At 36.8% G+C, this 104,271-nt stretch overlaps 12 protein-coding genes, 1 long non-coding RNA gene and 3 pseudogenes across 19 annotated transcripts; 6 read left to right on the forward strand and 10 right to left on the reverse strand.

Annotated features, from left to right (window-relative positions):
* The first annotated feature begins 3,853 nt into the window (after nucleotides 1–3,853).
* Nucleotides 3,854–4,933, forward strand: LOC125610107 (annotated as a pseudogene).
* A 6,156-nt stretch (nucleotides 4,934–11,089) lies between these two features.
* On the reverse strand, nucleotides 11,090–11,575 carry LOC125609967 (uncharacterized protein At1g43920, Chloroplastic-like). The gene is made up of 2 exons (XM_048781601.1): nucleotides 11,459–11,575; nucleotides 11,090–11,344 (listed from the first exon to the last, which is right to left on the reverse strand). The coding sequence occupies exons 1-2, from the start codon at nucleotides 11,573–11,575 to the stop codon at nucleotides 11,090–11,092; spliced, it is 372 nt and encodes a 123-aa protein (XP_048637558.1).
* Nucleotides 11,576–17,487: 5,912 nt separating this feature from the next.
* Nucleotides 17,488–19,870, forward strand: LOC106347779 (autophagy-related protein 13a). 2 transcript variants are annotated; one of them, XM_022687478.2, is made up of 4 exons: nucleotides 17,488–17,653; nucleotides 17,717–18,932; nucleotides 19,000–19,181; nucleotides 19,358–19,870. In XM_022687478.2, the coding sequence occupies exons 2-4, from the start codon at nucleotides 17,736–17,738 to the stop codon at nucleotides 19,677–19,679; spliced, it is 1,701 nt and encodes a 566-aa protein (XP_022543199.1). In that variant the 5' UTR covers nucleotides 17,488–17,653; nucleotides 17,717–17,735; the 3' UTR covers nucleotides 19,680–19,870. The 2 variants fall into 2 exon arrangements, with proteins under 2 accessions (XP_022543199.1, XP_048637814.1); XM_048781857.1 differs by having other exon boundaries at nucleotides 17,509–17,653; nucleotides 17,710–18,932.
* A 68-nt stretch (nucleotides 19,871–19,938) lies between these two features.
* LOC106347778 (ubiquitin carboxyl-terminal hydrolase 26) lies at nucleotides 19,939–25,616 on the reverse strand. Of its 2 annotated transcripts, XM_013787374.3 has the most exons (14): nucleotides 25,442–25,616; nucleotides 25,241–25,344; nucleotides 24,561–25,160; nucleotides 24,235–24,490; nucleotides 23,448–24,127; nucleotides 23,054–23,162; nucleotides 22,656–22,834; nucleotides 22,185–22,469; nucleotides 21,891–22,098; nucleotides 21,648–21,719; nucleotides 21,021–21,218; nucleotides 20,668–20,931; nucleotides 20,460–20,601; nucleotides 19,939–20,361 (listed from the first exon to the last, which is right to left on the reverse strand). In XM_013787374.3, the coding sequence occupies exons 2-14, from the start codon at nucleotides 25,315–25,317 to the stop codon at nucleotides 20,267–20,269; spliced, it is 3,165 nt and encodes a 1,054-aa protein (XP_013642828.2). In that variant the 5' UTR covers nucleotides 25,318–25,344; nucleotides 25,442–25,616; the 3' UTR covers nucleotides 19,939–20,266. The 2 variants fall into 2 exon arrangements, with proteins under 2 accessions (XP_013642828.2, XP_048637813.1); XM_048781856.1 differs by having other exon boundaries at nucleotides 25,241–25,494.
* A 1,792-nt stretch (nucleotides 25,617–27,408) lies between these two features.
* LOC106351794 lies at nucleotides 27,409–28,915 on the reverse strand. The gene is made up of 5 exons (XM_022688413.1): nucleotides 28,754–28,915; nucleotides 28,334–28,681; nucleotides 28,072–28,206; nucleotides 27,786–27,848; nucleotides 27,409–27,681 (listed from the first exon to the last, which is right to left on the reverse strand). The coding sequence occupies exons 1-5, from the start codon at nucleotides 28,913–28,915 to the stop codon at nucleotides 27,409–27,411; spliced, it is 981 nt and encodes a 326-aa protein (XP_022544134.1).
* A 3,331-nt stretch (nucleotides 28,916–32,246) lies between these two features.
* LOC106347777 lies at nucleotides 32,247–34,969 on the reverse strand. Of its 4 annotated transcripts, none has more exons than XM_022687477.2 (9): nucleotides 34,654–34,969; nucleotides 34,493–34,548; nucleotides 33,580–33,658; nucleotides 33,412–33,479; nucleotides 33,204–33,344; nucleotides 33,007–33,048; nucleotides 32,760–32,887; nucleotides 32,591–32,628; nucleotides 32,247–32,482 (listed from the first exon to the last, which is right to left on the reverse strand). In XM_022687477.2, the coding sequence occupies exons 1-8, from the start codon at nucleotides 34,821–34,823 to the stop codon at nucleotides 32,611–32,613; spliced, it is 702 nt and encodes a 233-aa protein (XP_022543198.1). In that variant the 5' UTR covers nucleotides 34,824–34,969; the 3' UTR covers nucleotides 32,247–32,482; nucleotides 32,591–32,610. The 4 variants fall into 4 exon arrangements, with proteins under 4 accessions (XP_022543198.1, XP_013642826.1, XP_013642827.1 ...); XM_013787372.3 differs by having other exon boundaries at nucleotides 32,591–32,692; nucleotides 34,654–34,962; XM_013787373.3 differs by lacking the exon at nucleotides 34,493–34,548 and having other exon boundaries at nucleotides 32,591–32,692; nucleotides 34,654–34,905.
* Nucleotides 34,970–35,244: 275 nt separating this feature from the next.
* Nucleotides 35,245–38,056, reverse strand: LOC106347776 (annotated as a pseudogene).
* Nucleotides 38,057–38,228: 172 nt separating this feature from the next.
* Nucleotides 38,229–40,811, reverse strand: LOC106347775 (annotated as a pseudogene).
* A 106-nt stretch (nucleotides 40,812–40,917) lies between these two features.
* On the reverse strand, nucleotides 40,918–45,088 carry LOC106347774 (kinesin-like protein KIN-8B). The gene is made up of 15 exons (XM_013787369.3): nucleotides 44,812–45,088; nucleotides 44,674–44,745; nucleotides 44,482–44,598; nucleotides 44,313–44,398; nucleotides 43,961–44,105; nucleotides 43,744–43,839; nucleotides 43,534–43,625; nucleotides 43,173–43,415; nucleotides 42,946–43,096; nucleotides 42,806–42,868; nucleotides 42,503–42,736; nucleotides 42,332–42,430; nucleotides 42,137–42,250; nucleotides 41,514–42,053; nucleotides 40,918–41,422 (listed from the first exon to the last, which is right to left on the reverse strand). Exons 1-15 carry the CDS (start codon nucleotides 44,857–44,859, stop codon nucleotides 41,096–41,098), a joined length of 2,427 nt encoding a protein of 808 aa, XP_013642823.1. The 5' UTR covers nucleotides 44,860–45,088; the 3' UTR covers nucleotides 40,918–41,095.
* Nucleotides 45,089–48,778: 3,690 nt separating this feature from the next.
* LOC106347773 (COMPASS-like H3K4 histone methylase component WDR5A) lies at nucleotides 48,779–50,266 on the forward strand. The gene is made up of 2 exons (XM_013787368.3): nucleotides 48,779–49,532; nucleotides 49,720–50,266. The coding sequence occupies exons 1-2, from the start codon at nucleotides 48,870–48,872 to the stop codon at nucleotides 50,002–50,004; spliced, it is 948 nt and encodes a 315-aa protein (XP_013642822.1). The 5' UTR covers nucleotides 48,779–48,869; the 3' UTR covers nucleotides 50,005–50,266.
* Nucleotides 50,267–57,174: 6,908 nt separating this feature from the next.
* On the forward strand, nucleotides 57,175–59,121 carry LOC106347771 (peter Pan-like protein). The gene is made up of 8 exons (XM_048781859.1): nucleotides 57,175–57,255; nucleotides 57,359–57,409; nucleotides 57,481–57,666; nucleotides 57,746–57,976; nucleotides 58,071–58,163; nucleotides 58,263–58,450; nucleotides 58,542–58,735; nucleotides 58,822–59,121. The coding sequence occupies exons 2-8, from the start codon at nucleotides 57,392–57,394 to the stop codon at nucleotides 58,938–58,940; spliced, it is 1,029 nt and encodes a 342-aa protein (XP_048637816.1). The 5' UTR covers nucleotides 57,175–57,255; nucleotides 57,359–57,391; the 3' UTR covers nucleotides 58,941–59,121.
* A 1,017-nt stretch (nucleotides 59,122–60,138) lies between these two features.
* Nucleotides 60,139–73,330, forward strand: LOC106347770 (ribonuclease TUDOR 2). Its single transcript, XM_022687475.2, has 15 exons — nucleotides 60,139–60,353; nucleotides 60,817–61,004; nucleotides 61,288–61,362; nucleotides 61,466–61,582; nucleotides 61,668–61,775; nucleotides 62,049–62,255; nucleotides 62,334–62,546; nucleotides 62,623–62,730; nucleotides 63,043–63,213; nucleotides 63,309–63,506; nucleotides 70,916–71,485; nucleotides 71,569–71,757; nucleotides 72,083–72,358; nucleotides 72,439–72,816; nucleotides 72,911–73,330. The coding sequence occupies exons 2-15, from the start codon at nucleotides 60,846–60,848 to the stop codon at nucleotides 73,091–73,093; spliced, it is 2,952 nt and encodes a 983-aa protein (XP_022543196.2). The 5' UTR covers nucleotides 60,139–60,353; nucleotides 60,817–60,845; the 3' UTR covers nucleotides 73,094–73,330.
* A 1,189-nt stretch (nucleotides 73,331–74,519) lies between these two features.
* On the forward strand, nucleotides 74,520–78,187 carry LOC125610108. The gene is made up of 3 exons (XR_007340114.1): nucleotides 74,520–74,978; nucleotides 75,138–75,212; nucleotides 75,401–78,187. It is a non-coding gene; the product is annotated as an uncharacterized LOC125610108 (long non-coding RNA).
* An 8,718-nt stretch (nucleotides 78,188–86,905) lies between these two features.
* LOC106347769 (calnexin homolog 1) lies at nucleotides 86,906–89,604 on the reverse strand. Its single transcript, XM_013787365.3, has 6 exons — nucleotides 89,383–89,604; nucleotides 89,222–89,291; nucleotides 87,708–88,837; nucleotides 87,548–87,619; nucleotides 87,345–87,455; nucleotides 86,906–87,238 (listed from the first exon to the last, which is right to left on the reverse strand). The coding sequence occupies exons 1-6, from the start codon at nucleotides 89,470–89,472 to the stop codon at nucleotides 87,116–87,118; spliced, it is 1,596 nt and encodes a 531-aa protein (XP_013642819.2). The 5' UTR covers nucleotides 89,473–89,604; the 3' UTR covers nucleotides 86,906–87,115.
* Nucleotides 89,605–92,604: 3,000 nt separating this feature from the next.
* LOC106347767 (pentatricopeptide repeat-containing protein At5g61800-like) lies at nucleotides 92,605–94,180 on the reverse strand. Of its 2 annotated transcripts, XM_013787362.3 has the most exons (2): nucleotides 94,025–94,180; nucleotides 92,605–93,994 (listed from the first exon to the last, which is right to left on the reverse strand). In XM_013787362.3, exons 1-2 carry the CDS (start codon nucleotides 94,178–94,180, stop codon nucleotides 92,690–92,692), a joined length of 1,461 nt encoding a protein of 486 aa, XP_013642816.2. In that variant the 3' UTR covers nucleotides 92,605–92,689. The 2 variants fall into 2 exon arrangements, with proteins under 2 accessions (XP_013642816.2, XP_013642815.2); XM_013787361.3 differs by having other exon boundaries at nucleotides 92,605–94,180.
* A 14-nt stretch (nucleotides 94,181–94,194) lies between these two features.
* On the reverse strand, nucleotides 94,195–96,374 carry LOC106347768 (calcium-dependent mitochondrial ATP-magnesium/phosphate carrier protein 1-like). Its single transcript, XM_013787364.3, has 4 exons — nucleotides 95,706–96,374; nucleotides 94,783–95,553; nucleotides 94,618–94,708; nucleotides 94,195–94,524 (listed from the first exon to the last, which is right to left on the reverse strand). The coding sequence occupies exons 1-4, from the start codon at nucleotides 96,097–96,099 to the stop codon at nucleotides 94,347–94,349; spliced, it is 1,434 nt and encodes a 477-aa protein (XP_013642818.2). The 5' UTR covers nucleotides 96,100–96,374; the 3' UTR covers nucleotides 94,195–94,346.
* Nucleotides 96,375–104,271: the final 7,897 nt, after the last annotated feature.

The following is a 104,271-nucleotide window of genomic DNA, read 5'->3' on the forward strand; positions in this document are numbered from 1 at the left end:
TAAATGCAAATAAGAAAATTAATCATAATTTTAATATATTTAAAATAAAAATATTATTGTTGAATTCAGAGAAATATATGATAAAAATGTATAAAAATATAATAAAAATAAGTATTTTTCTTATATTTTTAGATTATGTGTTTGCTAATTTGAACTTTTTAAAAAATAATTTCCAAATTTGTTTTTTCTAATTTTTTCCCCAAATTTTCTGTTCGTAATTCGAAAATACTTTTTGAAACTTTTTTAAATTTTTTTATTTTCAATTTATTAATATTATTTTTATTAGTAACATTTTAAACTTCAATCCCAATATTATAACATATCTAAAATCACATTTCTAATTAAAGTAGGGGTAATTCTCCTAATAGATAATTCTCAAGTTTTAGTCACAAAAATAAACCACATGAATGTAAATGACCAAAATGTTTCATTTAATAAGTAAAAAACTCCTAATACCAAATTACAGTGTCTGATTCCAAATTACCCAAATTAATATAATAATATATTAAATTTTTTTTTTTAATTTTTAGTAAAGTCTCAAGCATATGAATATTTTTTTACAAAAATTAATTTTAATAACGAATTAATAATTTATTTTTCCTTTGTTGATATGTAGAGATATTTGTTGTTAAATTTTATTTTAAACATGTTATATCTCTTAAGATATGCAGTTACAATGTGATTATTTTAAAACAAATAATTATATAATTAAGATATAATTAGATTTTTTTCTTATATTATTATTTGTCTTATATATAGGGTTAACTAACTATTTATTAGAAACAAAAAAACTCAATATACTAATTTTAATTTTTTATTAAAAAGAAAAATTAATTTGTTTCTAATCTCAAGATCATATCTGTAAAATATTATTTATAAATTTTTTTCTTTAATTATAAAATATTATAGACAAGCATATATGCATGGTACACTTATTTTTCTGAGTTAATTTTGAAAATATATCCTTGTGTGTAATAATTATAGTTGAAAATACATGTATTAGTTTCTTTTGTAATTTATAGTGACATCTCACATGCAACACATTCCTCAACGAATCCACCAACTTAAGGAAGGGATTTCAGTGTGTCCTATCACAGTATGTATAAGAAGTGTTTGGACATCAGAAAACACCAAACAAATAATACTCAAATTTGCTTCGGCTTCATGTGCTACGACCACCACATAAGCCTTTAATTAAAACTTTAGCATATACATATATATGTATTTCCCAATCCAACATATTTGATTTAAACTGCTCACTATTTACTTAAATGGTTCGGCACAACAAGTTCACTTTCAGGGACAACTATTAGAAGGTCGGCTCACCGGAAACATTCAGCCAAATAACCCAAAAAATATGACCGAGGGAGACATATATGAGTTTTCAGGGTTTTCTGTCATACATAATTCACGACATCGAAAACTCACCCAACTGCCGTATTACATCCAGATTGACCAAAATACAATAGCATCGAAAGTTATAGACATCGGTCCAATATTTCCAGTTCACTTTCTCTCCTCAGAATTACAAAAATCTATTTTGCTTAGCCACTACACCCACCTACTTACCAGGTAAGTAAGTCATCCCAATATTAATTAAACAAACATGGATGTTTATTCTAACTCAAAATCAATTGTCGGGCAGATACTCATAATACAAAAAATAAATCCGTACTACCCAGAAATCAATACTGATGCCACGATTGGTCTACGGCTGAACAGGCAAGTCTAACACAATAGCTAAAAACGAAATCATAATCCTCTTCATACATAAACTTCTATCTCAGGTCGACAATGGTTAAACTCATACTGTGCGACAAGCAGCAGCAGATTTTAGCATCTTACAAAGCAAAAAGAATAGGAAATTTAAAGTTGTCATCATCACAAGCATAATTCCTAAACTTTTCCAAGGTACATAATTTTTTTAAAACACATCAAGAAATAATACATATCTAAATATATTTTTTATCAACAGAACAATAATATCCAATATTTTCCAGGCAAACTATTACTCAGTTCATCACCAGCAACAAATTTCTACTTCAACAAATCAATTGATTACATAAAGCATTTCAAAGTGCGAATAAAAGATCATTCAAAAACATGCAGCAAAGAATGACTTTAGTTCATGCATCATTCGGATTATTATTCTCTTTCCCACACAACTTGATACTTAGATTTGTTTACATTTTAAACAATTTTATCATTGTTTTTTTAAAACCTATACTTCTCTATTTTTTTTTTTTGAGCAAATCTATACTTCTCTATAAAATCTAAAACTCAACTTATATCTTACAAACTTTGCTAAGCAATTTAGATATATGGAGACAAAATTTAAAAAGATATAATCCGCGCGTAGCGCGGACAAAGGATCTAGTAAAAATGTTAAAAGAGCTTAGTTAAGAATACTCATGGTTTTTCGTGTTTAATTAGGAGTTCATGATTTTTTTTTTTAACAAAAATTTCATGGCTTAAATAGTATGTTTTGGAATCATATATCATCCCTTCATTTACAACAGAAAAAATACCCTCGGATCGGAATCATATATCATTAATATTCAAACTTTTTGCTCGTTGATCGTATCTTTCAAGTTCTTTGGCTTGTTTTTTTTTTAAATTCTGGATTAAGAGTCAAATTTTTCCTATTAAAAGATAAACAAGTAGATCTAAAAATCTAACTAATTAACTATCTGACACGTGAGTCCCATCTTTTCACCGCCAAGGAAATACAAAAATAAACGGAGAAAAGTTAATGAATGAGCGACAAACATGGCGCAGTAGTGCTGGGAATATGAATCATTATCTGCGGGCCCCGCTCCGTTTGACCCGCTGCGGGACGGATACGGATCGAGTGATTTAAAAAATTCGGTTCGCGGATGCGGATTGAGTGATTTTTATGCGGGGCGGGTACGGGTCGGCCAAAATTCAACTGTGGGTATCCGCCAACCCGCAAAAAAAAAAGATTTTTCTAAAAATATTATTTTTAAACAAAAAAATTTAAAAATGTATTTAATTTTAATTATAAATAGATTAATATTATTATTTTTAATAAAAAATATATTAAAATATTAAATATTATTATTATTTTTAATAAAAAATATTTAAAATATTAAATTTTATTATTATTTTTAACAAAAATATTTAAATTAATATTTTTTATTATTAATATTATCCGCGGGTCTAGCGGATCAACCGCGGGTTTAAGCGGGGCGGGTGCGGATTTCATATTTTTTTCTTACGGGTCAAGCGGGTCAAATTTTTTGAATCAAAAAAATCAGTCAACCCACGGGTTGGCGGGTCAAGCGGGGCGGATCTGACCCGCAATCCAGCTCTATGGCACCGGACTTTAAAATAAAAATAGTAATAAAAAATAAATAATATGAAGTGGAAAAAAGTAGATGAGGTAGGCCCCAGTAAGTGGAACCGTTTGTTTGATAACGGAGTTTATATCCGTAAGAGCATCTCCAACCCACCTCTATTTCTACCTCTATAATAGCATTTAAAGGCAAAACCACTCTAACCCATCTCTATTTTTGCCTCTAAAATAGAGATTGCTATTTTCTCCTCTATTTATAGAGGAAGAAATAGCATTCCTCTATATTTTGCTCTATATGTAGAGATCTCTATTTTAGAGAAATACATTGGAGTAAAACCCACCTCTATTATAGAGTCCCTCTATTTTAGAGGTAAAAATAGAGAAATACATTGGAGATGGTCTAAGAAGGCAGTGCGTGTCTGATCTATATATATACTTCTCCGTCGTCTTGTTCAATCACTCTGTTCTCCAGCTACCATATAGTTTCGAATCAAAACTAGGGTTACAAATTTTCTCTTAGCTCTGGTCAGGTATGCCCCTCTCTCTCTCCCATCTTCTTGTTCAAATCTATATTTGTCTATCTTCAAAAGATATTTCAAACTTTTTATTGTTTTAATATTATTCTAACTGTTTTTGTTTCATGATTTTCATTCAGAATTCCTGCGGTCCTACATTTATTCATATAATGTTTACCTACCGCGATTAGGTCTAATTGATTCATTTTGTGCAATTAACCTCATTCCGATTAGGAATAATAATAATAATGTGTATAGTGAATCGATTTCGGTTGTAGGATTTGTACTTTTTCATGGAATGTGATTGTTGAGGCAATCTATGTGTATCATTGTGGATTGAAATTGAATTGATCTGGAAACGATTGGCACTTAACTTTATTATGATACAGACTGTGAAGACGACGTTAGAAGCTTTGAACAAAAAAAAATAAATAACAATGGAGATATTTGGAATATCACCCGTGGTTGGTTCGGCCAATGTTATCTACTTGTCTGCGATACTAGGTCGCGATGGGCCCAACCCATCTCACAAATGTGACTGAAAATGCGAGAACGAAAATGTGTGTGGAAATATGTACCGTTGCAAGCTAACCGGGTTGAACCATGTCTGTGACAAGAACTGCAACCAACGGATCCTGTATGATAACCACAACTCTTTGTGCCGAGCAAGTGGCCGGATTTTCCCACTCTCACCGGCTGAGGAACAGGCGGTTAAAGGAGTCCGGAGGAAGCTCGATGATAAGAGTCAACCCTCTGAAAGCTGCGTCAAGCGTCGCCGACGTGACGCTCAGTTTCATTCTTCTCCTTTCGAGAGGTCTTTTGCTGCCGTGAGCCCAATTTGCAGCCAGGCTGGAGATGGAATGGAGTTGAATTAGAGATCTTTTCTATCTCCCAGGGAATAATAACTTACCTTTTTTCGATTTTGGACAACTATGTAATAAGATACGTTTGTTTATGTGCTCTTCTAGGGAGACTAGGTGTAGTAGCTCCCTGTATGAAGCAGCATTTTATCTTAGTATCGTTGAACTCTATGTACTAGTTAACGTAGGAGAGCTCATTTCATGATTCTGCTGTTCTGTTGTGGACGTTTCTTGTTTTGATATAACTTGGTGAATTAGAAGAATAACACGCATGTTTCAGCTGTTGCTAGTGATATTTTTGTCTTTTGGACAAAGTGGTTGAGGCAGCCTTTGTTTTGCCGCGTATCTTGGTAGGCCTCAACTGTTACAAGATAGTACCATTGGTATGTTTATTACTATAGTCTTCAAGGTAATCAATAAGTTTGGTTTGTCAGTCGACATGTAGAATAATTCTCAGTCTTTCGATAGATATATAATTGCAATTTATTAGTGGGAAGAGAAAATGTTGATTTGTGCTTGAGGAAAATGTGAAAAAGTGACGTGTGATTGTTGATGAAGATTCAATAGTTGACATCGTCCTTGTCAAGCTTTTGTTTTTCTTATCCAGCAGCATATAAGTCGGTCTAGGTGCCTTTCAGTTTGTTTATGCCTTCAGTTGTTTTCTTCAACTTGGGGGAAATAGTGCATGTTCTGATTGATCTTTGATCCTTTTTTTTTTCAAATTAAATGTTGTTTCTTCTGTAACAAACCCAGGCTAAAGTAATCTGAGCAGAGCCAAATCTCAGATCCATTTAGTCCAAATCATCATAATCATAATCAAAAACGGCAAGGAGACAAAATCAGCATCTCAATCCAATCTAGTAGCTCGGAATCTTTATGGTGGTTCACCAATAGTAATCAATCTATGGGAGTTCACTTCACATTTCATGAACGTCTATAAACATAATTCATTTGTTAATCTTTTTAGTAAACCACTAAGCAACATCTACAAAATGTCAGAAACAATGTATAGCTCTTATCTTATATTTTGTTATATCCATGCAAATATGTACTTGGCACTTCTCCGAAAATTGTCAAATGAATTTGCGTACTCTTTTGTGAGCCAAGGCTTGCAAGGACAGCCTCTCAATGCAGTCACCACTGCTGCTGGTTTTGCTGTCTTCCAAGGAATACTTTTTCAAGGCGAGTATCATTCTTTACATGTATATATATTATGAATCAGGTGCACAAGCATTTCTTCTTACCTCCATTTTTAACGAAGTTGGGAGAAAGATTCTCTAAGCCGAGCCCCGAAGACCCGTTTTACACACGATCAAGAACTATGCTGCTGAAGCTAGCTAGGTCTAGAGAAGTACGAGAAGAACTTCAAGAAAACACTTTTAACAGATCATACGTTGCCTTTGCTCACTGATATGTACATTTATATCGTCTCAAAGTTTTGGTTTGTGTAGCAACTAAGACTGATGTGTTGTCGTTTTTTTGGAATGTGAATGAAGCGCGCTAAGAGATGTGAGCATCCCACCAGGGCCAAGGCTTCTGATACTAATAATATACCTTATCCAGAGGTTTGAAACCAACTTGTCTGCTCTTGCATTGATGATGAAAGACTGAATCTGTAAAAGTTTCTGAATTGGATCGAACCGTTCGTGAGTGCAGGGACCCTGAGTTAAGAAGGCAAACGAGGAACATATCCTTTTGTTTATAGAGCGTGTCACCAGAATCAATCAATCTGTTTGGACCGTGAGGTCTTCAACACACAAATGAAATTTTTACAAAATAAAAATCACACAAATGAAATGTCTTTTTGTTTTCTTTTTCTTTTTTTTTGCTGCTCTTGCTAGGAAGAAGTTCTTGTTAGATTCTTCTGTGCCTCTACTAGTAGTGTTTGATTCTCTTTATTTTTTGTTTGAATGAATGTTTGATTCTCTTTAACATCATTCTATATTGAATGTATTTCGTCACAAAGCTAATTAATTAGTAGATTATAAGTTATGTGTTGAGAATCAAGATCCCTTTGGTCGCCATTGATAAGTTTCAAGAACCACTAGCTTGAGCTTGAATCAGAACACACTCATGTAACCCGGTTCACCGTGTTAACTAACGGGTACATCCGGTTAGGACCTTTCGGTCCCCAAGTTCGATAGATCGGCCGGAAACTGCCTCCGGCGTGGCTATACAAGACGTTCGCTCACCACCGATTACAACCCAATCGGTTTACAAGAGTGAAGAAGAAGATAACAAAGGAACAAAGATAACCCCAAAGAAACCCTAACCCGAGAGTACCATCCTCACGTACACTCTTTAGTATTTTAATCTCTCTCTCTCTCGCTGAATCGCTCAAGAACAGAACGAAGAAGATGATTACCTTACGTGACCAAAACAGAAGCTCCTTTATATTGAAGATAACAACTCACGTGAGAGTCATGTGCCCAGCTTATCCAGCTCAGCCTGAAACCTTCTCTGGCAACCAGAAGCTTTCAACACTTTGTATTAATCTTCGGGAATTCGGCCAAAAAAATACTGAACATGGCAAGAATGGCCAAAAGAAACATGGACTCGAGGCTGGCCAATAAAACCCTGAACTTTTATTGACTTTTATCAGTTTATTAAGAAACATTGATTGACCGACCAGATTAAGACACCGTTAACTGACAGTTAAGACGGTGGTTAATCAACGTTAAATACAGCCGTTTAGCAAAACTACGTCGTTTCATTCAGTTTTTTGGTTTAAGAAAAAAAGTCAAGACGTCGTCGTTTTATTTAATTAAAATGGTGGAAGGGTGGGCTCGAACTCGTGCACTCGTGGTCTTTAGGAGGGGGTTTTGCCACTGAGCTAGTGGACTTTTCGAAAGATTATGAAACAAACTTCCTTTTATTGAGTTAACGACGGGGATGAATGAAATAAAAAGACGAACCCTAATTTCACAGAAACTCAAATTGATTTGGGGCTTTTTTGAATGGTGAGTGAATGGTGAAGACAAAGTTCACAAGGAATGGAAGGGAGGTTGTGATCTTTGGAGCGATGAGGAATTTCGATTACGGGAGTGAAGAAGCGGTTCAACAATCGAACAAGGATGGAAATGGTGGTGGGAGTGAAGAAGCGGTTCAACAGGCGAAGAAGAGTGGAAATGGTGGTGGGAGTGAAGAAGCGGTTCAACAGGCGAAGAAGAGTGGAAAACGCGGTGCTTCTGTGAGTTTGTCGCCGGAGAGATCGAGGAAGAGTAAAAGAGTTGAAGGGATAGAGATGTTGGCATCTACTCCGCCGTCGAAGACAAGGCGGGGAACTTCATATGGGTCGCCGGAGAAGAAAGGTGGTGATGGGAGTGCTTCTGTGACTTTGTCATCTCCGGAGAAGACCACGAGGCGTGGAACTTCATATGGTGGTTCAACTCTGTCTCCTCCTAACTCGAAGAAGAAGCAGAAGGTGACGACAGAGACTGTGGCTCGTCCTGGAAACTCGAAGAAGAAGCAGAAGGTGACGACAAAGACTGTTACGGTGACGACGGAGTCTGTGACATTTGGTGATGATGACAGAGAAGAATGTCCGAGAAATGAAGATGGTTTGGTTGAAGCAGAGTTGGTTGAAGCAGAAGAATTTGGGGATGGTAAGCTCACATTAGTAGATGATGGGGTTGAATTAGAAGATGAGGATGGTATTGGTGGCATCGAGGAAGAAAACTGTAGAGATTTGGGTCTTCATTTTGGTGATGAAGCAATAAATGATGAGTGTGAGATTGATGAAGACGAAGGGGATGATTATGCTTGGGATGAAAATAAAATCCCTGATCCTGTGTCATCAGATGATGAGAATGAAGAGGAGATGATACCTGCACAAGCTTACAGAGCAGACACTGATCCAGAGGAGCTCCTTCAGCTTGGCAAGACTTTTTCAGATGCTGAGGACTTCAAACATACTTGTCTCAGGTATACCCTCAAAACCAGATACAACATCAGGTTCTACATATCCAGTAGCTTGAAGATGGGTGCAAAATGTGCTGCTGAGATGAGAGATGATGAGGTTCCATGTCCGTGGATGGTCTACTGTTCTTACGATAGGAGGAAACAGAAGTTGATGGTAAAGACATACGTCAATGACCATAGGTGTGAGAAGACAGGGCAGTCGAGGATACTTAAGAGGTCAGCAATTGCAAGTCTATTTGCGGAGAGGTTGAGGCTGAATCCAAAGATCACAGCAAAGGAGATACAGGCGGAGATCTTGCGGGAGTATCAGATGGACGTCAAAGAAAACTCATGCATTAAGGCGAAGACGAAGGTTATGAGAGAAAGGAGGAAGACCCATGAGGAGCATTTTGATAAAATCTGGGATTACCAAGCAGAGATCTTTAGGAGCAATCCTGGATCCACCATGGACATTGAGACCATACCAGGAGCCACAATTCGAAGCAAGCAGAGGTTCTACAGGCTCTACATGTGTTTCCAAGCACAAAAGGAATCATGGAAGAAGACTTGTAGGCCAGTTATTGGCTTAGACGGAGCCTTTTTGAAGTGGGACATCAAGGGACAATTGTTGGCTGCGGTTGGAAGAGATGGAGACAATAGGATTGTTCCAATTGCTTGGGCTGTAGTGGAGATAGAGAATGATACAAACTGGGATTGGTTTGTGACACGTTTGGCCTTAGATTTGGGATTGGAAGATGGGAAAGGCTTCGTTATAATGTCTGACAAACAAAAGGTAAACACTTTGGAGATGTTTCTGAAATTTTTTCATGATTAGATGAATGAGATTTTTTCTGATTTTTTTTGTTCGAATTTCTGAGTTTTTTCTGATTTATTTGTTTGTGTAGGGGTTAGTGAAGGCAGTTCATAACCTCCTTCCAGAAGCTGAGCATAGGCAGTGTTGTCGCCATATTTACGAGAACTGGAGGAAAGGTGGAAAAGATCTAAGGTTACAGAGGTTCTTCTGGTGCATTGCAAGGTCCTACACTCCTGGTATGTTCAAGTACAACATGGATGAGCTTAAGAGCTATGATCCACTCGCTCATGCATCTCTGATCAAGACAAAGCCAGAGACTTGGTCTAGAGCTTACTTCAAGATAGGCTCCCATTGCAATGACAATCTGAATAACTTGTGTGAGTCCTTCAACAAGACCATCAGGGAGGCTAGAAAGAAGCCTCTGCTCGACTTGTTAGAGGAGATAAGGCGCCAATGTATGACTAGAAACTTCACCCGGTCCAAAATGGCTGCAGACAGGAAGACTAGATTTACCATGAAGACACATAAAGAGTTAGACAGGGTTGAGAAAAAGTGCCACGAGTGTATATTGCGTTGGGCAATTGGGCCAGAGACTGAGGTGGAGTATCAAGACCAGTGCTATGTTGTGAGTTTGGAGAAGGAGACTTGTGCATGTCGAGGCTGGCAAATGAATGGTATTCCGTGCATCCATGCTGCTAAGGTTATCCTTGGTGCGAAGAGAAAGCTTTCTGAATTTGTTGCTGAGTGCTACACAACTTCTAAGTGGCGTGAGACGTACAATTATGGGATCACTCCTGTAAATGGGATGATAGAGTGGCCTCAGACCAATAGATTAGGTGTGATTCCACCACCTAATCGAACTGGTAATCCTGGTAGGCCTAAAAACCATGACAGAAAGAAGGGAGCCAATGAGACAAAATCTACTACTAAGATGAGCCGTGCGAACAGAGTAATGACATGCTCTAACTGCAAAGAAGAAGGCCACTACAAGAACAAGTGTAATAAAGGTTCTGTTCCGAGTCCACCTAAGAAACCAAGAGGCAGACCAAGGAAATATCAGGTAAGGGTCTTAGTTTTTTAGCTACTGGTAATGTGTATGAGTTTGTTGAGGTTATTGACCATTCGTTTATATGATACAGGGACTACATTTTGAAGCGTCTCAAGCTCAATCCTCACAAGCTCAATCCTCAGAAGCTCACTCCTCACAAGCTCAAGCATCAACATGGGAAGCTCCCCAATCTTCACAAGGTCAACCATCACGATGGGAAGTTCCCCAATCTTCACAAGCATCACAGACAGGAACGTGGGGAAGATGGTTCTCTTAGATGATGATGTTGTCTCTTTTGTTTTGTTGTGTAATGATGATGTTGTTTCTCTCGGATGCTCTTGTTTTTCTTTTAGGATGATGATGTTGTTTCTTTCGGATGCTCTTGTTTTAAGATGCTGATGATGTTGTGTTAAACAATGAAAATGGTTTATGTTTTATTCTTTTTTGTTGGTCTAATCTATTAGAACGAAGAAGAAGAAGTAAACAAAGTCTAACATCATCATCCATAACATAAAAGAGTCTTACAACATGAGTCCTAAACCATTACAGAATTACACAAACATAGTCTCCTAGATGAGAATAACCATTAGAGAATCAACACAAGAAGAACACATTACAGAATTACACAACCCATTCCTACTGCCTCTTTCTCATGAAGAACACAATACAAGAAACTGATGCCACCAGAAAACCCACTTTCATGATCACATTCAGCTTCTTAACTTCATTGGTAGCCTTCCTGAGATCTTCTTTCAACTCTTCCTCCTCATTTTTGAGGCTGTCTATCTCCATTTTGAGCTTCCTCAAATCCGATGCAAAGCAATCAACTTTAGGCAATGCATCTTGAACCTCTTCGTAGACAGCTTCATCTACCCATTTATACAAGTGATCCTGGACACAAAACATGAACAAAATCTATGTTCAAACAATTTCAAACAAAATCTAAGGTTACATAAACACAATCAACAAGACCCATAATCAATTTAAACACGGGAAAACACTTACATTTCGAAACGTTGGGCATCTAAAGAAAGTTCTTCCTGGATTTTCCTTCGTTTTTGATGTGTAAATCCCAGTTCTTCGACCACAGCCGCATTGCTCTGGGATACCACGAATACCCATCGTATTCACAGACGAATCCTCACAACCCGAACTCATCATGTGACAATCGAAGAAGGAAAGGTGAGAATCGAGCTTCTTAAGGAAGAAATTGAAGAGAATCGAGCTCTGTTCGTCGTCCTCGTCGAGCTTCTGATTTTATGATTTGGGAATTTAGGGTTAGGAGAAGACGTCGTCGAAGATAATATAACTAACTCTGTTCGTCAATCTAATGTAAAGTCCATTAGCTCAGTGGCAAAAACCCGTACATTTAAGCACAAGAGCACGGGTTCGATCCTGATAGAGCACAAATTTTTAATTTCAAAAATAAATGAAACTACGTCGTTTCATTCATTTGTCTTTAATCAGACAAAGAGATGAAACGACGTCGTATTCTTTAACACCCAAAATTAACGTCATCTAAATTATCTGTTAACTCTATTAACGGTGGGATAATTTGGTTAGTCAATCGTAACGTTCTTAATAAACTGTAAAAGTCAATGAAAGTTTGTGCTTTTTTTGGCTACCGAGTATGTCCATGTTTCTTTTGGCCATTCTTGCCATGTTCAGTATTTTTTTGGCCGAATTCCCATTAATCTTCAATATACTTCTCCTCGTATACCTTTCTTCAAGTTCCAATTACACCTTCTTCTTGTAACGTCATCAAGCTAAGATCAGATTCTTAATTGTTGAATCACCATCCAACAATCTCCACCTTGATTCAAGCATGAAGAATCCTTCGTGAGCTGCCCCTTAGAATTGTTGAAACCCAACTCTAACCTTGGCAAACGTCAACTTCCAATAACCTGCATAAGAACTTAAACAGCCACATAATGCTAAAAGAACTTCAGCCCTGCAAAACCACAGTGCTTCTCTGAAGCTATTAACATTTCAATGTCCCCTTTGAGTTTCATAACCAGCTTTTTACACAGCCTTGTGTAAACTCTTCATTGACCCTCTATCACTCCTTTGATATACCATCAATGAACCTAGACACACTATTCATGCTCTGAATGAGTGAGTCACTACATTCTTCCCTGAGCTTTTGATAGTCCCATGTCTGCTCTTGAGCTATACCAGCTTTGACACCTCCTGTCAAGCTTAAAACTCTCACTGATTATTGTGTTTGTATCTTACCAATACCTGAGTAAAACCCACTCAGAAACAGATCAATAACAAGTAAGAAAATATTCAAAACTTGTTAAAGCCCAACAGAAAACTTCACTAAGCATGACTGCTTATGAGCTTAGTCAATCACACAGTTTCCACTATGGTTTCTGTCATAACCACCAGCCTGTTAAAATGATTGAAAAATATAACCTTTCCTTCCTGCAACTTGATTCTGTGCTAGCTGTTTGATCTCGTCATGTGCACTGACATTAGAACAAACTCCCTTGAATCATATGCAGTAGATCCCTGAATCATACATGCTTCAGTCTGAAGCAATCCCTGACTCAAACCTGCAAAACAATCTCAACCAACATCCTGTTAGTCTTATTTAAACCTGAGATTGTATTTACATTGACTTTCTTGAACTTTAAGCATCAATCTCCTCCGTTGTTGTTACCAACAAGACACGCCGCCTAGCTCCACCTTGCTAGGAAGACTTTCGAAAATAGATATCTTTGCTTAACCTTGTTCAAACCCTTCTGCATCAGCAGAACCACCGCACCAAGAAACTAAACCTCCGTCAGCTTCTTTAAACCAGTCTCACATCCCCAAGCCTATGGATTTCCTGAAACTTCTCTTTACAGCCTTGTGTGCTTCACTCTAGAACCTTTGAAGCCATTCTTTTTGCTGTAGAACTCCCTGCAACAATTCTTTATTTGCAGCCTTTCATCAGTACTCCTTTGACACGTCTTTTCCACTGATGAATCTTCACTTCACGTTCCTGAAAGTGACCTCTTAACACAAACTTAATGATGAAAAACCAGACACTAGACACCTCCTGCCTTTGTCTCTGAATGCAGCTTCCTTTGATTTGCATTTGCATCATTCTTCGATCCCTTTAAGCAATATCACTTGCCCTTGGATCTCTGTTTGCTATACACATTTACTCAGTCATCTGTTTAACCATTCAGCCTTGACTCCACCTGTCCCGTTACTGAATGACAACATAACACCCTTCACAACTTCACCTCGTCATGAACCTTTTAGACACCAAACCCTTGTCTAATTCTCTGAGTAAATAGATCAGTACCAACAGCTTGTATACCACTGCCTGTACTCTTTAAACCTTATCTCTCATCAACAAATGTTGAGATGCTCCTGAGATATTCAATTACAGTTTTTTCCACATCAAACTCGAGATCAAGATCTGCTTCTTCAACTATAACAGACCAACTCTTATCTCCAGCATGTTGCACACTGAGCTTCCACACTTAATCAGAACCTGCAAGTGCCTTTCTCTGAGAAGACCAACCGAAACTACCTTCCTGATGCCACCAGACAACTTGAGATTCTCTGCCTTTATCATGTATAATGTATAACAACTCCAACCTCCTTGAAGTGGCAACCTTGAGACAATTTCAGCATCACCTACGCTTGTCTCTTTCAATGTCTGCAACTTGTACGCTGACATAAATCTTCTTATCCATCAGCTCCGAAAAATATCATGCCTCTGATATTTCAATACTCTCTTGACTGTCCCTGCTATGAGCTCTGCAATCGCTGACATTCCTTGAAGCACTACTTTTGAGACAGCCTAACAAACTTGTCCCTGTCTCTTCCAACTGCTTCAACTGAGAACTCTCTGAATGTGCTTTCCAAGAACCATACTCAAACCAAACCACTGAATAACCATCCAGCTGCTCCTCTCTTAGTATCTTGATTTTTTTTTTTTTTGTTGAGTTTATCATCTGATGAAGTAGCTCCACCTTGAACTATGTCTTCTATCTTTCCCGCAAAACCTCACTTATAAACTTTGCATGTAGCTCCACTCCTGAGAATTAAAACCCTACTGAATATTACAGCCTCTGTAACACCAGCTCCTCCTCCTGGAACAGTACCCTGAAGTTTTACGTGACTCTAACCTCAGCTTCACTTCCCTTCACTAGGTTCTTCTTGTCAGCCACCAGACACTCGCTAACTCATACCACAGACAATTGAACTGATTATATGACCAGAAGATCTTGGCGCTTTACCCTTGACATCTTCCTTGAATCTCCAGTCTTCCATGTCTAAGCTTCTCTACTAGTCAGCTTATCCAACTTCTTTAGATTCATGTTCTTTGAATCTTAAGACCCAGAAACCATTTGCTTCAAACTTGGTTTCTACGACACTGATATTTGCCATCAGCTTTCACCAAAAGTATATCATTTCTTCTGCCAAGTCAATACACAAAATATTTGTGTCACCATAGCTCTCGCTCGAGCTTATCTGCAGCTCCTCCAGCTCGGCGCAACAACTTCTTCTTACAGCTGCAACATGACAATAGCCACGTCTGATCCTGCAAACTGTTAAGCCTTTTGCTCCAGCAGACTTCTACTTGACTTTGATAATACTCTTTGCTTCTTCTTTTAGAACACTTTCTTGTTCCTGCCCGAGAAGAATAAACTCATCTGTTGTTTTAGAGTACTCCATTATCTTAGCATATCTCTGCTCCTGAATGACAAACAACAGACAATGCAATCTAATCCCATGCTGACTTCCTAGACTGCAACAAGCTTTGTGATGATCTTCCATTGCCCTTTGATCATCAACACCCAAGCTTCTTAGATTCTCAGTAATCTAAACCCATTCTTCTGAGCCTGACCCTTTAGACTGAAACCTCTCAAATCTGAAACCCACACTGATTTTCCTTTACCCTTTAACCTGTAATTACCAACAGATTTCTGAAATTGTTTCTTCACCCATCTGCACTGTCCATACGGAGCATGAAACCTTGACCCATCTTCAAATGGCACCAGATACACACACACATACCCATCCTCTAAAGCGTCCCTTAGAACTGATATTCACATGTACCAGAAGTGACCATTCTTTAAAGCATCCTAGACCACAATGTATCCAACTTAAGCAAGCTGATATGCCCAACACACAACCTGACGCCAGATCAGAACCTTGAGCAATCTTGTGCAAAACACAGAATACAATCCATGTGATCTAACCATATTTCAAACCTCCTTGTAGCAGACCTCAGTGACCAAAAAAAAAAACCATACAAGCATCACACACATACCTATGTGATCGCAGCGGAAACAAACCAAGTAGCAACACGATTTAAGTCTTGAAGTTGATAGCACCGTTCTGAAAACAAGACCAGCCAATAACCCAGAACTAAACCGCCTCTGATCTTGACCAACCTGACGTTGTAGACCAGCTGCACCTTCCATCAACTTCACCCTGATTCCTTCAGTCTCTGACCAACCTTTCTTGTGCAATTCACATCTTCACTTCCAACTTTGGAACCTCAACCAACAAAGAACTCGCAGATCATTGGAGAACTTAACTTACAGACTTCAGATTCCACAAACCAGAACTCGCACAATCCTTATGATGCGACTTCGTAAATACTTATTTCTCCAATTCCATAATCTTTACCGATGATCTCTTCTTCTTCCTCAACCGAGCGACGCCTCTGATTTCTTGACCAGTGATCATTCACACCTCCTGTGAATCCTCTGATCACTCTATTGTCAAGAATCTGATATCGCTTTCTCCGACGATGTTCTTCATCGACCAAAACGAACGCTGATTCCTCTTTCTTGAATTCGAAACTTGCTGTTGAATCCAATCAATCGAAGAGCCGTGCTCTGATACCACTTGTTGAGAATCAAGATCCCTTTGGTCGCCATTGATAAGTTTCAAGAACCACTAGCTTGAGCTTGAATCAGAACACACTCATGTAACCCGGTTCGCCGTGTTAACTAACGGGTACATCCGGTTAGGACCTTTCGGTCCCCAAGTTCGATAGATCGGCCGGAAACTGCCTCCGGCGTGGCTATACAAGACGTTCGCTCACCACCGATTACAACCCAATCGGTTTACAAGAGTGAAGAAGAAGATAACAAAGGAACAAAGATAACCCCAAAGAAACCCTAACCCGAGAGTACCATCCTCACGTACACTCTTTAGTATTTTAATCTCTCTCTCTCTCGCTGAATCGCTCAAGAACAGAACGAAGAAGATGATTACCTTACGTGACCAAAACAGAAGCTCCTTTATATTGAAGATAACAACTCACGTGAGAGTCATGTGCCCAGCTTATCCAGCTCAGCCTGAAACCTTCTCTGGCAACCAGAAGCTTTCAACACTTTGTATTAATCTTCAATATACTTCTCCTCGTATACCTTTCTTCAAGTTCCAATTACACCTTCTTCTTGTAACGTCATCAAGCTAAGATCAGATTCTTAATTGTTGAATCACCATCCAACATTATGAATTAAAGAAGAAAAAAAAGGAATGTCCACTATACATATATGGACATGGTGGCCTTAACGATTAACATGTTGGTAAGAGCTTTGCGTGTGATAACACAATGGAAGAAATACTAATACGATTAAGTAATTAATTAATGTGTCAATATAATAGTGAAGAATCTTAATGCCGTGGTTTACACAAACTCAATATACTATTGTTGTGTGTAAATCTTGTGACTGGTGGTGATTCCTGAGTAATAGTCGTGGGGATAGAAGAAGAAAAACGTGACGTCAGAATCCAGTCGTTAAGCATGTCATCCAATTTGAATCGATATTAACAATGTTCCTAATCCTTCTTATCCCATGTAAATTGCAATTCAGCATTGATTGTCACAGCGCGTAGAATTCACAAAGCGCGTGGAGCCTTCTGTATGTAATTAAAAGGGAAAAGGAAGGATAAAACCGTAAGGAAAGGAAACAAAGCAAGAGGTGGCTCTCTCTCATTGGTTTGTTGCTTCTGTACTCATCTCGCTATTAATTAAATAAATTTAATTTCCTTAAACCAGTAAATAAATGGTAGTTTGCGAGTAGTGTATGTATATCGATCGTGCTTTCGTCAAGCTACGAAACTCTTTGGGTCTTCTTCTTCTTCTTCATCGTCTCTCCACGAAACCACCTTTACGCTATCGTTGACGTCTCAGATGATCCAATAACCGCCTCTCCCTTCCTTCCTTCCTCACAGGTAGCTATCGAACGAACTTTCCTCGATCTGTTTGATCCAATCGTAATCACCTCTAGATTGTAGATCTGAGTCGTTTTGAGCCATGGATTTTCCGGAGAATCTACCATCATCATCAGACATAGGAAGATTAGAGCAGATCGTATCTCACTTCTTCCCAAAGGCACTGCACATCGTCCTCGACTCCAGAATCCCTTCCTTGCAATCCCGTGGCCGTACTCGCGACCGCAACCTCAACCTCAAAAAGAGCGATAAATGGTTCAATCTCATAATGGGAGACCGTCCCGCCGCCTTAGACAAGTTACATTCATGGCATAGGAACATCTTGGATTCCATGATCATCGACATCATCCTCATCCGAGATCATGATCATGCCGAGACTGTGATCGAGCGTTGGGTTGTTCAATACGAGAATCCGTTGATCATGTCCCCTCAGAGCTCCGATCCTTGCACTCGTTACCAGAAGGTTTACAAGAAAGCTATCATTCTCCTGCGTTCTCTCTACGCTCAGACGCGCCTTCTGCCTGCCTACCGTGTCTCCAGGCAGCTGAGTTCCTCTCTTGCCTCTTCCGGGTTTGAAATGGTCTACAAGGTTTCCTCTTTCTCTCCTCCCGTCACTGAGACCATGACAGAGTTTCGCTTTTCGCCTGTTGAAGTCCCTCCTGGTCGTCTCTGCGCTTCTGTTACTTACCGTTCTGACTTGTCTGCCTTCAATCTCGGTGCCCACATCACATTGCCTCCCAGGATCATTACTGATTACGTTGGGAGTCCCGCCACGGATCCTATGAGGTTCTTCCCTTCTCCAGGGCAGAGCTTTGAAGCTACTTCTTCTTTTCATGGTAGAGCTGGACGGGGGCCTCCTTCTGAACGTCCTCATAGCTGGACCAGTGGCTTTCACAGACCTCCTACCCCAAACCAATCTTTCTCCCCTCAGTTTTCACCTGATTTCCACTGCTCACGTACCGATGGTGGTGACCAGCACCAGCTTTCGCCTCCTTTTTCGCCATCAGGTTCTCCTTCTACTCCAAGAGGGAGTAACAGTCCGAGGATTAATGTGAGGCCTGGCACTGCTCCAGTGACCATTCCTTCTTCTGCTACGTTCAATAGATACGTGTCATCTAACTTCTCTGAGCCAAGTAGGAATCCACTTCCTCCTTTTTCCCCTAAAAGCACCAGACGCTCCCCTTCATCCCAGGACTCTCTCCCTGGGATTGCTTTGTACAAGAGTTCCAGAAGCGGAGAATCTCCTTCTGGACTAATTAACCACTACCCTGCCCACAAGGTTTTATTTTCTTAAATCATTTTATTTTGTATCTCCTCCCCGGTTGACTCTGAATCAAATCTTTCAGCTGACAAAGGAAAGCAAATACGATTCAGGCCGGTTCTCTGGACTGCTGTCTTCAAGTGGCTCCCCAAGATTCGGCTTTTCTAGGAGCCCGAGTAGATTATCTTCGGATTTGGAGGACCCTGATTGTTCATGCCCTTTTGATTTCGATGATGTTGACGAGTCGTCTGGTGGACTCCAGTACAGGTAATAAACGGTTTTAACCCATTACTTACTTTATTCACTTGAAGGGTGTCTCTGTATTAGCTTTCCACGATCTCATCAAGAAAACAATTGTTGACATCTTTAGACCTTTTGCCTTTTTTTTTATCTCACTGTCTATCGTTTCTGGCTCTATCAATTTCACTTTTTTTTCGGTGCAGCCAAAGTCTTGACCGGAGGAAAACTTCAAGCTCTATATCACAGTCGCTACCTATAGGGAGGAAGTCACAGGACGCAGCGGTTGGAGTCCTGGTTCAGATGCTAAAGACAGCACCGCCATTACGACAAGACTCGAGCACTTACATGGCGTCATCAATGTCTGGTGTTCAGAGAGAAGGTAGTTCAGTGTCAGGTACAGAATCTGAATTTTCGATGGCTCGAAGTACATCTGATGCACTAGAGGAGCTCAGAAACTACAAGCAGCTCAAAGACTTGCTTCTCTCCAAATCCAAGAGTGTTGGAGGAGCAACTCGTGTCCACTGACCCAAAACCAAAAGAGCAATCAAGTTACTTATGAGTTAATTCTCTGATGATTGTTTGTAAATATGGATTTGATGACTATTACTTCAGCTCACGTTTTAGTTTCTGTAAACGAAGAGTGTGTAAAATAACTTACCTTTGAAGTTTCAATATGTACATAAGTACTAATAAAGTTTGAAATCTTTTCGTTTCAATATTGCTAAATCTATAGAAGTCTTTGGTAAGTTGAAGAACATCGATCGATCTTTGTGCACGTTACCAATGAAGAAGTTTGATGTAACAAATGCATACTGATTCTTGTTCACTTTTATGCATATGCTTACAAAAACTATAGTAGCAATTTTAGCTTGTAGTTATTCTGATGATTTGATTTGATCATCGACATTGAAGAGTTTTGCAACACAAATAAGCACATTTAGATAAACGATACACTAAAACACAAAAAAAGGCCGAGTAGCTTCAAATATCCATCCGCAATATGCCTTAAAACGTCTACGAATTTGCAGCTTTCACCAAATCTTTGCCACAAAGTAAAACTTCAAAAAAAACTGCCATCCATACACCTGCTGCACAACTAACTTAAGGAGCTACTAACGGGCTTCAGAAGTGATATCTCCCGTCAAAAGCGTCCCGCGAAACCCTGCTTCGATATCTTGATGCCCCATCTTCTTATCGCATATCTCATCTATTGAGAACATCAGGATGGTTATTTTCTAAATAGACAAATCTCACTTAAGCTAAGTAATTAAGCTACACTTAAAATAATTGAAAGGTCTTTTTTACCAGCAATGTCGCGGTGTTGGTGTATCTCGGTATCTCTCACCCAAAGCTTGTCGCCAGGGAATATATTCATGTCTGCAAGAGTTGCAGATTCCTGATCAATCACTTGTGTGCCTTTGTGAAGTTCTTGGTTCTCTTTCATCACCTGCATATTATTTATTATTAACGCCCACATGTCACTGCGTCCCCCAAGTAATCTTCTGAAACTTACCCCAAGTAATTGCCATATCATCATCTTTAAGTTGTACACAGTCGTTGTTGCAGAAACTTTTAAGCTGGTCTGCTTCCCATAGTTTGTTCTCCGTGACCGCTTTGAGGTACGCCGGTCCACCTCCAAGCCGGAGTCAGATGCCTCTAACATTGACTTTGGAGCTTCCTTTCCGCGCACCAAGCTGACAGATACTTCTCCTTCAGAGTAACTGAGCTTCTGCATCAACTCATAGCTCTCTCTGTCTCCTATGCATTCCTCACAAACCTAGCAAGGGTAAAAGATATTGTTAAAAGCAGCTCATGGACCTCACACGATTAGTCTACATGTGTGGGAACACTATATAATTCAAATACCTCCGGGGATGTCCTAAGAATAAGCTGCTGACTATCAATGTCCATATCCTTCTCAAGGTCAATAACGTCCTGAGATGCACTTCCGTGCCTGTTATTACCAGTCTCAGTAAAAGCAGAGACTCCATTCTCCATGATACCTCCCCACTCCTCACAGAAACATTTCCAATCATCCTCAGGGATGATTGTCAGCTTGTCCGTCTAAAAATGTCCAAGAGAATCAAAGTAAGAATTCCCCATCTCATCGCTAAAAACAGCCAGTAAAGATGACTGAGGATGTGAACTAAACCGACAACCACAACACCAATTTGTCAAATCAGAAAATGAGAAATGATCCCCTTTATTTCTCTCACTAAAACGGCAATTACACCACGTAATCGCAAAACCAAAGTAACAGAACCAGTGACTAGGGTTTATTCTAGAGATTCTAATCCTTCCAAGCGCTAAAACCACTCCCAATACAGCCAGCCATCTCTCCGCACTTGATTAATCTCTTATAGAGGAACAAGTTAGCCTCTCTTGCGTTTTTTATGAACACTTATCAGTTTGAACACTTGTCAGTTTCCCATTCTGATACTAGCTTCACTATTTCAAACGGTTTCAAAACAGATTAATAAGAATCATACATACAGATGGATTTTTCTGAAAAAATGAGCCACGTTTGCAGACAAGTTCAGGGAGCCTTTCTAGGAGTCGTTTGTGCTGAAAAAAATATAAGACAAACCATTAGTTTTATACTCAAACTTGGTACTAGGAAGATAAAGTAAGTCCTGCTGATATACGACAGGTTATATTCACCCGCGAGAAAGCAGTGTAGCAAACAGATTTAGAGTTACATATAGCAACCAACTCACTGGAAAGCAAGGATCTTACCTTCTCGCACTTGAGAGTATCAATGACTCCATTAAGAAGTTCAGGTTTTGGTACTGAGGAACTGTTTTTTCCAGTCATGTTAATATAGCTTCTCCACTGCACTAACCACGGAGAAGGTACCAAGAAATATCGGCTTTGTGGCGCTAATGCTATACCCTTTCCCGTGGCTAACTTCTCGTGGTTTTGGCGCTGCTTGGCCTTTATTGTTCTGTTGCATCAGACCGAACGTAAGAAAATATTTAATGAGTATCACGAATTCACAACCAACAGAAACACCAACTAAACATGGTTAACCTTAGTGCATCCTCGACGTCAGCAACCTCAGAGAGTTCCGATGTGCAGTGAGAACATTGGCTGGAGTCCAGAGGGAAACAAGGACAGTCCGGAGTATCTTCTGGCGTCACTTTTAAAGCATCTTCAACAAGGAATGACCAGAAGTTCTCTGGAACTAGAATCCTTTTGGCCCCTGGCGCTTGCTCAGGCATCAGCCCCCCATGACTGCACGTGATTGCATTTGTTGGGCCTGCATCTGCTTCACTGGGAGCATCAAGGTTTTTCCTTTTTACCCATTGCTGCAACCTGGAAACATGTTATTACGCTTTAGAAGGAGCTTGATTTTTCTGAAACATGTTAGGTGCGAGTCCCAATGGCGTCCATCATAGAGGCCATCAGCATATGCATCAAGCTATCGAACACGCAAAAATAAGCAAAAAAAAAGAAGGTATTATTATAAACCTATCAGTTACAGGACAGTTGAATACATACCATGCTTTAGAGACGTAATACTCTCCGTCCTCAAACTTTCCCGAAAGAACATCGCTTGCTATGCTTTTCATGAATGTTCTTCGATCCTTATAGCTGTCAGAAGAGACAACCATGCGAGCACTATCCATAAGGCATTCCCTGCAGTAGTCCCCTTTCCCTAACTTTGGTCCACCATTGAACTAAAAGTAAGAGAATATGACCACATCAGAAAGAAGGTTGACACAAGAGCGTGGAAAAACCCACAAAGAATTCTACCATATGATAGCAGAACGGAAGATACGCGTCCATAGGAATATAGAAACCACGAATTTGTCGGAAAATAATTATGGCAGCTGATGCAAAAATTACAGACAAGAAAACTTTGCCTTGAAGAAAGAAACACAAAGTATATTGCATACCTTTGATTCTAACTTGGTCCATGCAAGTTCAGATATACGCTTCATGCAAGTAATTTTTGAGGCAAGAACTTTCCCGTGGGAACACAGTAAAGGGGTGTTGTCCAAAGCTCTGCCTCGTACAAAAAGAACAAATATAATCAAGAACACTTGAAAGCGTGGATATGATCTAATTTGCTACACAGAAATCGTATTCACCACTAACGGAAAACATAAATCAAATACAAACTTATGAGCAAAAACAATAGCAGGAAAGTTTGGTATGAGGTATAAAATAGCCATCATATAATCATATACTTTGTTGCAGATTTAAATGCATCAAATGTTGAAACCAGTGGGCATTTAGCATGGGTATATATATATATTTAAAGGCATATGTATGAGGAGATTTACTTACGGTGGTGAGATGGTATCAGCCCATAGACGAAGCCAATCTGTGGAGATCCAAAAGTACTGATCTTCAAGTGACTGAACAGCAGCTTCTGAAAGTATTGTTCTTACTTCTTGCCTCCTTTCAGTCAAAGTATTCAATTCTCTTTCCTTTCTTATATCAAATTGCTTGCAACCCTCAAGGAATGTTGCGTTCAGGTCACTGATCCATTCATCGAGATGTGGCGGAAGATAACCACCTTCAGGCTGTTGAACACCATCAACATCTCCTTTAGTTATGTCAATAGAATCCTCTCTTTGTCCTTCCCAACTTTCTAGTTTACTGGACCGAAGACTATAAATCAGCATATAAGCATCACTGGATGAGAAAACCTCTGACTCTGTGGTGTTTTTCCCACTATTAGAGGCAACATTAGTCTCGGACTTTGGAGTTGAAGAAGAGGCTTCATTGAATGGATGTGTACCCAGTTCTGACACTTCCTCATCGTCAAATTTCCACCACAAGCCAGTCTTTTCATCTTTGATGTGAGCAACGTAATGTCCACTGTTCACAGCGCTTCCTTTGTGGATTAAGACAGCAGAGAGTTCGTATGTCAACTCACTCTCAGAAGACTCTGCCAATCTCGATCTCATATCCAGCACTTGAGGAAAGGAAAACGAGGATGTAATTTTCTTCTTAGCAGTAGTCTGTTGACATGATCCAGAAGGAAAAAGTTTAATCAACAAGTTTAACAATGTGTTATCTAAGATTCAGTTATTATGCAAAATCACAAGAAATGAGTCGTAAAGAACACCTTTGGGAGGAAAACACATCGCTTGAGCTGAAAAGTGATAACAGGAGGTAGTGTGCGCAGCTTAATGCAGCGTGTGGCGTCAACTCTAGCATGGCAGCTCGCACAAAAATACTGATTGTCCCCATTGAGATGCTCCAAGCTGAGGTAATCACTCAAACTATCATCCAAACTTTTAAGACCCTTGACATTCAGCTCAAGGGCATAGAAATCCTCCACCTTTGAGGAAGCTTCTGAATCCCTCCCACACTTTGAGCACCTAGAAACAAAGAAATGAATTAAAAACCAGATACGTTCGTTCTTGCTTTGAAAAGAGCTCAAAATCTTACGAGGTGACATGAGAGAGACGACCGCGGAAGAGATGTTGCACAATGGTTTGGGCCTTGGAAACAGCAGAATGGGTTAAGCAACGCTCAAGCAAGGACAAAAGCAAAGTCAAGAACTCATGCGTATCCTGCTGAATCTCATTATCCAACTCGAGCGTCTTGACAAAAGCATCAGAGTCAACAAAAGACCTGTTGCTAGCACGCAGCTGCGCAAAGAGCCTCGCAATCTGATCCAAGACAGGATACTGCTGCAAGAGCTCAGCTTCAAGAGAGAAAACACCATCCCGAAAAGCAGAGTTCATGTAGAGGCACTGGAGGATGCTGTTAGCATAGCAAGTAGCTCCCAAGTTGGTCAAACCAGCGGGGGAAGAGAGAGAGGCACGACGGTGGGAGGAGAGATCAGGACCAAGAGCTTGGATGAGCTCGGAAGTCTTCTGCCAGAGACCAGACTTGCGGGTTCCGTTAGGAGGTGGAACGAGGGCGCAGAAGCAGTTGGGGTTGTCGCGGGTGTTGACGCGGCAGCCTTGACAGAGTGGCTTCTTGTGTATCATGAAGAGATGGTTTAGGTCTTCCTCTGTTACATCATTAGCTTCGTACATTTTTCTGCATATGTTTTCTTTTGATTCAACAACTGAAGGAAAACAGAAAAAAAAAAGAACTAACTTTTTTTTATTTTTGAATACCTGAGAATTTGAGAAGAGGAATCAACAGTTTCGGAAGGTCTTTGCCTTTTGTTCTTGTTTCGAGTGTTAGGTCTCATTGTGTTGTCTGTCACCTCCACCAAACCCTAAGATGATTAAACGAAAGACATTATCATCTCCGGGGAGGTGAAATCGCATCGAAACCCAGATCGATCGGAGATAATAGACCCAACCAGAAAGTACCTGAGTTGATGATAGACAGAAAGCAAGTAGAGATAGAGACAGAGCAAACAGCTTCTTCGTCTTCCCCCGGCGATTTTTTCTCTATCTCTTTTTTCTTCTTTTTCTTTTTTTTTTTTCCCTCGTCGTCGTCCCGCGCTCTCTCAAACATCTAAGCAACGTAGATCAATTTTGTTTTTACCCTCACTCAGAGACCCATACAATTTCATTCAGAGACCTTTTGTATCTACAGCACACTTTGTCATGCTACATTACTAAGATAACCCTTAACTAAAAGACATCTTGAGTTAACTACAAAACCAGTGTTTTGAAACCCAACCCAAACCCGCGGTTGAACCGGTAAACCCGGTGACCCAGAAAAAATTCGGTTTGGGTTTTGTGAAAAACCCAACATTTAAAAACCCGCAAAACCCCACTAAAACCCAGAACCCGATACCGGTTGAACCAATAAATAACTTTTTTTTTAGTTTTTAAATTATGTTTTATATTCTAAGTTTCCAATTAAGAAGTTAGGTGCTGTAAAAAAAGTTAAGTTTTCTTTTTCAGCTTTATATTGTGATTTTTAGATTTTGATGAAGATTTCACCATGCCCCTTGAAGAAAATTAAGTGAACGATGATAGAGAGAACAAAAATTAGTTTATGTAATTTGGTGTAAGTTTATTTCCGTTATTGATAATTTATTACAATGATCTTTAATTTTTAGTTTATTTTGAATTTGAAGTTTAGTTTATTATTTACATTAGACATTTAAATATTTATAATTTTATATCTTGATTTTTTCAGATGTCATAACTCTTACTTTGTTACATAAATTTTTAAATAGTCTAAACAATTTTTTGATATTTTATATTTCAAATGTAAATAAAAATATAAAAACTAAAGTTAAGTGTTTTCTAAATACTTTCTAAACATAAAATATATACATATCCAAACTATAATTTTATGTTTTAAAAATCATTTAAAAATATTAAACTTTAGTTTTTATGTATTTATTTTCATAGATAATATATTACTATATAAAAAATTAATTCATTTTTTAATCTGCGGTTCATCCGTGGTCGACCCAGTGACCCAGTGACCCGGTAAGTCGTTCGGTTCAGTGTCCGGATCGGATTTAAAAACATTGTACAAAACTCATCCAACTAACCAATTTCGGTAACCAATCCTTTTAAACAAACCGGTTCCGTATTTTTATCCTTTTACAAAAGCACCTATATTACCTTATTTCTTCCCTTTTTTTTTTACTTTTTTCAAAACTAATGAACCCTAATTTCTCTCTCCGGCGACATCTTCTAGATCCAGAAAGCAAAATTTAAACTGGACCCAAATCTAAACTTTCCAAACCCACGTCTCTTAGATTTCTCTCTCCGGCGAACTTTGTCTCTCGCCCTCGAAGTTCTGGACTGTTGCGGCTCTAGCGATTCACAGATAAACACCAAATGGAAGATTAGATACTGCTTCTTTAACTTCTTGATCCCATATTCTCACAGATAAACATCTTGATTCCGTCTTCCTGCTACGAACCCTCATTTTTTGCATTTTGATACTCTTCGGGCTCATTTGCTATCACAAGACTCATGGCTTTCGAGGAACTCGATTCTTGGGGGTCATTTTGTTATGTTTTCACCCCCATTTTGTCCTGCTTTCGCCTCATTCATACTCTCACTCTGCAATTTCGATGTACAAAATGTGTTTATAAAATATTAACCAAATATCCAATTCAAAAGATGAAACAAAATCCATACATAAGCAAATGATCCAAGCACACTAGAAACAAACACACATGTTCCGACATACAAGAAACAAAACATATCATCCCTTATTCCTAGCACTTTTTCTAGTCAATCTCTTCTCTGTGATTTTGGGAGAGGTTTTGGTACTAACCCCAAGTTCGTGCCCACGCTTTTCCAGATTTGAAGTTCATTAGATGCAGTCCCTTTTTGGTGTTTCTCACCTTCTTCTCCATAGCTTATATCATATCCCCCAACAACTTGATCTCCCTAAGGCACATCCCAAACTCATCCCTCATGACATCAGCTATGTCCTTGAAGCTTTTTTTAATTTGCTCTTTGGTCATCCCACCAACAGACGTAGAAGCCTCTGAACGAGCCTCTGCATGTGCCTCAGTATAAGGCACTTTACTAGCCTCAACAGAAGCCGCTTTACGAGATTTCTTCAAGGTACTGCACTTTCCTCCTTCACACCACTCTCTGTCTCCGCTGCACTCTCTTCCTTCTTCACTCTCGGTTTAGTACCAGTGACTTCCCAGCAATTCATGGTCCAGTTCCAATTAGCTTTCGCATTAAACATGACTTTGATTATGTTCTTTGCGGCTGGGTCTTATACATCAAAGTCCCATCGTGGAAACATCTCAACAAAGTCCTTCTGGACGAAGTTGATCATGCTAGTCTGCAAAAATAAAAGATACAGTTATCAACTCATATAACAAAGACTGAAATCATCCAGAAAAGACTTCACATAAAATTTTAAAGTAAGTCGTCTGGTAAGTCATCCAGAGAAGACTTAAAGTTAAGTCGCCTAGACGACATAACTTTAAGTCTTCTATGAGGTCTTCTCTGGATGACTTACTTTAAAGTCTTCTGTGAAATCTTAGGGAGTGAAGTTTAAATACATGTCTGCTACTGGCCTCTTTAAAAAATCTGCATCCTTTGCCACCATTGTAAGCCAGCATCAGCGGAGACGGTCTGTTTGGTAGGGGATGCCCATAATTAGCACCAAATTCTGGCAGAGCAAAGTACGCCCACACCTGAAGAACTTGAACAAACCAATCAACAGTGTATGAATTTGATTCCAAATTTACACCCTTCACAGACTCCATCAGCACCTTAAACGCCACTCTCCCCCCAAGAATAATTCTCAAATCTTTCTAAAACCATCACTAGCCTTGCAAGACTAGCCCGTGTAGCGGTTGGGTACTTTCTCCCTTCAATGAATCCAGTGAAGATGGCAAGGTATCCGAGCCGCATGCGATCTTCCCGAGACCACTCCTCGCATCTCCCAAATGCTGCTTTTGTATGTTCAGTAGTTGGCCCAACATCGACATCAACACCCATCATCTCCCAGACAGCAGCCATCTCCTTCGTAACCTCAACCCTTGGATTTTCCAGGTCCTCGATGTAATCGCAGTTCAGACCAGTGAGGTGTTCAAACTCGAACAGTGAAAACCTCACCGGTTGTGGACCAACAAGACTCCAGAGCTCATATTTCTTCTTGATGTTAAGCTGGAAACAGAGCATATAATGAACCAGCCTTGAAGCCCAACCAAAATTCATCTCTTTGAACTTGAAGAATACTCCCAACTTCGACTCCTTCAGCTCCTCATATTCGTCATCGTTTAGAGCTCGCCTTAGAGCATTAAATAAATTTATGTCATCAGTGTGATACGAAATGCTCCTATGTGCAGGGGGCTCTTCCCCTAATGTATATGTCCTCTGCGGGAGTGCTGGTAAATCCATTTTCTGGCCTGCAAAACAATCGATGACAAGCATCTCAAACACATAAGACTACTGAAAAGACTTGCATGTAAATTGCATGTAAATTTTAGTGAGAAGACTATTGAGACGACTTACAGGAAGTCTTCTACAAAGTCTTACACTCTGGAAGACTTCCAACGAAGACTTAGGTCGTCAGAAAGACTTCCAAGTAGTCTTCTACGAAGTCTTACACTGGAAGACTTTCAGGAAGTCTTCTACGAAGTCTTAGACTATGGAAGACTTCCAGGAAGTCGTCTGAGCAGTCTTTCTAAATAAATACAAAAACTGTTTCTTTAAAAGATGGATGACTTACAGTCGGAGAAGATATGGTCTCCAACGGTTACAGATCTGCAAAAATCGACGGGAAAAGAAGAATCAAAACTACAATTTTTAGGGTTTTAGAGCGGCTAAACGCCTTAAGACAAGAGAAATAACTTACGGGTGGTGGAGTTCAACGAGACGCGGTTTCAAATCTGAAACAAGATTCGTTGTAAGAGGAGAGATTACCGGTAGTGAGAACGAAGGAATACGAGAGATTACCGGCGGTGAGAAATCAGAGCATAATTGCCTTTGTAATCGCCTCTGGAGAGAAACAGCACTAGGGTTTTGGAAAGTTGTGAAAAACTGAAAAAATGGTATTTATATGTCTGGTAAATGATCCGGTTAGGTTTAAAAGTACATTTTAAAATAAAGGATTCGGTCTGGTATGGACGACTTCCCTGTAAGTCGTCCAGCTAAAATTATTTACCAGACGACTTCCATGGAAGTCGTCCAGACCCTAAACGTAATCCCTAAACTTAATTAACTAACTAAACACTTCATAAAATCAAATTAAACTTCAAAAGTGTTTACTATACCCAAAAATAAACACTTACTGGTAAAAATTTAATTTTTCAAAAAAAATATTCAAACTTTCCAAAATCTAACCCTAAGAATATATACAATACTACAACATATGTTGCCAAACCTAGACCAAAGAATACCATGATTCACTACCTACAGTCATCTATGTTGAAAACAATTCAGTTTTGTTATATTTTAATTTATATCACTTAAAACTATTTATAGTAAATGATTTTAATTTTTCGCTTATCAAAATATTTTTTTAAAAAATTATAAATTATTTTTAAGATCAGCTACACCAGAAAACTTACTTGGAAGTCGTCTAGAAGACTTCTAGCATCTCAGACGACTCAGACGACTTACTGGAGCTATATTCGTAAAAATAGCTTCTGTTTTTTTGTTTGGTCACAAGGGGCTAGCTGTAATTTCAAAATACTTTTATGTTAGTTTTGCATTTGATTTAAGTTTGGGTATATGTTTGTGTTTAAAATCAAGTTGTGAGTCATATTTGGTAAATTCTCCTTAATTTCGTATATATATTGTTTGTCCATTTATGTTTGGAGTAGGAGATGTAAAATTTTATATATAGTGATAAACCAATTTGGTATAGTTTTTAAATATTAAAATGAAATGGTTTTTAAATCAATAGAATATATAAACAATAATAATAGTTGACTAAAGCTTTGTATATACGATATATAAAAAAAGTTAAATGTTTTATCTTCGAAGGGGGATGTAACTTAAAATTTAACCATTAATAAGAATATTAGATTTGTGTTAGAAATTATCTGCATAAATTGTAATGTTACATGATAGAAACATTTTAAGTCATGATTTATGTGTTTGATAAATAAGATATTTTTATTTTAAAATTTAATTAGAAATGGATATTGCTTTCCAACAAATATTTTTTTTTTAAATCTTTGTAAAATGTATTTTTGAAAATTAATAATTTTGAGGTGTTATTATCACTAAAATATTTTATAATTTTATATTTTCGTTTATAAATCAAAACTAAATTAATTTTAAATTTATGATTATATTTTATGATAACTAAAATTTAAATTAATCAATGTTCGGAAATAAATTTAAAATGCAACTGGAAATTTTTTAAAAGATTTTGTTAGAAATTTCTTAAACAAATATTTATTTTATTTTAAATAAAACATAAAGATATTAAAAGATATTATAATAAATTTATGTACATTTGATAAAAAAAATTAAATAATGGTTCAACTTAAAATACCACGCATGAAATAAAGTTGTGACTTCTATTTTAACAGAATAAATAAATTATAAATTGGTCATATTAGTTCATGTAAAGTTTCAATAGATTTTGGACCAATATAAGCTTTTAGTCTTTTGATTCTCTAGATATTTTTTATTTTAAATTCACATTTTGGATTCGAATATATGTTACATAAAGTTCTTATATGCCTTGCAAATTTGTAAATATAAGTTTGTGAATTTGTAACAACACGAGCAATTTCATAAAAACAGTGTCCAAAGAAAGTGTAAACCAAACTTATGATCAGTTTAAGATCAAATCACAGAGGGATGTCCGTGGGTGGTTCACCTTACAAGATCTTTAATACACAAAATTATATAAATTGATACTCAATAAATTAACAAATTTTAGTTGCTTTTAGTTGGATCAATTCAAAACATAACACAGTTTGATAAATTAATAAAACAATAAATTTTAGAAAATTCCTATTTAAATATATGGTCCCATAAAGATTGTAAATTAATAATTCCTATTTATAGAGTTTATATATGTATAAAACATTATATTTTTTGTTTTTTATTCACAAAAGCCTTTTTTCTCAAAATTTTCATATAAATTCAAAATATTTTGATAATATTGTATCAGATTACATCTATAGAAAAATTTATGTTATATTATTATATACACCAAATTATCACATAAGAATAATATAAAGCAAAATTTTATACTTATATAAACCGTACAATAATTATTTTTTATTTATTTTATATTAGACACATACCAGAAACTATATAAATCTAAGATAAAATTTCTGGTAAATTAAAACTTCAATAAATTAATAGAATATTATGTTTCTAATTTTTTTAAATTTACAGAGTTCTTATGTCATGCAAAATCTCATCAATCAAATATAGTATTTTACTATAGTATCCACACAAAATGAAAGCACACAGATTCGTGGAGTTTGATACAAATAACTAAAATACATAAAGTGATTAGAAATTATATTAAAAACATTGAGCCTTCAGGAAATTTGGAGTGGGGAAGGGGGTAATAGTTTGAACTTCTCAGACTTCATTTTAATAATGTCACTCTCATGATCTATAAAACTAAAACGAGATGTTCCTCTCTCATAAGCTAAATAGATTTACCAACACAGAGATGCAAACATGAGTTCTTCACTAATATGTTTAGTAAAATCACTAGCAACCTAATCACATTAGTTTATTCAATTCAACCATGTGAACAAAGCTTGTATTTGCTTTCTTTTCAATAAATGGGAAACAAAGTAACAAACTAATCGAACAAAACTGATTGAATAAGTGACAGGCTGATTGAATAAGTGTGTATTAGTAGATACATTTCCATGCTCTGTTCATAATCTCGTCTTCTACAAACGGACGCAATCACCACATCAGAGTGTAAGTATCTAGTTCATCAAATGAGGTCTTCAAACTAAGCGATCTCACAATCTTTTCCTGCAAAAAAAACAGTATCATAATCATCCATTGTTTTTCAGTAAAAATAAAATATGAATTTCAAAGATCCAACATGCAGAATATCTAAAGGTTCAAGATCTCACAAACCTGCATAACATAGTTCTGCTTCACCATACTGTAAACCACTGCAATAATTGTAGCGTACTCTGTAACTTCAGGTTCTTGAGCAAAAGGTACAGTTTCGTTCTCCTGAAACCAAACAACATTACTCTCTAAAATCATTCTTTAAAGATATAAATGTGTATTGAAACCTTACTTCACTCGTCACTTGTCGCAAATCATCACTTGATTCTTCATCCAGTTGTGTGGAGAGCTTTGTTGCAGTCTCAATTGCAAGGGCGGCATCATCAGTGAGACGCTCGAGGTCAGATAACAAGCTTTGAGCTGCATTTACAACATCTTAAAGATTAAAAGGGCGTACTTACTTAAGTATGCCGAAGTGAGTTGATGACATGAAACATTACACAAAGAAATATGGCGATGAACAGTAGATTCATTATTACCTTTGATTAGGTGGTCAGAAAGTCCTGATAGAGATGTATGCACTTCTTGTTCCGGTAGTTTTTGCAAACAAAAAAAATGAGAGACGTGTAAGCAGAAACGAATAATTGCTGAAGAGTGTTTTCTAAAACATGAAAGTTTTCGCATAAACTGACAAACGACGAGAGTTAAATCAAAAGAGTTGATGAGGTAAACTTACAAGCCCGTGTGCTTCGTGCAGCATCATCGATGTTAATACAGCCTGCTTCTACGTATGATTTCAGCCGTCTTGTTTCATTGTTCTTGAGAATGTTCTCGATCAACTTGGAGGAAGTGAGTATTGGAGAGCGTTTGAGCAAGCCTGGGGGATAAGAAATTATGTCAGAGAAGGTTGACAGTGAAAACAATAAATACAAAGCAAAACGTACAGAGTCCTTGCTGAAAGCGTAGAAGAAAGATGTTTGTAGCATTATCTAGTTCCTCAAGCTTTGTGATCCTATAAGCATTGCAATAATCGAAGAATCAAGAATTAGAGGGTGTTTTAAAATAGAACATACTAAAGTGAGCACATATATATGGTAAAGAACAAAACATACCCCGTCATAAAGTCTTTGAAAATCTCGTAAATATTCTGCTTTAGCTCGCTTCTCACTTCCATCTCTCTTGTCTTGAATTCTAAAAGACACATGTAAACACATCTGTTCAAGCTAAAGCCAGAAGAAAGTTGAGAGGCAGAAGTTCTATTTAGCTTGTATAGGGTTATTTAGCTTAAGCTCAACCCTAAGTGAACCCTAACCCTTTTAGAATCCATTAAACTATGTAAAATAGCGTTGAACCCTTTTTAACCCTTTTTTTATGTAAACACATTTTCATAACACAAGCTAAATGCGACTGCCCATTATCAATAATAAGACAAAAGATGAAAAGCAATGTAAAGAGTAAGAGATCCAACAGTTTCAAAGCAAAGAGTGAGCATTCTTAACGAAATTGGTTCTTTAACTTTTAACCCACTGAACACAAAAGAAAGACAAAGGACAAGAAGAGTGACACAACACAACCTTGTACAGTACAGTGACACAAAACAAGCTTGTAAAGTACACAAACTCAAGAACATCTCTCATGAAATAACAACGCATGCTCAAGTCATAACTTTTGCTAGAAAGTTTTTACCTTCATGTGCTAGTACAAAAACAAGACAAGATTAGTTCACAAGCTGAAAGTATTACTGAAGACAAAGACAAGAACCGCATAACAAAAAAACTTAAGCTATCTGAGAATAATAAAAAAATTATTTCCCACAATCACAAGTCAGATTCTAGAGTGAAACTGAAACAGAGAAAAGGCTTGAACACTATGAAACATCCTCTCACACGATGTATATACCAGTGAACACTATAAGAAGCAATCTATGAATTTCAAACACAAACAAGCAATTCTTGAAAAACCCAGAACATAACTTTCCTCTAGTTCGAAATCTAAACTAATCCCAGATTGATTCTAAGGCATAACCTGGGTTTGCTCTAGTTCGAGAGAGAGAAGAAGAGATCGTCGTCAAGTTTGAGGAACTGAATTGGGGGAAGAAGAGATCACACAAAACAACGTCGTTTCAACATAAAACATGGATTTTTTTTTTTAAATAAATCTAATAGGGCTGGGCCAACCCTTAATACCTCATCCTTACACAGAGTTCGGTTTCTGTAGGAAGGAGACTACATGACGTGTGTAATGGTGGCAGACAAAGCTCGGAGGAAGTCAGGGAGAAGGCTGAATCCGGCGGTGGAGAGAAGAGGCTATCCAGATTCGCTTCGTGAATAAAGAACTGGGGATAGTGTTTGGACATTGACCCAAGCAAAGATTTGATTCGTTAAAAATGAGAAAGACTTTCTTGCCCAAAAATGGAAAGTTAATTTCCGTTTTTGTTTTTACTTGTTTCCATATATATATACACACATGATCAATCAATCAAAAATCAGAATTATCCCAATACCGTGCAAATAGCTGTAAACCAAACCCAAAACGAAAACACAAAACGAGTCATGTTGAGAGTGGAAAGACTGAGTGTGAGGCGTTTCTTTAAAACTTCTCAGACTTCATTTTAATAATGCCACTCTCATGATCTATAAAACTAAAACGAGATGTTCCTCTCATAAGCTAAATATATTTACCAACACAGAGATGCAAACATGAGTTCTTCACTAATATGTTTAGTAAAATCACTAGCAACCTAATCATATTAGTTTAAGCAATTCAACCATGTGAACAAAGCTTGTATTTGATTTCTTTTCTATAAATGGGAAACAAAGTAACAAACTAATCGAACAAAACTGATTGAATAAGTGACAGACTGATTGAATAAGTGTGTATTAGTAGATACATTTCCATGCTCTGTTCATAATCTCGTCTTCTACAAACGGACGCAATGACCACATCAGTGTAAGTATCTAGTTCATCAAATGAGGTCTTCAAACTAAGCGATCTCACAATCTTTTCCTGCAAAAAAACAGTATCATAATCATCCATTGTTTTTCAGTAAAAATAAAATATGAATTTCAAAGATCCAACATGCAGAATATCTAAAGGTTCAAGATCTCACAAACCTGCATAACATAGTTCTGCTTCACCATACTGTAAACCACTGCAATAATTGTAGCGTACTATGTAACTTCAGGTTCTTGAGCAAAAGGTACAGTTTCGTTCTCCTGAAACCAAACAACATTACTCTCTAAAATCATTCTTTAAAGATATAAATGTGTATTGAAACCTTACTTCACTCGTCACTTGTCGCAAATCATCACTTGATTCTTCATCCAGTTGTGTGGAGAGCTTTGTTGCAGTCTCAATTGCAAGGGCGGCATCATCAGTGAGACGCTCGAGGTCAGATAACAAGCTTTGAGCTGCATTTACAACATCTTAAAGATTAAAAGGGCGTACTTACTTAAGTATGTCGAAGTGAGTTGATGACATGAAACATTACACAAAGAAATATGGCGATGAACAGTAGATTCATTATTACCTTTGATTAGGTGGTCAGAAAGTCCTGATAGAGATGTATGCACTTCTTGTTCCGGTAGTTTTTGCAAACAAAAAAAATGAGAGACGTGTAAGCAGAAACGAATAATTGCTGAAGAGTGTTTTCTAAAACATGAAAGTTTTCGCATAAACTGACAAACGACGAGAGTTAAATCAAAAGAGTTGATGAGGTAAACTTACAAGTCCGTGTGCTTCGTGCAGCATCATCGATGTTAATACAGCCTGCTTCTACGTATGATTTAAGCCGTCTTGTTTCATTGTTCTTGAGAATGTTCTCGATCAACTTGGAGGAAGTGAGTATTGGAGAGCGTTTGAGCAAGCCTGGGGGATAAGAAATTATGTCAGAGAAGGTTGACAGTGAAAACAATAAATACAAAGCAAAACATACAGAGTCCTTGCTGAAAGCGTAGAAGAAAGATGTTTGTAGCATTATCTAGTTCCTCAAGCTTTGTGATCCTATAAGCATTGCAATAATCGAAGAATCAAGAATTAGAGGGTGTTTTAAAATAGAACATACTAAAGTGAGCACATATATATGGTAAAGAACAAAACATACCCCGTCATAAAGTCTTTGAAAATCTCGTAAATATTCTGCTTTAGCTCGCTTCTCACTTCCATCTCTCTTGTCTTGAATTCTAAAAGACACATGTAAACACATCTGTTCAAGCTAAAGCCAGAAGAAAGTTGAGAGGCAGAAGTTCTATTTAGCTTGTATAGGGTTATTTAGCTTAAGCTCAACCCTAAGTGAACCCTAACCCTTTTAGAACCCATTAAACTATGTAAAATAGCGCTGAACCCTTTTTAACCCTTTTTTTTATGTAAACACATTTTCATAACACAGGCTAAATGCGACTGCCCATTATCAATAATAAGACAAAAGATGAAAAGCAATGTAAAGAGTAAGAGATCCAACAGTTTCAAAGCAAAGAGTGAGCATTCTTAACGAAATTGGTTCTTTAACTTTTAACCCACTGAACACAAAAGAAAGACAAAGGACAAGAAGAGTGACACAACACAACCTTGTACAGTACAGTGACACAAAACAAGCTTGTAAAGTACACAAACTCAAGAACATCTCTCATGAACTAACAACGCATGCTCAAGTCATAACTTTTGCTAGAAAGTTTTTACCTTCATGTGCTAGTACAAAAACAAGACAAGATTAGTTCACAAGCTGAAAGTATTACTGAAGACAAAGACAAGAACCGCATAACAAAAAAACTTAAGCTATCTGAGAATAATAAAAAAATTATTTCCCACAATCACAAGTCAGATTCTAGAGTGAAACTGAAACAGAGAAAAGGCTTGAACACTATGAAACATCCTCTCACACGATGTATATACCAGTGAACACTATAAGAAGCAATCTATGAATTTCAAACACAAACAAGCAATTCTTGAAAAACCCAGAACATAACTTTCCTCTAGTTCGAAATCTAAACTAATCCCAGATTGATTCTAAGGCATAACCTGGGTTTGCTCTAGTTCGAGAGAGAGAAGAAGAGATCGTCGTCAAGTTTGAGGAACTGAATTGGGGGAAGAAGAGATCACACAAAACAACGTCGTTTCAACATAAAACATGGATTTTTTTTAAAATAAATCTAATAGGGCTGGGCCAACCCTTAATACCTCATCCTTACACAGAGTTTGGTTTCTGCAGGAAGGAGACTACATGACGTGTGTAATGGTGGCAGACAAAGCTCGGAGGAAGTCAGGGAGAAGGCTGAATCCGGCGGTGGAGAGAAGAGGCTATCCAGATTCGCTTCGTGAATAAAGAACTGGGGATAGTGTTTGGACATTGACCCAAGCAAAGATTTGATTCGTTAAAAATGAGAAAGACTTTCTTGCCCAAAAATAGAAAGTTAATTTCCGTTTTTGTTTTTACTTGTTTCCATATATATACACACACATGATCAATCAATCAAAAATCAGAATTATCCCAATACCGTGCAAATAGCTGTACAAACCAAACCCAAAACGAAAACACAAAACGAGTCATGTTGAGAGTGGAAAGACTGAGTGTGAGGCGTTTCTTTAAAACTTCTCAGACTTCATTTTAATAATGCCACTCTCATGATCTATAAAACTAAAACGAGATGTTCCTCTCATAAGCTAAATATATTTACCAACACAGAGATGCAAACATGAGTTCTTCACTAATATGTTTAGTAAAATCACTAGCAACCTAATCATATTAGTTTAAGCAATTCAACCATGTGAACAAAGCTTGTATTTGCTTTCTTTTCAATAAATGGGAAACAAAGTAACAAACTAATCGAACAAAACTGATTGAATAAGTGACAGACTGATTGAATAAGTGTGTATTAGTAGATACATTTCCATGCTCTGTTCATAATCTCGTCTTCTACAAACGGACGCAATGACCACATCAGTGTAAGTATCTAGTTCATCAAATGAGGTCTTCAAACTAAGCGATCTCACAATCTTTTCCTGCAAAAAAACAGTATCATAATCATCCATTGTTTTTCAGTAAAAATAAAATATGAATTTCAAAGATCCAACATGCAGAATATCTAAAGGTTCAAGATCTCACAAACCTGCATAACATAGTTCTGCTTCACCATACTGTAAACCACTGCAATAATTGTAGCGTACTCTGTAACTTCAGGTTCTTGAGCAAAAGGTACAGTTTCGTTCTCCTGAAACCAAACAACATTACTCTCTAAAATCATTCTTTAAAGATATAAATGTGTATTGAAACCTTACTTCACTCGTCACTTGTCGCAAATCATCACTTGATTCTTCATCCAGTTGTGTGGAGAGCTTTGTTGCAGTCTCAATTGCAAGGGCGGCATCATCAGTGAGACGCTCGAGGTCAGATAACAAGCTTTGAGCTGCATTTACAACATCTTAAAGATTAAAAGGGCGTACTTACTTAAGTATGTCGAAGTGAGTTGATGACATGAAACATTACACAAAGAAATATGGCGATGAACAGTAGATTCATTATTACCTTTGATTAGGTGGTCAGAAAGTCCTGATAGAGATGTATGCACTTCTTGTTCCGGTAGTTTTTGCAAACAAAAAAAAATGAGAGACGTGTAAGCAGAAACGAATAATTGCTGAAGAGTGTTTTCTAAAACATGAAAGTTTTCGCATAAACTGACAAACGACGAGAGTTAAATCAAAAGAGTTGATGAGGTAAACTTACAAGCCCGTGTGCTTCGTGCAGCATCATCGATGTTAATACAGCCTGCTTCTACGTATGATTTAAGCCGTCTTGTTTCATTGTTCTTGAGAATGTTCTCGATCAACTTGGAGGAAGTGAGTATTGGAGAGCGTTTGAGCAAGCCTGGGGATAAGAAATTATGTCAGAGAAGGTTGACAGTGAAAACAATAAATACAAAGCAAAACATACAGAGTCCTTGCTGAAAGCGTAGAAGAAAGATGTTTGTAGCATTATCTAGTTCCTCAAGCTTTGTGATCCTATAAGCATTGCAATAATCGAAGAATCAAGAATTAGAGGGTGTTTTAAAATAGAACATACTAAAGTGAGCACATATATATGGTAAAGAACAAAACATACCCCGTCATAAAGTCTTTGAAAATCTCGTAAATATTCTGCTTTAGCTCGCTTCTCACTTCCATCTCTCTTGTCTTGAATTCTAAAAGACACATGTAAACACATCTGTTCAAGTTAAAGCCAGAAGAAAGTTGAGAGGCAGAAGTTCTATTTAGCTTGTATAGGGTTATTTAGCTTAAGCTCAACCCTAAGTGAACCCTAACCCTTTTAGAACCCATTAAACTATGTAAAATAGCGCTGAACCCTTTTTAACCTTTTTTTTTATGTAAACACATTTTCATAACACAGGCTAAATGCGACTGCCCATTATCAATAATAAGACAAAAGATGAAAAGCAATGTAAAGAGTAAGAGATCCAACAGTTTCAAAGCAAAGAGTGAGCATTCTTAACGAAATTGGTTCTTTAACTTTTAACCCACTGAACACAAAAGAAAGACAAAGGACAAGAAGAGTGACACAACACAACCTTGTACAGTACAGTGACACAAAACAAGCTTGTAAAGTACACAAACTCAAGAACATCTCTCATGAACTAACAACGCATGCTCAAGTCATAACTTTTGCTAGAAAGTTTTTACCTTCATGTGCTAGTACAAAAACAAGACAAGATTAGTTCACAAGCTGAAAGTATTACTGAAGACAAAGACAAGAACCGCATAACAAAAAAACTTAAGCTATCTGAGAATAATAAAAAAATTATTTCCCACAATCACAAGTCAGATTCTAGAGTGAAACTGAAACAGAGAAAAGGCTTGAACACTATGAAACATCCTCTCACACGATGTATATACCAGTGAACACTATAAGAAGCAATCTATGAATTTCAAACACAAACAAGCAATTCTTGAAAAACCCAGAATATAACTTTCCTCTAGTTCGAAATCTAAACTAATCCCAGATTGATTCTAAGGCATAACCTGGGTTTGCTCTAGTTCGAGAGAGAGAAGAAGAGATCGTCGTCAAGTTTGAGGAACTGAATTGGGGGAAGAAGAGATCACACAAAACAACGTCGTTTCAACATAAAACATGGATTTTTTTTTAAATAAATCTAATAGGGCTGGGCCAACCCTTAATACCTCATCCTTACACAGAGTTCGGTTTCTGCAGGAAGGAGACTACATGACGTGTGTAATGGTGGCAGACAAAGCTCGGAGGAAGTCAGGGAGAAGGCTGAATCTGGCGGTGGAGAGAAGAGGCTATCCAGATTCGCTTCGTGAATAAAGAACTGGGGATAGTGTTTGGACATTGAGCCAAGCAAAGATTTGATTCGTTAAAAATGAGAAAGACTTTCTTGCCCAAAAATGGAAAGTTAATTTCCGTTTTTGTTTTTACTTGTTTCCATATATATATACACACATGATCAATCAATCAAAAATCAGAATTATCCCAATACCGTGCAAATAGCTGTACAAACCAAACCCAAAACGAAAACACAAAACGAGTCATGTTGAGAGTGGAAAGACCGAGTGTGAGGCGTTTCTTTAAAACTGTGCCTCCGAACTAACTTGAAAACTTAAACCACCCAACGTGTCATGTTGTCAATGGTGTTGGCGTTGAGTTTTGTTTCCTTTATTATGAACTTTACTGCCTCCTCCTCCTCTATACAGCTTTGTGTGGCTGTTCTGTCCGTAAGACGCGGTCTTCACACTTTTGGTTCCCGAAAGCGGGCTTGTCCCGTAAACTCTCTGTTGGTTTCTTGCACCATTGGATGCTGACACTGCAGTGGCCACGCGGGGGCTGTTGCATGAACCGTTTCTCACGGCGGCAATGCCTCGAGGGCTTCCATAGAAAGGCTGCCCGGCCGGGGTGGTGGCCCTGTCAGCTCGTGGGCTACCATAAGGACTCGGGGTGTTGACCAGCATTTCCTGGTTAAGAATAATATTTTGCAATCAGAACATAATGAAACGGTTGTTACCTTAATAACTAAGATTCAGATCAAGTAATGTGTTTTTTTACCCTTTGTGGAGTCTGGTAAAAACTGGGACCCATGTGGGAAGAATTGTTTACTGTTTGTGGATAAGAGACTCGGCGATGATTGGCTCCTCCTGTGTCGATCCATGGAGCTGGTCTGCCACCACCACCATGGCTTTTCCTAAGACTGGCAAATGCAGGTGGCTCGTGTCCCATGAAGTAGTAAGAGCTGTGATGTTCCTCTCTGCACAAAGTAGGAGTTGGAGCCCATTGTTGTCCTTTGGAAGCAGCATCTTGATTGTAGCTCTGGAAAGTGCATGAGGATTGAGAATATGAATGGCCCATATAAGGAATGTTTGCTGGTATGAAGCTCGGTGCCTGTTTCCTGTAAGGAAGTCCGGGATACGATGCCATACTCCAGTCTTCGATGGTTATTCCTTGTTTTGCAGCGAGGTCGAACACTTGTTTCTCTTCGACTCCTAAACCCATGAGCAGATTCCATAGGTTTCTCTGGGCTTCCCTCTGGTTGTAAATGATTTGGTCCCTCATTGCCATTTCGAACTGTAGTTCGGTATTACCCATCCCCTATATTTATGTGAAAACAGCAGCAGTAAATGTTAGTCAGTAGTGTAGGAATCTCAAGACATTACTTAGTTTACTCTACTCACCAGAAGCTTGTACTGGTTGAGAATGTGCAGATAAGTTTTGTTTCCATTGTTATTTATTGCTTCATTGAGCATATCCTGTAGTTTGCAACGATGCTTTTCATTTTCTTCTGTTTCCTGTAAGAACAGAGGCATGAGCATGACTGCAAAGATATATTGCAGAGTTGAATGTAATATATGATTAAAAAGAAGGTTTACTCTCTGGTAGTTAACACCGGCTTCATCATTGTCTCTGATATTATCAAGTATTACTTGACGTCTGCTACTTAGAGCCTCGACAATATCCTTCTCTGTCGCCTATAAAATAAATAAGAAGTTACAGTAATGCAATATAATGACCTCTGGATTAAGAGAAGCTTTAAACGCAACTTGTTTCGCAATGGCATCATCGAGATGCTGAAGTTCAGTACGGTTCCTGAGGTTAGTTTCTTCCAGCTCGAATAATGCCTTCTGTAAGTTTATACGTTCCTGAACATTTTCACTGATCTGGTGACTTAAACCATCCAACCACGAAAGTTCACGTTCAACACCTCTTTCAAAAGGTATGATGCTAAGCTGCGACTCCTTTTCTGCTAGTTGCTTCTTCAGCTGAGAAACCTCACTCTATGAAACCAAAGTTCTGAGTTATGTACTGCTACTACATTCAATCTGTAACAAAAGTAATGAACTTACTTGAAGATTGTCGATCATTCGTTGGTAGTCTGACATATGAGTGTCGATGGTACCAATATTTTTCTACAATGCATTGAAAAGCAGTAAGTACTTTTTGACCAATTAGCAATATTGTGGACTAAGAGGAAACTAACTGTCACCTGAATGTGGGTCTTGATCTCTTTGGCTCGGTCAGCATATTTCAGTGTGTTCACAGTATGATGATACTGAGTATCAGCAGGTGATACAGTTGCAACCATCACCGTCTGGGAGTTCCCACTCAAACCATCTTTAAGAATACGCGTAAGTTTGCTGAAATTACACACGTCTGTCAGCCAAAAAAAGATGGCCATTTTAAAATCAGAAAGATCACATATCGACACCATACCTGTTTCTGTATGGGACGTAAGCAAGACCCTTTTTGTGTTGCTTCCCCAAGGCGTTTATGCAATTTGCTAGAGCAAGGAGTGAGCGATTAATATTAGCTCCATCCCTCAGTTTCTGACCTCCATTGTTCGTCTCAGCTGCTCTTTCACTGCCGGCAAGATCTACAAGAGCGAGTTTCCCTCTCACAACTTGATTTTGATTATTTTGCCTTCTTTTTACTGCAATCTCCAGAACTGCATGGGACCTGGTAATTGACAGGCACATTCATATAGGTAATGTTTCCATTACAGTGTGAGATCTAGGGATTCGGAAGAGACAAGCTTCCAACATTAACAGCTTATTCAGGAGATAGCATTGCTCACCTTGATGATGTACTGTTCATCTCAGTGCTCTCAGTTTTTCGTCTACTGTTCCCTAAGTTCAGCAGTTCAAGAATTCGATCGGCAGAATAAACCTACAAAAGAAACACTTTGACTAAGGCCTCATGACCAAGTTTAAAGTGATCTCCCCAAATCTGGTTTTACAGGAAGAATGGTCTTATCGGATCTACAAGGAAAGAAAAGTATAGAGACCTTGATTGATCGCAGGCCAGCAACTACTATTCCCTGCTCCGGATCCTCTCTGAGCTCCAAATGACCGGATGATTTTTCAAGCAAATCGTATATAACCTGAGTTGCAATTGAAACATATTATTATGTGAGAAAGAGTACCTCTCATCACTGAAAGATCACCACATACACAAAAAAAAGGACGAAGGAGAAGAAGCAAATTTATCAAAGGGAGGCTTACTTCATTGTAGACTTCAAGATAGGAGCAAGTCACTTCGAAGTCATCAGAGCTCTTGTCGCACTTAATCATGTCAAATATGGTATTCAGGCTGAGAACCATCAGTCCAGGGTCACTTGGTGTTCCAACCATTGTGTATGTTTTGCCGCTAAGAGCAAACAAAAAAAACGATGCATCATTAAGAGTCAGATAGCAAAAAAGAAAGTGGAGAGGCCCCATACTGCATTAGTTTTCCTGAGATAGAAGGCCTAATCAAAAATCCAGTTTAAGGTTAAGATTACTTTAGCCAGAATATTTATGGTAAGCTAAGAGACACATTCACTTGTAGTCTTTGCGATGTTACATCACTGCATACCTTCCAGTGGAACCATAGGCAAAGACTGTAGCGTTGAGTCCATGAACAACCCCAGAGATCACAGAAGAAATACTCCTATACACATTCTGTAAAGAAAAACAAATACATGTTTAAGATTCATAGCTCATGTAATGAAACCACAAGTTTCCAGAGAGAGAGAGAGTGGGACCTTGTTGGTGCTCTCAGGGCCAAAGGCATGATCAAAACAATACTTCTTCTCTTTAGTCCGATTCTGAATCCGGTCAAGGTAGTCCTTCGATAAGTCAGGGTCCAACACTATCACCTCCTGAAAATTCAAAATCAATTTTCAAATTTCAAATTTCAAATCGAATCAGAGACTGTGGGAGTAATTGAAACAGACCTTAGAGTTATTCACTCGAACGATGTCTCTTCCACGTTCTTTCTCCATTAACGGTCTACATTTCACAGCGACCTAACGAGAATTTCAAACTCAGCCGAGGAGCAACGGAAACACACAAAATTAAACGAGGGAGCTAACCGTTAGTGTCGTCGTCTTCTTAGCAACGGGAGCTCTGATGCTCGGCATTTCGTCACTTTGATAACGAAGACCAATCACAATGATGCCAAAGTGAAATTTTCCTCGGAAAACAAACGATCAGAGACGCAAGGAAACGGACCGCTGAGTGAAGAGAATGAACAATTCAGCTGAGGCAAAAAAGGATATTCATTCAAAAGTTTTTCAAGGTTTCAAGATTTTCTCTCTGTATTAATTCACCGTTTCAAAATTTATTAATACAAATAAGAAAAATCAATAAATGCATCACACAAAGAAAATATTTTTATTTCTTTTTTGTAAATCAGAAGGAGGAGAAAAATAAAGATCGTGCGAGAGGGATACTGTGTTTGGATCACGTGTATGACGGTGCATTTTGTATTTGAGGTGTTAATGTGATCAGAGCCGTTGATTTATGTTTCTGAACGGCGGATATCGACCTGTACATAAAAGTAGAGTATGTGTGGGTCCCCTCCCGGTTTATTGTAAAGATTTATTTACAATCGCATTGGCATTATAATATTTAATCCACAAGATTTTGATTTGGATCTTTGTTGCAAATTGATTTCTTAACTAATTTAATTTGACGAAGTTGCAAAATCTGTACACGACGTGCCATCTAATACCATAGGATATATATACATGATTTTCTGACGTGACATTTGAAACGAATTCGTATTAATAATGATAAACTCATAAAAAATATATTTCTTTGTTTTGACAAAAGAAATTGTCTTTTCTTTTGTAAATAGAACATAATTAAAATTCTTTAAAAGTTGTAGCAATGAAAAATTGGCTGACTACAGTTGTGTATATTAGAATAGGGATTCATTTCATATACTTTATGTAAGGGGAAAACTATTATATGCATGAAAATATTAATTTCCCCTCAGCTAACGAATTGGAATCCTCCAATATTGTAAATATATATGGTAAAAACCTTGCAGAATCATATAACTCGTGTGTTACTTTGCCCATCTTGCACATTATCAACAAATTCAATATTATATAAATGCATGACTGCTACCCACATAGAAGTATGGGTACTCACACCTAAGTTTATTTCTAATTTTAATATGTGCATGTGCTATAAACTCAACTTGAAGTTTATATCTCAACGAATGATCGTTCGGTTCATCAATTACAAATATTACAAAACCCCTCCATATTAATTTTTTACTGTTCATTTAGAACTGTTGAGATTCTTCAGTGGTTACGTCACAGAGATCATAGACTGCGTCAGGATTTGGTGATGGAAATTAAACAAGATTGAGCAACTTAAACCAAGACAATGACGTCATGTTAGGAAAAAGAAATGTTAGTTTTATGGATATATAAAACTCGGCAGGATCCTGGAAATATTAATTTCATGGAGTTGTAGAAGTTGCAAGTATATATTTTGGAATATTTCCTAATAAGTTTATGGAAATGGGTGAATGCCCTAATCCGACTAGGTTAACCTAATAGATTCCTACTATATAAGAGGAGGTCGTGTGTACTCTTTCTCCTTTGTCCAAAAAAGACCTAGCTTGGTTTGTGAGCTTTGGTTGCGAGAGAAAGAGAGGTTCTATATTCTTTGTACTTGAGATTATAATAGATTGCCTCTTGACAGGTCCCAATGGACGTAAACCATTCTAGGTGAACCACTGGATAAACAATTTATTGTGTCCATCTTCTATCTTTTCCGCATTCTTCTTCACATCTCTATTATTCTACAAACTCAACTTTCTTACTTACGTCATCGAGTTCGTCAGAAAGTGTATCAGCGAGTTTGTGTGTTTGATTCTGGTTCTTGAGTCGAACAGTTTCGTCGTTGTGGTTCAACAAGAATGTATAACAAACTGTACAATAGTTGGATGAATGTCTGGTACGTCAGTTAAGCTACTTTCAACTCCTGTTGATTCATTGAGGAAAATCTATGAACTATCCTGGTCTTTTTTTGCATGATTGACTTCTGCCTATTTGGATTTTATACAAGATTTAGAAAGCACGTACATAAATATCTCCTCTTTTTACCTTCATAAAATGTTAGTGGAGCATAATCGGATATTGTCTGCCTAACGGCTGCACACAATCTATATTTAGAGTATGACTGGTTTCTTCACTTCAAATAGCTCTAAACTTCATAAATTCAAAAGTTCGTTTCAGCTAACGTTTGTGGTTGCGGGAGAATAATTTAATATATATATATAAATACAAAAACAAAAATATTCACTAAAAAATTCAAATTATAATTATAAAAATACTAAAATATATCTATTATACTTTAATTAATATTATAAAATTTAAAAATAAAAATATTTTCTATAATTTTTAAAAATTTAAAACTATAACTTTCTAAATATAATTTTTATATTTATTATAATATAATGGTTTTTGATATTTTTATAATTATATAAAATATAAATATTGTTAATTTATTATTTAGCGCTAATGCATTTGGTAGTTAACTAGTCTTAAATATCTCGCAAACGCATCAACTTCTAACCGTAAAACCAGTCGTACAAATCTTTTAAACCCGTTAGAAACCGCAACAACTCGCATCTGCAAATTCCCGCGACCGTGAGCGCAACTGCAACCTCTGCATTCGAACCATCTTTGGATCAACATGAGAATCGTTTTATTCAGTCTCTAAGTAAACGTGTTCCGGTTTGGACTGGGCCTCTATATGGTTTTGCAAAGTGTAACGCACGTCGATGCATCCTTTGATCCTTCTACGTTAAGGGTTAAAGGTGGTTGGATTGTTAGAGACTCTCAAGGAGTTGCTAAATACTATTGGGGGTTCTGCACATGGCCGACTAACATTGGGAGATAAATAGTGCAACCGTTTCAAATACAAATTTGTGCCACGCCGTATTTTAATAGTTAAAAAATCTAATTTTATATATATATATATATATATATTCATTAAATTTAGTTAAAAAAGGCCCCAAAAATATTTTTACATTACATAATTTGTTTTCCTCACAAATTTTATAAATATATTGATGATAATTTTTAATATAATAAATTTTAAATAAACATAAATGTTAAGAGCTTAAACTTTTTTTTGAGCTGGCCCCTTCAATTATTTTCTATTGTTTACACTGTTTTTTTTTTTCTAATAAAATGATGTTTCTGTGTTACATGATGTTTTATTTACATTTTTAATAAAGTGGTTGTCAATGTTTGTTATAAAATGATGTTTCTGTGCCCACTAAGTCTATGTTTTTATTTACATTTTTAATGGTTGTCAATGTTTGTTCAAAGCTTTTATCATAAAAAATTGTTCAAAATAAATTTTGAAATTAAAATATTTATGTATTTTATATGGAAACAATATATATATATATATATATATATATATTTTAATCTTAATAATTAATTAAATTAGACGTCTTAGTTATATGATTTTGTAATTATTTGTATGTTGTCATAAAAAAAATTTAAACCATGAATCACAAAATTTAAATATGAGACTTTAACAGTTTTAATAATTTGTAGTTGTTTTAAAAAATTAAAATATAATATATACAGAAAAAATTAAATTTTTGTTATATGGTTAATGTGGTTGTTTAATTTATTTTAATAGTTTAAAATTAAACAAATATGATAGAATATTAACTTTTATTAAATCTCTATTATTTAAAATCATTAATTGTCATATATATTTTAGTAATATTAGACAATTCTGTAACTTTTATTTAAAAAATAATAAAAAAATATTAATAAGAAATTTATAGATAGTTTAATAAAAAAATTATAATATAATTAAATAGACCAATATATATTTTTAAAGATTCTAAGAATGAACCGAGTGATGACACGTGGTTAAAAAAAAATTTGTAATGTTTTTCAATTAATATAATAGGGATTTTAAAACGACTATTACTCAAATTTATGAGAACTCAAACGATCCCCAATAGTATAATTACTTTTAAATAACACCCCAATAGTATATTAATTTGAAAACACACACCCCATATTTTATTTGAATTGGTCGTCTCTTTCCATTCGGAGCCCCTTTTCCAAAACCCTAACAGAGATTTCGATTTCCAATAGCCATGGCAGAAGAAGTTCCATCAGCATCTTACATCCCATACGTTCACTCCCAAACCCTAACTTCCCACGCCCACGCCCTATCCTCCCTTAAATTCTCCTCCGATGGCCGCCTCCTCGCCTCGGCCTCCGGGGACCAGACGATCCGCACTTACGCCATCAACCTCAAGGGAGATCCCATCGCCGAGGCCGCACAAGTCTTCACCGGCCACGAGTCCGGGATCTCCGACGTGGCCTTCTCCACAGACGCGAGGTTCATCGCCTCAGCTTCGGATGACAAAACCGTAAAGCTGTGGGACGTGGAGAGTGGTTCACTGATCAAGACGCTGCAGGGGCACACTAACTACGTCTTCTGCGTCAACTTCAATCCACAGTCCAACATGATTGCGTCCGGCTCCTTCGACGAAACTGTTCGGATCTGGGATGTAACGACCGGAAAGTGCCTGAAAGTTCTCCCGGCGCATTCCGATCCAGTCACCGCCGTGGATTTCAATCGCGACGGGTCTCTAATCGTTTCGAGTAGCTACGATGGGTTGTGCCGGATCTGGGATTCAGGGACGGGGCATTGTGTGAAAACGCTCATGGACGATGAGAATCCTCCTGTTTCCTTCGTTAGGTTCTCTCCCAACGGCAAGTTCATCCTCGTTGGCACTCTCGATAACACCCTGGTGAGCCCCTTCCTGAGTCAACCAATACTAACTTTGTTAAGCTTATCTCTTTGCTAGCTTTAAACAGTCTAAGTTTGGGAGATGCATCTTTTGGTATTTGATTTTTGTTTGCATCAGTAGAAGATGTAAATCCTCATGATTTGTTATCAACGCACTGATCTCTCCACAATGTTCTCAAATTTTGCAGAGGTTGTGGAACATTTCTTCTGCTAAATACATCAAAACATACACTGGCCACGCCAACTCTCAGTACTCTGTCTCCTCTGCGTTCTCCGTCACAAATGGAAAGCGGATAGTCAGTGGATCCGAGGACAACTGTGTATACATGTGGGAGCTGAACTCCAGGAAATTGCTTCAGAAACTTGAGGGTCACACTGAGCCTGTCATGAGCGTGGCTTGCCACCCCACAGAGAACTTGATCGCTTCAGGCTCGCTCGACAAGTCTATAAGAATTTGGGCACAAAAGAAATAATGATTCATGTAAATGCACCTTCCCTTCATGTTGTAATCATGTAGTCCTCACTTTCTTAGTTGAGCCTTGTTAGAATGATTCTACTCTCCGGCTATTTAGGTTTGTCTTATGGCAAAGGAAATTTATTTGGAAAGTGAGCACTGATCGGTTTCCCTTTTCAATTCATTTTATTTATCAATCTGTTTGTCTTGTTTCTTTGTGCTCCCACCAATATTATTAGTTTCTAAAATTATTTCAAGGTTAATAACTGTTCAAACGAGCTTATGGTCAAGTACTATACGTAGATAATGTATGGTAGTTGTTTTGGTTGGGCTGAGAATATATTACCCGTTAAATTTGATTTGTTCTTCATCGTGATTCGATTCAAATATTATCTGCTAAATTTGATTTCTTATTCGTCTTGACTTGACTCGAAAATATTGGATACCTGTAAAGTTTTGAGACAAATTAAATAGTAAAACAAATTATTCGTAAAAAGACAAATCGAATTACAAATACTATTTTTTAAAATGTCAAACATCCGCTTTGATCCGTAGTAGAACTCTGGTTTATCAACAATACTTTCTGATAATGAAATATGTAGATTCTTTCAAGTACTTTGCTCGAACACCCCAATTGCCTGTATTATCCGTGCATATAATATACTAAAACTCTCTATCCAATTTGATAACATAGTAGTCAAAGTTATGCTTCATTGCACATATTTCGAAAGTCACCTTCAACAAAGTTTTGTTCTGAAAAAGTTGTCTCTTTTTAACAACTTCGACCAAATAAAACTTTGACATATTAGTTGTGTTCTCTTTTTTTACAGATCATGGTATCAACATCATAGGTGTCACTATCAACTTCGACTTGTTTCATCTTTTTCTCGCTCTGCATATCAGCAAACACATTAGTTGATTAGTTACCTCTGTAAAACAAGTTTCCATCCTCTTCATCAGTATTTGAATCTGTTGGCGACTTCTTAAGATCAAAGTCTGCTTTGTTTGGATTCTCAGTTTTGGTTTTATAGGTTACACACACTTGAATCAAGACATTTCTTTTTAACAAAACCAACAAAATTCTTAAGTTGTCGATCATTTGCAATGATTACAGGTGGACGTGTTGATGTATTGGTCAACTCAGTAGGTAGATCACTCAACTCCAAATTGGCTAAGTTATCTTCTTCCATACCAAACTCCTCCAAAACCATTATCTTTAAATCATCTAAGGTAAAACTCGATTTCAATAACAGTAACCTACCTCCTTTGTCATCAGCCGAAAAAACCCATCCCGTAGTTGCACCTAACTCCCATACACCACATGTCGTATAGATATGCATCATAGAATAATAGTTTGTGAAAATTACAAGAAAAACTATGGAGACATCATGTTTTATGAAGAGGAAAATATTAAATCGATTTTTCTTTACAAGGAAAACCGCCTCTATAGTTTTTAGGAAAGTTATAAGATTACAAATACTTTTAAAATATTTTCATAACTGAACTTTCAAAATTTTCGGAAATCAAGTTTTTCTTATCCATAGAATATATCTTCTACACTGCGTAGAAATCATGGTTGGGCACCCACAACCACCAACGTGGCCTCACCCCTGTTCAGGGACCTTGAGCATATTTTGTGAACAAAAGACATGATACATGATGATAAATCTGAAGGATAAAGAATCATATTTCACCACCAAAAAGAACACATTAGATCGACACATTGAAAAATCACTGATATAGAATATTAGAATATTAGAAACTTCAAATCACGTTGAAATCTAAGTAGAATATTAGATCCGAGGAACATACTAGACATGACTGTAAGTTTCATCCTTTAACTTGAAATCTTTATAAGAATACTAAAAGTCAACACTAGTGGAGGAGCTAGGAAAATTTGTCAAAGGGATCACTCCATAATTAACATATATCATAGAGTCAGTTAACCAAAATTTACACTGTTTTTTTTTTCAGTTTTTCAAAAATTTGGAGATGTACAAAAAAGTATTCATAAACTCACATGAGTCAGTTGACATACAATCAATGTGGCTCCACCATTGGTCAACACTCTTTTGATCATTAAACACTGAAAAGAATTTTGAGAAACACAGAGTCTCTACTAATTTAATTGGAAAAAGACGATTAATCAAAGAAAATAATCAACACTGAGGAAGAAAATTATAACGTCTCAACCGTTCACGGCTAATGGACCACCCACACCTGCTCATTTGGCCCGTGGCTCCATTTCGTCTGACAGACGGTGCATTAATTTTTCAAAGACTCGAAATCATTGTTTACTGATTTTGTAATCACCAAATGACATTTTCTCATGTTTTGGCTTAATTCGCACGGTATTGCGTACAATTATCGATAAGTCACCCATCATTCTATTATTTCAGGTCAAACATTATTAACTTTGAAGTTCTAAACAGAAAATATTCTCTAATCCTTTTCACATATATGATAAATCGAGATGTTACAAAAATATCTATTCTATACTACAAGTTGAATAAGATCAATGTTCAGGGTGTCCACATCAGACTATAAAAATTAGCCAATAGGGAACTTTCAAATGTCCACCTCAGCAATAAGTGGGTCCCACTAAAAAAGAAGAAGTAATTTCGAGTTTTGTTTCAATCTAAAGTCAAACGTCTTGATAGAAAAAAATGCCAAACGCCAAACGCCAAAACCCAAGAGTCGGAGACGTCGATTGTGTAGTAGTCCACCACCATCAAACTATTAAAAGCTTCAACTCATCCATACTCTTCATCTCTCCCCGAATCCAAATCTCCTCTGGTAGCTTCCATGGATGAGAAACAGACAGATTTCCAGATCCAAAGCTTTGTATAAATCTAGCACCAAAGCTCCGGCAATATCAACCAGCGCATCCATGTCTAAGAATCCAGCGAAATCACTACTAAAGCTCCAATTGAATCGGCCACCAGTTCCATGGATAAGAAAAAAGGGGTTGCTTGGCTCCATCTACAGCTTTGAATCTGCAAAAAGAAAGATCCTCTTAGGGCTTGATCTGTTATTTATGGCGAAGAGGTATGGCTTGATATTCTAAATCCCTGAATTTCATAACTTTTTTTTTTAGCATCTAACCTATACTACACCTCACCATGAATATGTGCTACAAGGTGCATAGCTCAGAATCGTGTAAGCCGGTATAAAAATTTCTGAAGCGTGGTTCTCAGCCTCTTTAACCTCTTATCTCAAATTTTTTTGACACTTTCAAGGTCTAGCCGTTCTTCAAGAACAAAGTTTAGCGATTGAGTTCAACTGGTTCTGGTTCCATTCATGCAAACAGTTTGAAGCAATCTCTATGGTAAGGTTTAGGTTTTGTTGTCGAATACAGTTACATTATTTTGCTTTTTTTGTTGTTGTTGGTATTTTATTGGGATGCAGATAAAGATCCAGAGTTATGGTAACCAAGCTGAGATCAAAGTGCAAAGGTTGTAAGAGAGACAAAGAGAGAGAGGCTTTAAAAAGGTTTGTTGTTATCTGATTATTTATGTTTTAGTTTTGTGTTTATGTTAGTTTAAAGCTTAGCAAATTTTTAGAAACTTACTTCCAATGGGGTGATCTCCTTTTAATTCAACTGAAATCAATGATAGAGAAATCAACAATAGAGTTCTTTAAATTTTATTCTGTATGGAAACCATCTGATTCAGCTCCATACAGGATGATCTGCATTTTATGTTGAGGAGAGCTTACTGAAGCGAGTGCTAGGGTATTGCAGCACATCGCTTCAGCTCCAGAGGAAGGTAATAATCGTTTTGCCACTGTAGTTGTAAGGGTATAGTAATTTTACTTTTTGGTTTTGATTGCCAAATGGTCTTAGTTCTCAACTACTGTTTATAATCTTTATCCTCATTTTTCAGCCATATATTACTTTAAAAAAAATTCTGGTGAGCAGGAAATGTCATACAACAATTATCTTGGTGTTGACTCCGCATGGAACTGCGTATCAGATTCTGAAAACCCGACATGTGCAGTCATGAAGCACACAAATCCTTGTGGTGAGGCCTACCGGCTAGCTGTAATAGCTGATCCAGGTAGCACCTTTCGTGGTATTGTAGCCACCAATGTCAAAGTAGACAAGGTAATTGATTAATGAACATGGATCTACAACGATTTATTCTCTTATTCAGTTCATCTCACTAATAAAACTGAGCACATGCCATTTATTCAGGGATTATTCGCAACAAAAAGAAAAGACATCTATTGTGTTACTGATCACAAACTCACCATCTGTTTCACTCAGAATATTGTCCTCTCGGAGCTTCAATACAACCCAGTTGTGATCGAGAGAAACATGTTCAGGTTCCGCTCATTCCAAGAGTTTGAGGGGTGATTTGTATGGTAAGTTGGCTTTCCTGTGTTAACATGTGTTGTCCTGATTTGTATATTGTCCTGATTTGTATACAACTAAATTCTTTAACATGTGTTGCAGATATCATCAGCCCATGAAGGTCATCAATTGACAGTCTCTCAGCAAACAACCGGTCTTGAACGGAGGCAGCACTCCCACCTACAGCCAAAACAGTGAGTATATACGATTACATACTAGCACCAGCCAACATGCATATGTCATTAAATGTCTCACAATTATAATTGGCAATTTCAGGTGACCTATGAATAACGTCTACCTTTGGGACCAGGCTTCTCATGAGTCCCACAACAGGTTCAATGAAAGTCTCGCCACTCTTGATGTTGTATTAGTAACAGCAGTTAACACTAAACGTATTGGAGGTAAAACGTTTCCATGTCTTAATCAATAACATCTTGATTAATCAAATCACGAATCAGTTTTCAAGAACATCTTGATTAATTTCCATTATATTTATCAAAACAGTATGAAGTATTTTTAATTGTCCGTTTTTGTTCAACTACGTCCAAAGCATAAATAGATAAGATTAACAGAAACCTCTTAGTTTCGATTCAGTTAGTTTTTAATACTCATGGTGAGTTAGACAATAGCAAGCTACAATGGTCTTCTTGAGATTTAAATCTATGACATTGTTATCGTGTTTTGATTATATCGGAATAGATGGTGAGTTGATTGTATTTTCTGGAGTTGAAATGTACATTACAAAACCCCCACCTTACACTTTCGCTTAGCATGTTGTTCACGTGTGCGTTTCATGTATGCTTTCTCTTTGTAACAGGTACCGTGCTGAGATATCTGTCTACGACAATGTCGTTAAGGCAACTTTGTGCTCTTTGGTAATACTGTTCCTGAGCTAACATGGAGGCAGGCGTTAGAGCTTATTGACAATTACTTCGAGGTTACTCATACTCATCTTATATTTCACCTCCCAAACAATCTAAACGGACTTAATCATGTTTGATATTGCAGGCTAATAGGGACATCGGTGCTAACCATGAGATGCCAACTCCACAATGTCTGGTGGAAGTCTCGAGCTCCAACCTTAAGAGACAGACCATAATTGTAACGAGGGTTGTTTTTCCCGCAGTTCTGCCACCATTTGTAGTAGCAGAAAGCCAACCAGACGCAATCGATGAAGAGAGCACATGCTCCTGGATTAATTCATTTCTGTCATAGAGAGTCTAGCATATCTTTATCCAAACTATTTTTGAACTCTCTGTTCTTGCATATTTTTATAAATAACTTGTGAAGTTGAGGTACTCTCCTTCCTAAGCATGTGTTGTGTTTTCATTCTTTATAAGTTGGGTTTTAAATTTGAAATACATAAAAACTATATTCTGAACTATACCTTTTATGACCATTGAATGATAAAATTACAGAAATATTACAAAAATAAAATAAAATTTATGCTAATAAAATATAATATTATAATATAATTGTTTTTAGGATTGATCTTATCTTTTCACCAAAAGAGTTTTCAATGAATAACACGATTAGAAGTCATCATGTTATCTATTTTATTAAAGAGTAAATAAATATTTATACTGTTAGCGTTAAGTAATATAAATTTAGAGTCTAAATTTGAGGGGTGAATTTTGGAGATGAGATTAATTTTTTAAATAAATTGATAAATATTTAGAATTATAAATCAAAAATTTTAAAAATCATTTCACCTTTCAAAAAGAAAACTTGAAATTTATAAATATTAAAATTAGATAACATATAATTTAAGAACTATAAAAATATTTTTTAATTTTTATTATTTACTTAAATAATTATTTATATTTATATATCTATAGAGCAAGGGAGGGAAAAAAGGTAAAATGATCTTTTGCCTCCTAATTATATCTATTTTGAACATTTCCTCTTTGGAACTCTGTTGGTGAAAAAAACTTAAAAAATATTTAAGAAAATTGTGCTTATAATTAATTTTACATTTTTTTTTGTTTTACTAAAATCAATATTGCAAAACCAAACATATTCAAAATGGTTTCAGTCTTAAAAACAAAATTCAGAGATTAATTTCAAATTGATGACATGAACTTAGAATGATATTTATAAGTGTGTTATTGGAAAAGAAATCTTTTATACATATGTTTGCAATAATTTTGATTTTTTATTCAAGCATGTATACAAACAAAATATTTCATCTATCTTAGAGTATCTCCAATAGGAATTCTATACTTAGATTTCCCAAAATACATATATGTGTATAAATATATTAATATTTAATTATAAGTTCTTAACTTTACAAAAAATGTAACTCAAAATATTTTTTTCTGATCATTTGATTTGTATTTTCTGTAAAATTAATAATTCTACAATTAAATATTAATATAATATTATACATATAACATATGTGTATTTTGAGAATTCCAAGCTTAGAATCTTCACTTAAGGTGCTTTTCTATGCTACCATTATAATTCAAAATGAGTTCTTAAATTGAAAATGGTTCTACAATATCTTATATTCACACAATATATTTAACTGAAATTATATAGAGCAATTATCCGCGCGTAGCGCGGAAATATGATCTAGTTACCATAAAAGCTACACTGATGCGCAGACAATGACCAAAGATCCAAAACAAATGTGTAGCTGTTGTTATGTAGTAAAATACAGTTAAGCTATCTTATCATAAAGATGAATAAATTAAAATACTAGTGAAAATGGTTTGAAACATGTCAAAAAATAAATAAAATAATAAATCGGTTTAGAAAACCGATTTAGAAAACCCAGCTTTACTTTTTTTTATTCGGCAACCGGTTTGATATATAGGGCTTCATCATCTAAAGAAGAGACTTCAGTCTTTACAAATCAGCCGCCATCTCGTACCCCAGGGTTCTACTACTCCGGCCGGCAAAACTAGGGTTTTGGTAATGATTATAATTTGACTATCTTTTATGTTTGGTCATCCATGGTTTGCTTAATATGTACATACATGTTTGTTCTTTGAACCTGGTTTTTCTCTTTTACCAGAATCTGTGAAGCTTTGCTGATAAGAAGAACTTAATGGGTCGTTTCAAAAACGTAAGTGCAAAACGTGTTTCTTTTTATTTTTGCTGTAATATGTATTTACTGTGTGATTGTGATGGTTATAGAATAAGAAGGGTAGGGTGAATGTAAAGCCTATCGCGAAGAACAACCAAGCGAATGTTGATCATGTCACCGGGGATAAGATCCCTAAAAGTTTCGTCTTTTCAAGAACGAAACTTCCTGGCTCTGTCAAACAACTTCAGATGGATTTGAGGAAGCTCATGCTTCCCTACACTGCTCTCAGTCTAAAGGTACCGGTTTTTTTAATATGTTTGTGGATGGTTGTGTTTTTGACCCATTACTGATTGCAAAAGTTTGTGTGACCTGCAGGAGAAGAAGAGGAACACTTTAAGGGACTTTTTGAATGTGTCAGGGCCAATGGGTGTTACTCATTTCCTTATGCTAAAGAAAACAGCCTCTGCATTGTCTCTAAGAGTAGCAAGAACCCCGCAGGGCCCCACTCTCACTTTCAAAATTCATCAGTATTCGTTAGCATCTGATATAGCTCAGTCTCAGACTCGGCCTCGATGTCCTCCAGATCTTTTCAAGAATCCCCCTTTGGTAATCAACCTCTTACTATTTCCTTTTTTTTTTCTGTTTGTAATTTGTGTGGGTTTTTGCTAATAGTTGAGAGTGTCTGTCTTGGTGTGTGTAGATTGTTCTTTCTGGGTTCGGCACTCAGGAGCTGCATCTGAAGCTAGCAACCATCATGTTTCAGAACATATTCCCAGCTATTGATATCAACACTGTAAGTTATTTATATCCTTTATGTTGCTGATTGCGTAAACTTGTTTTCAGCAATTTGATATGGTTATGTTGCTGATTGTGAAATAATAATATGTGGCAGGTCAAGCTCTCTACATGCCAGAGATTAGTACTCTTGAACTACAACAAGGACACGAAACTCATTGATTTCAGGCATTATTCGATAAGGCTGCAGCCTGTAGGAGTGTCTCGTAAGCTCAGAAATTTTGTGCAGACTCATAAGGCTCCTGATCTTAGGAATCTGCAGGATGTTAGTGATTTTATCACCAAGTAAGGGATCTCAATCTACGTCGGTGCATTTGATTCCTCTCTCTGTATCAATCGTGAAATTTATTGTTGGTGGATTTTATATATTTATCAGGGCTGGATATGGATCAGAGAGCGAAGGAGATGAAGAAGCGGCGACAGTGACACTATCATCTGATCTAGGCAGAGTCAACAAGGGTTCGACAAAGAGTGCTGTGAAACTGCAAGAAATTGGACCAAGGATGACTATGCAGCTGGTTAGAGTGGAGGAAGGATTGTGTTCAGGAGGAATCATATTTAGTGAAGATGGTAAATACATTATATTCTACTTATTATTTAATGTTGTTTGTCTATCACATGATGAATCATCTTATCTATATATCGGTATGTTTCAGGAAATGTGGATGGTAAGAATAAGCAAGATGGTGATGAAGAAGATGCTGCCAGCGAAGAAGAAAGTGAAGAAGGGGAAGAGGGTAGTGAAGAAGACATGGATGAAGATGCTGAAGACTGAAAAGAATTTGTTCTGAGTAACTCTGTGTGTATCTTCACATCAAAGTTTTGTTTCTTTGGATGCATCTATTGTCTGATTGAACTATTATGAGCACAATCGATTACCTTCTTATTTATGAACTTGTAGTTGGTCAAAAAACCGTGTAGCAGATTCTCTATAAAGTTTTCTAAAACTTCAGCCTGTTGATTCCCCCCATGTTTAAGAAAATTGAAATCAGTTTTCGTTTTGTAAAATTGTTTAGTACTCATTTTTAATGGATTAGGTTGACGATTGGTAAAAGACAATATCCACTTTCAGTGGTGCTCTGTTTTATGATGCGTGTAATGAAGATAAAAAACAAAAAAAAAAGTACATAAAGGCGAAAGTACAGTATGTTTCTACGTCATTGGGTGATGAAGAATCTAACGGCTTTCCGTTTCGATTCATACGTATATCTTAATTCTACACCCGAGATATTTTGGATTATGTCCCCTTGTTTTACTTTTGTTTCAAAAACTACCCATTGGTTTGACAGGGCAAAATTCGTTAAGAAATTTGATTGAATGAGAATGATAAAGGTTTGTTTTCTCACAAGTTAGAATTTTGTGTTAATAAATAAATTAAAAATCTATGAAATTAGTGTTTCTTATTCTATAATATAAATATAAGAAGAGATTTTATCTTAGAATTTGAAGAGTATATAATAGACATCAAATAAATAATTAGGGGTTAGTGTATTGAATCTGTAATTTGAAGTGATTTGACTTTTAATGAGTCTGTAGATGATTGTAGAGGAATTGGAGAATTTGATATGATTTTTGTTAAAACACTCTAGAATCTCATCTAAAACAATGAGATTTGAATTTTTATTTTTATAACTAATGAACTCTCCTCAAACACTCTAGAAACACTTAAATTACTCTAAAATCTTCAATTTAAATTTTGTTCAATAACCGTTGATTTCAGAATGTTTTATGAAATGATAAGTTCAATAACAGTGGACTTTAAAATATTTTTTTAAATCCACGTTTGAATAACATAAGATTTGTCATTTTAACAAAAAATTGATTTGTTTCATCAAAAGAAACTAGTTTCCGCAAAAAGTCAAAAACAAATCTAAGTATAAATGGGCATTGATTGGTAATATAGTGAAAGTATGAGGGCAACAAAACATTCTACTCAGCTCTTTTTTTTTAATTTTTAATCATCATGATGTCCTCGTGGGTGTTTGTTTATATGTCTTCCTTGCATCCACCTCCTTCTGCATAATCTTCTTTTGAGCTCTCTCATTCGTTGGATCCCTTCTCTCTCTCTCACAACTTGTCATTCTCCTCAGCTCTTTTTTTTTCATAGAGAATTAAGATTTATATTTTCGTTACTACTGTCTCTCCTTCTTCAGATCTAGTTTTCCCCATCACACGGATCAGTCCAGGTTCGTTGTTCGTCGGAATCACCGATATAATCATCGTTAGATCTAATCTGTTTGTTGAATCAAATTGATGTTTTTGGGATTCAGACCTGATCCGTTGCCTTTTTGGAGTATTGCGATCGCGCGTTTTTTTGAAATTCCGATTAGGAAGAAATCGTTTTTTCTTTTGGGTGGATTAACTAACTGGATCGAGAGAGAGCATCGTGATTCGTTTTATGCTGCTTCTTAAACAGATGATGCATGTTATTGAGTTTTCTTGCGGTGCAGTATCTTTTGTATAATTCAATTGTATACCCATCTGAGAGAGAGGATTCTGAGTTTCGATCGTGTTTTGTTGATCGTGTTTTGTTTATTTTTATTTTTAAGAGTTGCTCTCGTTTCTGAGTGTTGTAGGGCTGCTGCTAGCTACTCTTTTTGATTGTCGTAAGCGTGTAACATGGGACTTTTTTCTTGTTTTGTCGTGCAGGTCTTAGCCTAAAAAAAAAGAAGAAAAAAGCATGGCGTCCGTGGCAGCAAGTGAGAACCAGTGGTTCAAAGCGAGAGTGAAAGCTGTTACCTCCGGAGACTGCTTGGTTATCACGGCTTTGACCCATAACAGGGCTGGTCCACCTCCTGAAAAGACCATCACTTTATCTTCTCTCTTGGCTCCTAAATTGGTGAGCCTGAGCCCTCTAGTTAGTTACAGTGGAGGATACGCTCAAGCCTTCTCTTTTGGATTTCACCCCCACCCCACCCCCACCACTTTTACTTTTCTAATATAGGAGAAAGATAATTAATTTCTTACAAATCAATAGGCTTATCATTATAACCTTACCTTACATGAGAAACTAGAAGACAACTTTTTAGATATAAGAGAAAGATAATCAGATAACCTTAGCTTACATGAATTTTGTTACCACAGGCTTCCTCTCATTGTTTGCTTTTGTCCTTGCTTTTCAGGCTCGCAGGGGAGGTATAGATGAGCCTTTTGCCTGGGAAAGCAGGGAATTTCTGAGAAAGCTTTGCATTGGGAAGGTAGTTGCTGCTAAGTTTAAACTCCTAATCATTTATGTTATATGTTTGGTAATTCACTATCTTCTTTATATTCACAGTTCTGTATTTTTTTTCTTTTGAGCAGGAGGTTACTTTCAAAGTGGATTACAAAGTGGAAGCTATTGCTGGAAGAGAATTTGGCTCCGTTTACCTTGCCAAGGAAAATCTTGCTAAGCTTGTTGTTCAGAATGGCTGGGCTAAGGTAATATCCATTTTTTATTTTATTTCAATAGACGGCCTTGTCTCAGCTTTCTGATATGGTGGAGAAATGCCTGTACTATGGACAGGTCAGGGAGCCAGGTCAGCAGAATAAGGATAAGGTTAGTCCTTGCATTTCGGAGCTGTTACAGCTTGAAGAGCTGGCTAAGCAGGAAGGGCTTGGTCGTTGGAGCAAGGTTGGTGTCTCTTTTACTATTTCTCTTAATTTGGTGTGTCGAAGCGCCTTCATTACAGAGGACAGACTTGTTGGACAACGGTCTAACTCTCTTAACCATTTGGGGATTATTCTATCTAATATAAACTCAAAGTAAAGGGAACCAACTGGCAAGTTATTCGGGTTTATATCTATGCGAGCCGAGGTTCCCTTGAAATTTGAATAATCATATATCTTGACTTAAGTTGACTCCCGTTATATTTGTTGGTTTATTGATGGAATTTACTTGATACAGGTTCCTGGTGCTGCCGAGGCATCTGTCAGGAATCTTCCTCCTTCTGCCGTTGGGGATTCTGGGAATTTTGATGCCATGGGTCTTTTAGCTGCAAGTAAAGGTAAGCCCATGGAAGCTATTGTTGAGCAAGTCCGTGATGGCAGTACCATCCGAGTTTACCTTCTTCCTGAGTATCAGTTTGTGCAAGTTTTTGTTGCTGGACTTCAGGTGTGTAGTCCTGTTTTTGTGTGAGGAGTTTACATTCGAACTTCATGGTATAAAGAGTGCTGGATATATTCCATGCAGGCTCCATCGATGGGAAGGAGATCTACACAAGAAACTGTTGTTGAGACAGATGCTGCATCAGCTCCAAATGGAGATGCTTCTTCTGAGCCTCGTGGTCCTCTAACATCAGCTCAAAGACTCGCTGCCTCAGCAGTATCGTCAGTCGAGGTTTCCTCTGATCCGTTTGCAATGGAAGCCAAGTATTTTACTGAGTTTCGTGTTCTTAATAGAGATGTAAGGAGGAACTGCAACACATTAACTCATCTGCATTTGAAATTTAAATGATTTAACTGTGAGCTGGATTTTGCAGGTTCGCATTGTTCTTGAAGGTGTTGACAAATTCAACAATCTGATTGGGTCGGTTTACTATTCTGTTGGGGAAGAAGTTAAAGACTTGGGTCTGGAGCTGGTTGAAAATGTACGTGGTCTTAATTAAACAGTTATTTGTTTCGACATGATTATATATTGAAACTAACTGGCCAATAAATGTTTTTGACTTGTCACAACGTTGGTGGTATAACTAAAGATCCTGAAACTAGTACTAAAAATTTTCTTCCCTATTGAACTTGTACCTACTACTTAAGGTTAAGGTCGTTGGCCAATTCTATTAGTTTTTTATTTTCTTGGTAGACTTAGCAGATCATTTCTGTTATATAAAACCGCTGGAAATTATGATATTGGATGGTGTTGAATAAAAGTTATGACACTGGTTGCTGTTCCTTTTGCTCAGGGTCTTGCGAAGTATGTTGAGTGGAGTGCCAACATGATGGAGGAAGAAGCCAAAAAGAAGCTAAAAGCTGCAGAACTTCAATGCAAGAAAAACCGGGTGAAAATGTGGGCAAACTATGTCCCTCCAGCTAGTAACTCAAAGGCAATTCATGACCAGAATTTTACTGGAAAGGTAAATAATTGCTTGCGTGAATGTCATGGTATATATATTGCCTTTCCACCTCATTTCATCAGTTCTTAGTTCTTACTAGTTTGTACTCTCTTCAGGTAGTGGAAGTTGTGAGTGGGGACTGCTTAGTAGTTGCTGATGATTCTATTCCATTTGGGAGCCCAATGGCAGAGCGCCGAGTCTGTCTTTCGAGCATTAGGTCTCCTAAAATGGGTAACCCACGCAGAGAGGAGAAACCAGCCCCTTATGCTCGGGAAGCCAGGGAGTTTCTAAGACAAAGGCTTATTGGAAAACAGGTATATATTCTTTGTGTATTCTTAGTTAAGTTATCGCGTCACAAGAGCAAGATCTCTGACTTATTTTTTGTAATAGCCGGAAAACCGGACTGACATAAACGATAAAATAAGAAACGATGTTAAGGAAATATACGAATGTAAAGACGAATACAAGAACGATAAGAAATCGTATTCGCAAAGAGACATGGAGTCGAGATATGATCTCTTTCCTTAACTCAAAATATTCGCTCCGTTAGTGAGACGGAACTGTACGAATAAAGAGTCCCAGGATAAAACCATGGCAGACGAATCACGCCTCACTCGTGATCGTCCTATCGAACTACAAACTCTACGAAACACTCTCGCAAAATAGACTTACGCAGAGGGATTTTTGCTGTTGGATTTCGATTTAGAAAAGGTTAAAAAATGAAGGAAGAGAAGAGATGATATTTAAAGAGACGGAGACGACCCACTTCCCGCAACAGCTGCTGCACGTGGGCGAGAATCTCGCGGAGATCGAGGGAAGTTGAGTTCCGAAACTTCTTCCTCAAGACTCTCTCTTATCTCGTTTAAAAATTTCGAGAGGATAACATGCATGACGTTTTTATTTTCTAGACAAACTACTTGTCGTTTTAAATAAAATTGTATGTTGTTTTTTCCCGAAATAAATGGCAAAACGTTGAGCTTAACTTGGTCCAAAAAGAATACTTCTTATCGGGCCAAAGGCCCTCCACCCAAGCCCAAGCCCAAGCCCAAGCCCAAGCCCACGCCCACGCCCACGCCCACGCCGAGCCGAGCCGAGCCGGCCGGACGGCGGCGGCGGCGCGCGCGTGGGGAGCTCTCTCTTCCACTGAGCTGTTTAACCACTCATAATACAAGAGCTTATATATATTGCTCAACTTTTCTTTTCCCAGCCGATGTGGGATGTTCTTAAAACTCTTTCATTAAAGTCATGAAAGGCTTCTTGAGTTAACTCCCGCAGGCCCATTTCTTTTCATCATTTCCAATTTTTTTATTAAAGCCATTGGGCTTAATAAATTGGTCCAACAATCCCCCACATGAATAGAAATGACTCTAGACATATGCAGACTAAATGCAGACTCGATAGACTCTAAAAAAAAAAAAACTATACTTATTCTAATCCTGACTAGACTAGACAGACTTATCGAGAGTGTTTGCGAAAAATTCACTGTGTTTGAGTTGGTGGCATTTTTAAGCCTTGAACCACTCATAGTTAATATCTGTCGGGTTTACTTTACCAGAAGGTGAACATGATGTCTTGAACCAACCGGTGTTTTATGTAAACCGAGACAACAGGCATAACGCAGCTTCATTTTCTCGTAGAACTTAGTTCTCTATTGTGTTCATTGTGGCCCTGAACTATTCCTGGTTTTCATGAGTGAACTTAGAGAATATAGCCTTGCATTCATTCTCCTAGAAACGGCCCCATTTCACACTCATTAGGTGATTGACCATGAAAAGTATTGAGTAATACTCCGCTTAGAAGCTATGGAATCATTAAAAGCTTATGCTTATCCTTCACACATTTGTTAGCACTTTTATCATCTTAGGAGCTGGGAAGAGACTACTTGTCTCAAGTGCTTTGGTTAGATTCTGTTTGATTTTGTTTTCCCTTTGAACCTACGTCTTGGGATCTCCAGTCATGATAGGTAGGGTTGCAATCAAGCATCCTCATTCGTTATAGGCTTTAAACCCATTCCTTTTGATGATTTAGCAACAACATCTCGTGACAAACCTTTAGTAAATGGATCCGCTAGGTTGTCAGCCGATTTGATGTAGTCTATTGTAATTACACCAGTTGAGATAAGTTGTCTAATGGTTTTATGTCGTCTTCTGATGTGACGAGATTTACCATTGTAGAGATTATTCTCAGCCCGAGCTATAGCTGATTGACTATCACAATGTATGCGTATAGCTGGCACAGGTTTCTCCCACATAGGAATATCTTCCAAAAAATTTCTAAGCCATTCAGCTTCTTCTGCTGCTTTGTCTAAGGCTATGAACTCAGATTCCATGGTTGATCTGGCTAACACTGTTTGTTTGGTAGATTTCCATGATATTGCTGCTCCTCCTAGTGTAAAGACATATCCACTCGTGGATTTTGAGTTTTTAGAATCTGATATCCAGTTAGCATCACTGTATCCTTCTAAAACTGCTGGTTCTTTACCATAGTGAAGCCCAAAATCTTTGGTGTAGCGCAAGTAATTGAGTACCCTCGTTATAGCTTTCCAGTGTGTATGACCTGGATTACTTGTATATCGACTAAGTACGTTTACTGCATGCGCTAGATCTGGTCTAGTACAATTTGTCAAGTACATGAGACTTCCGATCACACGTGCGTACTCGTTTTGTGAAACCGCTTCACCTGAATTCTTTGTCAAGTGCATTTGGGGATCTAACGGAGTTTTTGCCGTACTATTAGAGTAATTTTTAAATCTCTCTAATATTGTTTGAGCATAATGAGATTGGGTTAAGATAATTCCGTTTGAATTTCTTGTGACTTTAACCCCGAGAATTACATCTACTAATCCCAAGTCTTTCATCTCAAATGTCCCTTTGAGCATGTTCTTAGTTTGATTGATAATGTCTTTATTGCTTCCAATAATGAGCATATCATCTACATATAGACATAGCAAAACATACCCATTTTTGGTAGTTTTGTAGTATATGCATTTGTCACATTCATTTATTTTGAAACCATTTGACATCATTGTATTGTCAAATTTTTCATGCCATTGTTTAGGAGCTTGTTTAAGCCCATAAAGTGACTTTACAAGTCGACATACTTTGTCTTCTTGTCCGGGAATGACAAAACCTTCAGGTTGTTTCATGTAAATTTCTTCTTCTAAATCACCATTTAGAAAAGCAGTTTTTACATCCATTTGATGGATTTCTAAGTCTCTTAAGGCTGCGATTGCTATCATCAGTCTTATTGATGTTATTCTCGTCACTGGAGAATATGTATCAAAATAGTCAAGGCCTTCTTTTTGTCGGAATCCTTGAACTACAAGCCTAGACTTGTATTTTCCACCAGGTTTGCGTGTCATTATCCATTTATTCCCTAATGCTTTGCAGCCAGGTGGTAAATCCGTTATGTAATACGTATAATTTTGCATAATCGAATCTAATTCACTCCTGACAGCTTCGTTCCAAAACGGAGCTTCTGGTGAAGCCATGGCTTCTGCCAAAGTTTTTGGAGCATTTTCTACTAAAAATGCCATTAGGAAATCTTCTCCAAAAGATTTTTCCTTTCGAGCTCTTTTGCTTCTTCGAGGTTCATCTTTTCCTTCATTTTCTGAAATATCATTTATAGAAATCTCGACGTTTGTCTCAGTTTCTGAGTTCTTGTCATTGTCTCTTTCTTCTCGAGTTCGTTTTGAACCTTGTTTTTCCCTATATGGAAAAATATTTTCGAAGAAAGATGCATTTCTTGATTCCATGACTGTATTTTCATGAATATCTGATATTTCAGATTTATGTACCAGAAAACGATAAGCATTACTGTTATGTGCATATCCGATGAAGATGCAATCCACTGTTTTAGGTCCAATAGTGACCTTCTTTGGTGGTGGTACCGCAACTTTTGCCAGGCACCCCCACACTTTGAGGTATTTATACGAAGGTAAATTACCTTTCCATAATTCATATGGAGTTTTACCCGTTACTTTGTGTGGAATCTTGTTGAGGATATAATTAGTGGTAAGCAACGCTTCCCCCCACATGTTCTGGGGTAACCCAGATTCCTGCAACATAGCATTCATCATCTCTTTTAGAGTTCGATTTTTGCGTTCAGCAACTCCATTAGATTCTGGTGAGTAAGGAGCTGTAGTTTGATGGATTATTCCATGTTCTTTACAGAATGCAATGAACGGACCATCATACTCGCCTCCTCTGTCGCTTCTAACTACTTTAATAGTTGTTTTAAGCTGATTTTCGACCTCGAGTTTAAATTCTTTAAATTTTTCTAAGGTTTCATCTTTGCTATGTAATAAATAAACATAACAATATTTTGTGCAGTCATCTATGAAGGTCACAAAGTACTTTTTACCACCTCTAGTTTGTAAATATTTTAAATCACATAAATCAGTGTGAATTAAATCTAGAGGTTTATTAGTTCTTTCAACACGAGGTGATGGCGTTTTTGTGAGCTTAGCCTGTACGCATACTTCACATTTTTGTTTACTTGTTTTGCATTTAGGAATTAGATTTAAATTCATTAATCTTTGTATAGACTTGTAGTTTACATGGCCTAATCTTTCATGCCATATATTAAAAGACTCAACCAAATAAGCAACTGGCTCTTTCTTATTCATTGAAACTTTTGGAGCTACAACTTTTGGAGTGACTGTCATTACATTCAACTTGACAAGTCCACCCTTAACATAACCCCTACCCAAATACATCCCATTCTTCCTAATCACGAGCTTATCCGCCTCAAAACTTGTGGCGAATCCATTCTTGCTGAGCAAGGTTCCCGAGACCAGGTTCTTCCTCATGTCAGGCACATGCTTCACATTCGTCAGAGTGACCTCATGTCCAGATGTCATCTTCAAAATCACATTGCCGCGTCCTTCAATCTTGGAGACTGCAGTGTTCCCCATCTTGAGCTTCTCCTCAGTCTTGCTTTTCTGATAGGTGCTGAACATCGCCTTATCGGTGCAAATGTGGGTGGTTGCACCAGTGTCATACCACCATTCCTTGGGGTTGTTGCTTTCAACCATGTTGGCTTCAGTCACCACAGCAACGAGATCCTCCTCAGTGAGATTTGCCTGAGCCTTCTCATCCTTGATCTTTTTGCGACACTCAACTGTCTTGTGCCCCACTTTGTGGCAGTAGTGACATTTTCCCCTGAACTTCTCCACATTCGCATTCGCATTGATCTCGATGCCTTTGTTCTTGAAGTTTTTTCCAGAAGCCTTTAGGGCTGCAGCAATTTTGGAAGGCTTGGCAGGAGAATGGGCGTGTGCCTTTCCTTTGCCTTTGTGCTCAGCCATGTTGACACTGTGCTCCTTAGCAGTGACCTTGTCAGCAATTCGGTTTCTGGATTCCATCTGAAGCCTCATGATGAGCTCCTCGAGCCCCATCTTCTTCTTCTTGTGCTTCAAGTAGTTCTTGAAATCCGCATAGCTTGGAGGAAGCTTTTCAATGAAGCTGAGAGTTGTGAATGTCTCGCAGATAGACATTCCTTCAGCAGCGATTTCATGGCAAATGAGCTGAAGCGCTTCCACCTGATCCATGATGGGTTTTGAATCCACCATTTTGAAGTCGTGGAATTTTGAAACCACATACTTCTGGCAGCCAGCGTCCTCACCTCTGTACTTCTTGTCCAGTGATCTCCATAGCTCTTTCGCCGTGGGGAACTCACAGTAGATACGGTACAATGGGTCAATGAGGCGACCCAAAATGTAGCCTTTGCAGATGAAGTCCGAATGCACCCATATGTCTACAGTTGCGAGACTGTGAACATCATCAATCCCGTAAGGCATAATGGGCTTATCCTCCTGGATGAACTTGTCTAGCTTCATCGTTGTCAGGAAGAACAACATCTTCTTCTGCCACGTCTTGAAGCCTTTGCCATCAAACTGGTTTGGCATCAGTCCTTGAGTGAACACACTAGGGACAGCCGGAGGAGTTTGAACTGCCACCGGACCACTTGCGGTTCCTGAAATTGAACCCGTCTGATAAAGACCAGCACCGAATAGACTACGGCGAGTGGTTTCATCAGCAGCATTTCCTGCAGGGAGGATAGTGCTTGTCGTTGCTGCAGTGGTTGACGCCGTGATGTTTCCAGCGGTTGTCACGCCAGTTGCATCAGTTGCTGCAGCGTTGAGTGGAGTCTGAATGACATCGGAGGTGCCAATGGGATTGTTGTTATCGTTTGTCATTTTTCTGTAGAGAAAACATGAAAAAACGGATTAGTACTCCATTCAACAAATAACATATTATTTTAAAGAAAATAATAGTCTAAAATCGATGTTCATTTTTGGTGTTTGAACCAAATCATATCGATATAGTCTTGAGAAAACGTTTTGCAAACTCGCTTAAAAGCGTTCGCAGAAACCATTTTTGTAGACTTAGAATGTTTCACAAACTCGCTTAAGAAAGCGGTCTTGAAACGATTCATTTTATAGAACGTTTTGAAGATGTATCAAAAACGTTTTGCAAAAATGCTAGAAAGCAATCCGCAAATCGTAATGAAATAAAACAGAAACGTTTCGCGGAAGTGCTATAAAGCAAATCGCAAACACGTTTTCAGAATAACACAGAAACGTTTCGCGGATAAGCGTATAGCAAATCGCAAACATCGTTGATAAGAATAAAACGTTTCGCGGAAGTGCTAGAAAGCAAATCGCAAACACGGTTCCAAAACCCGTTTTTATAAATCGTTCTTCAACCCGATTCGAGCTTTAGGAATAAAGCGATTTTGAGTTAAGATTGTAATAGCCGGAAAACCGGACTGACATAAACGATAAAATAAGAAACGATGTTAAGGAAATATACGAATGTAAAGACGAATACAAGAACGATAAGAAATCGTATTCGCAAAGAGACATGGAGTCGAGATATGATCTCTTTCCTTAACTCAAAATATTCGCTCCGTTAGTGAGACGGAACTGTACGAATAAAGAGTCCCAGGATAAAACCATGGCAGACGAATCACGCCTCACTCGTGATCGCCCTATCGAACTACAAACTCTACGAAACACTCTCGCAAAATAGACTTACGCAGAGGGATTTTTGCTGTTGGATTTCGATTTAGAAAAGGTTAAAAAATGAAGGAAGAGAAGAGATGATATTTAAAGAGACGGAGACGACCCACTTCCCGCAACAGCTGCTGCACGTGGGCGAGAATCTCGCGGAGATCGAGGGAAGTTGAGTTCCGAAACTTCTTCCTCAAGACTCTCTCTTATCTCGTTTAAAAATTTCGAGAGGATAACATGCATGACGATTTTATTTTCTAGACAAACTACTTGTCGTTTTAAATAAAATTGTATGTTGTTTTTTCCCGAAATAAATGGCAAAACGTTGAGCTTAACTTGGTCCAAAAAGAATACTTCTTATCGGGCCGAAGGCCCTCCACCCAAGCCCAAGCCCAAGCCCAAGCCCACGCCCACGCCCACGCCCACGCCCACGCCCACGCCGAGCCGGCCGGACGGCGGCGGCGGCGCGCGCGTGGGGAGCTCTCTCTTCCACTGAGCTGTTTAACCACTCATAATACAAGAGCTTATATATATTGCTCAACTTTTCTTTTCCCAGCCGATGTGGGATGTTCTTAAAACTCTTTCATTAAAGTCATGAAAGGCTTCTTGAGTTAACTCCCGCAGGCCCATTTCTTTTCATCATTTCCAATTTTTTTATTAAAGCCATTGGGCTTAATAAATTGGTCCAACATTTTTTTCCTGGTGTAGGTTATCGTTCAAATGGAATACTCAAGGAAGATTAGCCCAGCAGATGGTGTTACTACTTCTGGAGCTGGTGATACTAGGGTCATGGATTTTGGCTCAGTGTTCCTTCCTACTCCAACCAAGGGTGATACAGCTGAAGCAGCTGCAGCAACTCCTGGAGCTAATATTGCGGAACTCATTATCGCCCGTGGCTTTGGGACTGTGGTTAGACATCGCGACTTTGAAGAGAGGTCAAACCATTACGAAGCTCTACTGGCTGCTGAAACTCGTGCTGTCGCGGGGAAGAAAGGAATTCAATCTGCAAAGGACTCTCCAGTCATGCACGTCACAGACCTGACTGTGGCATCGGCCAAGAAGGCTAAAGATTTCTTGCCATCCCTGCACAGAAGTAGGAGAATATCTGCGGTTGTGGAATATGTCCTGAGCGGACATCGGTTCAAGCTATACATTCCAAAAGAATCATGCAGTATTGCCTTTGCATTCTCTGGTGTCAGATGTCCTGGCCGTGGCGAACCTTATTCAGAAGATGCTATTGCTTTCATGAGGCGTAAGATCATGCAGAGAGATGTTGAGGTAAATGGACATATTACATGGTCATGAGACGTAAGATTACACTCTTTTGTATATGACTCTTACACGGTGTTTTATAATAACAGATTGAAGTTGAAACTGTGGATAGAACCGGCACGTTCTTGGGATCAATGTGGGAGTCAAGGACCAACGCAGCAACGTTTCTTCTTGAAGCTGGCCTGGCGAAAATGCAGACTGGCTTTGGTGCAGACAGGATTCCCGAAGCTCATCTTCTTGAATTGGCAGAACGATCTGCTAAGAATCAGAAACTGAAGGTAACACCAATAGATATCTTTTTAACTAAAGAAAAACATCTTTAGTCCAAAACAAAACTGAACATGCTAATTAGGGGCGAAGCCAGACCTTTTTTTCCATGGATGCATACAATAATACAAGTTAAAATAATTAATAAATTTAGTGATGGACAGGGGAATCGAACTTCAGTTCTTTGGAAGATGAGGGTGCACTTTAACCAAATAAGCTATATGAACCTTAATGTCCAATGCAAAATTTCTTAAAATCAAAATAATAGGGGGTGCACATGTACCCTTGCTCTTCCACCTAGCTTCGCCCCTGATGCTAAACCGTATGATTTCATAGATTTGGGAAAACTATGTTGAAGGAGAGGAAGTTGTAAATGGTGGCTCTAAAGTAGAAACAAGGCATAAGGAAACATTAAATGTTGTCGTCACGGAAGTGCTTGGAGGCGGACGATTCTATGTTCAGACGGTTGGAGATCAGAAAGTAGCTTCGATTCAAAGCCAGCTTGCATCACTGAGTCTTCAAGACGCTCCCATTGTTGGATCGTTTAACCCTAAGAAGGGTGACATCGTCCTTTCACAGTTTAGCCTCGATAACTCCTGGAACCGTGCAATGGTAAATCATCAAACCCTTAAACATCTCTTCGTTTTTACTATCACCTTTGGTTATTTATAGTATACCTACTTTGTATTCAGATTGTTAATGCACCCCGAGGAGCAGTTCAGTCTCCAGATGACAAATTCGAAGTGTTCTACATCGATTATGGAAACCAAGAAACAGTTCCGTACAGCGCAGTTCGCCCTATCGAGCCATCAGTATCCTCAGCACCAGGACTCGCGCAGCTCTGCAGACTTGCCTACATAAAAGTACCAAGCCTGGAAGACGACTTTGGTCCTGAAGCGGGAGAGTATTTACATACAGTAACATTGGGAAGTGGTAAAGAGTTTAAGGCAGTGGTAGAGGAGAGAGATACTTCAGGAGGCAAAGTGAAAGGCCAAGGAACTGGAACCGAGCTTGCTGTTACTCTCATCGCTGTTGATGATGAGATCTCTGTCAATGCAGCAATGCTTCAGGTTCGGTGCCTCATCTTCTCTTCTCAATCCTTCAAATTATTTATTGGTTCGTTATATGAACCTGAGAGTGAAATGTGTGTTGTTATGATTACAGGAAGGAATAGCGAGGATGGAGAAACGCAAGAAGTGGGAGCATAAAGACAAGCAAGCAGCTCTTGATGCGCTTGAGAAGTTCCAAGATGAAGCTCGCAAATCTAGGACAGGAATCTGGCAGTACGGAGACATCCAATCTGATGATGAGGACAGTGCTCCGGTCAGGAAACCTGGTCGCGGGTAATTGTTTGTCCACCGGTGATCAATGGTGGTTCCAAAGAGGGAACAGAGAAGCGTCGGTTTCTATTTAAGAAGAGAGATGTTGCTTGCAAAGCATCAAACTTTTTGTAACATTTAGAAATTCTCTTTTATTTATTTATAGACTTGAGGATTTTCTATATTTAGGAGTATGGACGATGTTCTTGTTCTTTAATTTTGTTTGACAGAAGGATCTCATAATAAGGTTAAGTCGACAACGTAAGAGGGGGCTTTTATATATGTACTTGGTCGTCGTCATTCACGAAACCAACCGAAACCAAACCGAAATCTCCTGAACATCTATTGGGTGTAAGAAAGATATATCCATAATATTCAGAACCGAATATACTTTACCTGGAACTGAATCGAATACCTGAATGGCCATACCTATACTTAGTTAATATTTAATTGTTCTTTTTACAATTTTCTCTAATATTCATTTTCTCGAGGTAGTTAAAAACTTATAGATCCTTATATATGTCGTTGGACATCTTCATTCATAATTAGCCCTGGGCCAAAATAACTTGAACCGAAATATCGAACCGAAATACTTAAAATATCTGAAACTAAAAAATGGATCAAAACACTCAAATACTTCCGAATGGTTTCTATATTTCTATATCGGAAATAACCGAACCAGAACCAAGAACCAAACGGGTATCCGAATATCCGAAAATAACAAGTTTTATATTTTCATATAAGATAAAATATCATCAACCACACTCGAATCCAGGTTGAATAAAAAGAGTGAAAACATTGTTACCACCATACCATACTATCTTTTATGTACTCTTTTATATTATAGTTATATATGATGTTTCTAAATTAAAATATAGTAAATGCTTATAAAATAAACACCTTAGTGACTCAAACTCTTGTGGATTAATGAATATGCAAGTGTGTAACCAGCAGACCACTTAGATTAGCATATTAACTATTATATTTTGTATATATATGTTTGATTCACATATCACACGGATATCCGGAACCGAATCAAAACCGAACCAAAATCTCTTAAGTACATATTATGTATAAGAATGATATCGGAAACCGAACCGAATACCCCAATATCTAGGCATATTCACGATTAAATATGTCATCAGTTTCATAGCAATCTGAGGAATAGCCTGAAGACTTCGAGTCCAATCTGATAGATTTTGGGACAGCCACAAAATTGGATCAGTGAAATCTATATACTATATAAAAGTTGAGTCTATATGAGAACGTCAAATTTCAAACAACCAATTAAAATATGACTAATCATAATATTCCAAATTATTATTTACAAAACATGAAACTTCTAAAATAAAATTTCTCCAAAATAATACTCCTACAAAATATGGTAAATTAACAAAAACAATATTAAAAGATATGAAGTCAATATATAACTATTTTGAAATTAACAAATATTATTTTTGAAATAGACTTGAGTTTAGAAAATATAACCGTTACAAAAGCGCGTGTTTATTTATTATTTTTTGAACTAACAAAAGCGCGTGTTATCAAACGTAACAGCAAAACGTAGTTTTTTCTCCAACTTAATTTTCAGTTTCCACAGTTTAAACATTCTATATTTCTCTCTCTCTCTCTCTCTCTCTCTCTCTCTCTGGATCGACTCTTCGAGGATTTGCAAAAACGGAAGATTCGAAGAGTTTTTTGGATTAGAAAGTCAGTAAGTGTTTCATCTGATGTAATTTGTGTAAGGATTTCCAATTTTCCTGCCTGAAATCGATACGATGGGTTTAGGATTTGCTAGTTCCTCACTGGTCTATGTTAATTAGGGTATTGTGTAAATCGTTCTAATGTTGCAGTGATCTTTTGGTGTAGGGTTTCCTTTTGAAGTGAAGCTTCTTGACTCACCATCGTCCAAGGTAATCAAAAAAAAAAAAAAAAAAGAAGCTTTTTGTTCTGTTTATATGCATTTCGTTGATAAAGCTGTCTGGTTATTGAAGTGATTTTTGAATGTGATCTTATTAACATAAAGTTGTATCAAGAATCTGAATCTTTTTTTTTTTTTGGATCATCTCCAGCCTAATTTAGGAACATTCATGGAACCAGTGAGATCAAGTGTTAGAGAGAGATGAACGTGATGGATATACAACTTGGTAAGTTAAAAGAGTGAGAATCAAGATAGCCCTTGATCTATTTAAAGGCATTTGGCCTCTTGATATGTATTCATTCTCTTTATACTTGTTCATTCTCAGTGTAATCTCTCAGTTTCAGTCTCTTGTTTGTATAAACTGTCACGCAACTCCCATGGTTCGTGTTTGAACATGGTTTTGTGTTTGAACAGATGATAATATCGCTTGCAAATCATGAGATGCATTGGTTAGAGGACAAAAGTCACTGGCCTTCCTTTTGGCTGTCTACTGCTGCTAACTTTCGAGGTAAATTCCTTGTCTATTAAATTAGCTTCACGTTTGTTGATTTTTTGTCTTCAGAGGATGGAATCGAATGAGAACAAAGTCGAATGTATATGTTCAGTTCTCTTCGATAATGATGTCTTAGGATTTTGAAACCCAAAAAGGTCATAGGCAACCACTAATCTTATAGTGTGTTTGTATCAGAGATTCTTGGTTTGGTACATTGTTGCCTCGGAAACTAGACCCATAAGGAATCTTGGTTGGTAGTGCGTGTCTAAAGAGGGACATTATGGGATGGATAATAAGAGTCTTAAGAAAAAGACTATATGGGATCTGTTTTTGATTAGGTGGAGGATAACGAGGGTTAAGAAGTCTTTGTAATAAAGATTATGAATCTCAAACAGATCCCGTATAATCTTGTTTCAGTACATTGTTGCCTCAGAAACTAGACCCATAAGGAATCTTGGTTGGTAGTGCATGTCTAAAGAGGGATATTATGGGATGAATAATAAGAGTCTTAAGAAAAAGTCTATATGAGATCTGTTTTTGATTAGGTGGAGGATAACGAGGGTTAAGAAGTCTTTGTAATAAAGATTATGAATCTCAAACAGATCCCGTATAATCTTGTTTCAGTACATTGTTGCCTCAGAAACTAGACCCATAAGGAATCTTGGTTGGTAGTGCATGTCTAAAGAGGGACATTATGGGATGGATAATAAGAGTCTTAAGAAAAAGACTATATGGGATCTGTTTTTGATTAGGTGGAGGATAACGAGGGTTAAGAAGTCTTTGTAATAAAGATTATGAATCTCAAACAGATCCCGTATAATCATGCTTACAAGTCTTTAGGCAAAAAAGACTCTATGGGAATGGAAAAAGATATGACCAACGGCTTAGAAACAAAGTCCTTAGATGGTAAAAGCGACTAAGGGCTTAATAAGACTTGTTGGATGGGGAAAAAAAGACCAACTTTTCAAATAAGTCTTAAGACAAAGACTGAAATAAAAAGCCAGAATCCTTGTTTTCGCTACCCATGGCTTACAAAAAGATGTCTAGACAAAGATCACATGTGCCTGTTTTTAGACACCTAAGGACTAATGGCTGAAACAATACATGTTGGATGGAATAAAAGTACAAAAACGGCTTAAAGAAGTCTAGAAGGCTTACAAATCTCTAGAAAATGACCAGATTGGTCGATACTGGATGGAAACAATATTAACCAGCAGCTTATTTTTGCTACCCACGGCTTACAAAAAGGTGTCTAGACAAAGACCATATGTGTCTGTTTTTAGACCCCTAAGGACTGATGGCTAAAACAATACATGTTGGATGGGGAAAAAGTACAAACGGCTTAAAGAAGTCTAGAAGGCTTACAAATCTCTAGACAAATACCAGATTGGTCAATGCTGGATGGAAACAATTACCAGCAGCTTAAAAGAAAGTACTTAGATGGAAAGACGGCTAATGACATAATTTTAATTCTTGGTGGATGGGGAAAAGACCAACAACATCTCAAATAAATCTTAAGACAAAGACTGAAATGAAAAGCCACATTCCTCATTTTTGCTACCCACGGCTTACAAAAGGTGACTAGACAAAGGTGTGTCTGTTTATAGACATGCTAGATGGGAAAGCCACCAGTCGCTTAGTAAAAAGCCCTTACTTCTTAGATGAAAAATGACTAATGGCTGAAACAATACTTGTCGGATGGAAAAAACGTACAAAAGGCTAAAGAAGTGTAGACGGCTTAAAAATCTCTAGGCAAAGACAAAGCTTAGACAAAGACCAGATTGGTGATAGACATGCTGGATGGAAACAATGACCAACAGCTTAGAAGAAAGTCTGTAGATGGTAAAATGGCTAATGACATAATTATAACACTTTTTGGATGGGGAAAATACCAACATCTCAAATAAGTCTTAAGACAAAGACTGAAATGAAAAGCCACATTCCTAACTTTTGCTACCCACGACTTATACAAGGGGCTTAGACAAAGACATAAGTCCTCTAGAAAAGACCAGATGAATCAGGTTTTACACATTAGAAGAAAGTCCTTGAGTGACTAATGACTTAATTTTAACACTTGATGGATGGGAACAAAAATAACAACAAATGGCTTGAAGAAGTCTAAACGAAAGACAATGAACCAAAAGGCATAAAGAACACCAACGACTGACAAAGTCTTAAATAAGGAGTCTTAAGACAAGACTATATAGGATCTGTTATTGATTATTTGGATGGAGTGGAGGATAACAAGGATTAATAAAGCCTTTAAGTAAAGACTATGAATCTGAAACAGATCCCGTATAGTCATGCTTACAAGTTCGTAGATGGAAAAAACGACTAAGGGATAGAAGCAGACTTGTTGGATGGAAAAAAAACGAACAACATGTCAATTAAGTCTTTAAGACAAAGACTGAAATGAAAAGCCAGATTCCTTACTTTTTGTTGGGTTTCCCTCCTTAAGCCCAAAACTAATCAAATCATAATCAAGCCTTAGCCCAAGAAGAAGAAGTATCTAGAGGAAGAAGAAGAGTGTGGAAGAAGAAGTGTGTAGAAGATGGAGAAGTCTCTAGAATTAGCTTGTAGTTACTCTTCCACTAGTATAAATAGGAGTGTAGAGCTCACTTGTAAAATCATCCAAGAATCAAGAAAAGTAATAGAAAGAAAACATTTCATAAAGAGTTCAAAAAGTTTCTAAGATATCTCCAAACAAAAGCTTTAGTAGAAAATCCCTTTCCTAAAAAGAAGAAGGTTATCTCGAACATAAACCGTCTACATTCCATCTTAACCTCTCGAAGAAAATATTATCCGCTAATTTTTCCCAACAGCTGGTATCAGAGCCAAGTTACCGGTTATCTTTGAAGAAGTGAAGATGGAGGCCACCGTTACCTTTGAAGGTGATATGTTCAAGCTCACGACGGACAACTTCTCTTATTGGAAACCGATGATGGAAGATCACCTTTATTGCAAAGATTTGCATGAGCCCATCATCATGAAGGATAAGCCGGAAGGAAAGGATGATAAAGCATGGGAGATTCTTAATAGAAAAGCGGTTGCCGTAATACGCAAGTATGTCGACCGATCTCTCTTTGAACATGTCTCTACCTACACAAATGCTTTTGAATTATGGACAAAACTTGAATCCATGATTCAAAAGAAAACACCTCGAAACAAAGCTCTTCTTGTTCGACGGTTGGTAAAGTTAGAGTACAAGGATGGCCAGAGCATGATGGAGCACTTGAACAATTTCAAGGGGATCGTAAATCAACTTAACAAAGTTGATATGAAGGTTGAAGACGAAATGCAAGCCCTTTTACTCCTTAGTTCACTACCGGAGAGTTGGGACACACTAGTTGTCACTCTAAGCAATTCAGCACCGGAGGGAAAGCTTACCATGGACACCGTCACTGATAGCCTTCTAAATGAAGAAGTTCGCAGGAAGGAGCGAGGTTCGAGCTCTTATTCAGAAGCTAACATTGTTGATAGACGGGGTAGAGAAGAGACTCGTGGTCACAACAGAAGCAGAGGACGAGACCAATCTCGAGGAAGATCCAAGTCACGTCCAAGAGTTACCTGCTATTATTGCGGCAAGCCGGGTCACATGAAGTCGGAATGTCGGTTTTTCAAGAAAGACAAACAAACCGGTAATATCAAACCAGACCGGTTCAATCCTACAAAGAAGCATGAAGACAAGACTACCACCATTGTGGAAGACCAGAGCGAAGAATTATATCTCATTGGAGAATGTAATCTTAGCTCTGATGATAGTTCATGGATCGTTGATTCTGGTGCTTCTTTTCACGTCACCCCTCATGGAAGCTTCTTCACAACCTACCAAAGTGGTGACTTTGGTAATGTTCAAATGGGAAATCAAGGAAGAAGCAAGATCGTTGGAAAGGGGGATGTTATTCTTACATCAAACACAGGATGTAAGATAGTTCTCAAGGATGTAAGGCATGTTCCCGACATTCGACTCAATCTCATATCAACCGGGAAGCTTGATGATGCCGGTTTCGATAGCCACTTTGGCAGTGGCAAATGGAAGCTAACCAAAGGAAGTTTGATCATGGCTCGAGGAAGTAAAGAAGGCTCATTATATGTGACTCAAGCCAAGCTTTGCAAGGAAGAAGTAAATGTCGCAAGTGATGACATGGATATATGGCACCGAAGACTCGGGCATATAAGTGAGAAAGGTTTAAACATACTTTCTCGCAAGAAACTTCTTCCCGATATGAAAGGTCTCTCTCTCTCACCATGTCATGATTGCTTAGCCGGAAAACAACATAGAGTCGCTTTCCGAAGATCGTCTACGCCTATGAGAAGAAAGCATATTCTTGATCTTGTGCATACTGACGTATGTTCCATGTCCGAGAAATCCAATGGAGGTGCATCATATTTCGTCACCTTTATTGATGACCATTCAAGAAAGGTGTGGATACATCTTTTGAAAACAAAAGATCAAGTTCTCGATGCTTTCAAGGAGTTTGTAGCCCAAGCAGAACGAAGTACGGGTCAAAAACTCAAGTGTGTTCGATCTGACAATGGTGGAGAGTATCGAGGTCCCTTTGAAGCGTTTTGCAAAGCTCATGGAATCAGAATGGAGAAGACACCACCAAAGACGCCGCAACTGAATGGGCTAGCTGAAAGAATGAATCGAACGATCACAGAAAGAGTTCGGTGCATGCTCTCTCACGCTAAACTACCCAAGCCATTTTGGGGAGAAGCCATAAAGACTGCAGTGGACGTCATAAATCTCACACCATCAGTTCCTTTGGAAGGCGATGTCCCGGAGGAAGTTTGGTCGGGTAAGAAGGTTTCTTACAACCATTTAAAGGTGTTCGGTTGCAGAGCGTTCGTCCATATACCTAAGGATGAACGAGCCAAGCTAGACTCCAAGACTAAAGAGTGCATCTATCTTGGGTCACCTAGAGATGATTTCGGCTATCGGCTTTGGGATCCGGTTAACAGAAAAGTTATCCGGAGCAGAGATGTTGTTTTCTTCGAAGATCAAACAATCGAAGACATCAACAAATTAAAGAAACCAAAGCTAAGGGTTGTAAGGAATGAAGATTCTTATAAGCCCCAAGATCATGAACAAGTGATTGGAGATGACGGCGAAGGGGATCCCATCATGGATCCGAATGGTGATGAAGGTGAAGAAGAAGATCAAGTGGAGCCAGAGGAAGAACATGAGCCAAGAAGGTCTGGAAGAGAGACAAGACCATCTGTAAAATACTATCGAGATGAGTACGTCAATCTTACAGATGAGGGGGAGCCTCAAAGCTATGAAGAGGCCATAGGAGACACTCATAAAGATGAGTGGGTTGAAGCCATGCAAGATGAAATGCAATCCTTGCATGATAATCACACTTACGAGCTGGTGAAGCTACCAAAAGGAAAGAGAGCCTTGAAGAACAAGTGGGTGTACAGGTTGAAGTATGAGGAGAGAAGCTCAAATCCAAGATACAAAGCCCGATTGGTTGTGAAAGGATTCAACCAGAAGAAAGGCATAGATTTTGAAGAAATATTCTCTCCAGTAGTGAAGATGTCCTCTATCCGAGTGGTTCTTGGTCTAGCAGCAGTTCTAGACTTGGAGATTGAACAACTCGATGTCAAGACGGCCTTTCTACACGGTGAACTCGAGGAGGAGATCTATATGGAGCAACCTGAAGGATTCAAGGTTCCAGGAAAAGAAGACTTGGTGTGCCGATTAAAGAAGAGTCTTTACGGCCTCAAGCAAGCCCCAAGACAATGGTACAAGAAGTTTGACTCCTTCATGGTGGACCACAACTTCAAGAAAACCAAGAATGATCATTGCGTTTTCATAAAGAAGTATGAAAGCGGCGACTTTCTCATATTATTGCTTTATGTTGACGATATGTTAATTGTTGGCCAAGATCGCAACAAGATAGCCGCATTGAAGAAAGATTTGGGAAGGTGTTTTGCGATGAAAGATCTGGGGCAAGCGAGACAGATTCTTGGAATGAAGATCACTCGGGATAGACCAAAGAAGCTTTTATGGCTGTCCCAAGAACGATATGTGGAAAGAGTGTTGGAGAGATTCAACATGCACAAAGCAAAGCCGGTGAGCACTCCACTTGGTGGACATTTCAAGCTAAGTTCAAAGCAAAGTCCAACAAGTGAGAAGGAGAAAGAGGAAATGAAGACTACCCCATATGCATCAGCCGTGGGCAGTCTCATGTATGCTATGGTGTGCACCAGACCCGACATTGCCTATGCTGTAGGAGTTGTGAGTCGCTTTCTAGCGAATCCAGGAAAGGAGCATTGGAAAGCAGTTAAGTGGATCCTACGCTATCTACGAGGCACAACGAAGAAGTGTCTATGTTTTGGCAATGGAAAATTGGAGTTGAACGGTTACACCGATGCAGATTGGGCTGGTGATAAAGATTCAAGAAAATCAACATCAGGATTTGTAACTACCTTTGCAAGGGGAGCTGTTTCATGGCAGTCAAAGCTACAAAAGTGTGTTGCCTTATCCACCACGGAAGCAGAGTATATCGCAGCAACGGAAGCGTGCAAGGAGATGCTATGGATGAAGAACTTCTTACATGAATTGGGAGTGGAGCAAGACAAGTACAACTTGTTATGTGACAACCAAAGTGCTATTCACCTAGCAAAGAATCCAACGTTTCACTCCCGCTCGAAGCACATCGACATTCGGCATCATTGGATCCGAGAAGTTCTTGAAGAGAAGCTCATACATCTCAACAAGGTACACACTGACGAAAACTGGTCAGACTTTATGACCAAGATATTACCGATCAAGAAGTTTGAAGATTGCTGCATAGGCACCGGCATGACAACGATTTCGGACTAAGTCGGGAAGGGGGAGATTTGTTGGGTTTCCCTCCTTAAGCCCAAAACTAATCAAATCATAATCAAGCCTTAGCCCAAGAAGAAGAAGTATCTAGAGGAAGAAGAAGAGTGTGGAAGAAGAAGTGTGTAGAAGATGGAGAAGTCTCTAGAATTAGCTTGTAGTTACTCTTCCACTAGTATAAATAGGAGTGTAGAGCTCACTTGTAAAATCATCCAAGAATCAAGAAAAGTAATAGAAAGAAAACATTTCATAAAGAGTTCAAAAAGTTTCTAAGATATCTCCAAACAAAAGCTTTAGTAGAAAATCCCTTTCCTAAAAAGAAGAAGGTTATCTCGAACATAAACCGTCTACATTCCATCTTAACCTCTCGAAGAAAATATTATCCGCTAATTTTTCCCAACACTTTTTGCTACCCACGGCTTACAGAAGAAGTCTCTAGACAAAGAACATATGTCTGAGATCGAAAAACGATTGATGTCTGAGACAATACTTGTTGAACGGTTCAAAGAAGTCTAAAATGACATACAAAAGTCTCTAGGCCTTTAGACATGATGGAAGGAAAATAGGAGGGATGGCTGAAACAATACTTGTTGGATAAAGAAAAGTACAGACAGCTTACAAACGTATCTAGGCAAAAGACAAAACATGCCTAGACAGACATATATCTCTAGACAAAGATCAAATGTGTCTGTTTTAGATATGCTGGATGGTAAATACGACCAGCAGCTTAAGCAAAAGACATACAATGAGTTTTACAGCTTGTTGGATGGGGTAAAAAAAACAACAGCTTAAGAAAAAGTCTTAAAAAACTACGGACTATGAGTTGGTTTGTAATTTGGTGGATGGAAAGAGTGACCACCACTGTCTGAAAGCAGTCTTAAAACAAAAACAACTACAAGTCTTAAGACTGCGCTGATATTAGAAGTCTTTTGATAAAACACTATCAAAGGCTTAAAGAATCATAACACAATGATTCGTTAACAAGGATTATGATTCCAAAAGAGATTCTTACAGCTAGTGGGATGGAAAAATACGACTAAAGGCTTAAATAAGACATGTTGGCTGGTAAAGAAGAATGACCAACACAAAGATGTTTTAAGACAGACTTTTCACTGAGAACTATATGTCTTTGCGATAACCACAAGGCTCAGATAAACTATAAAATGACAATAGTTTTGTACTCCCGGCTGAAATCCTTAATAAAAATAAAGTACAAACGTCTCTAGACAAAGACAATAGGAGTCGGTTTTTGGACATGTTGGATGGAAAGAGTGAGCAGAGGCTAAGAAAAGAAAAGTCTTTAGATGGAAAGAAGGACTAATGGTTGAGTTGAGTGAACAAAAAACGATCAACAACTTAAAAAAGTCTTAAAGACAAATATTATGAACCACAAGGCTTAAACTATCCATACAGTCGTCAAAGACTGAAATGAAAAAAGACATATGGGTCGGGTATTGGACTTGCTGGATAAGGAAACAACCCACGGCTAAGAAAATTCTTTCAACAATGACAATGGCTTCTTGGTTTACAATTTGTTGGTTCGAAAAAAACGACTAACAACTGAAATTAATCAAACTTTGACTGAAATGAACAATCAGATTCTTTCTCAAACCAATCACGTCTTAGACAAATAGTGTTTGTTGGTTTCTCATTTTCGTGCATGGAAAATGGCCAACAGTCTAAATAAGTCACAAGACAATGATTACAAATCGAGAAAACAGATTCTTAAGTAACCATAAGGATCAGAAGCCTTTTGAGAAATACTCGGAGTCGGTTAAGTTTATGAGTTGGATGGATGGAAAGACCAACCGTGTCTAATCAATTAAATAAGACTTGTTGGATGAGAAGTGACCAGCAGTTTATAAAAAAGGTCCTTAGATGGGGAAAAAGACTTGTTGGAAAAGAAAGAAACGACCACCGCTTAAAGAAGTCTTAAGACAAAAACTATGAAGATAAAGACTAAAGAAGAATGACCAATTATCTAAAATCAGTCTTAACAAAGAGACTCTAAACAAATTAAAGACGATGGTTCGGTATTGGACTTGCTGGATAGAGAAACAATCCACAACCTAGAAAACTCTTTAGACAAAGACAATGTCATGGTTTACGATTTGTTGGATGGAAAAACGACCAACAGCTGATATAAGTATTTAGTCAAAGACTGAAACGATTTTAAGAAGTCATGAGACAAAAAAATATTGACAAAGATCATGAATCGGGAAAACAAATACTTAGGTTATCACATTGCTTAGCAGTTTTTGCACAAAGAATACTATGGATCACTTTAGATTTGTTGGACGGGAAAAGCGACCAATACATATGTCTTTTGATTAAATAAGACTTGTTGGATGGGAAAAGCGACTAAAACAGCTTAAAGATATCTTTTTGACAAAAGAATATATTGTGCTAACCACAAGGCTTAAAGATTTCTTAAACCAATGGTTAAGAAACTCACTGATAGCTGCACAAATTCTTGGAAGTTTCTAGACAAAGACTTTTTTTTTAGCAACTTCTAGACAAAGACTATGGGTGGGTATTTGACTTGAAGAATGAATGTCACAAGTGGCTGAAAAAGTCACCAATAACTTCAAAAAGTCTTGGAAGTGTCTAGACAAACACTATGGCTCTGGTATTCAACTTGAAGGATGATGAATAAGTCAATGATGGCTTGAAGAAGTCTTAAAACTCTCTGAACAAGGACTATGGGTAATTTGACTTGCTGGATAGAACAACAACCCATAGTTTAGAAATGTCCCACAACTTAGAAAATATTTAGACAAAGACAACGTATTGGTTTACGATTTGTTGGATGGAAAAAAACGACCAACAACTAAAATAAGCTTTAAGAAAAAGTTTGAAACGAAAAAGAAAAAACTGATTCCTTACATTACGTATGATCCACGGCTTACAAAAGTCTCGACACAAAGACAATATGGGTTTAGAAAAAGGTCCTTGATGAAATAGAAAAAGTTCAAACGGCTTCTTAGACATGCTAAAAGGAAAAAAATTACCAGCTTCTTAGACAAAAGTCCTTCGACGGAATAGAAAAAAACTTGTTGGATGGAAAAGAAAAAACGACCAATGACGTAACTTGATGTATGGAAAAAGACCAACTGCTTCACGAGGTAAAGATTCTTGACAAAAAGATTGTGCATCAAGAAATCAGATTCTTAGACTTGTTGGATGATAAAACAACTAACGCTTTGTTGTATGGAACATGACTGGCGGCTAATTAAGTCACACGACTAAGATTCTTGAACAAAATTTATGAACCCGAGGCAGATTCTTACTTAACCACACGCCTTGGATAAATTCCTACTTAACCACCACTGCTTAAAGGGCTAAAGACAAAAACTACATTCTGATTCGTTGAATGGAAAAATACGACCACAGCTTCAAACACTACAAATAATTGTTTACAAATCTATGGTGAATTAAATACTAATTAATTATAATTATTTCTTTTCAGGTATGTGCTTCAGAAGGTGTTCAAATTGTCAGACTAATCACGATTCTGTTTTGTAGAATAAAAGACCGGTCACTAGAATTTTTGTATGTCAGTCGTCTCTGTTTTGATCCTTCTAGTTCCAAGTCTGCTTTTGGTGTTGCTTACTCAGTTATGTCGATTTTGTAAGAACTACTGAGTGAATTTCTTCTCCCAATCATTAGAACGGTCTTCTCTTTGACTTTTTCAGGTATGTCCTCACTTTTTTTTTGAACGGCACAGGTATGTAATGTCCCTCCCTTATCCTTTTGCTTCTAGCGTTTTGATGTTTGTGTCTATTTTCTTCTCCACCAGTCGATTTTTAATCCTAATCTAACGTATCTCGAAATCATTGACGTCTCATAATATTTATTTTAATTTTATATTATCTAACCAAATCTCACACAGTATAAACATTAAAAATAGAACTATGAATGTGGTATTTTTGACAACTTCTCTTCAAAAAATACATATATGTTTTTTTTTTGTTGGTACAAAAAAAAAATACATATATGTTCGTAAACATCATTGATATATTTATAATTACAAAAATAACTATCTAATAAGTAATTATTTTAAAAGATAGAATTTTATAAGGAAATAAAATAATAAAAACAGAAAACTATATTAAATACAACAAATTATATAAATCAATTATATTTTTAGTTCAAAACTAAACTAAATTTTTAATCCAGAGTTATTATTTATTTATAAAATACCAAGATACCAAAAAGCTTACATCCTTAGTTACTATTCAAAGAGGTCCCCAACAGCTGCAACTTGCAACTAAAACTTAATGTCTCTGAAGTGTAAAAATTATAATCATGCTGCGTTGAATGATCTCACACAGGATGAAACATCATAGGAATTATTAAGTTCAGTAAACAGATGACTATTTTTTTTTTTTTTTAACAACAGATGACTATTAAATCGACAAAACTCCACAACGTCGAAGTGTTTCCTCTACAAATTAGTGAGACAAAACGATAAAACAAAGCTTTTAGCGATGAGCTATAAACAATTTGATCCATGGCTGCTAAAGTGTACCAGCAGGACTTTGAATCATACTGGACTTTAAATAGTAACCAGATGCTTTTTGGACAAGGAAAGGAACAGAAAATACAATTTGGCTAAATCAAGAACCGTCTCACTTACATACTGTCCCTCCTGTCCAAACTTGGTCTTACACCTTAAAAGGCTACAGCAGCAATTAACATTCGAACAAAAGCACAAATCAAAACCAACACGAGAAAAAAACATCTGATCTTCCTTTCAGCGCATCCGAAAACTTTCCTTTCCTTCTCATTCTAAAACATTTATCTAATTATCACGTCTCGGTTGCCTTTTGCGTGGAGCAGCGGTTTCTTCCTTCTTCTCTGCCTCATCTTCACTTTTTGAGCTCTCTCCTACTTCTGGTTTCTTCTTTTCCACAGTTGCTGCCGCCTGTAAACAACCCCATTTTTTTTTTATTTCTTTAGCTCCTCTTTCACTTGTCCCCCATATATTACAAAATCCCAAAACAAAACAAAAATGACAATAAAATTTGTACCTTCTTCCCACCGAAGATAAGCTTGATGAAGAGCGAGAAAAATACTACGACAATGGAGACGAGGACACCAATGGTTAAGTTTGGTTGTTCCTCAGCTTTCTCAATCAGTTCCTACAAAACGAAACCATTTTCAAAATCGCTTTAGGTCCCCTCCTCAAGGTCGAGTCATCATGATAACATGGTTTGAATGAGGGAGAACTAACCGTGATCTTAGACTTGTACGCACTTAGGAAAGAAATGTCTGCAACCTTGTTCAAGAGGTCGAACACAACCTTCTGCAAACAATCATGAACAGAGATGAATAAATGTATGTATTTTACGAGAAGCCATATATTTTTGGTTCTGTTGGAAAATCAAACTTGCCTGGTAGCTCTTGAGACCATCTGCAGAGCCAGCAGCTTCCTCTTCTGCCTTTTGTTTCTCTTTTTCAACATCAAACTTAGGCTTCCAAGTGGTCTGTCTGTAAGTCTCGGCGACCTTCTCGTCTTTCGCTATCAACATGTTGTCAAACAAGATACCGTCTTGCATTGTCCAGATCTCTATACCTATGGCGGCAATGGGTTCGTAATCGGGTCTGTCTAGCTCAAAGTAGTCAGGGTTAGGGATGTCTCTGGGTTTCCAGATTCCCTTGTAAGCAGGGTTATCTATGAGAGGTGCACTCCACTTGCCCTTGTAAGCAGGGTTCTTCTTCATCGGTCTCTTCCATTCACCACAACCTGGTGCTGTTTCACACTTGGGGTTGTCAATCTTTGGAGCCTCCCACATACCATCTTCCTCATCATCCCAATCTTCGGGTTTGGTCGCCTCTGGGTCGTCAACCTCCTCAGGCTCATCGTCTAACCATCCTTCTGGTTTCTCAGCTTCCTCATCTTCGATCTCCATGGGTGCATCCTCGTCCCAGTCGTCAGGCTTCACGGCGTTAGGATCAGGAATCTTGGCTCTTTCATCCCAGTCTTCTGGTTTCTTGTCCTCAGGGTCAGGGATGGTCTTGTCAGGGATCAATGCAGGCTCAAAGTCTTCTCCAGAGAGTAAATTAGCCTTTTTCTTCTCCTCTCCATCAACCAAAATGCTAACCTCGTTGTCGGGCTTCAAGATGGCGGTGTAGACATGAGAAAGCTTGTCATGAGGAACAGAGGGAGGGAACTTGAGGTGGTGCTCGACGTACTCGCCACTCTTGGGATTCTTGTGCTTCAAGATGAAATGCACTTTGTTTGTGGCTCCACACTTGTCAGGCCCAAACATGATGGAGTAAGGAGATTCACTATTGAACCCCTCAGCAGTCCATCCAGCATCTTGAGGACGGAGGTATTTCAAGTAAGCACCACCACACTCAAGCCCCTCCTGGAAACGAACCTCGTACTGAAGAACAACTGTTCCATCCTTGAGGTTTAGAGGCTCGTCAAGCTCTTTCACTATACCATACTTACGGGCCTTCTCGCTTACGAGAAGTCCGTAATCATCATGTCCCTCACTCTTTGCATGCTTCCACACACCTGAAACAGATAAAAAAGCTCTTAAAAAAGAAGCTTCTACGCAAAAGTGGGATAATGATCAACAGCTCAGGTCCGACAACTAGGGAGAGATTCAAGTTTTGCAGCAGAAAAAAAAAACATGCATTGGTTACAGATTATCATTAAGAAAACATTTTGCATGACAAGACCAAACCATTCAACATCATAACGTGAGGTCACGAATCACATTACCACTAAGTCAGATTTAACATTCTCGATTTGATTCCTCTATATGATGAATGCAACACATTACAACTCACTTAAACAATTCAAACTCTCTGAATCATTAAATTTCCTAAAAGTGACGAAGATCACAAAACATATACTTAACTACAATGCACTGTGAGTTTACAGGTATACAATTACCTTCGTAATCACCATTCTTCGAAACGATCCAGCGACCTTCGAATGGCTCATCGAACGATTCATACAACACCTGAACAGAAAACGAGTATCCAGTTAAGTCAATCAGTTATCTAAAATCTTCAGATCTACCAAAAACATTTTCTCAGAAAATTAAAAATTACCGTCTGATCGTCACAGTAGCAAAGCTTCTGGAGCGAAACCAAAGCTAAGGTAAGCAAAAGGCCGGATAATAGTTGCCGGTCTCTCATCATCGGAAACCTCAGGATCTAGTCGGTCGTTCACCGGAGAGCAGATCGGAGAAGAGAGTAGAGTGTTGGTATTTTCCAAATTACTTTCTGAATAATTAGATATTTATTCAATCCCGTAGACTCGGTCGTGAGTTTCAATTTGTTGTTTCCACCAATGATATCGCTTGCCACGCGATGATAACCACTCATATGCCGCCACGTCAGTCAAATGCGAGCTCTCCTACGTGCAAGTTATATTGCTATTATTGGGCTGGGCCTACCAAACAATTAAAGAGTCTCTAAGGGAAACAGAGTCTTTTCGGCTCTATACTTTGAGAAATTATTAAAATTATTTTAATGAAGAGAAAAAGACTAGAATTTTCAAATTTTCAAATGATGACAAGTTTTTTTTTTAATTTTTTTTTTCAAATTTTCTTTTTATAGTTTAAAAATAATTTTTGAAACTGTTTTATAAATTTTTATTTTTTATTTTAGTATTTATTTTTTATAAAATTTTAAACCCTAATTCCAAAACTCCACCCCCTTAACTCTAAACCCTAAGGTTTGGATTAATTAATCCAAGGGGTATAAGTGTATATTTACCTCTTTAATGAAACTTATTTTTGTGACTTTGAGCCTTGAGTGCTACTTTGGGAACAAAAACTTGGTTTGGTGCTATCCTAGTCTTTTTCTCTTTAATGAATGTCATTTTTGTGACTTTCTCCTTCTATTGCTATTTTTGAGACATAAACTTCAAAAGGTGCTATTATTGACAATTGCCCTTTTTTATTTTTATTTTATTTATTTATATTTATTTTTGTTTGTTTATTTAATTTTAAACCAAGGGTATTAGGGATATTTTACCCTTTAATGAATGTCATTTTTGTGACTTTCTCCTTCTAGTGCTATTTTTGAGACATAAACTTCAAAGGTGCTATTATTGACAATTGCCGTTTAATGAATTTGGAAATTAAAACTAAACTTAATTGTTTTTAAAATTTTATGCAGATTTTATGTATTATTTACAAATCATAATTTATATCATATGTTATTTATTGATAGATTTGATTTCGCAATTAATATACAAAGATTAATTAGTTAAAATGCAAATATTCAACTGTGGAAAAAAATTTGAATTTGTAAATACTAACTAGGTGTCTTGCCCGCATATGCGGGCTTAATCGTTTAACAAATATTTATTAGTTTATTTTTTATTAATTCAAAAACCATCATAATAACTTATTATTTATGTTTTCAAAAAAATTAAATCAAACATATATATATATATATATGACAAAAATCTAATTAAATATATATGTTTAATTAAAATTTATTAAAGATAACATTGACTTTAACTACTGAATTTAATATAATTGTTTTATAGTTTATTTTTAAATTTTATAATTGAAAAATATGTTTTAAGATAACAACACAATATATAAGACTTATCTTATTTTAAAAAAAGTTAATATTATTAATACAAATTCGTTTTTGGTTATATAATTAATTATATATAAAATTCATTAAGGGTATTATAGATATTAACCTCTCTAACTTTTAACGTGAGAGCTCGATTCCAAAAATTTACTTTGCAAATAATAGTATAATTAATTAAAATTTATTAAAGATAGCATTGACTTTAACCACTGAATTTATTATAATTGTTTTATAGTTTATTTTGAAATTTTATAATTGAAAAATATGTTTTAAGATATAACAACACAATATATAAGACTTATCTTATTTTAAAAAAAGTTAATATTATTAATAAAAATACGTTTTTGGTTATATAATTAATTATATATAAAATTCATTAAGGGTATTATAGATATTAACCTCTCTAACTTTTAACGTGAGAGCTCGATTCCAAAAATTTACTTCGCAAATAATAGTATAATTAATTAAAATTTATTAAAGATAACATTGACTTTAACCACTGAATTTATTATAATTGTTTTATAGTTTATTTTTAAATTTTATAATTGAAAAATATGTTTTAAGATAAAAACACAATATATAAGAATTATCTTATTTTCCAAAAAGTTAATATTATTAATTAAAATTCGTTTTTGATTATATAATTAATTATTTAGAAAATTCATTAAGCGTATTATAGATATTAACCGCTCTAACTTTTAACGTGAGAGCTCGATTCAAAAAATTGAATTTGTAAATACTAACTAGGTGTCTTGCCCGCATATGCGGGCTTAATCGTTTAACAAATATTTATTAGTTTATTTTTTATTAATTCAAAAACCATCATAATAACTTATTATTTATGTTTTCAAAAAAATTAAATCAAACATATATATATATATGACAAAAATCTAATTAAATATATATGTTTAATTAAAATTTATTAAAGATAACATTGACTTTAACCACTGAATTTAATATAATTATTTTATAGTTTATTTTTAAATTTTGTAATTGAAAAATATGTTTTAAGATAACAACACAATATATAAGATTTATCTTACTTTAAAAAAAGTTAATATTATTAATAAAAATTCGTTTTTGGTTATATAATTAATTATATATAAAATTCATTAAGGGTATTATAGATATTAACCTCTCTAACTTTTAACGTGAGAGCTCGATTCCAAAAATTTACTTTGCAAATAATAGTATAATTAATTAAAATTTATTAAAGATAACATTGACTTTAACCACTGAATTTATTATAATTGTTTTATAGTTTATTTTTAAATTTTATAATTGAAAAATATGTTTTAAGATATAATAACACAATATATAAGACTTATCTTATTTTAAAAAAAGTTAATATTATTAATAAAAATACGTTTTTGGTTATATAATTAATTATATATAAAATTCATTAAGGGTATTATAGATATTAACCTCTCTAACTTTTAACGTGAGAGCTCGATTCCAAAAATTTACTTCGCAAATAATAGTATAGATTAATTAAAATTTATTAAAGATAACATTGACTTTAACCACTGAATTTATTATAATTGTTTTATAGTTTATTTTTAAATTTTATAATTGAAAAATATGTTTTAAGATAACAACACAATATATAAGAATTATCTTATTTTCCAAAAAGTTAATATTATTAATTAAAATTCGTTTTTGATTATATAATTAATTATTTAGAAAATTCATTAAGGGTATTATAGATATTAACCGCTCTAACTTTTAACGTGAGAGCTCGATTCCAAAAATTTACTTCGCAAATAATAGTATAGATAAAAATCCAAATGACGATGGTTACGACTTAGGACATAACTGTACTAAATCCAGCACTCTTGTTCACTCTCTCATCTCTTTCCATCACTCCCCTAACTTTAACCACATCCTCCCATCTCTCAGCATTTGCATACATCTCCACCATCACTTTATACACTCCTCCATCCTCTGGACTCAATTCCTTAACTCTCTCTGCAGCTTTCTCTGCTACCTCTATGTTCCCGTGGATTCTACATCCTCCCAACAGACCGCTCCACGCCAAGAGTTTCTCTCTGTTCCCTCCATCTTTAGGCATTCTCTCAATCATCTCCGCTGCTTCTTCGATCAACCCCGCTCTTCCCAGCAAATCCGCCATACACCCGTAATGTTTCATCTCTTTATCGACATCATACAGAGACCCCATTTGGTCGAAAAGCTTCTTGGCTTCATCAACTAGACCAGCATGGCTGCAACCCACTAAAACGCTTATGAAACTAACTCCATCAGGTTTGATACCAGAGCTAACCATCGTACGGAAGTAATCAACAGTTAGCTCGCCGTAACCGTGCATGGCGAGACCAGTGATGATTGCATTCCATGTGAACAAAGTTTTGTCTGAACATAAACTAAAGATCTCCATGGCTGTCTCGATGAAACCACACTTGGCATAGAAATCCACCAATCCAGTAGCTAAAAACGAATCAACGAAAAGTCTGTTCCTTTTGGCGTAATCATGTATAGCTTTCCCTTTCTCTAAATCTCCCGACTGTGCACAGGCTGAAAGAGTTGAGACAATGGCCACGTTATCAGGTTTGAAGCCAGAAGCAAGCATTTCGTCGAAGAGGCTGATAGCTTCTCTGCAACAGTTCATCTGCGCATACCCAGCAATGAGACTGTTCCACGACACCAAATCACGAAAAGGCATTGAATCGAACAACTCCCGTGCACGAACAACCTCACGTGCCTTCACTAACCCATCAATCAGCACGTTGTACGTGACAACATCTCTTTGAGGATTTTCGTCGAACAGCTTCAAGGCACTTTTAATCGAGATGTTTGTTAAGTAGACCCGGATCAGAGTGTTCAAAGTGAACAAATCAGACAACAACCCGAATCTCAAAGCTTGACAATGCAAGGCTTCGACTAAGGTAAAGCTAACGTTCTTCTTCGCACAAGCCTTGAATACGAAAGGGAAGGTGTGGAAGTCGGGAGGAACAGAACGACGTCGCATCTGGACGTAGAAACGGTGAGGAGACAGAGACGGCGCATGAAGGGAATAGACTCTAATGATCGTGTTGAAGCAAAACGTAGATGGGTTTGTAATGAAACTGAACACCGCAGCTGCATAACTCGCGACGACACAAGTGGATAAAGGATGTGTCGCTGTCGGAGACGGTGTTATAGAGGTGATAGCGAAGAGGATATTGGTGAGAACAGAGTTCTGATTCGGACCGTTGGAGATCCGACCGGAAGTGATGAACTGTGCATGAAACTGATGCACATGTCTTAGGGTTTTACACAGCTTCTGTATTGATGACATTTTGACTTGGAAAATAATGCAAAGCTTTCTCTTTTAAAGGAAAAGTTTTCAGAATAAAAATTAATCAGATCTCTTGTTTACATTTTCTACAATGGAAAGCTAAAGTTTTTTCTTTCACCATCATCAAATCAAATGAGCTGATCACTGTATCTCTCGTTAGGTTCTTTTAATCAAGGGCTAGATTTTTCTTCATAGCTTCGTAAACAAGGTAGGAGATGCTTGCGGAAGGGATGACTTTGAAAAGATTGGGGAAGATTCCTCTGTAAAAGCCTCTTACACCTTCCCCTTTTAGCGTCTTCAGAAACTCTTGGCTCATGCTCGTCTTTGCGCTATCAGCTTGCATTCTGATTAATAATAGTTTTACTAAACTCAGTTCAGATATTTAAAACAAAAAAAAAAAAAAGAAAGGAGAAATGATTAGGTTTTGATAGTTTAACCTTGTTCGTACGACTTGCAACGGGTAAACACACGATGCTCCAAGAGCTCCTGATGTCATTCCACATCCTAGTTGCACGAGAGGACCCGGCTCTGCACAGTACAAAGTCTTTAGTAGCACCAGTGTTAAAGATCACGTAAAAAGTAGTGATTAGTAAAAATCTAACCGTCATGATGAATGTACGTCCTTGAAAAGTCTTTGAGAGTTTCGTAAGCAGCAAGGTCAATCCCAGCGTAAGGTATAATCCCAAGAAGAGAAGGATAAAGACCCTTGTAAAACGCTCGAGGTCCTTCTTGAACCCAAATCTCCTTGGTCAGTTTCAACAGATTCGGTGTCTTCCCAAGCTCACTCACACAAGTCTGCAACCTAGTCTTCACTAGATCCATAGGGTAAATAGCGGTTTGAGCCACTGCGCCAGCCAACCCACCAGCCAAAAGCCTCCCCTTTGTGCCAATCTCACCATCTCCTCCACCGATAATAGGCTTCAGCATCTCGTAAGCAGCAAACTTGATGGCGCTCTCAGGAGCCACTTTCGTCACATTCAGCCCGTTGCCTCTGAAGAAACCCAACAGCTTGTCCTCCCTCCATATTTTCTTGATGGTCGGGACAACTCCTGACTTTGTTCTCTGAACTTGCAAAACAACTTTAAGACGGTCTAGAGGCGCGGTAGCGGTTCTAGAAACAGCTCCGGCAAGTCCTCCGGCGAGGAGTAGTTTGCTTCTTTGAGCGTGTTTGCTTATACCGTCAGGTATGACAGGCTGCTCCCCAATGTCTATTAAGCAAACTCTTTCCCAGTGATGGTAAATATTCTCAACAGTGGCTTCATGGGGGTGCAGCAAAAGAAAGTCCCTCCACTCTTGGAAAGTTATAGTTCCGTTTTTGTCCTTATCAACATGCTCCATAAAAGAAGCCAGTTCCTTATCTTCAATTTCAATGCCTACAAAAAAGCCATAAGAAGGGCACTTTGAATCTTATAGAGAGACTAAGCAGAGAGTTGCAAAGGGCATCAAAGTTTCCTCTTTTAGCAAAATACACATCACAAAGCCATAAAAGAGTAATGGAACAGTGTGGGAATGAGAATCAGAATACCAGACTTAGCAAGAGCCTGGGAGAGCTCGTCTGGGCAAATGTCGTCGTTGCGTTCAACATCAATGGCTTGGAAGATGATGTAAAGCTCAAGCTCCTTAGCGTCCATGTAGCGACGAAACTCCTCGTAGTCAACGCGCCCATCTCGATTCGAGTCGCAGACTCTAAGCAAATCTCTAGCGTATTTGTACTTTGGAGGAATACGAAGCGAAGTCAGGCCTTTCTCGATGTGGGTGTCGTCTAAGAACCCTAACTTGGAACTGTCGAAGAATTCGAACAGTCTTCGAATCCTGAGGTCTCTCTCTTCCTTGGTCTCGTGTAATGCCACCAGCACGTCTTCCATCGTCGTGGCTCCGTGCTTCTTAGCCGGAGTTTGGTTGAGTTTTCCGCTCTCCATCAATCAAGAAACCCAGATGAAAAAGTCGGAGGGAGCTCCAACGTTACTGGAAGATGTGCAGTGTCGTGTCGGAAGAATTCAAAATGTGACGCTCACTGGACAAAACGTTGTCTCTGATTTGACCCAAACATATGTAAGGCAACGACTATTGAGCGAAGATTGGAGAAGTGAGAACACCGATCTGACTTTCAATCTTTGTTGGCTCTTTGTGGAAGAAGCAAAAAAAATATCTACCACAACTGCTTCATTATTTTCCGTGTGGACCACTTCCAATTCTTCCACGTCCACCACACAAAACACACCATCAAATAAAACCAGTCGTCTAGTTTTGGTTTGAATCAATAACAAAGTAACAATGAGTACCGGTCTACCAAATCTCAATTGAAGACGGTTTACGTGGATTGATACAGAACAAAGACTCACTGATACAGAGAATAAGTAACTTTTTTTGTTATTCTCTCTCTTAATTTGTAAATTTTCATTTATTTTAAATAGTAAGAATTTCTTTTAAACATTCACGTGGGAAGTGCTCTTAAATAACTTAGGGCACCTGTTTTTTTTTTCTCAATTTCAACTTTCATTCACCAATTCGTGGTAACGAGATTACAACCTTACACGATTTTCACCCCACATACAATATCGTGATCTAGTATCACCCAGGAACACTTATAGGATCCTACGTTACCCGAATCAATCCGATATTACATTTTTCACTACTACGAGAACAAGATCATCCCACTACTCGGAATGAACCGTCTCTTAAACCCTAACTTAGACCACACGATGCGAAAACAGTGTCAAACAAACGGACAATGAAACGTAAACTGACTTATAATATAGAGAACAAGCAGTTGATCTTCCAATAATCCGAGTTCAGTTCGATATCAATCGCCTCAACACCTAAAAGACGCATTTCAGCCTCAGTTCATACCCGTTCTCTTCCACTGCCTCTATCCTTAGCCAAAAAACTGGACAGAGTCATCTAGACTGAAAGACGGACCTTGACCGGTAAAGCCATCTTTAGTGGAGAGCTCTTCTCATAATTTTCAACCAAAATATTATTAAAAAAGTTAAAAATAGAAGAAAGGAGATAAAATTAGAGAGAATCGTCTCTTTATAAAGAGGCATTTGAGAAAGTAATTCTACAGTTGTCCTTATTTTAGTGGTACATCAGAATTTTAGACATTTAATTTTAATACAAAAAGCAAATCATCTTTATACACTAATATAATATCACCCAAAAATTAAATTTGAGAAATTAACCAGTGCTGATACTCTAAAGCTCTCCGGTGAGGGACTTTTCTCTTCTATTTCCTCTACTTTTTTTATTATTGTTTAATTCCTAAGAAACTCACCTAAGAGGTCATCCATTGCTGATGGTCTTAGAACATTCACATTGGAGAGCTCTTGATCATGTTCTTAAATAAAAATAAATAAACTAGGAAAGAGAAGAGTGAGAGAATGAGCAATGGTGATTATGATGTACTCGCACACAAGCTCTTTTAATAAAAAAAATACAATTAATCTCTTATATATTAATTGAGAAACATTACAATATTGTTTTATAGTCACGTGTCACCATGAGAATGAAATTCAAAATTCTTATAGAAATAGATTGGTCCATCTTAACTCATATAATATTTTTTATTAAACTAACTATTAAATTGATAAATAGTGTACAAAATAATATTCTCGCACTTTCCTTAAATAAAAGCTACGGAATTACCTAATATGGTTAAAGTATATATGACAATTAATGATTATGAATAATACATATTTGATAATAATTTTTGTATCTTAGCTTTTTTTATTTAAGTTTATGTTATTAAAAAATATTAAACAACCACATTAACCATATAATAAACAAAATTATTTTTTTTCTTATATGTTATATTTTGAATTTTTAAAACGACTATAAATTACTGAAAACGTTAAATGTCTCATATTAAAATTTTGTGATCAATGGTTTAACTTTTTTTTGTGGTAACAACAAGATACAAATGATCATAAATTGTATGAATATGAAATCTCATTTACTAGACATTCATATTATATAATAATATAGTTTAAAATTAAACTATATAACATAGAAAAATACTTAAATATGATAATTTCCAAATTTGTATTGGAAAAGTATTGAACCTTAATATTTTAATTTTGAAATTTTCATTCAAAAAATCGCACATTAGAAATTTTTGTGTTTATCACATGAGTATGAATTCTCAATAATAAATATTTATATTAAAATATATTATATATCCATGTTCGTGTCATTGAAATTTAGTTATATACCATATAAAATAAATAAAATGATTGTTTTGATTTATTTACTAAAAAAAGTATCCTAAATAAACAAGATGTATACATAATAAGTATATGAATACAAATAAATAATAATAGATAAACATTATTTTTATATATAACATTCATCTCGTACAATTGTGCGGGTCTTAAGAGAGAATGTAGAAGTGCTCTATACCAACAACATCTCTAACAAATGTTCTAGATGTGTCATCATTCTATGGCCTAATTTTTTAAAAGAAAATTTAAAATAAACAATCAATTAAAATATTATTTTACGAGATGGATTCTATCCTTCACAAGGCCCGTCAGATAGCCGGTCAGACCCATCAAAATTGAGTATCCGCTTGGTTTCACAAGATGTACGACAAATCACCAGCTCGACTCAGGACTGCTTTTAGCCGACTCAAGCAGGCGACCAAACACAATCAGCTCAGCGGCTTAGCTCGTCAGCCTGATCACTCAGCCCGACGGGCTAAAGCCCATTAAAGCAGGCGACCTAGGGAAAGGAGATGTGAAGACCGGCTATATTAGGAGACGGGGAGACATCAAGAAAAGGGATCCGAACATCTACACACACACTTAGGGGTTAGAATTAGGGTTTACTTCTTTATATTCTTTTCAGCTTGTACTTTCCCGGCGAGCTCCTCGAGCATCGGCTTGTTTCACTGTTCGTTTCGTTACTTGTAACCAACAAACATCTTTCCGATCTAATAAAATACCTTCGAAACTAACCCATGGACGATTTTTGTCTCTCTCACTTGTTTCCGACCAAACTCGGTTCAAACAATTATTATTAAGAGCATGTGTGAGAGAAAACCATTGATGATGCTCTGATGCTCTTGTTTGGAGAACTTTCTCAGTGAGTGTTCTCACATATGTCAACTTACTAACAATTTTAGTTATTAAAAATAAATGCAAAATAACTATATAATTAAAATATTAATATTTTTTGTTTGTTAAGAGACTTGCATGTGTTCTATTTTGGGTGAATTTGCGAGATAGCCAAAATCTAGAGTATAATTAGGCAAATGACTATGATTTTGACATTATTGAGTGAATAATATTTTGCCTTCTCCCAAGCCGGTTATACCCCTACTGAAAACAAGTTACCGGTCAAAACAAAAGGAGAGATGACATCGATGACTTAATAGATGGATCACATTCACTGTGTACTGTTAACTAACAAATCAAGCAAATATATCCACGTCACATGCTTTCTTACCACGTATATGTTAACTGTGCTATATAAATGTTTTATTCCATTTATAAAAGTACTATGTTTGATAGAAACAAACAGAACACCTTCATATGAAACAGAACTAGAAACCTTAAACTCAATTCCACACCTAAATACTACGCCCTAAACTCGAATCTCTAAACTAAAACTCAAATATTAAATCTAATTTCTAATTATAATAATTTTAAAAAATAAAATAAAATAAAGATATATAAAATTTGAACTATTGTTCTATACTATCTAAAATAGAGTGGAGACTATTCTTCAGAACTAATGCATTTGTGTTCAACCTTAACCCACCTCCAACCAAAATAGTATATAACACCAATCCCATCCCAACCCCTCAATAATAAACCATATAACAACCCTACCATAAACCCTTAAATACTTAACCTTAAACCATAATCATTATACCCTAAACTCAAATATAAACCCTAAATTCAAATATAAACTCTCGACCTAAATAGAATGGAACTAAATAAATAGCATAATACATATTGGTGAAAATATTAAATGTCTATGATATTATCGAAGAAGTTAATGCTAATTCCATCTTTACCTCCTTCACCTACAAAATACTATACCCTAAACTTTAATCCCTAAACCCTAAACCCAAATATAAACCATAAACCCAAATATTAAAAGTATATAAACATTATCATTCTACATTAGGCATATAGAATAGAAAATCTGAAAATGTAGTTACAATCTAAAACTCATCTTAACATATTTTTCAAATATTGATATGGTTATGCCTTCATGGAAGATGGTAATTCTTGTCACAATATCAACCCCAACCATACATAAACTAAACCCTACACGGAAATATAAACCCTAATCCAATATCAACCCCAATCTTTCATAAACTAAACCCTAGCCACTAATCACTAAACCCTATATGGAATATAAACTTTTATCCAACCTCAAACTCAATCTTTCATAAATTAAACCCAAATTTCAAAATGTATGTAACATGCATTTTCATTCTACATGAGCATATAGAATAGAAAATGTAACAAACGATATAGCAAAATACATATATATTGTCCAAAATTTTGAAGTGTCTATGATTACATGAAATGATGTAATGCTTACACCAAATTCAGGTTGATTGTAGCGAAAAGAAATAAAGATTAATGGCATTAAAAGAGGTGGAAGAGACAAGATAATATGAATATCATTTCCATTCAACATCACACTGTATTCTGTTTTATTTGATGTCATAATAAATTATGTTCTATTTACATTCAGATATATTATTTTTTCTTTACAAAATCATATAAAGACTAATATAAAACACATGTATACATCGATACAAAACTCATATCAATGGAACATGAAACAACAAAGAACAAGATTGAACCATTTCTTTCAGACATCGAATGAAATATAACTTACTAAATAGTACATTATATATTAATAAACGTGACAAATAAGAGAATACCTGTTCCATTTCTTAAAATAGTATAGAAATACTATTATCCTTCCAACTCATTCTTGACAAACCTGAAAAACACAATGAAAAATAAGCACACATTAGTATACAAGTTGAAAGGAAATGGCAACATATGAGATAGGCTACTAGTATATGAATTACTCTCTGCTTAGGCTAAATGTTTAGTTGTGTCAATCGAAAATAGCCTATGCGAGTAAAAAAATAACACATGCAATTAGAATTATACCATCTGAAATAATATAGAATATATATATGGAAAGGAACTGAAGGTCAGATGGAATGGAAAACGAATAATATATTAGTTTTGATACGATTCTTCAGAAATAGCAGAGAATGGAATGGCACGTAAGTAGTCTAAAACTAAGATTTTCCATTTCAAATAGCACATGTTCCATAAGATATTCCATTTCACAGAGAACTAAATTTGTTTTATCGTAAAAGGACTTTTCATTCTAAAATGATTATCCCCTTCGCAGTAAACAAATGAGTACGACAAACCAAAAAAAGTTCAACCCTAAATCAATTTGTTTGCCTCAGCTTACTAGATCGGACAGGCAACATAAACGATGGGTTAGATTTATCAACTTAGAATAGACTAGGGCCGAATCTATTCCACATAAGGGGAAAAAGCATGGAAATAATATAATCTGTGGCACAAAACAGAGAACTTACAATATTGCAACAGATCTCAACCTAATCGCCAATATGAAGGAGATGAGGCTATGGTGGTCGTTCATGCCGATTACACTTACGAACTCTAATGAATCTCCTTTGAATTTCGAATCGGCGCGTTCGCTTGACGAACCTATGACGAGTGACGAGTTTGAATGGAAGACGATGCCTCCGCGGTGGATGGAAGAGCAATATACGGTGGAATCTGCTGCTTGATTCTGCGATTCAACAAATATCGGCCAGAAACTTTTCACCTTTTTAGAAAGTGACGAAGAAGAAAAAATTACTTTTGGGAGATGTGTGACTTTCTGATGACCACGCGTAATTTTTGCTTGGTTGGATAATTAATTTTTTTTTTTTGAACTGCAGGTTGCGTTGAAGGCTAGCAGGGTAATATTATAGAAAATACACTCTATATGGATGTATGGTAGGGCATTTGGCTATGGAGCTAAATATTATTTTTTTCTTAGCCATACGCTCCAATTTCTCTTCTATTTTTGCTGATGCTCTTAGGTCAACCTTATCAATTTAAAAATTTTCCAAGGTTTTTAAAATTAAAATATGTTAATATTTAAAATTTAGATATGTAATTATTATTTTTTGATGAAATATTAAATTTATTGATCGACTAAATAAAAATGTTTATGTACAGCCAAAGAATGCTAAAGATCAAAAGAAACTGTGTCTCCTAACTATATCATGTATGAGCTCCGAACCAACAGTGAAGTCGACCCTGCAACTTCGGCTTCTATGCATATCTAATAGATAAAATTATTTGCCTTATAGTTTTGTCAATGATTCTAGCAAGCTGACCCACTGGTGGGGAATGCTGAGAATGTCTTCTCTCGTTTCTCTAACGCCATATATAGTATATTGAATCATGGAATGACAATCACAAGAGTATAAAGGTTAACAGACCATGAGAGCCTGCCAAAATTGTCTGAACATTCTCATCCCAATCCAGGGATGGAGCTGGATACAATAGCGTACCTAACACCTGCAACTACAAAGTATAGGTATAGGGGTACGCAAAGAAAAAATGATTTCTAGTCTCTTCATGTTTCCCACAAAATAGACAGCTTTGAATATGATCCTAGCTCTGTATTTTAAACTCCGTATTTTTAATATTTATTTTTTATTTTTTTTAGCTTGAAACCCTAACTCCAAAATCCCACTCTTTAAATCTAAACCGTAAGTTTAGATTATCTTTTAATAAAACTTATTTTGGTCATTTTCGTCATTGAATTTTTTTTTTTTTGACGTCGTCATTGAAAGCTATTTTGTGAAGATAAACTAAAAAGGTATATCCTAAAAAATTTCTCTTATTTTAATGTTATGTAATATCTATCATATTTTATTTATTTTGGTATACTTAAATTATTATAAATTAAGTTTAGTATATATATTTATGAAGATAAATAATTATAAGGACTAAAAGAAAAAGAAAAAATAGTTTTGAGGTTCTGAATAGTGAAACTTCAGGTTTGAAGTTTTACTATTCAGAACCTCGGAAGATTTGAGATTGGATTGAATAACACAAGAATTCAAAATTTGAAAATTTGACATCAGTTTGGAAATGCCATAAGTGACAGATGTATCTAATGACATCACTGCTTTCGTCATGAATTATCTTTTTCCAATTCCCCTTCCACAGTAAAATACAAAACATTTATGGTAATATGTTGGCAATAAAAGGAAGAAGACATTTATGGTAATATATTATGTCGGCCAAAAACAAAAAGAAACATTATTTATAGTAATATGATTGAATCGTGAGCACATATTATAAAACACTAGAGATTTTTTCCGCGCTTCGCGCAGATTGTGTCTTATAAATTTATTTTATTTATAATATTATTTGTCGGTTTGTTTCTTTTACATTAATTTTTTGTTTTTCCAATGTGAGTTTTTCTTAATTTAAATTTATATGTTTATAGTTTTTCTTTTTTCTGGTTGTAGATGGAGAATTATATTTTTTATTGATAGTTTTTGAATGTGACATAAACTTTTTGAAATTTTAAAATAATGTTATATATAGTACAATTAACACATTAAAGAAGAGAAACATATTTAAGCACATTTTATACAGGTTTTATATACATAATTTTAAACATTATATATGTATATATTATAAGTTTGAAACATGTAAATGCTTTCTAAAGTTAAATACTTGTTCTGAGTTTACATAACTTATCGAAAGTTTTATTTTTTTTAAATTTAAATCACAGAAAAAAATCAAAAAGTCAGTATAAATGGGTTTTCTTGGGCTTTTAAATCAACACTGAAAATTTACATGAATCATATAACAACAGTTTTATAAACAACTCGATAAAATTTGACCGAGCCAAAGATTTTCACACAATATGTTCTTTCTTCTTCAAATTGCGAAGAGCCTATAGGCACAAGAAAAAAATCATAATTTTTGTTTTCACTTATTTAACATTTTTTTTCCTTTACACACGGAATTTATTACACTGCTATAAGCAATTGAGAACTCTATTCA

The sequence above is a fragment of the Brassica napus genome, chromosome A6, assembly GCF_020379485.1.
Source record: "Brassica napus cultivar Da-Ae chromosome A6, Da-Ae, whole genome shotgun sequence".
NCBI classification, from domain to species: domain Eukaryota; kingdom Viridiplantae; phylum Streptophyta; class Magnoliopsida; order Brassicales; family Brassicaceae; genus Brassica; species Brassica napus.

Excerpts from the sequence above, each read along its gene's own strand:
- LOC125609967 (XM_048781601.1), bottom strand. The coding sequence starts at position 11,575 with ATGGGTATTCGTGGTATCCCAGAGCAATGCGGCTGTGGTCGAAGAACT. Across the intron at positions 11,345-11,458 it reads GATGCCCAACGTTTCGAAAT|GATCACTTGTATAAATGGGT; the intron begins GTAAGTGTTTTC and ends TTTTGTGTCCAG.
- LOC106347779 (XM_022687478.2), top strand. The coding sequence starts at position 17,736 with ATGGATTTTCCGGAGAATCTACCATCATCATCAGACATAGGAAGATTA. Across the intron at positions 18,933-18,999 it reads ACCACTACCCTGCCCACAAG|CTGACAAAGGAAAGCAAATA; the intron begins GTTTTATTTTCT and ends CAAATCTTTCAG. Across the intron at positions 19,182-19,357 it reads TCTGGTGGACTCCAGTACAG|CCAAAGTCTTGACCGGAGGA; the intron begins GTAATAAACGGT and ends TTTTCGGTGCAG.
- LOC106347778 (XM_013787374.3), bottom strand. The coding sequence starts at position 25,317 with ATGAGACCTAACACTCGAAACAAGAACAAAAGGCAAAGACCTTCCGAA. Across the intron at positions 24,128-24,234 it reads GATGTGTTTTCCTCCCAAAG|ACTACTGCTAAGAAGAAAAT; the intron begins GTGTTCTTTACG and ends TCATGTCAACAG. Across the intron at positions 21,720-21,890 it reads ATACTCTCAAGTGCGAGAAG|CACAAACGACTCCTAGAAAG; the intron begins GTAAGATCCTTG and ends TATTTTTTTCAG.
- LOC106351794 (XM_022688413.1), bottom strand. The coding sequence starts at position 28,915 with ATGGATTTACCAGCACTCCCGCAGAGGACATATACATTAGGGGAAGAG. Across the intron at positions 28,207-28,333 it reads GTCTTGCAAGGCTAGTGATG|GTGTGGGCGTACTTTGCTCT; the intron begins GTTTTAGAAAGA and ends CAAGTTCTTCAG. Across the intron at positions 27,682-27,785 it reads TTCCACGATGGGACTTTGAT|AGTGAAGAAGGAAGAGAGTG; the intron begins GTATAAGACCCA and ends TACTAAACCGAG.
- LOC106347777 (XM_013787372.3), bottom strand. The coding sequence starts at position 34,823 with ATGTCCAAACACTATCCCCAGTTCTTTATTCACGAAGCGAATCTGGAT. Across the intron at positions 33,345-33,411 it reads ACGCTTTCAGCAAGGACTCT|GCTTGCTCAAACGCTCTCCA; the intron begins GTACGTTTTGCT and ends CTTATCCCCCAG. Across the intron at positions 32,483-32,590 it reads AGCAGAACTATGTTATGCAG|GAAAAGATTGTGAGATCGCT; the intron begins GTTTGTGAGATC and ends TTTTTTTTGCAG.
- LOC106347774 (XM_013787369.3), bottom strand. The coding sequence starts at position 44,859 with ATGCCGAGCATCAGAGCTCCCGTTGCTAAGAAGACGACGACACTAACG. Across the intron at positions 44,599-44,673 it reads TTCGAGTGAATAACTCTAAG|GAGGTGATAGTGTTGGACCC; the intron begins GTCTGTTTCAAT and ends TTGAATTTTCAG. Across the intron at positions 43,416-43,533 it reads ATGAACAGTACATCATCAAG|GTCCCATGCAGTTCTGGAGA; the intron begins GTGAGCAATGCT and ends GTCAATTACCAG.
- LOC106347773 (XM_013787368.3), top strand. The coding sequence starts at position 48,870 with ATGGCAGAAGAAGTTCCATCAGCATCTTACATCCCATACGTTCACTCC. Across the intron at positions 49,533-49,719 it reads GCACTCTCGATAACACCCTG|AGGTTGTGGAACATTTCTTC; the intron begins GTGAGCCCCTTC and ends CAAATTTTGCAG.
- LOC106347771 (XM_048781859.1), top strand. Across the intron at positions 57,667-57,745 it reads ACACTGCTCTCAGTCTAAAG|GAGAAGAAGAGGAACACTTT; the intron begins GTACCGGTTTTT and ends TGTGACCTGCAG. Across the intron at positions 58,736-58,821 it reads AATCATATTTAGTGAAGATG|GAAATGTGGATGGTAAGAAT; the intron begins GTAAATACATTA and ends GGTATGTTTCAG.
- LOC106347770 (XM_022687475.2), top strand. The coding sequence starts at position 60,846 with ATGGCGTCCGTGGCAGCAAGTGAGAACCAGTGGTTCAAAGCGAGAGTG. Across the intron at positions 61,005-61,287 it reads CTCTCTTGGCTCCTAAATTG|GCTCGCAGGGGAGGTATAGA; the intron begins GTGAGCCTGAGC and ends CTTGCTTTTCAG. Across the intron at positions 63,507-70,915 it reads AAAGGCTTATTGGAAAACAG|GTTATCGTTCAAATGGAATA; the intron begins GTATATATTCTT and ends TTCCTGGTGTAG.
- LOC106347769 (XM_013787365.3), bottom strand. The coding sequence starts at position 89,472 with ATGATGAGAGACCGGCAACTATTATCCGGCCTTTTGCTTACCTTAGCT. Across the intron at positions 89,292-89,382 it reads GCTACTGTGACGATCAGACG|GTGTTGTATGAATCGTTCGA; the intron begins GTAATTTTTAAT and ends TTTTCTGTTCAG. Across the intron at positions 87,456-87,547 it reads CGTACAAGTCTAAGATCACG|GAACTGATTGAGAAAGCTGA; the intron begins GTTAGTTCTCCC and ends TTCGTTTTGTAG.
- LOC106347767 (XM_013787361.3), bottom strand. The coding sequence starts at position 94,180 with ATGTCATCAATACAGAAGCTGTGTAAAACCCTAAGACATGTGCATCAG.
- LOC106347768 (XM_013787364.3), bottom strand. The coding sequence starts at position 96,099 with ATGGAGAGCGGAAAACTCAACCAAACTCCGGCTAAGAAGCACGGAGCC. Across the intron at positions 94,709-94,782 it reads GACGTACATTCATCATGACG|AGCCGGGTCCTCTCGTGCAA; the intron begins GTTAGATTTTTA and ends TGTACTGTGCAG. Across the intron at positions 94,525-94,617 it reads TTGCAAGTCGTACGAACAAG|AATGCAAGCTGATAGCGCAA; the intron begins GTTAAACTATCA and ends ATTATTAATCAG.